The sequence below is a fragment of the Trachypithecus francoisi genome, unplaced genomic scaffold (assembly GCF_009764315.1).
Source record: "Trachypithecus francoisi isolate TF-2019V2 unplaced genomic scaffold, Tfra_2.0 Lachesis_group21, whole genome shotgun sequence".
Taxonomy (NCBI): Eukaryota; Metazoa; Chordata; class Mammalia; order Primates; family Cercopithecidae; genus Trachypithecus; species Trachypithecus francoisi.
In genome coordinates this window covers 44983421-45124968 of record NW_022681467.1, presented here as the reverse complement: position 1 = coordinate 45124968, position 141548 = coordinate 44983421, and the positions used below count along the sequence as shown (strand labels likewise).

The 141548-nt window shown below is 47.9% G+C and overlaps 1 protein-coding gene across 1 annotated transcript; it reads left to right on the top strand.

The window, feature by feature from the left end:
• Positions 1–20868: 20868 nt before the first annotated feature.
• KCNB1 (potassium voltage-gated channel subfamily B member 1) lies at positions 20869–136565 on the top strand. Its single transcript, XM_033186694.1, has 3 exons — positions 20869–21383; positions 22678–23410; positions 129981–136565. The coding sequence occupies exons 2-3, from the start codon at positions 22844–22846 to the stop codon at positions 131988–131990; spliced, it is 2577 nt and encodes an 858-aa protein (XP_033042585.1). The 5' UTR covers positions 20869–21383; positions 22678–22843; the 3' UTR covers positions 131991–136565.
• Positions 136566–141548: the final 4983 nt, after the last annotated feature.

Below are 141548 nucleotides of genomic sequence, written 5' to 3'. Positions count from 1 at the left end.
GATTAAAAAGAATAAACACAGTGTTTCCTGAGTAGCAGTGATTGTTATGCCTTGCTATTTTAATAAAGATTCTATTTTCGTATAACATTGTCAAGTGGAAACATGCTGAAATCTATTAAACCATCCTTGTTTGTGGAACTGCCTCTGAGTGTGATTCCGATGGAGGGCATTGGCTGTGCCTGGAATGGTGAGGTCAGCTCCTGGGACAGGAGAGCACAGAGCATCTACTCTGTCCCTTGCTGTGGGCCCAGGCCTCTCACAGATAGAATTGAGTCACACCTTTACCCACCCTCCAAAGCACAGATGAATATCCCCGTTTTTATAGAGGAAGAGACTGAGGGTCAGAGAGGTGAAGTGGTTTGCCCAAGAACATGTGGATAAGAAGTAGCAGACCTGGGATTGAAATGCAGGCCCCTCTGCTGCCTGAGACAGTGTTCAGGATCTTTCTTTCAGTGATCCTCCTGCTGGCAGCAGAGGGATTGAGTACCCATTAGAGCAGGGGTCTGCAATCCCTGGGCCACGGATCCGTGCAGGTCCTTGGCCTATTAGGGACTGGGGTCCACAACAGGAGGTGAATGGCGAGCGAGTGAGCAAAGCTTCATGTATATTTACAGCCGCTCCCCATCGCTCACATTACTGCCTGAGCTCCACCTCCTGTCAGATCAGTGGCGCCATTCGATTCTCATAGGAGGGCGAACCCTATTGTGAACTGCACAGGCGAGGAATCTAGGTTGCGCCCTCCTTATGAGAATCTAATGCCTGATCATCTATCACTGTCTCCCATCACCCCCAGATGGGACCATCTAGTCGCAGGAAAACAAGCTGAGGCTCCCACTGATTCCACATTACAGTAAGTTATATAATTAGCTCACTATTTCAAACAATGTAATAATAATATAAATAAAGTGCACAATAAACGTAATGCACTTGAACCATCCTGAAACGACACTCCCACCCCCACCCCTGGGTCCGTGGAAAAATTGTCTTCTATGAAATCAGTCCCCGGTGCCAAAAAGATTGGGGACCACTGCATGAGAGGCCTTTGGGGCAGACCCTGGTAACAAGCAGACAACACAAAAGCTCTCTTTAAAATTCACTGGGTGTTCTCCATCCTTCCCCAGAATGCATGCATTCATTTTAATATAAAAAGAAGGGGTGACATGGATTAAATAAGCCTTGGGATAAATAAAAAGGGAAATTTGTTTTTTTCTCTCAAATCTTGTATAGAAATAATATCCTAGGGCAGATGTGCCTCGTGTCAGTTTCCTCATCTGTGAGGAGGTCATGGAGGTGCAGCAGGTGGGATGGGATTTGGCAGTGAGGAGGTCATGGAGGTGCAGCAGGTGGGATGGGATTTGGCAGTGAGGAGGTCATGGAGGTGCAGCAGGTGGGATGGGATTTGGCAGTGAGTGACAGATTTCTCAAAGCAACACAGCAACATGTTATACATTAACACGCTTTCATTCAAGACTGCAGGCTTTTTTTTTTTTTTTTGAGATGGAGTCTTGCTCTGTCGCCCAGGCTGGAGTGCCGTGGCGTGATTGCAGCTCACTGCAACCTCTGCCTCCCAGGTTCAAGCGATTCTGCTACCTCAGCCTCCTGAGTAGCTGGGATTATGGGCATGCGCCACCACACCCAGCTAATTTTTGTATTTTTAGTAGACACGGGGTTTCACCATGTTGGCCAGGCTGGTCTTGAATTCCTGACTTCAGGTGATCTGCCCACCTCAGCCTCCCAAAGTGCTGGGATTACAGGCATGAGCCACCATGCCCAGCCACATTTTTTTTTCTCTCTCAAGCAGATACAGGAGGCCAGAGGTGGTGTGGCATCTCCACAATCATGAGATCCCTCCTTTCTGGACCCTCTAGCATCTGTAACCAGTGGTTTCCACCTCAAGGGCCAATATGGCTGCTTGAGCTCCAGGCATTTTGTCCACATTCCACCCATCAGGAAGGAGGGTGAAGCAAAGAAGAGAAAAATCTCCTGCATTCATCCCATTGGTCAGAACTCAATCACATGACCACATCTTGCTGGACAGACAGGAGGCTGGGAAATGTAGTCTTTCTCTTCAGGACCTCAGTATGTGCCCTCAGCAGGGTACCATACCCCAGTTTGAGATGTGCTGCATTATGCTCTCTTGTTTACCAGTCATGGTCTGAGTCATGGCAGGGCCAGAGGGACAGGGCTTGGCTTCCCTGAGCCACTGACCCAGCCTTTGTTATAGCCTGAGTCCTAGTGATCTGCAGCTCCAAGACTTTGGCCCTTCATACCCTTGTACCATTAAAGTCAACAGAAAGACCTAGCATTTGATTTTGCCAGGTAAGGACATTAAGAAATACATTTATTCCTACTGTCAGCTTATGAAAGGATATTTTAATACCCCTAAAGCAGAAAGGTAGGTTTCATATTGGAATTAACACAACCACTCACTCAAAAGTCTATATCGAATAGCCCAAAACGGGGAAACAACCCAGATGTCCACCAACTGATAAATGGATAAGCAAAATGTGATGTATCCCCCATTCCAGTGGAATAATATTTGTCAATAAAAAGGAATCAAGTACTGACATGTGCTACAACACAAATGAGCCTTGAAAACATCATGCTAAGTGAAAGAAGCCAGTCATGAAAGGCCACTTATTATAGGACTGAATGTATATGAAATGTCCAGAATAGGCAAATCTGTAGAGACATGAAGCGGGCTAGTGGTTTCTAGGGATGGGGAAATAGGGGAGAAGTAGGGAGTAACCACTAATGAAACCTACTAAAATGGATCACTGTGATGGTTGTAAAACTCTGTGAATGTACTAATAAAGGGGAATTTTTTTTTTTTTTTTGAGACAGGGGTCACACTCTGTCACCCAGGCTGGAGTGCAGTGGTGTGATTTCAGTTCACTGCAATCTCTGCCTCCCAGGCTCCAGCTATCCTCCCACCTCAGCCCCCTGAATAGCTGGGACTACAGGCGGGACTACAGGCCTGAGCCACCACACCTGCCTGGCTAATTTTTATTTTTGTATATTTTTGTAGAGAGGGTGTTTTGCCATGTTGCCCAGGCTGATCTCAAACTCCTGGGCTCAAGTGATCCTCCCTCCTCGGTCTCACAAAGTGCTGGGATTATAGGTGTGAGCCACCATCCCTGGCCATGTGGACAAATTTTATGATATATCAATTATACCTCAAGAAAGCTGTTATACACTTGTTAAGTAAATATTTTGAGCACCTCTTGTTGTACCAGGCACTGTTCTAGACAACAAGACCTGGCAGTAAGTAACACAGACCAAAAAAATGATACATCTCTGTCTTCATGGTGCTGACATTCTCATGGGAGAAACCATAAGAAATGAGTCAAATGAGTAAAATATAAAGCAGTTCAAATGGAGACAAGTGCTTTGGAGAAGAATAAAGGAGTCAGGAGATGGGAAGTGAGATTTTAAAGAGAGTGGGCAGGAATGGCCTCCCTGGGGGAGCTTTGAACAGAAACTCAATGGAAATGAGAGGAGCAAACCATTGGGGCATCTGAGGAAAGAATGTTCTGGAGAGATGCAATGGCAAATGTGAAGATGGGAAGCTCCAGGGTGGGTTCTAGGAGCAGGAGGGAGGCAGCGTGGCCAGCAACCATGGAAGGGTCTGGGTAGAGAAAGGCCATGATTTAACTTATATTCTAACAGGATCCATCTCACCGTCCATGCCGAGGGCTGGGAAGCTGGAGACCAGGGAGTAAGGTCTGTGGTAGTCCAGGACTGTGCTAGTCCAGGCAAGGTCTCCGCCCTCATAGATTTCACATTTGGGCAGCAGAGACCATCCAGTGAAGAAACAAGTCAGCATAAATACAGTGTCAGGTGCTGAGGAGGACTCCGAAGACAAGCAAACAGCAGGAGGTGATGGATGCTGACATAGAGGTGGATGTGCCCGTGGCCTTGGAGGCAGTCAGGAAAAGTCTCTAGGCAGGTGGCGAGATGAGTTGAGGTCAAGATGAGAGATAGCAACTTTGTAAAGAACTAGGGGAAGAACATTCCAGGAGAAAGAGACTACAAATCCAAAGAACCCTAGAGAGGCAAGGGGTTCGGTGTGCTGGAGAAAGAGAGCATCCCAGGGAGGCTGAGGCTGAGTGAGGGGGTGGCAGGAGCTGCTCTGGGAGCAGACCTTGTCAGGAATAGGAGGCTGGGCTTTATGCTAAGTGCCCTGGGAAGCCAAGAGAGAGTTTAAGTAGGAAAGAAAACCACCATCATCCTTTAAATGGAATCAATTTAGCTTTATACAAATCTCATTCCATTGTCCCTATTTTTCTCATTCATTCCATGATGGACCAGTGAAAATGCAACCACATTATTGGTCTGGCATTTGGGAGTCATGGCCGTTTGAGACATGGTTCAGAGGTGTGTGTTTGCAAGGACGGGAGGGTGATGAGTTGGGGAAGAACTGGCAGTGTGCTATCTTATTGCCCCAGGAGCTTCTGTGGAGCTGTGTCACAGTGGCCTGGGAGAGACAAGGCAGGTGCACCCATGCTATAGTTAGGATGTTTGACCTTTGCAAACCTCATGTTGAAATTTGATTCCCAATGTTGGAGGTGTGGTCTAATGGGAGGGGTTTGGTTCATGGGAGTTGATCCCTTATGAAAGGCCTGGTGCCCTCCCCATGGTAATAAGTGAGTTCTTACTGTAGTAGTTCCTGCAAGAGCTGATTGTTGAAAAGAGCCGGTGCCTCCCTTGTCTCTTTTTTGCTTCCTCTCTTGCCATGAGATCTCTGCACACATGGGCTGCCCTTCCGCTTTCGCCATGAGTGGAAGCAGCCTGAGGCCCTCACCAGAAGCAGATGCCAGTGCCACATCTTGTACAGCCTGCAGAACATGGAGCCAAATAAGCCTCTTTTCTTTATAAATTACGCAGCCTTAGGTATTCCTTTATAGCAACACAAATGGACTAAGACAACTGACATTATGCAAACCTGGGAGAGTGACCTTTGGGGCATCTGGATCCTTGGAATGAACAGAGTCTGTACGTGACTTTATTTCCGGCGTTCTGAGAGCTGACCACTGCAGAAGAGACACTAATTGATTGGCCAACTTCCTCACTAGAAGAAACCCTGGCTTTCTTCAGATATTAGGTAGCCTTGTGCTCAAAGAAAATGGGCCCAACCTCCAAATCAAGATAGGGCCAAGCCAAACATGGATATCAGGTTCCCCTTGCCAGTAACTGGGTTAGTGGTGGTCATGTAATCCAGTACTAACCAATGAGATGGCTGGGAAAATCAGTGGGGAGCTTCAGAAATATGGGAGATGTTCCTTCTTCCTCCCTCTCTGGGAGTTGTCATGTGAGAGGCTGAGCATGGCAGCCATTTTGTGATTATGTGGACAAGAGAACCTCACAGAAATCGAACAAGGACCCTGAGACAGCTAGGCTGCTGCTGGGACAGGTCCTGGCATCACACCTCCTTCTGGATTTTGTGTTAAATTAGACCAATAAATGTCATACCCTTTTTATACTTTACTTAGACGCCACAGTGGAAAAGAACTTGGGCTCTATGTGGGCTTAAATCTCTGCTGAACCACTTAATACCAGGGTGATTTGGGGGCATTTCTCTGTGCCCCAGCTTCTTCACCTGTAAAATAGGATAATGGATAATAATATCATCTCCCTCGTAGGGTTCTTGTGAGCATTACATGAGTAAATATTGTCATTCATAGTCAGTGGAGGAGACGGAAAAATGAGTATTGTATGTTAGTCTCATACAGTTTTGCAGAGGAAAGAGATGTTAACTCAGCCTATGGGAGGCAGGGACAGTGATGCTGAATATGGGCTCTGAAAGTTGAATAGGAGTTCACTGTGTGGGGTAAAGAAGATGGCTGGGGTTGGAGAAACATTCTAAGCTGTGGAAATAGCAGGAGCAAGTCCCCTGTATCAGATATCTGGTGCTGTGTAACAAACAACTCCAAGATGTAGTGACTTACCACAAAACTATTTTATTATTTCTCATAGCTTTGTGGATTGGCCCTTTTGGTTTGCTTGTTTTTTGAGATGGAGTCTCACTCTGTTGCCCAGGCTGGAGTGCAGCAGTATGATCTTGGCTCACTGCAACCTCTGCCTTCTGGGTCCAAGCAATTCTCCTGCCTCAGCCTCCTGAGTAGCTGAGATTACAGGTGCCTGCCACCATGCTCGGTTAATTGTTGTAATTTTTTTAGTAGAGACAGGGTTTCACCACGTTGGTCAGGCTGGTCTCAAATTCCTGACCTCAGGTGATCCACCCATCTTAGCCTCCCAAAGTGCTGGTTTTACAGGCGTGAGCCACAGCGCCCAGCCAGGTTGGCACTTTCATTAGTTCTCATAAGAACTAACAGAACTAACAGAAAGAGAATGGGGCTTATAGCTGGATAGTTCTGCTGCTGCTCTCACTTGGGGGTCTCTCCTGCAACTGCAGTCAGATGTTAGGTGAGGCTGGGACGTCCAGATGACTTCATTCATATGTCTGGTGCCTTGGTAGGGATGGCTGGAAGGCTTCATTCAGCTGTAACATTGGGAGGGCTGAGCCTCTGTCTCTTTCCATGTAATTGTAGGGCTTCTCACTTTCCATGTGGTTTTCCCACACAGTCCCCTCCAGCAGGGTAGCCTGGCTGCCTACATAGTGGTTCAGAGCTCCCAAGAGCACAAAAGCAGAAGCTTCCCGAACCTTTCAAGCCTTAGGCGTGGAACTGGCATTACTGCCACCACCTTCCACTGGTAAATGCAAGTCACAAGGCCAAGCCCAGAGTCTATGTGGAAGTGAGCTGAGCAAAGCATGGATACTAAGGGCAGATTCCCTGGGGACTGGCTATCACTAAGCCAGAGGTTGGAAAGTTTTTGCTGAAATGCAGGAATGTGGAAAGGCGTGTTGGGTAAGGAAACTGGAGAAACAGGGCAAGGGTCAGAAACTCATTTCTGTGCCCTACCATCCCCAAGCTTGTGAGAGAGGAGAGGCACCGAGGAAATCTGTGTTAAATGAATGAACGGCCTTTGCCTTATCTTGGGAGTTTGCCCTTTGTCTCGGGCAATGAGTCGTAAAGGCTTATAAATAGGGAGTGACATGGTCAGACTTGTGCCTTTAAAAGTCTACCCTAGTAGCTAGGGGGAGGTTGGATTGGAGGAAGGATAAGACTTGGGGAAAGATCAAAGCAGAAGCAGATGAGATCAGGAATGGGTGGAAAAGGGCAATGGAGAGGCGGTAGGGGAGATATCAGTCCCCACAGGGCAGAAGAACTGGATTTTAATGAAACATTATCTTAGGAGGATCAGTTAATTAGCTCTTGATCTCTGTGGCTTTGATTTCTTCATTTTGCTGACTCACCTCCTTTCCATCGCATCTTGGAGTTCCCAGTCTCCTCTGTGGGAAAGAGATATTAGTTTCCCTCTAATTGCTCTGCTGGAAGCATGTGCCTCCATCCATCTCCACCGTATGGTGGAGTGGCTTGGTAGGGATGGCTGGAAGGCTGCATCCCGCTGTAACATTGGGAGGGCTGAGCCTCTGTCTCTTTCCATATAATTGTAGGGCTTCTCACTTTCCATGTGCATTTCATCATTGTTTGACCACAGACCCTGGAAGTCAGTGACTTTGAAGGTCCAGGCCACAAAGAGGCTCACTGGACTCCACGCAGGCTTATCTGTCTTCCTCTGTGGGGACCCTCTGATGGCACCCACCTTTCCTCCCAGGGAGGGAGCCCAAAACAGCAAGCTAGGGATTAGCACAGAGCATTACTGCAAATGTTAGGTGATAGATGGGTGGAGATGGCTGGGTAGGCAGGTAGATACATGGATAGATTAGAAGGATGGATGGATGGATGAGTGGGGAGTGAGTGGTGGATAGATGCATGACTATTTGGGGTGGATGAGGGAATAGATGTGTGGTTGGGTGAATGGGCAGATAGATGGATGGGTGGAAAGACAGATGTGTGTGGATGGGTGGATAGATGAATAAATGAATAAGTAGGTGGATGAGGAGGTAGAAAGATGGATAGTGGATAGAATATATGAATGAATTGAAAGAAAGATGGATGAGTAAGTGGGTGAATGAGTGAACAGATGAGTGATGGGTAGATGGATGGGTGGGTATGTAGTTGAATAATTTGGTTGCTGAGTATATGGATGGATGAGAGGATGATTAGGTTGATGGATAGGTGATAGGCAAAAGAAAGCAAGGAGAGATGGGTAAGTGTTTGGGTTGGTCAGAAAACTAGGCTCAGTCAGGCACACTGGGTACATACTTACAATTCCAGATTCTTGAGAGGCAGAGGTGGGAGGATCATTTGAACCCAAGAATGCAAGGCCAGCCTGGGCAACATAGACTCCATCTCTAGAATAAATTTTATTTAATTTAGAAAATGAAAATGAAAATGAAGAAAGAAAAGAAAACCAAGTTCATCCACTTACCAGGAACTTGGGCCAGGAAACCCAGGGCTTAATAAAGACAATCAGGCTAGTGGAAAATAGAACAGGCACTAGAATCAGACATCTGTTCACTCAAGTATCATCTAACACCTAATAGGTCTCGTTTATATCAGAATATTCAGCCTGAGAGTGAAAGAGCTAGAAAGAATCTTAAATGAGATCAGACACATGCAAAGCATTTAGAACAGGGCCTGATATAAGGGAAGCCCTCAATCAATGTTAGCTGATATTGTCGTTGTTAGCATTGCTACTACTCTTCCCTTAATGAGTACTTACTACTTTTAGGCAAGGTGCGAAACTCTTTACATGCATTATCTTTTTACTTTTTTCAGCAACCCTGAGAGGAAGATTCCATCATTATCCCGTTTTTACTCGTGATTATGATTATTATTTTGGGGTGTGACAAAAGAGAGGTGGGTGAGAAGACTGGAGTCCAAGCTGATGGAAAAAACCCTCAGGCTGCTGGTGCTTTGTCTGGCAGGGCCACGGCAAAGACCGGTTGTCCTGAGTGACATCCACTCAGAGATGTAATGATTTTCCTTGAGGCTTCGGGTACCCCTATAACCACCCTCATAAAGCAATTATTCTTACCCAGGAATTCATGGAGGAAGGGGGATTAATTAGCCTTGCTCAGTGCCCAGATGTGCCAAAAAACTTGAGTAGGATACTCAGTGGGATTATAAATAAATGATGACAGGTATTATGGAGTCCAAGAGAAAGAAAAAAACTTGACTTCAAGTGAACACGTCTCTTGCTAGCACCTTTTAAAGGCGATATTGCTTGTATTTACCTGGACGAATTGGGTTGACTTGACCTCACTCAGCCTCTAAGAAAAATCTCAACACTTCTCAGCAGAGGATGCCTGCAGAGAGGATTGAGCAGAAAACATTTTGAGAGGGCATTGGCCTGGGAGTCAGGTGCTCGGGTGTTGGTACTTGCCTGCCCACTCACTGGCTGACCACTGGGATCCTGTTCTCCTAAATCAGCTTTTTATTTCCCTATCTTTAAATGAGATGGCTGTACTTGAGATATTTTATTTTATTCTTATTTTTTTGAGACAGAGTCTTGTTCTGTCGCCCAGGCAGGGCTACAGTGGTGCAATCTCCACTCACTACAATCTCAGCCTCCTGGGCTCAAGCGATCCTCCCACCTCAGCCTTCCAAGTAGCTGGGACTACAGGCACATACCACCACACCTGACTAATTTCTGATTTTTTGTAGAGATGGTGTTTCACCATATTGCCCAGGGCTTAATAAAAAGTGGGCTCAGCCATCTGCCCATTTTGGCTTCCCGAAGTGTTGGGATTACAGCTATGTGCCACCACAACCGGCCTGTACTTGAGATATCACTGGGATGGGGTGTCCCTTCTCTATAGAATATTCTTCTTTTTATTACTCTTTTTGCCTCGTTTCCTATAAATAAATAAATAAATAAATAAGTGTGTGTGTGTATATATATGTGTGTGTGTGTATATATATATAGATTAGATTACAACTGGATGAGTGCGGTGGCTCATACCTGCAATCCCAGCACTTTGGGAGGCCGAGGTGAGCAGATTTCTTGAGCCCAGGAGTTTAAGACCAGCCTGGGCAATATGGTGAAACTGCATCTCTATTATTATAAAAATGCAAAAATTTTCCAGGCATGGTGGTGTATGCCTGTGATCCCAGCTACTCAGGAGGCTGAGATGGGAGGATTGCTTGAGCCCAGGAGGTCAAGGCTGCAGTGAGCCATGATGGTGTCACTGTACTCCAGCCTGGGTGACAGAGTGAAACCCTGTATCAGGGGGAAAAAAAAAAGTAGATTATAACCTTCTGGTAAGTGGAAAGAGGATTATATCATTTGGGCTCTTTTGGATATAGATGACACAATGACAACCCAACTCTGCTTAGGTAAAAAGAATTTATGAGCGCACATAACTGGAAAATCCAGGGTGCCCAACTTTCCCCTATAATGGCTTTATTTCTAGGTAGTCTCTCCTCTTATGATGGCAGAAAATTGTTAGAAATGAAGGCTATGTGCCTTCAAATAACTTACAGTCTTTTCATTCAGAAAATGAAAATTCTAAATCAGGCACTGTGCAGCATCTGGGGAAACAGAGAGAGGCAACACTACCTCTTTGGAGTCCCTTGGCCTTTGCATGCAAGAAGCACGGACTCAAATTTATACCAGGACCAGGCAGGTAACATAAATAAGAAGAGTGAGGCCGGGCGCAGTGGCTCATGCCTGTAATCCCAGCACTTTGGGAGAACAAGGAGGGTGGATCAATTGAGGTCAGGAGTTCAAGAACAGCCTGGCCAACATGGTAAAATCCTGTCTCTACTAAAAATACAAAATTAGCCAGGCTTGGGGGCATGTGCCTGTAATCCCAGATACTTGGGAGGATAAGACAGGAGAAGCACTTGAGCCCGGGAGGTGGAGGTTGCAGTGAACTGAGATCACACCACTGCACTCCAGCCTGGGCGACAGAATAAGACTCCATCTCAAAAAAAAAAAAAAAAAAGAAAGAAAGAAAGAAAAAAATAGAAAAAAAAGAAAAGTGACTTGAGTGAGGGGCTTTAGGGAGAGGTGGAGACTGTAGCAAACAGGAGAGCATGTCCTGCTTTAAAGGAGCAGCTGTGACTCAAGTGCAGCCACTATTCTGTGCCAGCCATAATTGCCATGCCATGCAAGAATGTGGTTCCAGTGTAATCAGATCCTTTAATTTTTCAAGTGACATTGTATATCCATATTTTATGTAAACTCTTCTTTTTTTTTTTTTTTTTTTTTTTGAGATGGAGTTTCGCTCTTTTTGCCCAGGCTGGAGTGCAATGGCGCGATCTCGGCTCACCATAACCTCCGCCTCCCGGGTTCAAGCGATTCTTCTGCCTCAGCCTCCCAAGTAGCTGGGATTACAGGCAGGCGCCACCATGCCTGGCTAATTTTGTATTTTTAGTAGAGATGGGGTTTCTCCATGTTGGTCAGGCTGATATTGAACTCCCAACCTCAGGGGATCCACCCACCTCGGCCTCCCAAAGTGCTGGGATTACAGGCGTGAGCCCCTGCGCCCGGCATATTTTATATAAACTCTTCTGATGTTTCACTGTAGATTACAATTTTAAAAAATACTCTCATAGACAAACAACACAAGTCCACAGTCCACCAGCTCATGCCCTCTGCTATTTGGAATAGGGATTGCTTAGAGGGCTGGAACACTGCTTATGTACCAGCCATTTCCGTTTTTTGTGGGGTTTTTTTCCCCAGTGACTTTTGCAGAATAGCCATTTTTTTAAAAGATATATACAAATGTCAGTTGAGATACTGAGAGTTTAAATGATCTCAGGGGGTCTCCTCATCAAACCCTTGGAGATGGGGAGGGGCCAATAAGAGAGATCATTGTCAAATTATTTCTGTATACCTTACCCCAACTAATAGAATTGGATATCCTTGAGGTCAGAGATGTGTCTTATTCATAAGCTTCTTTATTTATTTTATTTTTTATTTTTGTGGGTACATAGTAGGTGTATATACTTATGGAGTACATGAGACGTTTTGATAGAGGCATGCAAAGTGAAATGAGCACATTATGGAGGATAGGGTACCCATCCCCTCAAGCATTTAGCTTTTGAGTTACAAACAATCCAACTACACTGTTTATTTTAAAATGTTCACTTAAGGCCGGCGCGGTGGCTCAAGCCTGTAATCCCAGCACTTTGGGAGGCCGAGACGGGCGGATCACGAGGTCAGGAGATCGAGACCATCCTGGCGAACACGGTGAAACCCCGTCTCTACTAAAAATACAAAATTAGCCAGGCTTGGGGGCATGTGCCTGTAATCCCAGATACTTGGGAGGATAAGACAGGAGAAGCACTTGAGCCCGGGAGGTGGAGGTTGCAGTGAACTGAGATCACACCACTGCACTCCAGCCTGGGCGACAGAATAAGACTCCATCTCAAAAAAAAAAAAAAAAAAAGAAAGAAAGAAAGAAAAAAATAGAAAAAAAAGAAAAGTGACTTGAGTGAGGGGCTTTAGGGAGAGGTGGAGACTGTAGCAAACAGGAGAGCATGTCCTGCTTTAAAGGAGCAGCTGTGACTCAAGTGCAGCCACTATTCTGTGCCAGCCATAATTGCCATGCCATGCAAGAATGTGGTTCCAGTGTAATCAGATCCTTTAATTTTTCAAGTGACATTGTATATCCATATTTTATGTAAACTCTTCTTTTTTTTTTTTTTTTTTTTTTTTGAGATGGAGTTTCGCTCTTTTTGCCCAGGCTGGAGTGCAATGGCGCGATCTCGGCTCACCATAACCTCCGCCTCCCGGGTTCAAGCGATTCTTCTGCCTCAGCCTCCCAAGTAGCTGGGATTACAGGCAGGCGCCACCATGCCTGGCTAATTTTGTATTTTTAGTAGAGATGGGGTTTCTCCATGTTGGTCAGGCTGATATTGAACTCCCAACCTCAGGGGATCCACCCACCTCGGCCTCCCAAAGTGCTGGGATTACAGGCGTGAGCCCCTGCGCCCGGCATATTTTATATAAACTCTTCTGATGTTTCACTGTAGATTACAATTTTAAAAAATACTCTCATAGACAAACAACACAAGTCCACAGTCCACCAGCTCATGCCCTCTGCTATTTGGAATAGGGATTGCTTAGAGGGCTGGAACACTGCTTATGTACCAGCCATTTCCGTTTTTTGTGGGGTTTTTTTCCCCAGTGACTTTTGCAGAATAGCCATTTTTTTAAAAGATATATACAAATGTCAGTTGAGATACTGAGAGTTTAAATGATCTCAGGGGGTCTCCTCATCAAACCCTTGGAGATGGGGAGGGGCCAATAAGAGAGATCATTGTCAAATTTATTTCTGTATACCTTACCCCAACTAATAGAATTGGATATCCTTGAGGTCAGAGATGTGTCTTATTCATAAGCTTCTTTATTTATTTTATTTTTTATTTTTGTGGGTACATAGTAGGTGTATATACTTATGGAGTACATGAGACGTTTTGATAGAGGCATGCAAAGTGAAATGAGCACATTATGGAGGATAGGGTACCCATCCCCTCAAGCATTTAGCTTTTGAGTTACAAACAATCCAACTACACTGTTTATTTTAAAATGTTCACTTAAGGCCGGGCGCGGTGGCTCAAGCCTGTAATCCCAGCACTTTGGGAGGCCGAGACGGGCGGATCACGAGGTCAGGAGATCGAGACCATCCTGGCGAACACGGTGAAACCCCGTCTCTACTAAAAATACAAAAACTAGCCAGGCGAGGCGGCGGGCGCCTGTAGTCCCAGCTACTCGGGAGGCTGAGGCAGGAGAATGGCGGGAACCCGGGAGGCGGAGCTTGCAGTGAGCTGAGATCCGGCCACTGCACTCCAGTCCGGGCAACAGAGCGAGACTCCGCCTCAAAAAAAAAAAAAAAAAAAAAAAAAATGTTCACTTAAGTTATTATTGACTAAAGTCACCCTCTTGTGCTCTTTTTATTACCACCCTATATTTCAGATGAGAAAATTGAGGCTCGGAGAGGTTAGGGCACTTGTCCAAGGTCACTCTGCAAGTAAGTCATAGCACCATTCTGACTCCAGAATCCTCCTCTGAGCCACAGGTCACACTGCCATCTGAGTCATTTTGCCCTGAATCCCTGTTGAGTGAATGGACAAGTAGTCACAACAGGGCTGTTAGCTGAAAAGTGACAGAGCCATTCCCACTGCCCGCACTTGCAAGCTCCAGGCGTACCCAGATGTTCTTTATCTGAATCTGGAGCCACACTTTGTAAATATCCGGCTACTAGTGGGGAAGAATCTGAGAGATGTGGAACATGTAGCACTCGCCTTGGGCTTGGGGACCTTTGTCTTCCATTTAATTAATCTAAGGTTTCTCAATCTTGCCACTATTGACATTTGGGCTGGATTTTTTTTATTATTTATTTATTTATTTGACAGAGTCTTGCTCTGTCGCCCAGGCTGGAGTGCAGTGGCACAATCTTGGCTCACTGCAGCCTCCGCTTCCCGGGTTCAAGCAATTCTCCTGCCTCAGCCTCCTGAATATCTGGGACTACAGGCATGCACCACCATACCTGGCTATTTGTATTTTTAGCAGAGACGGGGTTTCACCATGTTGGCCAGGTTAGTCTCAAACTCCCGACCTCAGATGATTTGCCTGCCTCAGCCTCCCAAAGTGCTGGGATTACAGGCATGAGCCACCACGCCTGGCTGAGAATTCTTTCTAGTGGGGGGCTGTGCTGAGCATTGCATGGTATTTAGCAGCATCCCTGGCCCCCACCCACTAGATACCAGTCTCCCATCAGAGACTTGTGGCTGTGAAATTGCCCGGCCATCGTTGCCACTATCATCACAGTCCAAATATCATTACCTTTGCCCTGGACAATTGGAGAAATCTTATCGTGGGTTTTCCTGCCACCGTCTTTTATCCTCAAATACTTCATAGTGCACACCAGCAGCTGGAGCCATCGCCTCAAAACGTATCAGTGCATGGGACTTCTTTGCTTAAAACACTACCGTGGCTTCCCATCACAATTGGAAAAACTCAAACTCCTCCCTTAACCTTGAGAATAAAATCCCAACCAGGCACTGCATGGCTTGGTCCCGGCATTCATCTGTTCTTAGAACACACCAAGCTCATTCCCACCTTAGGGCCCCTGCTTGTGCTGTTCCCTTGCCTGTACCTCCTTCCTCAGAACTTCACATGGGTGGCTTTTCCTACCTACAGGTTCTCGGCTCAGACATATTGCCTCCTCCAGGAAGCCTTCCCTGACTACTCTATCTAAAGTTCCTGATATTTCTCTCAGGCTCTATCACTTCCTCCTGTTTACTTTTTTTCACTGCATTTATCACAAGCAGAATGACTTATTTACTTGATTATTAACTGTATCTCCCACCAGAATATAAGTCCATGAGCGCAGTACTGTCTATTTTATTTACACTGTAGCTCTAGTGTCAAGAGTAATGCTTGGCACATAGTAGGTGCTCATTAATGATTGAAGAACATTGAAGAACGGCATTTCCAGACTGGGAAACACCTTTGCCTTCCATCTAACTCATGTAGGGTTTCACAATCTTGCCACTATTGAGATTTGGGGCAGGAGAATTCTTTATAGTTGGGGCTGTCCTGGGCCATGCATGGTGCTTAGCACTATCCCTGGCCTTTACCCACTAGATCCCAGGACAACTGCTCTCCCTCTCCCCTGCAGTTATGACAATCAAAAATATCTCCAGACATTGTAACAAAGCCCCTGTTTGTTTAACAAATAAAACAAACAAACATAATAACATCAAAATATCTGTCTCACTCGTTTTTGTGGGGAAATTGCTTTCCTCGGCTTTCCAGCTGATTGGAAGATTGGCCCCAGGTTTCTTTCCAGGGACCTGTCTGTCCACATTTGTATTAGTCAGGGTTCCACAGAGGGACAAAACTAATAGGATAGATGTATATATGAAGGGGAGTTTGTTAAGGAGAATTGACTCACACAATCACAAGGTGAAGTCCTGCAACAGGCTGTCTGAGGAGCAAGGAAGCCAGTAGTGGCTCAGTCCAAGTCCCAAAACCTCAAAAGTAGGGTAGCTTACAGTGCAGCCTTCAATCAGTGGCCAAAGACCTGAGAGCCACTGGTGTAAGTCCAAGAGTCCAAAAGCCGAAGAAGTTGGAGTCTGATGTTCGAGGGCAGGAAGCATCCAGCATGGAAGAAAGATGGTGGCCAGAAGACCTAGCAAGTCAGCTTCTCCCACCTTCTTCTGCCTGCTCTTTTCTAACCATGCCGGTGGTTGATCGGATGGTGCCCACCCACACTGAGGGGGGTTCTGCTTCTCCCAGCCCACTGACTCAACTGTTAACCTCCTTTGGCAAGGCCCTTACAGACACACCCAGGAGCAATACTTTGCATCCTTCAGTCCAATCAAGTTGACACTTAGTATTAACCATGGCAACATTCCTTAGGGGTTTCAGTGGGCAGAGGAGCTGTGGGTAGGCTTCGGTGGCAGGTTGGTGATCAGGATTAGGAAATGAGTGCAAGGGAAGAGAAACTGTTCCATAATAAACTCACTAAAAAGTTTGTAGAGAGGATTAAAGGTTCACAAATAGCCAAGTCTGCCCTAAAAAAGAACAAAGAAGAGACAAGGGCTACAGGCACTAAAGCACACTATAAAACCATACTAATAAAAACAGGACCACAGTGATATAAGCACAAGTAGCCCAGTGGAGCAGAGTCGGGAGTGCAGGAGGCTTCATAAGACAAAGATGGCCCGCAGATCAGCTGGGGAAAGGACAAGTTATTTCACAGGTTCACAGAGGGTTTTCAGAAAACTAGTCAACTACAGGGAATGAAAGAAGTTGGCTCCCTACTAAATAACACACACAGACACACACACAATTGATTAAAGACCTAAAGTAAAAAATAAAAAAATAAAATGAATAAACACAACTGTTTGCAACTTAGGGGCGGGGGAGGACTCAAATAAAAACTTTAAAAGCACAAACTATACAGCCAAAAATAGATTATCTTGATCACATTAAAAAGATTTCTATTTAATGAAGGACACTGTAGACAAAGTTAACAGGTAGGTGACAAAGCAGAAGAAGATATTTGCAATGTCTAAAATCCACAAGGGACTTAAAATCTGCATTATACAAAGGAATCCTACAAATCATCAAGAATAAAACAGGAATCCTGATAGAAAAATGGGCCAGTATGTGCACAGGTGATTTCTACTAGAGAATAACAAGCATACGAAGAGAGTCTCAGACTCATTAGTAATCAGAGAAATGCAAATTTAAATATACTGAGATGTTACTTTGTACGTGTTAGACTGTCAAAGCCTAGATATCTGGATAATACCAAATGCTGGCTGGGGTGTGGAGCTCTAGGAACTCCCAAGCACTGCTGGTGAGATGCAGCCTGGAGCAGACATCTGCAGGGAGACTTGGTATGCTTAGTTCAATTAAGTGCATGCGTACTCTGTGATGTGTCAAATCCAAACCTGCAGGAAATGTTTTTTTAAAAAATCATCATACCGGCTCATAAGCAAACATGTGGGAGGATGCTCGTGGATGCATTCATTGTGGTGGTGGGAGTTGGAGGTCATCTGGGTGACCATATAGCGGGTGGACAGTGGAGAGGGGACATGTGTCATCATGAACAACTGTGCAGCTATTATGAGCTGCAGGCTGGGTATACCCACAGCAACATGGATGGATCTTAGAGAAAAATAAATAGAATGTGATATATAACACAAACCATATATGTAAGTTTTAAAGTGCACACAAAACACCAAACAGTTTTCAAGAACTCATACAAACAAAGCAATATACAGGCTGGGTGCAGTGGCTCCCACCTGTAATCCCAACACTTTGGGAGGCCGAGGCAGGAAGTTCACTTGGGCCCAGGAGTTTTAGGTTGCAGTGAGCCATGATCATGCCACTGCACTCCAACCTGGATGACAGAGTGAGTCCCCATCTCTAAAAGCAAAAACAAAAACAAACCCAAACAAAACAATATACGGTTGACACATGACAACCATTTCCTATGGGTTAGAAGGGGTAGTGGGAGGGGAATGCAGATAAAAGGGAATTAAGAAATGAATAAAACAATACAGAAGAAAAACAAGTATCAGGTTTTCTGTCTGTTCCTGGCCTTGGCAAGAGAGGTGTGTAGCTCCACGAGGACAGGGACCATGTAAGCGATTCGCCCTCAATTCCCAGCACCAACACTCATTCTGAGGCACATAGTAGATGCTCAGTAAACATCTGGAATGATTCCATTAATCAACAAATGAATTGATAGAGAAAGGATTTTGCAGAGAGGCTGCTCTGGTATTTGGATAGCCTGTTGATTCTGGAGTCAAACAAGAGATTCCCATATCCGGTTATGCCAGCAGTTGCCAGCAAGATATTGGGCAAGACACCTTCTCTCGGAGCTTCAGCTTCCACATCTAGAAATAACCTCATCTCTTTTTTCCAGATGTGGAAGCTGATGGATGTTATACCTTCAGAGGACTATTCGTAGTAGGTGCCTAACAAACATGCATCCCCACTCCTTGGTTACATGGAGAGGAGAAGAACCGCACTTCTAGGCGTTATTTTAGCTGTACCTGGAGGGCACAGTCATGCCTGCAGTAACGCCTGGAAGCTTCACCATTATAGAGTCATTTTTTCCCTCTCATCAGGAAGGATTTATTGTTTTCTGCAGCCTCCTGTGGGAATGCCCAGATCTCTGGGGAAAAGTTGCCTTCAACAGATTAGGCTTACAGAGGGGCCAGTGGAGAACCTTTCTGACCCTAGGAACACCAGCTTGAAGCAGGAGGGAACATGGTGGTTCACTCTCTCTCACACCCCACATCAAACCATCAGAAAATCCTTACAGCATTACCCTTGATATAGATCCTGCGTGACCACTTCTTTCCACTACCACCATCCTGGACCAAGCCACCATCATCTCTCGCCTGGGCAACTACAACAGCCTCCTTGCTGGTCTCCCCACTCCTACCCCTGCTCCCCACTGTCTGTTCTTCAGAGAGTGCTCAGTCTAACCTAAGTCACTCTGCTCAAAACTTCCAGTAACTTCCCCATATTTCACTAGGAATAAAAGCCAAAGCTCTTGCCATGGCCCATATGAGCCTGCATGGTCCCTGCCAACCCCCCCCCATCATGGTCCCGCCTGCCTCCTCTGTTCTGACCTCTCTGGTTGCCTTGCTGTCCCTTAAGCATAGTTCATTTCCCCTTTCCAGCCCAGGGCATTAGCACTTGCTATTTCCTCCACCTGGAATGCCCTTCCCTCATTCTCCCTATGGCTAGTCCCTTCATATCTTTCAAGTCTCTATTAATCTCCTCTGAGACACGCTTCCTGACCACCCTGTTTAAAGCTAGCAGTTTGGTCTCTTTCCATCCCATCATGATGTTCCATTTCCTTTATAACACTCACTGCAGCCTGAAACTCTCTCTTTAAAAATTCACTTTTTTAGTTACCTGTCTTCCTCCACTGGTCCACAAGCTCAGAGAGGGAGGCAGGACTGAATTAGGGCAATAGGTCAGAAGTTTAGGTTTTAGTTTAAAGCAAGGTAAAGTCTTGGCAAGGTTTTAAGCAGATGAGAAACATGGTCCAATTTATGAAATGTAGCAGTTGTTTTGGTGGCCATGGGGAAAATGAACTGTAGGAGGCCAAGGTGGGAGCCAGGGATGGCAAGTTGCAGGGAGGTTGCAGGGAGACAAGACGATGGTACACTGGACAAGAGTCATGATGATGGAGATGATAAGTGGACAGGTAAAAAGTATATAATAATACTATGTGCAACTCTATGGAAATGAACCCCTTAATTTTAGAAATGAAGAAAATGGCCAGAGAGGAACCCGTGTTAGAATGCTGTGTTTTGTTCAGTTTTCATTCTCCAGGGCAGGGGTGCTCACTGCTGTACCCATCCCCGGCACTTTTTTTTTTTTCAGCAGGGTCTCACTCTGTTATCCAGGCTGAAATGCAGAGGTGCAGTCACAGCTTATTACGGTTTTGACCTCCTGGGCTCAAGTGATCCTCCTGCCTCAGCCTCCTGAGTAGCTGAGACCACAGGTACGCACCACCATGGCCGGCTAATTTTTTTTTTTTTTGGTCAGAGACGGAGTCTCACTATGTTGCCCAGGTTGGTCTCCAACTCCTGGGCTCAAGCCATTCTCCTGCCTCAGTCTCCCAAAGTGCTGAGATTACAAGTGTGAGCCACTGTGCCCGGCCCCCAGCACCTATTTATTTATCATGCAGTAAACTTGAAAGAATAAATGAGTAAACACAAGGCCCATCTACGGCATCCTTAGAGAACCCTTCCCTGCCTCTCCAGGTACCTCCTCCAGTTTTCATTTCTGGGGTTATCTGATGGGTTTTGCCTCCCCCACCGGATGGGGAGCTCCAGGAGGAAGACTTTTCCTTCATGGAGCCTGGCATTCTGCTTGCACATAGGAAGCTGTCAATAACCAGATGTCCAACTTAACATGAATAAATGAATGAATGAATGAATCACCAGACTATATAAACCAGCTCACTCCTCACCCTCTCTTCCCCCCACCTCGCTTTATTTTTCTTCTTAGCGGTTATCACCACCTGCCACATTGCATATGTACTGATGTTTTCATTGTCCGCCTCCACACACCCCCCCCGACCCCCCGCTAAAATCTAGAATGGAAACTCATGAAAGCAAGGGCTATTTACAGTTCCGATCTGCCCCCTCCCACCCTCTGACCCTCCCTGCTGCTTCATTATTTCCCCCAGCGCTTGTCACCGCCTCATATATCCTTTCTCTTTTTTGTTTATGATCTGTTTCCAGCCAGCTCCACGAGGGCCGGATGTTTGTGTTTGATTCACAGCTGTATCTCAGACGCCTATTACCCTGCTCTGCACCGCGGCTGGCGCACAGGAGGCGTTCAACCCACGTTGTTGACCGGACGAAGGAAGGCGGGATCGCGAGGCCGGCTGTGCAGGTGGCCCGGGTAGAGAGGGATGAACGGCCACGCGCGTCTCCTTGGCCCGAACCCGGAGCCCGCCCCCGGCCTCCCTGGCAGGCTGGGCCGGGCAGGCAGGAGTTAAGCCGCGCGCGCGCTTCCGACCCGCAGGTGGCGCCGTCCCGCCTCGGTACCCGGCTCTGGGCGCTCCGAAGTGCGGGACAGAATAGCAGCGAGCGCGGAGCCGAAGCTCAGCCCCGACTTGTTGATCTCGCCCAGGCAGCCGCCGCTGCCGCCGCGGGAGCGGGAGGAGGAGGAGGTGGAGGAGGCTCCGCGCGGCCGCGGTCCTGTCCCCGCGCCCCCGGCACCCGCCCGCGTCCCCCGCTTCGAAGAGCGCGCCCCGGCCCCGCGGCGCCTGCAGCCCGGGCGCGTTGCCTGCCCGGCCGGGGTAGGCCCGGCCCAGCCCGGCCCCGGGACCGCCGCTGCCCACGGGCGGGGGCGCCCGGGCGGCCGGGACGATGCGCGGTCCCTGGCCCCAGGAGGCGGCCGCCCTGGGGGTGAGTGTTGGGGAGTACGGCCTTCCGTGGGGGTGCATGGGGACACGGGCAGGGGGCTTGCCTGCCGCAGCTCGGCCTGTTGGTCTGCTCGGGCTCCGTAGCTCCAGGCTGGAGGGGAGCGGGGTGGGAGGCAGGCAAGGGCTGGGGCCTGGGGGGGCGCGCGATCCCCTTTCTGGGGCTAAGGCGTGAGCCCTACATGCAGGGGGTGCTCACGGAAACCCCCCGAAATCACCAGTGCGCGGTAGGAGGATGGCACGTTTTGAAAAGGCCAGAAAATTTAGCTCATTTCCCCGCCTCCCACCTCCCCCACCCCTTCTCTTCCAAACCCGGGGAAAGGCGCAGAACCCGGAGTTATAAAAAGCCATCGCAGGAGAGGAACAAGGAGGAGGAGGAGAAGGAGGAGAAGGCGGAGGAGGAGGAGGAGGAGGAGGAGGAGGAAGAGGAGGAAGAGGAGGAGGAGGAGAAGGGGGCGGGGAAGGAGCGAGGGGCGGACGGAGCAGGCGGATCCCGAGGACTCTGCCCGCCCCTCCTGCGGTAGGGTTGGGGGCGCAGAGGGAGAGGCGAGAGCGGGCTTTTCCTCCTCGCGGCTCACCTCGTAGCTGGAGCGACCTCAGGAGATAATCTGATGTTTGAGAAGAGGGGTCGCTCCAGGACAGAGGGGCTGTTGTGCACACTCCGTCTGTTGTGACCTCGGACAGGTGGGCACCTGGAACCCCCGGAATTCCCCCAAATCTTTTAAGATTTAGAAAAAAGCCCGCTGCCATTCCCCCACCCCCAAAATCTTGATTATCTCGAGCAGGGGAAGGAAAAGAAGAGAACTCGTTAAAAAAAAAAAAAAGAAAAGAAAAAGAAAAAAAGAAAGAAGAAGAAGAAAGAAAGAAAGAAAGTTTTCATGCAGCTCCCCCTCTCTCCCCATGGTGGGGCCAGGTTCGGGACTCGATCGGGAGACCCATAAAGAAGCGAGTTTCAGCACCCTAAGGGGCGGACAGCGCCCCGGGCGGCTGGGTCGCGCCTGGGCCGCAGAAGCCGGGGGTGGGGCCTCCCGGGCTCCAGGGGCATCTCTTGGGGCCCTCTCCCCGCCCCGAGGGGCAGCCCCTCCCTCCGTCCATGGGGTGGGGCAGACTTCAGCACCGGCTGGAGGGACAGCGCCCATCCGTCCTACCCCACTGAGCTGCTTAAGCGCGGAGAAGGTCAAGGCCGGCTGGGAGCCTGGTGGAGAGGTGGGGGGCGGTGGGACAGCATGCCTAGCTCCCCGTTTGCTGACCCGCGTCTGCTTTCACTTTCTGCCTCGCAGCCGTCGGGATGGAGGTGAGAAGACGGCCGTGACGCGCGCCCGCGCGGCCCCCTGCACCCCCAGCAGCCCACAGCGCTCCCTGCCCCCCTCCCCCGCAGCAGCGGGCCTTGCCGTCGACTGACAGCGGCCTGGGGGGGCAGGGGGGGCGGGGGCGGCCGGATCAGCGATGCCGGCGGGCATGACGAAGCATGGCTCCCGCTCCACCAGCTCGCTGCCGCCCGAGCCCATGGAGATCGTGCGCAGCAAGGCGTGCTCTCGGCGGGTCCGCCTCAACGTCGGGGGACTGGCGCACGAGGTGCTCTGGCGTACCCTGGACCGCCTGCCCCGCACGCGGCTGGGCAAGCTCCGCGACTGCAACACGCACGACTCGCTGCTCGAGGTGTGCGACGACTACAGCCTCGACGACAACGAGTACTTCTTTGACCGCCACCCGGGCGCCTTCACCTCCATCCTCAACTTCTACCGCACTGGGCGACTGCACATGATGGAGGAGATGTGCGCGCTCAGCTTCAGCCAAGAGCTCGACTACTGGGGCATCGACGAGATCTACCTGGAGTCCTGCTGCCAGGCCCGCTACCACCAGAAGAAAGAGCAGATGAACGAGGAGCTCAAGCGTGAGGCTGAGACTCTGCGGGAGCGGGAAGGCGAGGAGTTCGATAACACGTGCTGTGCAGAGAAGAGGAAAAAACTCTGGGATCTACTGGAGAAGCCCAATTCCTCGGTGGCTGCCAAGGTGAGTCAGGGATCTGGGGGCTGCTGGGCTTGGGGGGGATCTGCCTGCATCCCCATATTGAGGACCACTGCTGGAGGACTCTGGCTTAGTTCCCAAAGATGAAGATTAGTGATGGGGAGGGGCTAGGACTGAGTCCCCAGAGGTGGGGACCAACCCCCTCAGACTTTTCCCATGTGGCACTGGTCACTCCATCTTTTTATTATCCAAGACGTTGTACCCCTACTTTGTTGGAGAGAAGGTTTTACAGGGACCCATAAAAAGCCACAGCAAGAAGATGGACACTAACGAATAAGAGAGAGAGCACAGAGAGACAACCGAGGCTTGTTGGGGTGGAGTAGGGTTTGGTTCCCTGTGAAGTCCCAGACCTAGGCTGGATTGAGTCACCCTGTGATTTTAATATCTCCATATTTATAACCTCACTCTGCCCCAGGAAGGGAATAAAAGCAGCTTACAGACATGCTTACAGGACATTGAGATACTGTCAGGTAGTTTAAACATAAGTAAGAAGGGACCCAGAGGGGTGGGTGTGAACCCACATGAGACATGCAGTTGGTTGTGGATGCTTGTGGGTGAGGGGTCACCCCCTGGTTATTTATTTGGTGACTTTATTTCAAGAATGGTTGGTGCAGCTTGTAAAGATGCTTCGGCTCTTGGAACAAGATGTAAATTTCAAAATAGGAGAGAAAAATGAGGCAATGTGAAAAATAAAGGAGGAGGAGGAGGAGGAGGAGGCAGGAATGAGTTTGAACACAAAGAGTGGGCCAGAGAGTCTTTGGTGCTGCTGGGTAATGGCAGGGGCTGTAGGGGACTGAGGAAGGCTTGGGGTGGGAGCCAAGGCAAGGCTGGAGGGCATTGGTTGATTAGCAACTTCTCCATGTCAGGCTGGGATTCCAGGTTGCCTGGGAGAGATGGGGCCTGTCTTCATGTGCCTGAAGTGCTGGGTGCTGGGAACAAATGATGAAACAGTGTGTCCAAGCCTGTAAAAGAGGTTGTGTGAGGTTCATGGAGAACCCAGAAAAGATAGATGATGTTGAAATCCAGCAAGGCCAAGTTGGGAAACATGGAGAGAATGTAACTGAGTGTGGGGCCTAAAAAAAGGGCTCAGGTATATAGATTTGTGGCAAAAGAAAGAGGAGAGGAGGAAGCCTAAACATCCAGCCATATCTTACTAGCTAGGGCTGGCTCCTGTCCAGCCCAGCCTTTCATTGTGGGGTCTCTGGCTCAGTTCTCACTGAAGGCCCACCTGCAGGTCCCAGTCTGAAGGGAGACTCCGTGGGGTCCTTCCTCCAGATCTGGCCACCCAAGGAGAGGCCCCTGAGAGTGGATGGAGAAGGGGTTGCTGGTAAGAGGGTGGAGGGAGCCCCCACATGTTTTTTTCATTTCCCTGTTGGCCCTAACAAGGATGTAGAGGTTCCTGGGCCTGGCTTCCTCCTCTGAGGCTGTGGCCTGTCTCTCTTCATAATCCCACCCCCGATTTTGTGTCCAAAATGCCTCCTCCTAAGACAGAGTCACTCACCCTTAATCAGCTTAGGATCAACAGACTTATTTTGCTATTTCCAGGCATGACACAGGTTCTCCCACTCCACATCCCATTTAGGCCCAAACATGACTCTCCCTCCCTGTCCTGTCCCTAAGACATGAGAACAAGGTACAGGGAATTGGATGATTTGCCCTCCCAGAGAAGAAGCAGTCACAGGGCCATGTTTTGGTCTGGCAGCAAGACCCAAGCGCTGAGGCTTGCAAGAGGTGCTGTTTGGGAATAAAGAACCTCTCCTCTCCCTTGGGTTAATCCGCTAGCAGGGACAGCCTCGTGACCTCTCCATGATCCCAGTCTGGGGCTGCCGGCTCACATTCCTGGCAGATGGACCATCTAGGATTTTCTGCAGCCAGAGCTGAAATCGGGAGGCAGGCAGGCTCACTGGCCCTCAGAATAGAAATCCTGGCTGCCAATGATCAAACACCTACTGTGTATGGAGTGTAACAACACAGCTCTGTTATTATCCCACCTTTCACAAACAGTGAGGCTGAAAGAGGTTAAGTAACTTGCCTAAGGTCACACCACAGGCAGACAGGAGTAGCCAGAAATCCAAACCGAGTGTTCTTTCCATAATGATCAAGTGCCGCAGCCTCCTCCCCAGTCTCCCGGCTTCCACTTTTGCCCCTGCAATCCATTCCCCACATAGCAGCCAAAGTGAGCTTTTCAAAATGTAAATTGGATCACATTATTCATCTGCTTAAAATCCTCCAGAAGTTTCCCATCACACTCAAAATAAAATCCAGACTTCTCATCCTGGCATATAAGGCCTGGGCAGAATCTGCCCCCCACGACCTCTCTAAGCTCATCTCTTTTGATCTCCTCTGGTTCACTCGGCTCCAGCCCCACTGGCCTTGCTGTTCCATAAACAGTCCAGGGTTTATCTGACCTCAGGACCATTGCACTTGCTGTTTCGGCTGCCTGGAATGCTCTTCCCCAGATTCCCCCTCGGCCAGCCCCTTCTCCCCCTTCCTCATTTGAGCAGGTCTCTGCTCACATTTCCCCTCCTTAGATAGACCTTCCTTGATCGCTGTTATAAACAGTTTCCCTCCCCTCACTCTCTGTTGCATCATGCAACGTCTTTCCTGCAGAGGCCTTAAACGCCATCTGAAATTATATTTGCTTCTTTGTGTTTCTCTGTTTCACACCCACAAGAATGGGAGTACCATGAATTGATTCACTGCTTGATTCCCAGCACCCATGATGGTGCCTGGCACTGAGAAGCATGTGGAATGAATGAATGAATGAATGAATGAAGCAAGCAGTCAGTCACTGTGTCTCGGGGTTTGGGAACCTGTCACCCCTTCTCACTGCCCACCTGCAACCCAGGTCCCTGTACCTCTGGCCTCCTTTCAGTCATCTGCACCTTGCCCACCCATCCCCACCCATCCCCCTAGCTTGGATGCCTTGCTTGTCAAAACAAGCAAAGCCTGTGGAAATTTCTTAGAACTCACAGAGTGACGGGACCAAATGGAGGATCATTTCTAGGTGATTTTAAGATACAAAAGTGGCCATATCTCATATGCTGAAGAGCAAGGATGTATCTGGTTCTGTGCCGCTCCCCACTTCCATAGTTTTTAGCTTTAGGTAATTTCTCCAACTTTCCAAGTCCCAACCTTCCACCTATATAATGGAGATAAAAGGCTTACCTTACAGGGTCTTCATTAAATCACATTTGTCAAAATTTTGCTCAGAGCCTAGCACATAGTAGGTGGGGATTGTTGTTATAAATGATAAGGAAAAGAGTCTTTTTTCTAGGGCTGGGTGGGCTGAGTTGCTGCAAACCCTTTCCTTCTGATAGCAGCAGTGCCAGGGAGACTGAGCTGACGCTGTTAATAATTGATGGGATGTTCTGGCAACTCGGAGACAAACCAAAGCACAGGCCCTAGGCTTTGCCATCATGGGAGTGAAAATCAAAACCCATTAGGCAAAAGGCAGTATGATTGATTCTTGTTTAGAAGATGGAGTCAGCACCATTGGTGTGACAGGGTTGCGGTGCTGGGGCTACCACGGGGCTTTGGCTTTCTCGGAAAACTTGACAGGCTTTTCTCAGCAGGAGAGACAGGGAACTGATTTGCCAGCCCAGGCGTGTCTGTGATCCCTGGGATAGTCTCAGTATTAAAACCCTGAGATAACTTCCTAATTTCCAGAGTAGCTGATGTTTGTTGTGCCCAGCACTGATTAGTGGTGCTTTATATCTGCTATCTCATTGAAATTCCTCCAACAATACAACCAGTAGTATGCCAGTTAGGGATGCTTTGGGCTGCAAGTAGCAGAATAGAAAACTCTAAGCAGCTTCAATAAGGAGGAAGATGTATCATTGAATACAATATGATGTTCCAAGGCATTTGGTTTTAGGTTGAGTAAATGGCTCAATGATGCCACCAGCATTCTAGATTCTTTTCATCTCTCTGCTCCTCTGCTCCCCAGCCCCTTCAAGTGGCTTGGTCCTCATGTTTGATGCCTCATATCACAAGATGGCAGCCCAGTTCCAACCCTCAGACATAGATTCAGTGATGTTTAACCCATGAAGACAGACATTTTCTCCTATGCTCCACTTTCTTTCTTTCTTTTTTTTGAAATGGAATCTTGCTCTGTCGCCCAGGCTGGAGTGCAGTGGCGTGATCGCGGCTCACTGCAACCTCCACCTCCTGGGTTCAAGCAATTCATCTGCCTCAGCCTCCTGCCAAGTAACTGGGATTACAGGCAGGTACCACCATGCCCAGCTAATTTTTCGATTTTTAGTAGAGACAGAGTTTCACCATGTTGGCCAGGCTGGTCTCAAATGTCTGACCTCAGGTGATCTGCCCGCCTTGGCCTCCCATAGAGCTGGGATTACAGGTGTCAGCCACAGCGCCTGGCCCACTTTCTTTTTTTTTTCTGAGAGGAAACCCTTTCCCAGGAGCACCCTAGCAGACTTCTTCCCGTTGGCCAGGACAGGTCACATGCTCATGCTCTAGCTATGGGGGGACCTGAGAAAGCAAGTGTCTGGCATTTTCAGATGAGAGAGGGAATGGATTTGATGAGTGGTATGAAGACTTTTACAGAAGAGGAAATGGAGGCTCTGAGAGGTGAAGTTACTTGCCTGAGCCCACACAGCTACGTTCTCAGTGGATATTTGTCAAAGGAATGAAAATGGTAGAGCCAAGGTTTGAACCCAAGTTCGTCTGGTTCCCAAGCCTGTGTTTCTAAATCCTGGTCCTTGGGTGGATCATTTTAGCTCTCTGAGGTTCAGTGAATTCATCTGCCCAATGGTGATAATAGTCATAGCTCCCTTTCAGGGCTCTTTTGATGATTCAATGAGATTTTAGATATGAATGTAATTTGTAAATGGAAAGTACTTTATAAGCATGAAGTATTGTATTCAAAAGTGGGAGTGGCCTTTATTTATTTATTTTTAATTTTTAAACTTTTTTCAGAGACAGGCTCTCACTCTGTCACCCAGGCTGGAGTGCAGTGGTGCAGTCAGAGCTCACTGTAACCTCAAACTCCTGGGCTCAAGTGATCCTCCTGCCTCAGCCTCCTGAGTAGCTGGGACTACAGGTGCACACCATCACTCCTGGCTATATTAAAAAATTTTTTTTGTGGAGACAGGGTTTTGCTACATTGCCCTGGCTGGTCTCAAACTCCTGGGCTCAAGCGATCCTCCCATCTAAGCCTCCCAAAGCACTGGGATTAAAGGTGAGAGCTATCATGCCCAGCTTAGAGTGGCCTTTATTTAGGAACAGTGGTCAATATTTTTCCCATCACAGACTTGATTAAGAATCAGCTCTGAAGTCCAATAGATAAGGTTGATTTCTTGTCTCCTTTGCTTACCATGAATATGACCTTAGGCAAGCCCCTTTCCTGCTCTGAGTGTCATTTTCCTTATCTAGGAAATGAGAATTGTAACAGAGGCAACCATGAAGGGCTGTTAGGAGATGCCCCTAATGCAAAGAGCCCAGCCCAGTGCCCAACTCATGGGAAGCACTCAGTAAGTGGCAGCAACAATGATTAGTGTTATCACGGAATTCCTCTGCTCCAGCTACATGTCTCTAGTGTAATGAGGTTCCAGCTTCCTTGACTGAGCCACAAGGATCTGTGTATTATCATCAAAAGCAATGCGGGAACCAACTCAGAATCCATGGGGCCCCTTCAGTGTGATGAGTCATCGGCTTAGGCTCCTGCTGGCCCCAGCTTGGTCAACCCAGATGCCTGTTTTTATCCTGGCAGATAATATGCCAGCAATTCTGAATTCTGATTGTGGGATTGTGGCTTTGAATCCAAGCCCAGCCTTGTCCTAGCTGTGGACTTTGGCCAATTTGCTTCACCTCTCATCGCTTCCATTTCCTAATCTGTGAGGGTGATAATAAAACCTACTCCACAGGGTTGCCTGAAGGATGAAGGATGATAGTGCGTGATTAGTGTTGAAGCTGTGCCTGAGAAATCCCACATCCCCACAGGATAAAGAAACCCAGAGACCCAGGATGCTCCAGTGACCTGCTGAGGATCACACAGCCCATCATAGCCTTTCAAACCCCCTGAGAGACCAGCTGCTAAGAAATGATCCTGGTCAAACATCCTGGAGTAACAGAAAGATCCCTGAGCCTCAGTGGGTACTGGTGGCGGGGCCAGAAAGGCCTGGGCATGGCCCCTGATCTTTCGCCGACTTGCTGTGTGAATGTGAAATGCTAGGAAGAAAAAGGGCTGGTCAGATGAGCAGGTTGGCCAAAGCTTAACTAACTGCAAGAGAAGAAGCATGCATTAGGCACCAACTCCACACCCAGCACTTTGTGTACTTCCCGTACTTGATAACATCATCAGGGTGGGAAGCGCTTGACCTTAGCGCTGGATTGCCCCAGTTCAGAGTTTGGCTCCTCTACTCACTAACCATGTGATTTGGGGTCAACCATTGCAGCCCTCTGTGCCCTGGTTTCTTCAGCCAACAGCAGTTTTGGGGCAATCACTGTGCCTGCCTCATTGGATTGAGTTACATGTGTTAATGTATGCAAAGCACTTAGACTAGGGCCTGGTATGTAGAAAGCCCTCAATAACTGTTGGGATTTTTTTTTTTTTTTAACTGTCCTCTCATGTAATCCTCCTGACAATCCTGCAAGATGAATAAGCTCCTTTTCAAAAAATTGCTCTTATAAAATGATACCTGCTCATTGTAAAGTTAGAGGCTTTCTCTGGCCACTGGAGTCCAGTAAAGGCAGGGCACTAACACCCCAGCAGGAACTAGTGGGATACTCACCTGCTGGCTGATGGGGAAGGTGTGTGTGTGCTTCTCCCCTGGCTGGGGGTGTAACTCAGAGGTGTGTGTTCTACACCGGTCCCCAGAGCAGCTCCAGTTGCTCACAGCAATTACTTGCTTGATAACAGACCCTGTTTGACCTCTTTCCTGTCCCTGTCTCAGGTTCCCTCTCCCATTCCAGAGTTTTCTGGGATCACTTATCACATAAGCCACTTGTATTCAGAATCTTGTCTTAGGATCTGGTTCTGTGGAAACCAACCAAAGCTCTGTGGGACACATTATTTATTCAGAATGACGTGGTGCTGTATTATAGACAACCCCCCCTCCGATAGAGACAACCTCTTTTGGGGGTTGTCGTAAAAGGAGAAATTCAAGGTCTGGCAGAGCACAGTCAGCCTCATCTCCGTCACCTAGATAAAATGAAAACCACAGCGGTAGCAGCAACAGCTAACACTGAGTGCTTACAATGTGCGTCCCTGGCACAGTGCAAAGGGCATTAAATGCCCCATCACATCTGATTTTCACAGCCCCCCCGTAAGAGAGGGATAGCTATCCTCATCTTATAGCTGTGGAAACTGAGGCTCAGAGAGGGGAAGTATCTGGCCCACGGTCACACAGTGAATGGAAGGCTGGGACAGATCCCACCCAGGACTCTCTGACTGCCCAGCCCACGACTTTGATCTCTGTGTTGTATGACTGACCTTCAGAAAGTGAGAAGCAAGATCCCAGCGTTCCCTTCTCACGATGGGGCAGTGCTGAGGGGTGAGAGATTTGTCCAGAATTGCCCAGACTTGAGGGTGTTCCTAGCTCTGGATCTAGGATGACTTTACCCCCAAAGGCTCCTGGATGGAACTATGGGAAACATAGATTTAGCATTAAGCATTATTTTAATAGATAAACTAAATGCATAAGGTCCTACCTTCTCCCAGAGGTGAAATCATCTTGATTTTGGTGTCTCCTGCAGGAGTGAGCATGACTAGCTGGGGCCAGAGACGGGAGGAATCTCTCAGCCCCCATATTGGGAGTGGGCGGGGTAGCAGCTAGAATTCTTATGTTAATATCCAGGGTGCCAATGCTCCTTAAATGTTTTCTCTGATGACATAAATAACAAATAAGACATAATGTTGCCATCTGAGACACACTTCTGTGGACCCGGGTACAGGCCTGTGTTCAAATTCCACCTCCTCTGCTACCTGGCTGTATGAGCCCCCAAAGCCCCCTCTCTGATACTGGGAGGTGGGGATAATACCTGGGGCACACCTCACAGAGTAGCGCTTCTCCACGCTGGCTGCACATGAGGATCACCTGGGCTTTGCAAAATACTCATGCCTAGGCCCCACAATTGAAACTCACCCCCAAATGGTTTCTTTTTAGTTCTGGTAAAATACATGTAATATGAAATTTGCCATCTTAACCATTTTTAAATGTATAGTTCAGAAAATATATTCACATTGTTGTCCAAACAATCTCCAGAACTTTTTCATTTTGCAAAACTGAAACTCTGTGCCCATTAAATGCTGTCTCCTGGGCCCACCTCCTAGGCCCTGGCAACCCCCCTTCTACTTTCTGTCCCTTTGAACTCAACTGTTCTAGGTGCCTCATATGAGTGGAATCATACAGTATTTGTCCTTTTGTGACGGGCTTATTTCACTTATCATAATGTCATCCAGCTTCGTCCATGTTGTAATTTGTCAGAATTTCCTTCCTTTTAAAGACTGAATAATTTTCCATTTATGTATACACTAGGTATTGTTTCTCCATTCATCCATCGACAGACACGTGGTTGCTTCAACCTCTTGGTTATTGTGAATAACGCTGCTATTCACATGGGGTACAGGTATCTCTTAGAGTTCATGCTTTCAATTCTTCTCGGTATGGATAAGCAGCGACCGACTAGAATTTTTAAAAATTCTTTTGGGTATATACCCAGAAGTGAAATTGCTGAATCATATAGTAATTCTATTTTGAAGTTTTTGAAGAACTGCTGCACTGTTTTTCATAGTGGCTGTACCATTTTACATTCCCACCAATGGTGTACAAGAGTTCCAATTTCTTCCTATCCGTATGAGTCCATTTTGCATTGCTATAGAGAAAAACCTGAAGCTGGGTAATTTATAAAGAAGAGAGTTTTATTTTGTCTCACAGTTCTGCAGACTGTACCAGAAGCATAGTGCTGGCATCTGCTTCTGATAGGGCCTCAAGAAGCTTACAGTCATGCAGAAGGCAAATGGGGAGCCCGCGTGTCACACGAAGAGAGAGGGAGCAAGAGAGAAGCCAGGCCTTTTTAAACAAGCGGATCTCACATGAACTCATTACCGCAGGGAGGGCATTAAGCCATCTGTGAGGGATCCACCCCCATGACCCAAAGTCCTCCCACTAGGTAGGCAGGCCCTTCTTCCAACATTGGGGATCACATTTCAACATGAGATTTGGAGGGGACAAATAGCCACTATATCAACATCCTTGTCAATGCTTGCTATTTATTTACTTTTTTATTTAGTAGCTATCCAAATGGGCATGAGGTGGTATCTCATTGCAGTCTTGGTTTGCATTTCCCTGATGATTAGTGATACTGAGCATCTTTTCATGTGTTTTTCAGCCATTTGTATACACTAACACCCCCTTATCTGGATGCCTAAACCTCAGATAGTACCAAACCCTATATATTCTCTGTTTTTTCCTACACATACATACCTATGGTAAAGTTTAGTTTATAAATTAGGCACGGTAAGAGATCAACAAGAAAAACTAATAATAAAATAGAAAAATTACAACAAAACACTATAATAAAAGTTATGTGAAAGTGGTCTCTCTTTCTCAAAATATCTTATTGTATGTAATATTTTTGGACCACAGCTGACTGCAGGTAACTGAAACCTTGGAAAGTGATATTGCTGATAAGGGGGGATTACTGTATTTTCTTTGGAGAAATGTCTACTCAAGTACTTTGCCTCTTTTAAAATTGAGTTTTTTTGTTGTTGTTATTGAGTTGTAAGGATTCTTTGTATATTCTGGATAGTAATCCCTAAAAAGATATACGATTTGCATATATTTTCTCCCACTCCATAGGTTGTCTTTGCACCCTATTGATTGTGTGCTTCAATACACAGACGTTTTTTGTTTTGTTGAAGACCAAGTTGTCTGTTTTTCTTTTGTTGCCTGTGTTTTGGTATTATATTCAAGGAATCTTTGGCAATAGGGGGAAATCATAAAGCTTTTCCCCTAAGTTTTTCTGAGAGTTTGATAGTTGCAGGTCTTACTTTTAGGTCTTTGCATGTGATGTGTAAGATAAGGAACCAATTTCATTCAATTGCCTGGGATATCCCCAACTTCCCCACACCGTTTGTTGCCCTGGGTGATTCTGCACATGGCCAGGAACCCCAGCCACAAAAGACAACATGGGATGGCGGGGATCAGAGGTGCTAAGCTGTGGAGCACCACGTGCAGTGCTGGGAACAGAGGGAGTCGCCATCTGGGGCAGCTGCTGTTATCATTGTTGCCGGGATAAGGGGCAATCTCTGACACACCCAGCATGGCTCATCCCTTCCTCTTCCACTCAGGACAGCTTGGCAGAATGCAAGTGAGAGAGTGAGATCCAAGTGTGAGTGACATGTGTCCAGGTTGTGGCCACTTCTTGCCACCCCACTGCTGCCTTCCTGATCCTATCCTCTCCCTCCTGGACCATTGCAGGAGCCTCCAGTCCCATCTGCTGCCTCCAGCCTCCCATCCCCAGTCTCGTTTCCATACACAGCAATGCACGCCCCTGCTCAAAACCCTTCTATGGCTCCTGCCTCACTCAGAGAAAAAGCCCAACTCCTCAGTCCCACTTACAAGGCCCATGATCTGGCATCTTTCCCCTTTTCCCAGCACCCTTACAGCCTCCTTCCCTACCACTCTCCCTCTCCATCACTCCGTTGCACCCAAAGTGGCTTCCTTGCTGTTCTAGGCACCCTCCCACCTCAGGGCCTTTGCACTTACTGTCCATCCCTTCTGCCTGGTACGGTCTTCCTGCCGATGCCACAAGACTCACCCCTCACATGTTCAAGTCTCAGCTCAAATGTCATCTCAGCAAGGCCATCCTTGACCACCACATATAAAATAGCACTGTTCATTCCCCATGGCTGCTTTATTTGTCTCAACCTGACATGTAATTACCTAATTACATGATTCCTTTCTCTCTTTCCCACTTTGATGTAAGCTTCAAAGGGCAGGGATTTTGTGTGCTTTGTCCACTGTTGTGTCTTCAGTGCCTGCCATAGAGCAGGCATGAAATACATGCGTTGAATAAATGAATGAATGATGTTATCCTAGAGATAACTGAAAATAATAATTGATGAAAAAGGAATTTGTTTACAAACTTTGGGACTTTCACTCTTATTACTAACACATTGCTAGAAGTCTGACTCTCAGCTGCTTCTGCCAGGCTCTGGATGAAGAATGTGTCTGGTTTTTCAACCACAGCCCAGTTTCTCAACCTCAATGTCTCATCCCCTTTGGGGATGGAGAATTCTTTGCTGTGGGGCTGTCCTGTGCATTGGAGGATGTTTAGCAGTGGAGAATGGGCATTAGAGAAAGAGGGGATGAGCCGCTGCCAGGAGGATATTGCATTATTCCAGGCAAGAGAAGAAAGACGACAGCCCAGAAGAGGGTGGTGGCAGGGAAGTTCGGTGGAAAGTGGCTGGACTCTGGATATAAGGTGTGGAGACAGCTCCTGGGAAGCCACAACGCCCCTGCGTCCACCAGTGGTCACAGACCCTCAGGCTGTGCAATGGGTCTTAAGCCCTAGCCTTTTTTTTAGCTGTGAGTCCTTGGGTCACGTGGCTGTTTCCTCATCTGTAAAATGGACCTAATCATAGCATGTACCTCATAAGGAGATTGTGAGGATTCGATAATTATGGCAAATAACAATAACAGATACATAATGCCCAACAGGTCAATAACAAGCTTCTATTATCATGACTGGTTGTGTATATTCATTCAGTGGAATTTATTGAGCACCTACTATGTGCCAAGCACTGTGCTGGGTGCTGGGAAACACAGTAGAGATCAAAACAAAGATCCCAGCTCTCGTGACACTGATATTCCAGTAGGAGAAGGAGCAAGACCATTAAAAAATAAACATAGCTACTCATTGGACCAAAACAACCATGAAAAAGAAATCACGAGACTGTAAGACCATCAGGGAAAGAAAGATGAACGCTAACTGAATATTTGATGTTACTGAGGGAATGAATGCTCTGTTTTGAGATGTGATAAAGCTATTACGACTATGTTTTAAAATCTTTATCTTTTAGATACACATACTGAAGTGTTTATGGATGAAATAAGAGATCAGATAATTATGTAATTTTTTTTTTTTCTTTTTGAGACAGAGTCTTGCTCTGTCACCCAGGCTGGAGTGCAGTGGCTCAATCTCGGCTCATTGCAACCTCTGCCTCCCAGGTTCAAGCAATTCCCCTGCACCAGCCTCCCAGGTAGCTGGGATTACAGGCACCTGCCACCACGCCCAGCTAATTTTTTTGTATTTTTAATAGAGATGGGGTTTCACCATGTTGGCCAGGCTGGTCTCAAACTCCTGACCTCAAGTGATCCACCCACCTCGGCCTCCCAAAATGCTGGGATTACAGGCGTGAGCCACCGTGCCTGGCCTGATATAATATTTTGGATGGCACTGTGGAGAAAGTTCTGCAGGGAAGGAGGGGAGTGCTGGGGCTTAACCAGGCTGGTCAGGAAAGGAGAAGGTGCCAAGTAAGCAAAGACCTGCAGAAACGGAGGGAGACAGGCATGTGGGCATGTGGGGGAAGAGTGCTCTGGGTGGAGAGAAAAGCAGTGCTAAGGCCCTGGGACAGGAACATGCCTGGGGCACTCAAGGAACATTCAGGTGTCAATGTGGTTGGAGCAGTGTGCCGCACGCAGAGGAGTAGAAGGAGGTGAGATCAGAGGTGCGACCTTGTGGGTCACTGCTGAACTCTGACCCTTCCTGGGAGCCTCTAAGCCCCGAAATAGGCTCCATGCTTCCAGCCTTTCCCATCCAGTTCAACCTCTGCAGAGCAGCCAGAGCCATCTTTCTCAAATGCAGTCTGCTCAACTTCATCATCCCCTTCCCAAAACTTCCATAGTTCCCACTGCCCCAGGATAGTCCACGCTTCTTAGCCTGGCTTTCAGCATCCCAGCCCAACTCTCCACTTTCATCTCCTCCCCGTCCCTTCTTCAGACACCTTCTGTGATCACCACACTAACCTTTCTGCATTCCCCAAATACTCCAGTCTTCCTCAGCGCTGGTCACCCTCTTGCCCAAGCTGTTCCTCTGCCTTGCACCCATTTCTTCCTCTTCTCTGCCTGCAGCCTCTTTCTTTCCACCTTCAAGGCCCAGCTTCCCCACCACCTCCTCTGTGAAGCCTTCTTTAACCATCCCCCGCCCCCCTACCACCACCTACACTTCCCTTCAGGCAGCACTGACTACTCCCTCCTCTGTGCACCGGAAACCTGACGTTCATACCTTCCTCGCACAAAACATTATGAAGATTCACTTGTGGGTTGTTCTGTGGATGCCAGGCCTGGCCCACAGAGAGACAGGGAAGCTTAAACGTGCAGGCTATGCAGGCTGACTGCCTGGGTTCAAATCCCAGCTCAGCCACTTTTGAGCTGTGTGCCCTTTGGGGAATTATATAACTTCTCTAGGTTTCAGTGTCCTGATCCGTAATTTGGAAAGCCTCATAACAACCAGGGTTGTTGGGCAAATTCTATATGAAACACTTGAGCCGTGCCTGGCACTCAGCAGATGTTCAGTATATTTCACTATTACTATTGTCATTGCGGGTAGGTGTTAGGAAACATTTGTTTACTAACAAATGTGCATGATCTTGTGAAGACTGATCAGAGGGGTCTTCCTTAAAAGGTAAGGGTCTCCCAGGTACACCCCGCTCCTTCCACCTTTCTTGTCTCTACCTGCCTGCAGAAAGAAGTGGCCTTTTGCCTTCCATTTACAGAGAAGAGACACACAATTAAGTTAGACACTTGAGGTGTTCCCTCACACCCTGACTGTTTTTGAGACAAAGTCTCGCTCTATTGCCCAGGCCGGAATGCAGTGGCACGATCATGGCTCACTGTAACCTTGGCCTCCTGGCCTCAAATGATCCTCCCACCTCAGCCCCTTGAGTAGCTGGGACTACAAGTGTGCACCACTACCACACCCAGCTAATTTTTGTACTCTTTTTTGTAGAGACAGGGTCTTCCTATGTTACACAGACCATTCTCAAACTCTTGGGCTCAAGCGATCCTCCCACCTTGGCCTCCCAAAATGTTAGGATTACAGGTATGAGCCACTGCACCTGGCAGTTCCTCCATTTTTGCTCTGAAATGACACTGGTTTCTACCACAGCTGCCCACCATGGGCTGGCAGGCAGACACTGTCTTTGAGAGAATAATGTTGCACTTGCCAATTCCACACCATCACTTACATCCACCAGGTAATGGGCCTAGAACCAAACAGTTTCTAAAAACAGATCATCAATTGTCACTAATCACTCCTTACAGGCCATCCCTGAGTCTTTCTCAGGCTTTGTGTGATTCTTGGAGCCCATGAGCTTGGCCAGCCCCACCTCTAGAGTCTTTGTAGACTCATTTGTACCGATGAGGCAGCCGAGGCAGCCGATGATTGCCCTGTCAGGGGCATATGAGAGGTAAAAGGAAAGATGGAGACAAGATGAGGTTGAACCAGCCTTTCATTTGCGTTATCACTTGTCTGGAATTCCCACTGTCTCTGTGAATGGATAGAGTTTCTTTTATCTCTTTTCAGTGAATACATTTGCACATCCTTTATTGTTCCTTGAAATAGTGACTGTAATTTGACTCAGCCATTCCTCCTGTTTCTAGATCGTTCTTTCGGTTTCAAGGTGGCTTCCTTTCTAGGCTTCTCTGGTTCTTTTAAGTTTAGGTGGCAGTATGTGCATGCTTTGAGGACCTGTTTCAATCCTACCTGTGGTTTGTCTGATAAACATTTAGTGCATGTTACTGTGGGCCAGGCAACCTGCTGGGTGCTTGAGAAGCACGTGTGTATCTATTTGTTAAGATTCTTCTAGTTGCAGGTGACAGAAAGGCAGCTCCAATGGACTTAAGCAAAATGTTTAAAAAAAAAGTCTTGGGCTGGGTAAGGTTTCCAGCAAGGTTGGGTCCATGGGCTTAAATATGTCATCAGGACTTGGTATCCTACTTCTCTAAGCTCTATTCTTCTTTGTCATGGCTTCTCAGCAGGCTGCACCAACAGGGCTGGAAAGATGGCTCCCTCAAATCCAGGCTTTCTTCCTGGGGCAAAGCAAGTCTCTTTTCCAATAGGCCCAGCAAAATCCCAGGGCTGATTTTCATTGGCCCAGCCCTGAGCCAATCACATAGCTGTGTCTGGGTCACATGTCAATGGCTGGAGCTGGGATGGGATTGAGAATGGGAAAGAGGTGATTTCCCCCAAAAAAATTGAAGTCCTCTTACCATGAGTGGGGAGAATAAATATAAACTGGCAGAAACAATCCATGACCATCATAGAGTTTATAACCTACTGGAGGGAGATATGTATTAAACAAATTAAAAATTGAATGAAAGAATAATCACACTAAGTGTAATATGTATGTTGGAAGGAGAGAAACAACGTGTTTTGACAGAGACTAACAGAGCAAGGTCAAGAGGGTCTTTCAGTGTATGTGAACTTTTCTGGGAGGCTGAACTTGATGTCTGTCTTGCTGAGCTACAGGAGTGATCCTTCTTCTGTAAGATCTTCATTCCGCCTATCTTGCACTGTTCAGTATGCTCTCTCTCGTATTCTATTTTCTTCTTAACTTGTTTCATCTCTCCAAGTAAAACAGGATGTTCTCAAAGTCTAAGACTGTATCTCACTCACTTCTGTGTTCTAAAGCAGGGTGGGTGGGCTGCCTGTTTTGTAAATAAAGTTTTAATGGAACACAGCCAAGCCCATTCATTCACCTGTCATGTACAGCTGCTTTTGGATGTATGGCCATAAAGCCTAAAAGGCACTTACTATCTAAACCTTTATAGAAAAAGTTTGCTGACCTGTGTTCTGAAGTTGCATCAGGGCCTGGTGCAGAGGAGGGGCTTATTGGGTGTTTGTGGGTGGGAGGGAAGATACAAGCTAGCTGTGTGACCTTGAGTGAATCACTTAAATTCTCTGGGCCTCTGGCTTCATATCTTGCAGTGCCAGCCAGCCTCTTCTTCTTCAGATCTCAGCTCGTAGGTCACCTCTTCAGAGAGGCCCTCCCTGACCTTGAATGGCCAGTTTGGACTTGGGCATGTTTATAGTCTTCCCATCATAACATGTTTCTCTGGTTTATTTTGAGATTATGCCCACTTGGAGCAGGCATCTTTCCCTTTCTCTGCACCAATGGTTTTCCTCCTCTCATGTGCCATCTCCCTGGTAGGGTAGGTGGAAAAAGCGCTGGTTTGGAACTCTGGAAGTCTGGGTTCACAGTCCCCACATATGAGCAATGAGACCCTGGGCAGGCCCTTTTTCTCTCTGAATTTCCATTTCCTTGGCTGGAAAATGGGCGTGGTGACTTTACCAAGCAAGGCTACTGGAAAGACAGGTGTACTCATCTGTGCCAGAGAGCCCAGCATGGTGCTGGACTGAGCACAAGTACTTCATTCATATCAAGTTGTCTTTCCTTCTCTCCTTCCTCTCCTCAAGAGAATCAACCCCTAACCTCGCTTTAGTCCAGCCCCTGATGATACCCTTGCCTGCTCAAACCCTTCATGCAATGACTGTGCCAAGGAATGGTTGGAGAGGAAGTGTTAGATTCTTCCTCCACCTCCCCACCTGCAGGCCCCATCACACTCCCCCATTCTTTGATGGAACGTCCTCCATGTTACATAAAGCTCTATGCAAATGCAACCCAAGGAAAGTCCCCTTGTTCCCCTCCCCATCCCAGGTTACTGTCCCCAAGCACCTCTTGTATAAAAATTTGGGACCCTTGCTGGCTTCATGCCTGGGAGAATTGACCAATCCAAAGAGGTGGTTTTCCAGATGGATGAGAGCAGTCCTTGGGGGCAGGGTGTATGGGGGACTGGGTGTCCCTAATTACCAAGTAACCTACTGGCAGGGCCAGCTACAGAATTCATGGGGTACAGTACAATATAAAAATGGCAGTCCCCTTGTTCAAAAGTAAGAAAGAATTTTGAGATGGTGATAGCAGAGTAGCAAACCAAGCATGGAGCCCTTGTGAGCGCAGAGCCCTCTGCAACTGTGCAGGTTGCACATCCATGAAGCCGGCCCTGCCCATGGGGCAGAATGACTCAGAGGTCCTTATGGGTTGGGAGGAGAAGGCCTTAACCTCCCTGCCTAGTCAAGAGCTGGGGCCTCAGACTCTGATGGCTACCGGAACTAGATAGCCCTTGTCACCCAGTGAAGCAGTTTCTGGAAGAACTGCAGGAGGGCAAGTTCAATGAGGACACCGGTCAACACCCAGCCTAATGTGCCTATTCCATGGCCAGCCGCTTCTCAGGCAGGGAGTGGAGGGGGCTAGTGGTGAACTGGACCAGAAGCCTGCCTGAGAAGGCAGCAGCCATTCAGCTCCAGGCTGGATCTGGGCTTAGCCAGAAATTTTAATTTTCATGGGAGATATCCCAGTTTTTCAATGTTGGCAAATCATTTTTAAAAATTAAAAACATTCCCAAGTGCAGTGTCTTATGCCTGTAATCCCGGCACTTACGGAGGCCAATGTGGGAGGATCCCTTGAGCCCAGTTTGAGACCAGCCTGGGCAACTTAGTGAGACCCCATCTCTACAAAAAGTAGCCAGGTATGGTGGCATGTACCTGTGGTCCCAGCTACTCAGGAGACTGAGGTGGGGGGATTGCTTGAGCCCAAGGGGTCGAGGCTGCAGTAAGCCATGATTATACCACGGCAATCCAGCCTGGGTGACAGAGCAAGACCCTCTCTCAAAACAACAAAATCTCCAATACTGTGGTGATTGTCTTTGCACTTAACATCTTTGTGTGTGTGTGTGTGTGTGTGTGTGAGTATACCTGTGGGAGAAATCTCTGGAAGTCAGATTTTATAACAGATTTGTGCATTTTACATTTTGATCCATGTGACCAAACTGCACTTTGTAGAGGTTGTATCAATTTATTCTCCCACACCACCCTGTGAGGGTGCCTGTTTCCCTGCAACTTCATCAGCACCATGTGTTGTGAATTTTCTGATTTTTTTTTTGTTACTCTACTAGATAGAAGCAGGTATCTCGGTATGGTCTCAATTTCTATTTTAAAATGAAGAGTGAAGCAGAGTATCTTTTGATTGTTGAGTGAAGCATAGCATCATTGTCACATGTCAGGAAGCTCCATTGTTTTCTTGTCTCAAAAAAATAATTAAAAACACTTTGAGTGGGCCGAATAGAATATGTTTGCAGCCATATGCAGCCCTTAGGGCTCTAATCTTTGACCTCTGTAACATAGAGCCTTCATGTGGCTAGAAATGTTGGGGGCGGCATTTCTTGCCTCTGAGGCCCCCACCTGGAAGGGAGGAAAGGAACAGAGCTTGGATGACAGAAGCAGTAGGTCCCCCGTATTAATTAAGGTTCTCCAGAGAAACAGAATCACTAAGAGATTTGTTTATTCATTTATTTGAGAGACAGGGTCTCTCTCTGTCATCCAGGCTGGAATGCTGTGGCACAATTATAGCTCACTGCAGCCTCGAACTCCTGACCTCCAGCAATCCTTCCGCCTTGACCTCCAGAATAGCTGAGTTACAGGTGTGAGCCCCCATGCTCAGCTCCCCAGTAAGACATTTATTCTGAGGAGTTGGCTCACACGAGTAAGGAGGCTGAGAAGTTCCACAATCTGAACATTCAGGAGAAAGCTGGTGATGTAATTTGGTCTGAGTCCCAATGCCTGAGAACCAGAGAAGCCGATGGTATAAATCCCAGTGGAAGGGCAGGAGAAGACCCACGTCCCAGCTCAGAAGGCAGGCAGGAAGCAAAAGGGGCAAATTCCTCTGCCTCTGCCTCCTTTTGTTCTGCTCAGGCCCTCAGAGGCTTGGACGATGCCCATTCACACTGGGGAGGGCCAGGTACTTTTCTCAGTCCACCGACTGAAATGCTAATCTCATCCAGAAACACCTGCACAGCCACACAAATGAATGTTTCATCTGGCCACCCCATGGCGTAGTCAGATTCACACATAAAATTAACCATCATATCCCCCCTTCCTTCTTCTTATTTCTGGCATCAAGCACAACCTAGGGTGGCAAATCTTTGTTGAATGAATGACTATCCCCCCAAGGCGGGACTTGGCTCCAAAAATCAAGGCAGTTCATGCCTGATCGATGCCAACACAAGTCAGGGAAATTCTCGGGCAAATCGTAAATTGATTAGCTACTGAGCTACAACTTCCCACACCCAATCTCCAACCAGGGCAGGGAGAAAAAGCTACTGCAGAGGCTAGAAAAAGCTCTCGATGTCAAGTCAGCAAACTGAACTGGCTCGAGGGCTCAGGTTCCTAATCTGTAAAATGGGAATAATAAGATCCCTGGGGTCACCCAGAGGATGGATAAGATGAAACATGTAAAGTGCACAGCAAAGTGCCTGATGTGTAACAGATGTAAAGCAGTATTATTTGTGTTGTTATTTTCATCATCATCATCATCATCATCATCATCATCCTCATCCTCGAAGCATTTGGCTTATTTCTAGGGTCTATGGGCCTGTGGGAAAGCTTATTGTGTAGAATTAAACTCTGTATCCTGTGGAGTAATGTCAGCTCTGCTATTTCACGCTGGAAAGCTTGGGCATTGAGAGATTCAGTAGAGATTAGGGGGCCCAGGATTGGGGTTCTGGTGCTCAAGATTGCTGCTGTTGTGTCCAGTATTGGAGCGACATCATTCAAGGTCACAACTGTGAAGTTCAAGGTCGGATGACTGCCATCCGAGGTCAGAATCCTCTAATCCATCATCGGAGCCAAGGAGTCCATGGCCAGAGAGTTGCTCTTCATAATTAAAACTCTAGCGGGCAAGGTCAGAATGCTGATGTCCCAGGTTGGAACTCATGTACGGAGTGGGAATTCTGAGGTTCAAGGTCAGAACACTTCAGCAGCCTTCATGATCAGAATTCTGGCAGGCCCATTCAGAAGACTGGTGTTTGGAGTCTGATGTTTGGAGTCAGAAGTCTTATTCCCTGCTTGTTATATTGGGAGTCTCATCCCTTCTGTGTGTCCTTAACCCTTCATCATCCATCTTCCTGGCAGCAGTTATTGAAGAAATGCAAACCTCAGAAGATCCTCAAGCCCCCATTTATCCAGTGGGGTCCTGATACTTAGGCCTCTCTCTCTTACTGTGTCTGATGCCCATCCACTCAGGTCGTGCTGATAAAGGTGACAGGATCCTCAGGAAGGCGACCAAAGTGTGGCCCCCCTGCCCCACCCCTGCCAAAGACCCTGGAACCTGTTGTCAACTCTGTTTAAATCCACCCTTAAATCCATCTTGTTGGCTGACCTGGAGCAGATCCAAGGAAGCAGCTCTGCCAAGCCCCTGTTGGGGCACCTGGATGATTTCACTGCTCCATCATCCAAAGAAAGGCAAACACTGTCAGGCAAGGGGCAGAACAAAGTGCCAAGGGCTTGTGGCTTTCCAGCCCGGGAGATGGGCTGGCAACAGAACGTGGGGAAGTGGAACAGTTTGTTGGTCACTGTGGTCACCACAAATGTACTGTTGGTGCCAACTGGAGAGGGAGCTTTATTGCTTATGGGGTGTGTTGACGGTGGTGCGAGTAATGAGTGCTCAGTGGAACAAGGGTGGGCAGGAAGGATTGGCTGGGTCATGTCCCCAAGGAAACGGTTGTAACACACCTCCCCTCCCTACCTTTATGCTCCGTTTCTCGGCCTTCCTTTATTTTTTTTCATAGCCCTTTTGCCACGTGTTATGTTATAGGTTTATCTGGCTCTTATCTGTCTCATTTCACTACAGTATCAGCTCCATTAGAAAGGAACTTGGTCAAATTTTACTGCTGACTCCCGAGTGCCTAAAACTGTGCCTCACATAGAGCAAGTAATAAATATTTGTTGAGTGGATGAATGAATGAATGGATGGATGATTATTACCCCTTCAAAGACAGTATTAGAGAGTTTTCTGAGCTCCCAAATCGTTCCATGCGTAGCCCACCTCCAAGCCGGTTCACTCTGTCTCCAGATTTTGTGCATGGGGTGAGGGGAAACGGCAGGAGAGAGAGGGATTGGTCACTCCACGGCTTCTTGTTGTTCTCAAGATAACTTCCAAACTCTTTTTCTGACCACCAAGGCCCTGGAAAGTCTACCACCCTACCTTCGTATCACATGCCTGTTATCTTGCCCCCTTTTTTCTCCCAGCTGTACTGGATAGCTTTCTCAGAGCCTCGGCACGTGGTGCTGGGTCACACCTCAGGGCCTTTGCACATGCTGCCATCTGACTAGGACGATCTTATGGCCCCTACCCTGGCTCCCTTGGCCTCCCTTACTCATGCTTCAGGGCTCTGCCTAAACATCCGACCCCTAACTTCCTGAACGTGATGTCATTCCCTCCGTGATAGGCTCTGGTATTTCTTGCAAGAGTTTATCCGTAGATGCCCTTGGTCACTGCTTTTGGGTTCCAGTGTTCATCACTGTAGGGATAAATCTTCCCTGAACTGGAGGTTCTTTATGAGGGAGGTAGCCAGAGCCCTTTCCCTGTCACTAAGAAAAATGCAGAAACTCGCTCCTCCTCCCAGAAATGAGGCATTCTCGCTCTAGCGGGGAGGAGTTTTGGTCTCCCAGGAAGATTTCTTAGCTGCCTCTCCAAAGCCTGTCCCATACTAACCCCATCACAATGGGGTTTGCTGTTTCCTCTCACCCTCCAGCTGTCCAGGCTAAGTCTAGGGCTTCCCCGAGGACACTGCAGAAGTTAGAGGGTGCAACGCAGCCTCTGAAGACAACAGCAAAGTAGCTAACACTCATATACCACGTTTTACACACATCGCCTCATTTAGCCCTCACGACGTCCTATAAGGAAGGTATTATTATTACCCCTATTTTACAGATGTGGAAACTGAGTCCCAGAGAGGTTAAGTAACACATGCAAGGATGCAGCTAAGAGGTGGCAGGGTAGCATTTGAACCCCAGCGGTTACCCCCGGAGCCTGGGCCCTGAACCAGTACACCCCCTCGCCTGTCCACCCCTTTTCCTCCCCACAGCCTTCTCCTCACTTGCTTCTTCCTTTTATTCTTAGTCTTCTTAAGTAACTCAACTCCCCAAGTTATAAGCAACCCCAATTGTATAGATGCGTTGTTCTATTTTTCAAATTGCAAAAATCATAAGAGCAGTGGAATTTTTTCACATCCTTATGCTATAAGCGAGGGTGGATGGAAAGGTGGGAGTTTTCTGTTTGATTTGCTGCAGAACGGGTTGAGAGGAGAGGGTAAATTTCCTCACAGAGGCCTATAAGACTCTATGAGGCCAGAGTCATTTAACACTCTCTGACTTCATCTTCCACTATCATCTCCTGCCTCCCTGTGTCCAGCCGTGCTGATCTCATACTTACTATTATAAATTCCTTCCTGCCTTGAGTCTTTACACGTGCTGTTCCCTCTGGCTCAAATGCTGTTCCTCTCTTCTTCACCCAGTTATTTGCCTCCTCACCCTGAAGCTCCCAGATAGAATGCCACCTCCTCCTGCAAGCCTTTCCTGATCTCTCAATCGGTCAGATCCCCCAGTTATGGACTGTCAAAGTTCTCTGTACCTCTCTTGGGCGGCCTCCATTCCAGTTGTAATTTCACATAGGTTTAAGCAACGATCTGATTAGCACCTGCCTCTCCATCTGGGCTGTGATCTCCCCAGTAGTAGGACCTTGTCTGCTGTAGGCATGTCCCTCCTGCATCTAGCACTCTGCCTACCTCCATGCAAATCTTCCATCAAATTTTGCTGGATGAATGGATGGATGAATTCAGAGGTTAGTCAAAGTTGGCAGAAACCACAGTTCACCTTCCTTTGGTTGAGGAGTGTGAGGTGGTCTGAAATGTTCCGTTCAAACTGCAGCCAGAAGTTTCTTATCATCCACTGAAAGCACAGGGCACCAAATTCTTTACAAGTGGCCAAATACCTTCTCTGGTGCCCAGAATGTGTTGAATGATCATGACAGTGTCTTCCATCAGCTTTTCAAAGGTACCTATTTGGGTTATATTTTACGGGGTGCCATTACATTTTACTTAAGTAAACCCTACATATGAAGACTCAAAACCCAGGAAACAGAAGTTCTGAGGGAGATTTTAAAATGAAGAATCTGGCCGGGCACGGTGGTTCATGCCTGTAATCCCAGCATTTTGGAAGGCCGAGACGGGCGGATCATGAGGTCAGGAGATTGAGACCATCCCGGCTAACATGGTGAAACCCCGTCTCTACTAAAAACACAAAAAATTATCTGGGCATGGTGGCGGACGCCTGTAATCCCAGCTACTTGGGAGGCTGAGGCAGGAGAAGGTGTGAACCCAGGAGGCAGAGCTTACAGTGAGCCGAGATTGGGCCACTGTACTCTAGCTTGGGTGACACAGCGAGACTCCATCTTAAAAAAATAAATAAATAAATAAAATGAAGAATCCCAGGAAATTCACCAGAAATGTGGTTTAGCAGGAAGTTGTACTACCTTTGTGGGCAGGTGGGCCTGGTTCAAATCCCTGCTCCACCACTAATGCCAGTGGCCTCAGCAGGTTATTCCCCATCTCTCAGCTGACATTGCCTCCGGATTTCATCCTCCCAGCATGAAGGCCAGCAGAGAAAATGGCCATTTTTTCCTGACTCTTCCCATGAAAGTCCCAAGACTGCCTCTGACTGGACAGACTTGAGCCACATGATCATCTCTGAGCCAATCCCTGTGGCCGGAAGGGATCATGAGTGAGGGGACCAGCTTGGGTCAGAGACCACCATTAGGTCCAGGGGAAATACCTGGAATAGGATTTGCTTAATAGTCTTCTTTAGATTGTCATTAATTTTACTAAATCAAGTTGTTTTAACAGAAAATTTGGTATCATGAAGAACTGGTGCCATTTGCCATAAATCATGTCATAAAATTCCAGCCAGATGCTGAAGCCTGACACCAACTCTCTGGGTTAAAAGGGAAGATGTCTGTTAGAGAGGTGTTAAAATGTCACTGGCTTCATACTGGGACTTTCCCCTTCAGGGTGTCTGGGAGTCTGAAGACAATTGGAAAGGGTAGCTCCTTCTCACTCTGTGAATCAATGTGATTCTGATGGCTTACCCCTGGGCAGCTAAACCAGTCTTGGCTGCGCATGAGAATCAGCTGAGGATCTTTGAAAACTCCCAATGCCAGACCACCCGCCAGACCTGTTAAATCGGGATCTCTGGGGATGGGACCCAGGGATTGGTATTTTTCAAAGCTTACAAGGTGATTCCACTGTGCAGCCAAGGTTGAGAAATCCAGATTTCAATGTATCTAATACTGGTGGTGTGTGCCCCACATTGCTACCCACAAGGGTTCAGCACGTCCATTGGGCTGCAGGAAGGGGCTTATTGGAGACTGGGGTGGCCTGGCTGGCCAAAGAGTGTCACAGAGAATGGGCTCCTGTTTCTCCCAAGCATTAGCTGAACGGGAGTCTGGGAGAGTCATTTAACACTCTCAAATGGGAAGAAAACACATGTCTAGCTCTCAAATCCAGAAGGATTTGATTCCCAAAATGAAATTCAACTGTGACCTGAATCCTACCCGCCCCCCCCCCCCCCCCCCCCCCCGGTCTGGATCCAACTGCTTGTTACCTGAACCAGCTGTTACCTTTCCATCTATCCATCAACCATCCCAGACCCAGCTCTGCTGCTTCCCAGCTGTGTGGCCTCAGGCAAGGCACTCAGCTTCTCTGGTCTTCAGGTTTCTCATTTGCACAATGGGGGCAGGCTGCTGGTTCTCTGTGATCTTTAAAGGTATTTTCACTTGGGAACCTGCAAGTCTTGAGAGGCAGCCACAGACTCCTTAATTGGACACCCAAGCCCTAGGTCAGGAGTTCTCAAACCCCAGGCAGTTCAGATTCCTGGTCTATCACCCAGAACACAGAATCAAAGTCTCTAGAGGCAGCCCAGGATCTGCATCCCTAACAAGGATCTCAATTGATTCTGATGCAGGTGATCCTCAAAACACTTTAAAAGCATATGGTCTATGCCTCGGTGTTCACCATAAAAGCCCCTTATCCAGAGATTCAGCCCACATGAAACATGCCCTCCTTTTTGCAGGTGAGGAATCTGAGGCTCAGAGCGGCAAGTCCTTCTTCACCCAAGGTTCTGCAGTGAGTCCATGGCAGAGCTGGGATTCAAACACTGACCCTGCCTAACTCCAAAGCTGGTGTCCTTCCCCTGTCTATGCGACATTCCTGAAACTTAACACATCTCCAAAAGTAAGCCCCACGTCCTCCCACTGCGAACTCGCTTCTGCCAATTTCACTCCATCTCAGCATCTCTTTCCAGCCACAGAGGCCAAAAACCTGGGAGCTACTCATGACTCCTCCTTTGTTCACACTCCGTGTGGGACCTCTGCATAAATCCCAGGGCCCTGCTTTCAAAGTGTATCAGGCTCCAACCGCTTTTCATCACCCCCATGAACACTCCTGACCAGGAGTCAGCATACTTTTCTTGAAAGGGCCAAATAGTAAATATTTCAGGTTTGCAGGCCAAGAGGCTAAATTGAGGATATTCTGTAGGTACTTACATAATCACTTAAAACAGAACCTTTTAAAAATGTGAAATCTGCTCTCAGCTTGCAGGTTGTACAAGCAGGTGGCAGGCTGCGTTTGACCTGTGAGCCAGAGTTGGCTGACTCCTGCTCCAGACCAGAAGTTCCCAACTGGGGGTGATTTTTGCCCCTCAGAGGACATTTGGCATTGTCTGGAGACACTTTTGGTTATCATACCAGGTGGGATGGTACTATTGGCACCTAGTGGGTAGATGCCAGGGATGCTGCTAAAGATCCTACAGTGCACAGGACAACCCCACAGCAAAGATTTATTCAGCCCAGATGATGATAGCGCTGAAGCTGAGAAACTCTCCTTTAGGACCAGGCATGGTGGCTTGTGCCTATAATCCCAGTACTTTGGGAAGCTGAGGCAGGAGGATCACTTGAGCCCAGGGGTTCAAGACCAGCCTAGGTAACAGAGTGAGACCCCATCTCCACAAAAAAAAAAAAAATTTCAAAAAAATTAACTGGGCATGGTGGCACATGCCTGTGGTCCCAGATACTTGAGAGGCTAAAATGGGAGGATCACTTGGGCCCAGGAGGTTGAGGCTGCAGTAATCCATGATTACGCCACTGCACTCTAGCCTGGGTAAAAGAGTAAGACCCTGTCTCAAAAAAAAAAAAAAAAATTCTACTTTAGAGCAAGCCACTGTCATTTCTCACCTGGACTATTACAGTCACTTTCTCACTGGTCACCTGCATCCACACTCACCAGTTCCCCGCTGTCCCTTTTCCCTGCAAGCCAGAGGGATCCTGTGAGAACCCAAGTCAGGGTCACCTCACCTCTCACTCAAAGCCTTCCAGTGGCTCCCACATCACTCAGTGTAACAGCAAAGTCCTCACAGCCCTGCAGGACCTGCCCCCCATGACGTCTCTGACCTCATCTCTCCGCCTCCCATCACAAATCTACCTGGGGGAGCTTAGCATCAGCTATTCCCACTGTTCCCTGCACAACTTCTCTCACCCCCAAGTTCTTGTTCAAACATCATCTTTTTAGGAAGTGACATCTTCTCTGACCCTCTATTTTCAAATGGCAGTTTCCACCCCCTGCCTTCCTTTTTTTTTTTTTTTTTTTTGGAGACAGAGTCTTACTCCATCGTCCAGGCTGGAGTGCAGTGGCACCATCTCGGCTCACTACAACCTCTGCCTCCCAGGTTCAAGCGATTTTCTCGTGCCTCAGCCTCCCAAGTAGCTGGGATTACAGGTACGCACCACCATGCCCTGACTAATTTTTTTGTACTTTTAGTAGAGTTGGGGTTTCGCCATGTTGGTCAGGCTGGTCTCGAACTCCTGGCCTCAAGTGATCTGCCTGCCTTGGCCTCCCAAAGTGTTGGGATCACAGGCATGAGCCACCGCGCCCAGCCCACTTGCCTTCTTATCTCCCTTCCCTGCTTCATTTTTTTTTTCCACAGCAATTATTACCTCCTTCCCCACCCACCCCCCTCCTCACCCACCTGAATATGTGCTCCATGTGGGCAGGGGTTTCTCTTTTGTTTACTGAAGTACCTCAGGACCTGAATTAGTGCCTGGCACAGAGTAGGTGCTTCATCAGCATTTGCTAATGAATGAAGTTAGTGCACTTCTCCAGGCCTCAGTTTCCCCCTGTGTCAAATTTAGCCCCCAACTCACCCACTTCCAGATGCTGAGCTAGTAGACTGTTTGCTCACTGTACAGTGCTGTGCCCAGGTGAGGGGGGTTCAGTTTGGCATGGGTGGTGTTGAAGTGTGGCCCTGCTCAGAGCCAAAGCATCCAGGTCCTTTTGCAGCTGAGGCCAGGGCTGCAGCCAGGTCCTCACCTACCCCAAGGCCTCTCCACTGGTACCTAATCTCCTACACCTTCTCACAATCTCAGATCTTGCCATCCTCTCCACTGCCTGTCATGGGGCCTCCCGTGAGACCTGGTCAAGCTGCCTTGTCTTTCCTCACCTTGTAATTTCATCTGCCCAGCCTGGTCCTCGAGCCAGGCTCCATTCTGTCTTTCCCTGGGGAAGCCCCCTTTGTGGGTACATTAGCTCAGAGAGCCTGAAAGCTACAATTCTGAAGTTCTGCCCTCAGTGTCTTGAAGGTTCTAGAGTCCTACAACTGGAATAGGCACAGCTTGCATGCTGTGAGCCTAGATGTATGAGCAGGGCCGTTGTTTTGTTCGTACACTGGATTCAATGGCCTGTGATGGAAGGTGGTGGAAACTGAATATTGGTTCAGTTCAGTCTCCCTTTTCTTCTAAGGGTTGACCCTAAGTTTGGGAGGTTCAGGTAGTGATGAATTAATACAATAAGAGGACATCCAACATTTTTTTTTTTTTTTTTTTTTTGAGACAGAGTCTCCCTCTGTCGCCCAGGCTGGAGTGCAGTGGCCGGATCTCAGCTCACTGCAAGCTCTGCCCCACTGGGTTCACGCCATTCTCCTGCCTCAGCCTCCCGAGTAGCTGGGACTACAGGCGCGCGCCACCACGCCCGGCTAATTTTTTGCATTTTTAGTAGAGACGGGGTTTCACCGTGTTAGCCAGGATGGTCTCGATCTCCTGACCTCGTGATCCGCCCGTCTCGGCCTCCCCATCCAACATTTAAAAATAACTAAAAGAGTGTAATTGGATTGTTTATAACACAAAGGGTAAATGTTTGAGGGGATGAGTACCCCATTCTCCATGATGCGATTATGATGCATTGCATGCCTGTATCAAAACATTTCATGTACCCCACAGATACCCGTACTAAGTACCCACAAAAATAAAAAATACACAGATTTTAAATTTAAAAGAAAAGAGGACAGCCAGTGTGGTGGACACCGTGAGTTCCACACCTGCACTCCATTTACAAGCTGGTGCACCCACACCCCGACTGCTGGCGGTGCCTGCTGCTAACAGCTCGCCACTACCCCCTTCTCACGACTCCCGCCTCTCACAATTGCCCTTGGCCTATGGGAGTCGCCTGCCAGGGGATTTTAACCTGTGGCAGCTCTCCCCTCCTCCCACCAAGCAGCCTGTGGACTCCATGAGTCCACAGGCTGTGTGGATTCAGCCCTCTTTCTGCAAGGTGGGATCAACACCTGGTGCAATTCAGGCTGAAGCTAGACCTCAGCTGAGGCTACATCCTGGCTTAGCTCCTCCCCTGTCCTGTCCTGCTTCTCTCTCTCCCATCACGTCTCCTAAAGGAGACATGGGGAGAGAATGAATCACGTGCCTAAGAATCCCTGTCTCAGGCTCTGCTTTTAGGGATGCCCTGACGTGAAGGGAGGTGATTAGTGTTATTTAAAACTGACTCCATGCCCAAGGACTGGGGACTGGCAACTAAGAGTGACCCTCAGGATGGGATGGTCTCCCCCTACCTAGCTTCACCATCTTCCTGCCTTTTCCCTTCCATCTTCAGGGTGGGCTCTCACTGGCACTGTCCCCACACCCACAGACTCCAGTCCATTTTCCATTGTCCCGGCTGGGCTGAAGAACTTGGCTGTTTCTGCTGACTTGGAGGGGACAATGACCAGAGTGGGCTGCAGTCCAAGCATTTGTTCACGAAGGGCTTTGAAAGGCTGGCCTGGTCCTCCCTCCCCACCACCTTTGCCAGGAATGGTCCCCATCCCAGCGCAAAAGCTCTGGCAAGCCTTGTTTCCTTTCAGCCGGCGTTTTCTGAGGTTTAGCTTGGCAGGCTTCCGTGCCGACCTTGGATGGCTTAATGAAGTTGGGAGTGGCTCCATGCCAGCTCCCCATTAACATGGCCTTTGAGAGAGCCTCAGGGGCTCCCAAATCTTTTGACTTGTTCAGCTCCGAAGGTAGAGGAGGTGAGCCAGGCAAGGGAGAAAACAATAGCTTCGATGGCACCAAGATGCTGGGTGACCTTGGACAAGTCACACCCTCTCTCTAGGTCCTGGGTCCCCCAACTGTAACGGGAGGGCATTGGGCTGGGTGATTCCTCCCGACTCCCTGCTGTACTCATTCATTGGAAAAAACATGTATTGAGTGTCAAGTATGTGCCAGGCACTCTTGTAGATGCTGAGGACATAGCAGCAAACAAAACAAAGCATCTGCCTTGTGGAATAGAATATCCCCAGCTGGGGGAATAGAAAGAATGTGGGATTTAGAATCAGAAGACCAGAATCTTTTGCCACTGACTTCTGAGCCTCAGTCTCCTCATCTGTTAAATGGGACTGTTCTGAGGCATCAGTGAGATAGTGGATGTAAATGTTCTTGGTAGTAACCATATGCAATACTTATTGAGCACCTACTGGGTTCCAAGGCATGGACATAATCAATAATTCTCATAATCCCCTCATAAAGAGGGATAATGGTTGCAGGTGAAGGCTCTGGAGCTGCACCAGGTCCAAATCCCAGCTCTGCCTCTTCCTGTGTGACCTTGGACAAGCTGCTGGGCCTCTCTGTGCCTCAGGTTCCTTTCCCATAAGACAGATAATGACGATACCTGGATTATAGGGTTGCTGGGAGGACAGAGTGGACTCGAACTTGCGCAGTCCTTAGAACAGTGCCTACTGCATAGTAAGTGCTCAATACAGGGGAGTTATAAGCTGTATGTTATTATTATTCATTTCATTTCACAAGAGAAAACAGATTTTCAGTTCTTGTCTGAGGTCACTCAGCAAGAGAAGCTGAAGGAGATGGGGAAGGAGCCCCCCACGGCGGCTGGACCCAGCGTCAGGGGCTCTCCCCACCTCCTTTAGCCCCCTGGACCCAGAGAGGCTTAGCTGAGCTGCAAGCAGCCAAGGCCAAGGGATTTACAGCTCAGAAATCCCCATTTCTGAATGAGTCTGACTGAGTATCCATGCACATGTGTGTAAGTGTGCATGGCTGTGCGCACATCTGAGCATCCATAATAGGCATTGCCAAGAAGGACACGCCATATGATTCCATTTATATGAGGCTCAAGAACAAGCAAAACTCAACCATAGTGAGAGAAATCAGAACAGTGATTGCTTTTGGAGGTATTGACTGGAAGGGAACCCAAGAGAACTTTCTGGATGATGGAAATGTTCTGGACCTTAACTGAGGTGGTGGGTACACAAGTGTATCTATTTATCGAAAAGGCACTGCACCAAACACTTAAAACTTGTGCATTTTATTATGTGTAAGTTATACCTCAATAAATAAAAGAGCACTGGGAAAAAATAAGAAGAGATATAATTTACTGAGGAGTAATTAACCACATGCTGGGCACTGTTCAAGATGCCTTACAAGTGTTCTGTAATCCTAACACAACCCCATGTAGCACTGCCTGTTATGTACATGCATGTACTCCATCCTGTGCGTATGTGTCTGAGGCTGCTTCTTAGCCAGCATATGAGTAGTTCACAGAATGCATGTGCACACGTGACACTGACTCATTCTTATACTTGGGGGCTAAGTGGGCACGTATGAGGGTGCACATGTCCACAGATTTGTCCATGGGAATAGATTTCTGCCAGCACCTGTTTGCTCCCCTCAAGAGCATTAATGAACCGTGTGCTTCATGCGCCATGCTGGCTGGTAGTTAGATGCTAACAGCATGCATGCAGGGGCCCTGGTCTGTGTAGACAAATCAAGCACTGTTATCAGACAATAATGGCAGGGGATCGACAGCCAGCTGCCTGTGCCAGGGAGGGGTGGGGACGCATGGGCACTGGGCAATTAGCATCTCTAAAGGGCATCTCTGCTGAATGGTAGCTAATTTGCTGACACGGCCCCATCAGTCAAACTCAGCAGTCACTGAGTGGGGAATGCCGGGCCTCTCCAAAGGTTTGTGAGTTGCTGCTGTTGGTGCCAGCTTTTGCACGGGGAGCAACTCACACCTTAAGAGGAGATAAGGGTGAATGGAATCTGCCTGCCCACAACAGCCCCGCCTCTGACCTCTCCGCCCCCTCTGAGGATGGCTGGCCTTGTGAGCTTGGGAGGATGTGGAGGCTCAGAGAGGGTGAGCAACTTGTTTAGAGTCAAACAGCCAGTGGGCCAGCAACCCAGGAACTGAGCTTGGGTTTCCAGACTTGCAGGCATTGTACATTTCTCAACACTATCACTCACTCACATGACACAGCGTTCACAATATTTTTGCCATTTCTTTTCACAAAAGGTACCATTAGTTTCTTGGTATTTTCCCTCAAGTGGCCCCCTTTTTAAATTTTTAAAATTATTTTGTTTTGTTTTTATTATTATTATTTTGACACGGAGTCTTGCTCTGTCGCCCAGGCTGGACTGCAGTGGCACAATCTCGGTTCACGGCAACCTCCACCTCCCAGGTTCAAGTGATTCTCCTGCCTCAGCTTCCCGAATAGCTGGGATTACAGGCGCGCACCACCACACCCAGCTAATTTTTGTAGTTTTAGTAGAGATGGGGTTTCGTCATGTTGGCCAGGCTGGTCTCAAACTCCTGGCCTCAAGTGATCTGCCCGCCTCGGCCTCCCAAAGTGCTGGGATTACAGGTGTGAGCCACAGCATCCGGCCCCTTTTTAAATTTAAATGTTTATTTTAAAAGGAAGCTGCCATCAGTGGAAAACCAGTATCTGATACCCGTAAGTTGAAGCAGGGGTGACCAACCACCCCTGCCTCCATTCACCTGTGAACTTTCAGTTTTAAAACCTGGATGGTTCTGGCAAACCGTATGAAGTTAATCACCTTAAATTGAACACAGGTTTAAAAATGAATACCATGAAAATAAACTAGGTTATTAAATTCTAACTGGCAGCTCTGGGCCTGGAGCCTGTCCTTACCTGTGATGAAGGCGGAGCTCCATTAGAATCCTGGAGCATCTCTTTCCGGGTAGTCCCAGGACAAGTGCCAGGGTTCACTCTGGCTTGATTGGGGTCACATGCCCAGACTCGGCCAATTGTTGTTGCCAGGGGAATGCACAGTTCTGATTGGCCAGACCTGGAGCCAGAGGTGAGGCCAGGCTCCAAGCCACGTGGCCTGAGAGCGGGCAAGGGATAGTTCCTCAAAGGGTGAGACGGTTTGTTACCAAAAAGAAGCCCCCTCTCCCCCCAGGTATGAGCAGCAGGTGACTCCTCTACCCTTGCAAGAATAATCTCCTCTTGCTGTCCCAGGCTCTGGCTCTCAGTCTGCCTCCTGCTCCCTGTGTCTCTTCCCGCCTCTGGTCCTCAGTCTCCCGTTTGTGAAGTGGAGAGCTGCGCTGAATGGTCTCTAAGCATCTTCCAGGCTTTGATGTTATGTGATTAGTCTTCCCTGGGATGATTATTACTGGAGCTGGGTGGTGGCTATTACTGTTTTACTCCCTCCCACTTGCCCAGAGATAGATGAGAAGGGAGAAGGTCTTATAGCATGGTGAGAAGAGCATAAGGCATTTCCAAGTTCAAATCCCAGCACTGACAGTTTCTGGCTGTGTGATTTCAGACAAGTTACTTCACTCTCTGAGCCTCGGTTTCCTCATCTCTAAAACAGGAAGAACAATAGTATCTATGTAGAAGAGTCATATTGAGGATTAAAACTGGCAAGAAGTCTAGACCGTTGGGGTGTATTTGTGTCTTTTGGGGTGTATTTGGGTGCAAGAAACTGAAAGTCAAATGAAACTGGCATGGACAATAAAGGGCATTTATTGGATAGTGGAACTGAAAAGCCCAGGCCGTGTGTAGCAGGGGTAGGGAAGGGATCATGATGTCATCATTGTGTCAAGGATTTACTCTGCTTTGAGCTCCTCTGTGAACCAGTTTTTCTCTTGGGTTGGTTCCCCTCATGGGAGTCCCAAAGGCTGCAGCATTTCTAGACGTCACACATGCACACTACGTTATCCAGAAGAGAAGGGAACTCCCAGCATTCCTGGCCAAAGCTCAGAAGTCAATAAATTGGCCTAGCTTGAATCACATGCCCCACTCAGCAAGCTCTCTAGCTGGGGGATGCCATGTCCTGACTGGCTTATCCCTGGGGCAGGGGACAGGGTCAGCTTCCTCAGAACCACAGGATCCCCAGGGAGTAGTTGGGGAGGGCATCTGCATGCTGGGAATGATGCAATCAAGTGTTGAAGATCACCAGGGACTCTAGACCTGAGGCTCTGAAAGGGCTCTCTGAACATCTCCTGTCCAGAGCTATCGTTTTACACAAGGGGGACACTGAGGCTCAGAGAGAGAGGGGCTGATTTCAGGGCGGTGTCACTTGGAAAATGACGATCAAGATCTGCCTTTGGCTGATTGCTGTAATACCCCCGTGAGATGAAAATAATACTTTGAGAAAGAAGGAAAGAAAGGAGGAAGGACTCAAATAGATCGCAGACCTACTAGGTGCTAGATTTTCTGTACCTGTCATGTCATTTAATCCTTGTAGCCACCCTGGGAAGCGGGTTTTGCTGTTACTCCCGGTTTACAGAGGGGAAATTTGAGGCTGAGAGAGCTGAGGTGACTTGCCCAGGGTCACACCCTAGGAAGCAGTGCCAAAGGGCTGCGAAGTTGGCTCTGTATGAGTCTGATCCAAGGACACTTGCATTTAGTGTGCACCTACTGTGTGCTGGGTGCTTCCCAGGCCACCATCTCTTATGCGAGTGCTCAGTGGGTCTGCCTGTAGCAGGGGAGGTGTTCTCAGGAGATAGCAGGGATCCCTTCTTGGCCACCAGAAATGATCCATTTTTCAAGTTGTCTTTGCCAGCAGAGACTCTGTGACTTCTTTCTTGTTCTTTTTGTAACCTGGTTCCCTCCCCACCCTGAACATTTTCTGGCCTGGCAGCTCCACTAAGAGTCTCAAATCTTCCAGGTACCTGTACCTAGCCCTAGGACTGGATGAGAAGGTTCTTCTGGAGACTCCCAGGCCTTTGTCTCCCTGGGCCCCAGGGCTCCGTCCCACCCCTGGCTGCCCCTTCCTGGGCCCCTCCCCAGCACTGGTTTTGTGCCAATGTTTGGGCTGCTACAGCCCTGGCCAGGCTCGAAAAAGGAATTATTTCTGTCTCTTGCATAGTTCTCAGCCCAATTCCCAAAATGGGAAGTGGCCTGGGAGGGCCGCCCAACCCCCACTCCAGTGGAGGAGGGAGGCGAGGAGAACTTGGCAGAGCTGAGACACACACACACACACACCACACACACACACACACACACGGCTCCTTCCCTAGGCCTGTGGCCTGTAGAGGGAGGCCAGGCGCTTCAGAGGGAGATGGAGGATGGCTCTTGGGGTGGGGTGCCTCTTCCCTCCTCTTCCAGAATGCTTTCCCTGATTGTCGAGGGGCTGTATCACGCTCTTGAGAGGGGTGTTGTTACCCTCGGGTTATTCTGTGAGCTCAGGACCCCCGGTCCCATTTCTTAATATCCCTCATAGCATCCAGTGTTTGTCTCTGCCCCGCCTGGACATCTGTCGTAATGGCCGGCTGCATCACTGGCCAGAAGCCAGGTTGGTTCTGACGGACACTGTCTGACTGACTTGTCCACTGCAAGGCTGAGAGCCTGATGGACAGGATGGCTGACTGACTGAGAGCCTGACGGACAGGAAGGCTGTGCCTGTCTGCCTGCCTGCCTGTCTCCATGTCTGACTGAATGTCCCTCTCTGAGACAGAGAGACTGTCTCTCTGTCTACCTGGCTGCAGCTCTTGCACCTGACTAATTAGATACAAAACAAATTGCCTTTCTCTCCATCTCATTCAAATGCCTTTTGGAGTGTCTGTCTGTCTATCTGTCTTCCTGGGTATTTGGCTGACTGTAATTAGTTGAGTAACTAAGCCTAGCTGTCCATTTCCTGTCTGACTGACTGACTAGCTGTCTCCATAGCTGACTGACAATTTGGCTGACGGACAGCCTGTCTGTCTGTCTATATCTGTCTGCCTGTCTGTCTGCTGGGTATCTATTGTATCTGACTAATAGATGAAGAAGCCTGTCTGTTCATCTCCTCCTCTGACTGACTGACCGTCGGTCTGTCAGCCTGCTTCTCTGACTGCAGGCCTGATCAAATGGCTAAGTGACAGCCTGCCCATCTGCCTGTCTCTACGTCTGGCTGACAAGATGGCTGTCAGGCTGACCACCTGTTTCCCACCTCGGTATCCAAATGACCAGCTCACTGGATACTTGACTGTCAACTTTCCTAACTAGATACAATTCCCAGGCTGTCCTAGATGGTCGGAAGGGCATGGGTGACACCCATCTGGAAGCCGCCACCCAGCCTCAGCAACCACGCCTCTCCCCTCCCTCCAGGGCTCCCTGGTCCAGAGGAGCGAAAGTCCTTTACCTGCCAGAGCAGGGAAGGGGAACTGAGTGGAAACCTCAATGCCTGCCCGTGTGTTCTTGTTTCACATGTTTGCACTGCCTGGAGGTGGGGATGGAGGGTGAGCCCTGTGTTCCTCATTCATCCCATACCCCTGTTTTCGGGGGTCTTAAGGAGGAAACAGCCTTCCCCGAAGAGGACACAAGGACTCTCCCAATATGTGAGGCTCTCCCCGGGCCCTGCAATCCTAGAAAGCACCTTGGGGAACCATTACAAACTCTTCACCCCTGTGTTGCTCAGACACTGGGGCAGATTCCCAGGACAGGGGCCAGGTCTGGGGCAGCCAGCCACCGGCGGGAGGGAGTACAGGCTCCCTGGTCAGCATCAGCAGGCGTCCACCACCTCCACCTGTCAGGAGCTCCACAGCCCTTCAGAAGGAAACCAAGCTGGGGAGAGTGAGTAACACTTTGCCAGGAGGGAGGGGGCAGTCCTTCCTGCTGGCTGCATTTCCTCCTGATAATAGAATCCTGCCCAGCTGCTGGGCCGGCTGCTGTCTGACCTCCCTTCTTTAAAGACAGAATTTGCTGGTGAATTTTGTTTCAGGAGAAATACGTGTCGAATGGGGAAAGAGACAGGACAGAGAGAAATAGGAAGAGTTTGGGAGCCTCTAGATGGAAAACAGCCTCTCGAGAATTTAGCTCTGTCTAAATCACACCTTCCCTGTCTTTTTTAGAGCCCTCTAGGTCCCTCAGATGAGTCCTGGGAATGACAGGCTAGGTGACCTCTGCACAGGCCAGTGGAATTACTTTAAGCTCTGGGGTAAGGTGGGAAGAAGGCATTCTGGGAGTCTCTGGATTCCCGGGCAGTAGACAGCAGCAGTTGGAGACGGCTGGGCATCTAAGGCCGGGGCTGAACTCAATGTATAACTAAGGTTAGAGACCAATATGTGACGTAGGTCATGGTTCACCCTAGGACCAGATTATGGTTGACTCTATGGCCAGGATCAGGGATCAGTCAGTGATGAGGGCCAGGGCTCAGTGTGTCTCCAGGATCAAGGCTCAGTCTGTGTCCTGGGTCAGAGCTCAACCAGTGAGCAGGGTCAGGACTCAGTATGTGATGAGGGTCAGGGCTTATTCTTGACAAGGATCAGGGTTCAGTGTGACACTGAGGCCAGTACGTGACCTGGGTCATAGATCACACTAGGAGTTAGTCTGTGATCAGAGTCAGGGATCAGTATGTAACTAGGGTCAGGGATCATATGGGGTCAATATCATACTGGGTCATACTGGATCATACAAGATCAGTGTTCCATCAATTTTAACTGTTTTTATTTGCTCTGAAGTCATGGAGGGATCCAACCTTGTGAACTGCCCGGGCTTGAGAAGAGAGGGCTGGAGCCCAGGCTCCAACCCCCAGCCATCTCCCTAGACCTGCAAGCCTCCCCTCTATTAGGTTCCGATGCCACCATAATCCCCCACTGTTGTAATACTAATGACATTTGCAGTTACTTCTCTGATTCCTGTGTCCCCCCAGCTAAAGCACCTGCTCCCTGAGGACCAATTTTTTATCTTGCTTGCTCACTACATATCTTCAGCACCTAGCAGAGTACCTGGCACATAGTAGGTGCTCAAAAGACAGTTAATAAATGTTTTATTATTATGATAATAATAAAAGCAACTATTTGCATTGAGCCAAACAGTGCTCATTGCCTTCTCTCTCATTTTTTTTTAATACGGTCTTTTAAAAACTGATCATTAAAATAAATGCATTCAGCTGGCTGCGGTGGCTCACACCTGTAGTCCCAGCACTTTGGGAAGCTGAGGTGGGTGGATCATTTGAGGTCAGGAGTTCGAGACCAGCCTGGCCAACATGATGAAACCCTGTCTTTACTGAAAATACAAAAAAAATTAGCTGGGTGGCACATACCTGTAATCCCAGCTACTCGGGAGGCTGGAAGAATAGCTTGAACCCAGGAGGCAGAGGTTGCAGTGAGCTGAGATTGTGCCACTGTATTCCAACCTGGGCAACAGAGCAAGACTCCATCTAAATAAATAAATAAATAAATAAGTGCATTCACACGGTAAGACTAATTCAAATACCAGAGGGCATACAACGGAAAGACAGAAATCTCACTCCCACATCTCCAGGCTCAGAAGAAGCCATTTTATTGCACGTCTTTATATTAGGTTGATTTCATTTGCTTTTGCACCAACCCATAGAACCTCCACATATTTGTATATTCGTCTTCATATTCCACCAGCTCCATGGAAATAGGAGTTTTGTTTTATCCACACTGTATTTCCCCTGCTTACTCCAGTGCCTGGCAAGCAGTAGGTGCTCAATGAAGCTATGTAGAAAGATTATTTTTATTTCTAATACCAATGGGATTATGTCACATATACTGTTGGGTACCTTACTTTTTAACTATTAATAAATGAATAAGCCACTGGGCACAGTGGCTCACACCTGTAATCCCAGCACTTTGGGAGGCCAAGGCGGGCGGATCATGAGGTCAAGAGATCGAAACCATCCCGGCCAACATGGTGAAATCTGTCTCTACTAAAAATACAAAAATTAGCCAGGCATGGTGGCGTGCGCCTGTAGCCCCAGCTGCTCAGGAGGCTGAGGCAGTAGAATTGCTTGAACCCGGGAGGCAGAGCTTGCAGTGAGTAGAGACTGTGCCATTGCACTCCAGCCTGGGCAACAGAGTGAGACTCTGTCTCAAAAAACATAAATAAATAAATAAACCTTAGAGATCTTTCCATATCAGCAAAAACCAGATTTACCTCACTCATTGTAATGGCTGCATAATCTTTCATGGCTTAGATGTACCATACATTATTTCACTAGACTCTTCATGGATATAGTTTTCAGTTTTGTTTTTCTTCACCCATCATGACAATACTTTATTTAAGCTTCACACCAGCCGGGCGCGGTGGCTCAAGCCTGTAATCCCAGCACTTTGGGAGGCTGAGACGGGCGGATCACGAGGTCAGGAGATCGAGACCATCCTGGCGAACACGGTGAAACCCCGTCTCTACTAAAAAAATACAAAAACTAGCCGGGCGAGGAGGCGGGCGCCTGTAGTCCCAGCTACTCGGGAGGCTGAGGCAGGAGAATGGCGTAAACCCGGGAGGCGGAGCTTGCAGTGAGCTGAGATCCGGCCACTGCACTCCAGTCCGCGCGACAGAGCGAGACTCCGCCTCAAAAAAAAAAAAAAAAAAGCTTCACACCTCAACTCTACAAGGCTTAACTCTGATTTTGGCTGAGAAGACTGTATCTGAGAGAATCTAAGCCACTTGCCTAAAGTCAGAGAGTCTCAGCACTTGCCTAAGGTCACTCAGCCAACCTCCAAGCCCATTCCACCACCCAAGCTTTTTCTTTGCCGCCACCAATGCCCCTCACTGAGTTGTCCCACCGCCAGCCTCAGAGAAGGCTGCCCTGTGATGCTTCTGTCACCTGCACAGGGCATGGCCCTCTGGCAAGGTTTTTCTCTAGGCCTTTGTCGGTGTCTGTCCAGAGCCTGAACCAGGCTCAGAAGGGTTAAGAGTTAGCTGGGTGCGGTAGCTCACGTCTGTAAGCCCAGCATTTGGGAGGCCAAGGTGGGTAGATTGCTTGAACCCAGCAGTTCAAAACCAGCCTGGCCAACATGGTAAAACCCCGTCTCTACAAAAAATAAAAAAAAATTAGCCAGGCTTAGTGGTGCATGCCAGTAATCTCAGCTACTCAGGAGGCTAAGACACAAGAATTGTTTGAACCCGGGAGGTGGAGGTTGCAGTGAGCTGAGATCGCACCACTGCACTCCAGCCTGGGCAGCAGAGCAAGACTCTGTCTCAAAAAAAAAAAAAAAAAAACCAAGAGTCCTCAGATGGGCCTAGAATCCACATCTCCAGCGCTGTGTTAAGACAGTAGTTCTCAGCTGGAGGTGACTGTGACCTCCAGGGGACACTTGACAACGTCTGGGTCATTTTGGTTGTCATACCCAGGGGGCATCTAGTGGGTGGAGGCCAGAGATGCTGCTGAACATCCCAGGATGCACAAGGCAGCCTCCCACCTGAGTGAGCTGACCCAAAATGCCAATACGTCGAGGTTGAGAAATGCTGGGTGAAGGGCACAGATTCTGGCACCAGACTTCCTGGGACCAAATCCCAGCAGCCACTTCCTGGCCGAATGACCTCAGGCAAGTTGATCAATCTCTCTGTGCCCCTGTGTCCTTATCTGTAAAATGGGGATAAGAATAGTCCCTCTCTTCCACATTAGATATGTAAATCACTTTGGAAAACACTCAGTATATGAAACCATAACTGGAATATTTGTCCTCAGAATCTGGCCATCGGAACCGGGAGAAGATATGCCCTACAGAGAAAACGGCAGCGGACTGTTGCCCCACCACGGCCCAGCCTCCCCCAGGGAATGTGACCTCTGTCCACAGATAGAAATAGATGCCCCTGACACTGCTGACCTCTGCTCGGTCAGGAATAGAGGAAAAATCACTGTTTCCATTTTGAGGTCTGAAAAGCAGCTCCCAAAAGACCCTCATACTTGGGGATTTTCAAGACACCTAACATTAAAGGATTTTAGGAACCAGCAATTCCAAGCCATCCATTTGACAGGTGGAGAGACTGAGGCCCAGAGAGAGGGTAGGGGGCAGGACTTGCTCACACAGCAAAGCCGTGACAGATCTGAGCTGGGATGCAGCCCAGGACAAACACGAGCCTCCCCACTGCTCAGCCCAAAGGCTCTTCTCAGGTTCAGACCAGCACCTGGGTCAGATTCGTTCTTCCCTCTTTTCTGAAAGTCTCTGGAATCCAGCCTGCCTGAAAAGCAATGTTACGTGTTTACAAGCACAGCTTTGACATCAGACAGACCCTGGTACAAATCCCCATCTCACCAGTTGCCCGTGATGACTTTGGGCAGGCCATGTACAATTCTCTGAGCCTCAGCAAAATGGACACCATCATAGTTTGTTGTTGAAAGGATTAGAGACAACGTGTGGGTACACTCCCACGTTGCTGGTGGAATGCACGTCAGCTAGACCTCTTTGCAGGGAAATTTGACAAAATCTAAGAACACTGAAAAAGCATCTGCCCTTGCATTCAGCAATTCTTCTGAAGAGAAATCCTTACATGTGGGATAGGAACAATGTCCCTGTTTTGTCTCTGCAGTATTATCTGTGATAGCAAGAAGTTGAGAACAACCCACACCAAGAGGAACCTAGTTGAAGGCTCTAGGGAGCACCTGTACAAGGTCTTCAACACATTCATTTAAAAGTTCAGGGGAGCTCTGTGTGTACCTATTTGTAACAACCTCCAAGATATATTGTTAAGTGAAGACATAAGTTCCTGAAAGGTAGGTGGAGTATATGCTACCATTTTAGTGAGGAAGAAAGAACATAGAAAAATGCAAATGCTTATTTAGGCACAGTTTCAGTTAAGAAGGCATGTAGCTGCAAGGATGAGAAAAATCCACAAACGATGGTTTGAACAAACACAGTAATTCCAGAGCTGGGCAGCCCAGCACTGGTGCAGCTGCTGAAGGACTCAAGTATCTTTCTTTCCTTTCCCCCATTCTGAGTATGTGTCTCTGATCCTTACAGTCTCAAGGTGGTTGCTCCTCCACCTCCAAGCATCAAGTCCACATTCCAGGCAGGAATTTTTTTTTTTTTTTAATTAAGACAGAGTTTCACCTAGGCAGGAAAATTTTTTTAAGGGCAAAGGGCAAAAGTAAAACAAAAACACAAAAGTTGTCTTTTCCAGGCGCTTTGACTTTTGAGGGAGTAAAAAGAAATGCCCCTGCCAGGGACTTCCACCTACATCTCCTTGTACAGACCAGGTCACATGGCTGCTGCTAACTGCAAGGGAGTTGAGAGTGTGAGTGTTTTTATCTGGGCGTATGGCCACCTGTGAGCAAAACGGGGGTTCTGTTAGCAAGGAGGAGGTGGAGGATGGATATTGGGTGGGCAACTAGTAGATTCTGCCATTTCTAGTCCATCACTGGAGAGATCCCTAAGAAACAGAATAGTAGTCACTTCTGAGGCAGAGAGCTGGTTGACAGGGGACGGGGCAGGAGGGAGATCCCCCTTTTTAACTGTGTACCCTTTTGTACCTTTTTGATTTTCAAACTGTATGCGGGTACTGCCCTTCAAAATTAATATAATTTATATAAAAGTTGAAATTTTAAAAAATGTGATGCAGGCCGAGCACAGTGGCCCACGCCTGTAATCCCAGCACTTTGGGATGCCAAGGCAGGCTGATCACCTGAGGTTGAGAGTTCAAGACCAGCCTGGCCAGCATGGTGAAACCCCCATCTCTACTAAAAATACAAAAATTAGCTGGATGTGGTGGCACATGCCTGTAATCCCAGCTACTTATGAGGCTGAGGCACGAGAATCACTTGAACCTGGGAGTTGGAGGTTGCAGTGAGCCGAGATCACACCACTGAACTCCAGCCTGGGTGACAGAGTGAGACTCTGCTTCAAAAAATAAAATAAAATAAATAAATAAATAAATAAATAAAAACACAGTGCATATAAAGATGCCTGGAATATAACATGCACTCAATAAAGCTGGCTTTCCTTCTTTTATCACCTGGCTTAGCGTCAAATGCACATTGAATTCTCAGCTCTGCTACACCTAAGTTTTGTGACCTTGGGCCTAGTTCTCCAACTTTCCATGCTTCCATTTCCTCCTGGATGTATTATGAGATGTAGGTCAAGCATACTGTTTTAGTGGCTGTCAGGAGAATTCCTCCCAGGGGCCCACTTTTGTTGAGAAGATGGCTTCTTAAGACCTGTTGAAATGGGAGAGCCCCTTCGGATGTGGGTGGGTGGGGCCAATGTTTCCCAGAAAGGAAGCTACCTACCCATTATCCCTTACACTAGCCACATGATAATAATAGGAGCCAGGATGGGACACGGTGGCTCTCACCTGGAAGCCCAGCTCTTTGGGAGACTGAGGCGGGAGGATTACTTGAAGCCAGGAGTTCAATATCACAAGACTGGGCAATATCACAAGACTCTGTCTCTAAAAAAAAAAAAAAAAAAAAAAAATTAAAAATTAGCTGGGCATGGTGGTGCGTTCCTGTAGTCCCAGCTACTCAGGGGGCTGAGGCGGGAGGATGGATTGAGCTCAGGAGTTCAAGGCTGCCTTGAGCTATGATTGCACCACTGCACTCCAGCCTGTGTGACAGAGCGAGATCCTCTCTCTAAAAGAATAACAATCTGCAGCCATAAAAAGGAATGAGATTATATCCTTTGCAGCAACATGGATGCAGCTGGAGGCCATTATCCCAAGCGTATTAATGCAGAAACAGAAACCCAAATACCACATGTTCTCACTTATAAGTGAGAGCTGAACATTGGGTACATACGGACACAAAGATGGGAATGATAAACACTGGAAAGTCCAGAAAAGGAGAGAGAGGGGAGGGAGAGGGGGGCCAAGGATTGAAAAATTACCTATTGGGTACCATGTTTGCTACTTGGACGATGGCATCGTTAGAGGCCCAGCCTCCACATCACAAAATATACCCGTGTAACAAACCTGCACATGTACCCCCTGAATCTAAAATAAAAATAAATAAATACATAAATAATAGGAGTGAGCCTTCATTGAGTGCCAACCATGTGCCAGGCACTGTTCTAAGTGCTTTTACATACATTAACTCATCTAATCTGGAGAAGAATCTTACAAGATGTTTACTGCTATTGACTCTTAAGTCTGCCAGAATGATAACATGTTTGATGGGTTGAGTTTCTCATGGAAATTGGTGGCAGACGCTGAGATGGCACCCAGATGGGTTCAGGACATTTGAACCCAAGGGACAGAAGCAGCAAGGACCCCAGCGTTTATAGAGTTCTGGGGAGGGGCCGTGAATCAGGGATTGACTTTGGCGATTGGGAGGGATTCAAAGACTATTCATCAGGTAGGAAGCTTTTGATCTCAGCTGACATCTGGGTCAAGTTAAATGGCAATAAAAATCCCTGCAAATGGAGGTTCCATGGATAGAATTGCTAGTCCACAACTAGCATCTGACCACTTCACACCTCCGCCTCCACCCCCTGGGCCGAGCCCCCTTCGTCTCTCGCCTGGTCTATTTCAGTAGCCTAGGAAGCTGGTCTCCCAGCTTCCATCCTGCCTACATCCACCCCACAGTCCATTCTCCACTCACAGCCAGAGAGTTTTGGTGCAAACCTAAGTCAGAGCACGTCCCTCTTCTGCTCAAATCCTTCCATGGCTCCCACTTCACTCAGAACCAAGCCACAGGTCTCAGCAGGAGCTCCCTGGCCCTCCAGGATCCAGCCCCCATCAGTTCTCCCTCTTTACCTCTTAGCTTCCTCTGGCTCCTTAGTGCTGCCACCCCAGGGCCTTTGCACTTACCATTTCTCCTGTTGCAAATGCTCTTCCACCCAATTTCTGTGCCCTCCCCCACCCCCCCGCCCAATCTCTTCATTAAAGTCTCTGTTCAAAAGCTACCTCCTCAGAGTGGCTTCCTTGAACCACAGTGCCTCTCCTCTATCTAATGCAACTCCAGTCCTGGCCAATCCTAACCCAGCCTGCTTTATTTTTCTTAAAGTCAAATTGTACCTTTCATATTTGGAGTCAAATTACACTTTTATCTGTTCCTCTGTTTCTTCATGGTTAGCTTCCTGAGCAAGCAGGGATTTTGTGCTGTTCACTTGGCTCATATTAGATGCTCTATAAATATATTTTATTCAAATTCATACACACATACACATACAACAGCTTTATTGAGATATTATTGAGATGTTCTATTTACCCATTAAATTAAAGCCACAATTTACCCCCCATTAAAGTGTACAATTCAATGGTTTTTAGTATATACACGGAGTGGTACAACCATCATCATAATCAATTTTGGAACCTTTTTATCATCCCAAGAAGAAACCTCTATCCCTTAGCAGTCACTCCCCATCCCTCTCCACCTGCATCCCAGCCCTGGGCAGCCACTAACCTAATTGTTACCGCTCTACATTACCCAATTCTGGACATTTCATGTAAATGAAATCATACAATAAGTGACCTTTTGTGTCTGGCTTCTTTTGCTCAGCGTAATGTTTTCAAGATTTTAGATCCATGTTGCAGCCTGTGTCAGTACTTCATTCCTTTTTATGGCTAAATAATATTCCATTATGTGGATATACCACATTTTGTTTATCCATTCATCAGTTGATGGACATTTGAGTTGTTTCCACTTTGGGCTATCATGAATAATGCTGCTATGAACATTTGTGTACAAATTTTTATGTGGACCTATGTTTTTCTTTCTCTCAGTATATACCTAGAAGTGGAATTGCTGGATCATATGGTAATTCTATGTTTAACCTTTAGAGGAACTCCCAGCCTGTTTTCCAAAGTGCTTTTGCCATTTTACATTTCCTCCAGCTATATATGAGGGTTCCAGTTCCTCTACATCCTTGCCAGCACTTGTTCTGTCTTTTTTATTCTAGCCATCCTAGTGGGTGTGAAGTGGTATTTCACTGTGATGTTGGCTTGCATTTCCCTGATGGTTATCATAGTATTTCTTGAAGGAGTGGATTGAATGACATGCTGTCAGGTGAGAGTCCACACAGGAGTCTGAATGGCTGAGCCCCTTCCACTGCCCTCCAGGCCAGGACCGGGCTGAGGTCTGGAGCCCAGGTGGTCCCTAGGAAGGATGCTGTCTGAGGCTGGGCAGCCTCCCAGGTCAGACCCTCTATGCCATCTGGTGGCTAGTAGCCAGCTGGGTGTGAAAATCCGAGATGGGCACCATGTTATGGCACCCTTAGCCGAGCCTGGTCTGTTGACTGGCAGCTGTGGCCAGATTTGCAGGCCGGGCTCTAGGAGCTGTGATATCGCTGCACTCCCTCACCAGCTCACCGTGCCTTTGCAGGGTGTGGCCTCCTTTCATCTGCTCCTCAGCCTTTGCAAGGCTGCTGTTACCTCTTTTTTACAGGTGAGGAAGGGGAGACTCAGAGAGGTGGCTTCCTGGCCCCAGGACACACAGCATCACTGCCCATCTTTCCAAGATTTGTGTGTACATTCTACAAATATCTATTGAGTGTCTTTGATGTGCCAAGCCCTGTGCTAACTCTGGGGTTCCAGAGTGACTAAGACGAAGTCCCTGTCCTTGTGGAGTTCACCCTTCGGTCTGGGAGACAGACAGCACACAAGCAGACAGATATGCACTATAATATCAGGAGGGGACAAGGGCAGAGAAGAAAAGTAAAGAAGAAAAAGGATGAGCTGAGTGATAGGAGGGGGCGGAGTTTGCAAATTTACATAATAAAAAATAATAATACTCAATACTTCTGCTGTGTTTAGTGTTTAGTTTGGAGGCTATGCTGGCCATAAGCACCTCCACTTCTGCCAATCAAAAACCTAGGCCAGGAGTAAAATAAAGGATCACTCTTTCTGGGGGAAGGTGGAGGAGGGAAGAGAGAGAGGAGGCAGGGCACAGCCCCCTGGGGAAGGATCGTTACCAGGCGCCCAGCTGGGCCCAGTGGTCCAGCTTCCACCCTGGTGGGGACAGGCCTCATCTGCCATGGTGGGCCCCATGCTAGGGGAATGAGAGAATGAACTAGTACTTCTTGAGCACCTACGACATGCCAGGCACTGTACTAGGCAAAGGTGGAGTTGGGGAAAATCAAACATCATCATCATCACTGCTGTCCCCTCCCCAGCCACTGCCATACCCGTCCTCCCAGCTGCAAGCTAACAACAGGCTATGACACGAGTGTGCAACCAGTGCGGTAGCACCAGACGCCACTCTCAGAAGGGCCCCACACTTTGTTTGAAGCTCTGCTGTCACTGTCATGAAATTCATAATTTTTGAACAAGGGGCCCCGCATTTTCATTTGCACTGGGTATTGCAAAACCCAGTGTGTCCAGTCCCCGCAGTAAAGGAACAAGGAGGCTCCCAGCTCCCTACCCTTGCTGGAGCCCGTCATAATGGCTGCTTTCTTTCCATTGGAATTTAGAGGCATTATTTCATCCATCTAATATAATCAAGTGCCTTGTGAGTTTTCTCAGAGGGTCAAGAAAAGCATTTGCTCTTTAGGGAAACCAGGGAGCCCAGGAAGATGGGACAGAGAAGGGCCTGACGGACGGTGCATTTAGCTTGGGGAGCCCATAGGGAGCATTACCAGGGACTCTATCTGCTGAGATTTTCAAATACATCACTCACCTGACTCCCGGGATCCCAGGGCCTTCTGAAAAGGAGGCAAACACCACTTTGTGGCCAAAGCTTTTTCCAATATTATTTTACTTCATCCTGCTTGGGAAGGCATCACCATTACTAGCCCATTTGCAAAGGATGAAACCAAGACTCCGTAAGGCAATGCTAATTGCTTAGGGTCCCATGGTTAGTGGGACGAGGGGGCAGGGAGCAGAAAGTAGAGCCATGTGATTAATTCTGTGGGTGGGCACTTATGCCTCTCTCCACGAAAAAAAATCAAACATTCTATATTGTGGCTGCATTTGTATAAAGATGAATATCACATATTAATATCACATACAGTATCACAACATTTTCTTCCGGCTGAAAGTTCTTTTTTTCTTCTAATTATAAAAGAAATTAAAACATTGGAGAAGGGGCCCCAGAGGTAGTGTGAGCCCCAGGCTGTGTCTATTGGGCCTAATGGAGAAGTCAGCCCTGGCAGGAGAAGAGGAGAGGAAGAGAAGGAAGATGGACAGGAGGAAAAGAAGGTAGAGGAAGAAGAGAAGGGCTGCGTCGCTTAGCAAAGGTGCCAAGGTCTGAAGTGAAATGCCACAGGCAGCAGATCAAAGCATGGCCCTCTGCTCTTAACCCAAGTGTCTGAAGTCTTGGTGCCACCTCCCCCTGAGACGCCTTCTCTCTACCCACCCAGCCCCATCTCTCCACTCCTACCTACACCTAGTGCCCTGGGAGCTCCATCTGCCCCAGACATCACTTGTCTAAAGCAGGTCCCTGTTAGATCAGATCGGCCCAAGGGCCTTGCATGGGATGTGGGACTGCGGCCACACTCTGCCCTGTCAGTCCACCTGCCCCCACGCCACTGCCTGTCTTCACAGATTGGACCTGTCCTTCCTGATTTATACAGTCATCCTGGCAGGCATCACCTGGCACGCAGCCAGGGACGCTGTTACCTTTTGCTGCCATTAACGTGGCTATTTACTCCACAGAAAATGACCTTAATTTACAAGGCATTATAACTAATACTGGATGATTACGGTTATTAATATTTATGGATTGACACTCCCAGGAGGGGACCTGGGTGCTAATTGGCACTCCTCTCTGTGCTTCTTTTCTCAATGAGATGTCTTCTGATTTCTGCTGCTGTTTCAGCTCTCAGCCTCTTAGTTTCAAAGGAAAATACCACACGGTGTCCTGCCTTATTTCTGGCTGATTCTCTTATTTCAGTCCCTTACTTCCTTCAGGTTCTGCAGGCAGCCTAGAAACAGGCCTGCTTCCCTGGGGGCTCCTGGCTCCTGGATATTGGGAAAAGTCTGGGGTCCTGGCTGAGGGGAATTTGGCTGTGAGGAGTGGTAAGGGGAGGGAGTCTATACTTCTGCTTAGAGGACGTGGAGAGAAGAGAGGCATCAGGGAATGTGTACATTTGCCCAGAAACAAAGCACTGTCTCAGACTCCCACACCTTCCTCCATCTCTAATCAAAAATGTTCTGGTCTTTTTATATAAGATGGAATCTAAATCAACCCCTCCCAACGCCTCATCTCTGGGTTGGTTGAACAAATGGGGGTGTTTGGGGCATCTGCATTTGGGGCCCAGATTGGAGAAGACAGATCACACTCCCCCTTCTCGCTCTTAGGTTTTGGGGGGTGCCAGGAGCTGATGTTGCCTGGGCTGAGAAGAGAGATGTACTTGTCATCTCCTCTCCTTTTCAGGTGGAAGATGTGTTACAAACAGCAGCATGTTGCCACGGTAACCAAGGTGCTTCCTTCCAAGAGAGGGAGAGTGTCCTGCTTGTGGTCCCTGCATGGCCTCACCCACTCACACCTGTGTCCCATCAGCTGGGGCTGGGCTGCAATCTGAGACTGTTTCTTGGGGGCCAGGCAGCCCCGTATGAAAGTGATGTAGCCAGGAGGGCACTGGGATGAAATGGGGCACTTGTATTCTCACAAAAGGGGCAGCCACTGCCCAGCTCCTGTAAATAGCTGCCATGCAGAAAAATGGACACCGTGCTGTCAAACCTTCTGATTACCGAAGAGAAGAGGGAAATTTGGATTAAGGCACACTGTACCGATTATTTTTATTGTTGGCAAAGAATGCAAATAATAATTTTTTTTTTAAGAATTAAGCAAACATGGGCCAAACAAAACGTGTCCATGAACCGGCCATTTGGGTTGGGCAGTTTGGTAACCATTTTGCCATCTAAGCAGGGTACACACTCACAGAAGGTGGCCCCACTCAGCATCCTTCTGGGGTCCCAAGGTAAGTGAATCCAGGAAGAAAGCTTTCTAAAAAGATAAGAGGTGGGAAACGCCCAAATTCCCAAATTCAGGAACTCGGAACTGTGCTCAGCTGGATTGTGAGTCTCTAAACAATTGTTCAGGATCCGATCCACCAGTTGATGTTGATCATGGGTTACAAAATGGGCACAAGGGTTCTGGCTGCGTCTGCCACCAGCTTTCTGAGTGACCGTGAACCATTTTCTCCCCTTCTGTGTGCCTTAGTCTCCCCATCTGTACAATGATAGGATTGAACCAAATGTTTTCTTGGAGTTTCCTCATGTTGACTGATATCCTCCTATACTTATCCCAGAGTCATTGCCCCCAACATTCACTCTGTGTGACTGCCAGGAATTTTCAGAGTTGGGGCTTCAGTCTCCAGAGAGGGTTTCTCCCCACTTTAGTCCCTTATTATTTGACAACAATGTGTTGAGCAACTGTGGTAATGGGCATCACATGGGAATGGGGATAGAGAAGTGAATGAGACCGGGCAGGTCCCTGACCGTATGGGGCTCACATCCACTAGAAGAGGCAGAAAAGAGGGAAGGGCTGTATTTTTGCTCATCCATGTGACCGGCTGGTTAGATGGACTTACTACCTGGATTGATTTTGCCAGTGTCCATCTTCCAAGACTAAGTTGAGCTATTACATCATCCAGGAAAGCTTTCTTAAGCAATTCCCCTACCCCTTTCTACTGTGTGCCCCCATGACTCAGGATTTTGTTCTAACTGGTCTAAAGCAGGCACTATTGATATCTGAATAATTATCTGTTGTGGGGTCTGTACTGTGCACTGTAGGATGTTTAGCAACATCCCTGGCCTCTACCCACAAGATGCCAGTAGAAATCCCCCCAACACACACACGTAATTATGCCACTGGAAATGTCTCTAAATGTCCCCTGGAGGGCAAAATCATGCCCAGTTGCAAACAGCTGGTCTGAGACAATCACAGTGGCCCCATTCCTTTTGCTCATGATGGTCTGAGTATGAATGTGGGCATGTCTTCACCTGATAGCCAGAGCAAAGGCAGCTATCTTGTGTCCATGAAGTAAGCCAGCCTGGGAATGAAGCCAGTCCTCTGAGGGTGGTAGAGTAGATGGTAGAGGGTCTGGATACTTGACAATGTTGTCAAGTCCCTCGGTGATGGGGTACCCCTATTTCAGGACTTTTGGTTGTATGGGATCATAAACAACCCTAACTGCTGGAGCCCCTTTTGGTTAGCATTTTCTGCTTCTTGAACCAAGAGCATTCCTAACTGATAAATCATAAATCATACTTCAGATCTCATCTTAAATGTCAACTTTCTCAGAGAAGCCTCCCCCATCTCCCAATGGAAATTAGGCACCTTTATTATTCTGAACTTTTTTTGGTAGCTTTCACCCCAATTTATGCTTACATTTTGTGTGTCTATTGAGGCCCATCTTCCTTCAGTGGACTGTGAGCTCCATGAGGAGAAGGACCTCATTTTGTCTTTTCTTCCACTGTATCCATTGGCCAACACAATGCCTGGCATATAGTAGGCTTTTGGTAAATATTTATTGAATTAATGAATGAATAAAGCAGATGGGAAAATAAATGAATGGGTGGATAGATGAGTAGATGAATATATGATTTAATGGGTGTATGAGTGGATGGATGAATGAGTGCATGAATGGATGGATTAGTAGATGGATGGATGGGTGGATGGATGGGTAATTGGGTGTGTAGATGAGTGGATAGATGGATGGATGAATAAATGGATGGGTGAATGAGTGGATGGATGGATGGATGGATGGATGGATGAGTAAATGGATGGATGGGTGAATGAATGGAGGGATGGATGGAGATATAAAAGGGTGTGTGTTTGCATCTCTGCCTGTATGCTTTGATGGGAAATTCTCTACAAGTCTACAAACTCCAAAGTTGAACCTAAAGCTTCAGAAGTAAAGGAAGGGCCCCACAAAAGCACCTTATTTAGTGCTGAAGAAGAAAGCCTGTGAAATCACATCATCTGCCTTGAACCCAATGGCAGGCAACATCAGGGTTTTTTGAGAAGCGATGCAGCATGCCACACACTGGAAGGACAGAGTGAAGAAAAACAGCATAGGTGTGGACTAGGATCCCTGGGCAGGTGGGGCACTGATAAAACATGTTTGGCTTTGTTCAAATGAAATCTGATGAAATGTGAAGCACCATTATATCAGAGGCAGGTGATGATGCTCTGGCTGAAGCTCCCACCAGGGCAATGGAGTAAGCTGGGATTTCATGGGACAGATGGGGAAACCAAGGCCCACAGTGGTCAAGGAACTTGCTTGGGTTCCCTTGGAAAGTGGCCTCAGACCTTACTCTGGGTGTGTCCCATGTACTATGATATAGTTGAGAGAGCCAAGAGCTGTGTGACCCTGGACCAGTCATTTTATCTCTCTGAGCTTCCACTTCTTCACCTGGATAATAAGGGTGATGGTACTACCTCACATTCAGTAAGGTTGTTGCATGGCTTCAGTGAGATATCACAAGCAGAGAACCAGGGCACTGAGTGGTTCCCAGTTATCATAATGAGTTCATTTTCTTGTCTCTGGTTGGGATATCTGGGAGACCTACCTGGAGGAGGTGTCCTACAGACTCTGAACTCCATAGGAACAAGCCCTCAAAATACTTTCTTGAAATTCTTCCTGGGACATCCAAGAAGACAGCATGGAGCTGTCCATGTTGGGGACCCTTCCTCATTGGTGTGTTCCCCCTTCTAAAACTCCCTGGCCGTGGAAATGCTCTTCTTGGTCTTTTTTTTTTTTTTTTTAAAGGGTTTGATTAGGGTATAATTCAAATGCCATAAAATTCACCCATTTAAAATGTACAATTCAATAGTTTTTACCATATTCAAAAAGTTGTGAAGCCATCATCCCATCTAATTTTAGAACATTCTAATCACCCCCAAAAAAACCTGTACCCATTAACAGTCACCCCCCATTCCTTCCTCCCCTCATACCCTGGCAACCACTATTCTATACTTTTTGTCTCGTTAGAGCTACCTATTCTGGACATTTCTCATAAATGGAATCATACAATATGTGGCCTTTTGTGACTAACTTCTTTCACTTGGCAAAATGTTTTCAAGGCTCGCCCACAGTGCAGCCTGTATCCGTTTTTGTTCCTTTTTGTGGATGAATACTACTTTATTGTATGGATAGGCCACATTTTATTTATCTTTCATCAGTTGATGAACATTTGGGGTGTTTCTACTTTGTGGTTATTATGAATAAAGCTGCTATGAACATTCATGTATAATTTTTTGCATGGACATAAGTTTTCAATTCTCTTGGATATATACCTAGAAGTGGACTTGCTAGGTCATATGGTAACTCTTTTGAACATTTTTGAGGACCTGCTTTCTTGGTCCCCTCACTCCAAATGTTGTAGTATAATTAAGGTCAGAGTTGTCCTTGTAGACCAAGGCTTTTACCTCCCGGCTGGACATTTCCAAGGTGTCTTTCTCTACCAAAGTTTAAGAGATGCCCCTGCCTGCATCAAGATGACATGGATTCAAATTCAGTCTCTACCTAGGCTGTGTGATCTTGGATAGGCAACTAAACCTCTCTGAACTTCCATTTCCTCACCTGCAAAATAAGGACAAAAGCAATTTTTGGCTACAAAGACAATCATGACAGTCGAAATGAGGGAATGTGTGTGAGAATTCTTTGTGAAAGCTGAAAACAGCAGTAGAGATGTCGTTCATTCATCCAACGTATATCAAGGGTCTATTATTTGCTATGTACTATGTTCTGTGATGGGACACGATGTTGACCAAGCCAGATAAGGTACATGCCCTCCGACATTTTATGTTCTGGTCTTTTTTGTCATAGTTTGCCACCAAATGTTCTATAATCCTGAGCAAACTATGCTTCCTCTTCAGGCCTCAGTTTTATCATCTGTAAAATGGGTGGGCTGGATCCACCCATTTGCAGTAGAATTTCTACTTCTGCTTTCAGCCCAATAGTAAAATGAGCGCAAGTGTCTCATACAATGCAGATTTCTAAATTCTATCCCTCAGGGGATAGCGGGCAAGGGTGGGCTATTCCTAGCTGCTCAGGATAGTCGAAGAGGACAAATCAAAAAAGGCAGTCCGTCTGGGATGGGCATGTGGACCGGGATGAGCTACTTTCCCCCTCACCTCCACATCTTCTGGAACTTAATGATAACATCATCCCCACGCAGCTCCTGGCCTAATTGGCATGATTCCATTACATCTGCTGGTTCCTTCCCATAACGGAACCCAGCCTGGTGGTCCAGACCCGACTGCTGGGCCGCAGCTGAGAAAAGGACCCCCCAGGAGTGTGTGTTCCTCACGAAGAACAAAGATGTAGGCAGCAGCCTAAAATAGACACGGAAAAACACTGCTTTTTGTTTTCTCCCTGGAAGGGTGGCTGAGTGATTCGCGGCAGGGAACCCAGAAGGTCTGCATTGAAAACACTGTTATTATAAGACAGTCAGGAGGGACTTGGAGCTGCGGGTGCTGGCAGAAGACACCCTCTCTCACCACTGCATGCACTCCGGGCGGGAGTTGGATCCCAGGAGAACCCTGAACAAGACTTAATGTCCAGAATAATCCTTACTCCCACTGCCCCACACCATTGCCAATTCTGGCAGGTACTTTCCCTTCCTCTGAATCTTCTATGGCTCCCTGTTACCCTTAGGATAAAGTCAAAGTGACATAGCAAGGCATTCCAAGCTCCCCAGGTTCTGGCTTTAAGTGACTTTACTGGCCTCTTCCCACTCCAGGCTGTTCATTGGAAATCCCAGAACTTGTTCTGCATTTTCATGCTTCTGGGCCTTTGCTTACCCAACGCCTTCACCTAGCATGCCTGGATGAATCCAGGACCTTAATTCTAACTGATTGTAGCAAAAAAGAAGGAAGGCAGAAGAGATTGATTGGCTTATGTAACTGAAAAGCCCAGGGGTACACGGCTTCGGGCTCAACTGAATCAAGGTGCTTAAATTATGTTCTAAGGTTTCTGTTTTCCTCCATCACCTGGACCTTTTTTTCCTTTGTGTTGGCATCCTCTCAGGCAGCTCCCCCAAGTCATAGCAAAAATGGCTCTCAGCAGCCCCAGGCTTGTATCCAACCAGCTCAGCAGCTCCATTGGGTACCAGTAGTTCCTAAGAGCCCTGTGGTTGACATGCATTGGCCTGGATTGCATCATATGGCCATCTCGGAATCAACCACTGTGGTCATGAACCACAGGCCCACACCTGGAGCCATTTCCTGGAGATCAGAGGAGGGATGGTGCCAGGGAAAAATCAGGGAGTTATTACAGATAAAGGGCAAGTAGATACTGAGCAGTTAAAAGCAGTTGTCCACAACAATGCCCATGACTCTGGCCCACACTCAGCCAATTCCAACCTTGAGCAAATTTCACCAGGAAACAAATCCCGGGGGAGGAGTGGTTAGAAACTCTTCTGGGCAAGATTCATCCTCTGGTCTTGGTTTACTCACCCGAGAACAAAAAAGGTTAGACTTGAAGCTTGTCCAAGGTCTTTCCTGTTTTGACATTAAGTGAATTGCAGCAAAACAGCCTTTCCTTGTCTCCCCAGTTTCTGATCGAAGAGACCTGGTGAGTCAGGTCAAGGAATGGACTGTCATTAAAGACCAGAAAAAGCTTTTTATAAGTTTCCACTTATTGTATTCTATTTTCTAGGCCCTTTGTTGAGCATTTTTCCAGGTACATTGTTTTGTTCAGTTTGCACATTAACTCTCTGAGATTCCATACTACATGTGAGGAAACTGAAGCTGTGATCACTGGAATGAGTGAGGATTCCAGCCCCACCTGCCTGACTCTTAACCACTATGCTGCACTCTTTCCATCCCAAACCAAAGACCCTTAAAGACCTCAGATTAGATACTTGGGCTGCAAGCCCAAAGACTCCCATAGGTAGAACATGGCCACGTAAATGAATGAAGAGGGCCACATAGGGCCTTTGGCGCTGGAATGCTCATGCCCCAGCCAGTTGCTTTTACAGATGCAGAATGTGCAGCTTAATCTTTTTCTTTCTTTCTTTTCTTTTTTCTTTCTTTCTTTTTTCCTTTTTTTTTTTTTTCTTTTTTTTGAGACAGGGTCTTACTCCATCTCCCAGGATGGAGTGGCAGTAGCACGATCATGGCTCACTGCAGCCTCAACCTCCCAGCCTCAAGTGTTGTCCACCAGCTACTTGGAAGGCTGAGGTGGGTGTGGCTGATTCACCCTAGGTTCTGAAGTCTTGAGAATTATCCTGGAAGATGATCTTGGTTACATTCCTAAGTTGCTGTCAGTCTTCAGAGGTTGTGACACTTGAGTAGAAGCCTCAAATGGGGCAGGGCCTCTGGGAGAGCGACTATGAGAGAGACAGACAAACCAAGAGGAACCAAGGCGGGAAGAGATGGTGCTCACCAAAATACCCATCACGCCAAATGTGCTCATTCCCACCAGCCAGGGACCCCAGGCTTCCACAGAGTACTGTGACCTGAACAGTGAGCCCATGAATCTCCATTGTCACCAAGTCCTCACGTCCCTCTCATCAATCCCTGGCAAACCCATCGGGGATGCCATGCAGGGGGCCTGCTCCTGTCCTCGGCCGCACTCAGCCTGTGAGACTATTTTGTGCCTTGGTTCAGGCACTGGCATCCCAGCTGCTGGCAAGCGACTCAGATGGGGTTGCCATGGCGACCCTCGGGCACGGATTTCCAGAGATGCTCCCTGCATCCTCCCGAGCCTGCCACTGCTGATTGCTGGGGGAGAGCGTGACTCACCGTTAAATATATCACGGTCGTCCCAAATTGGCTGCTCAGCCCTAGCAGCCGGATGTAGGGACAGGCAGCATCTGGGGGTGTGTGGGTTTGGGAAGCTGAGAGGCACGACCTTCTGTGTACCTTTGGGGCCTTCAGCTCCTGTCATTTCCAGTGGTTCTCTTCTCCAATCTCCTACTCATCTCTCCTGCCTTTCCCAATCGGTCTGGGTATCAATCCTAGCTTTGTTACTTGTTAGCTATGTGATCTTGAAAAAGAAGCTTCAATTCTCTGGGCCTCAGAGTCCTCATGTGTAAAACAGGGGTGGTGTGAGTATGACTGAAGAACTATGAAGGGTCCGAGATTATGCACTGCTCACAAGCTAATGAGTTAGCCTGCCGCAATTCCATACATGACTGCAGAAGACACGAGATCCCAGGTCAGAGACAAAGGACTTTATTTGTCACAGTATAGCAGGTGGCACAAAATTCATATTTGTGTCAATTCTAATTGTCTCCCAAGTTCCATGAGAGCAATGCAAAACAACCCAAATGGATTCTGCACACACAGCAGCAGATCTGTGTCACAATGGAGGTTCCTAGAGCTTAGGAAACCTGCAATCTGATAAGGGGTCTATTGCCAAACCTGTCTAGCCTTTGCCTCAGATGGAGACATTATTGTACTGCTTGGGAAACAACTCTATCCTCTTCCTTCTGCTCCAGAGAGAGATATTGTCTCTGTCCTCCAAGTGTGTTTGCTATACAGATGTCCTTGAGATGATAGTCTAGAACAAAGGTCTCCGTGTCTTTTGATCTGAAGACGTGTAGACCTTGGAGAGACCCATGGAGAATTGTCTCCCAATACCACTTCAAAGGGCTCCTTGGAGGAGCAGATGGGTTCATACATGTAACAGGCTCTGCATAGTTGCCTGGCATGGGCCTGGCACTTAATCAGTGTTAGCAGTTGTCATTATTACTCTCAGCTTTTATCACTTTTCAGCTAGTAGGAACTCAGAGGCCTCCTGCTCCGGGATTTCCCCAGTTAGGTGACTAAGAAAATCACAGCTTCTATCCTTTCCAGCCAGTACATATTCATTTATCTCCTATACCCCATGAAGCTCTACCAACCCCACCCTCCACCCCTTGTCTCCTTCCTCTGTCTCCCCTCTGTTCTTTTTTATGTTTTTTAAACAGCTTCATACCATAAAATTTTTTTAAACAGCCTTATAGAGTTTTATACCATAACATTCATTCTTTTTAAGTGTGCAATTCAATAATTTTTAGTAAATTTACAGCATTGTGCAGCCATCACTACAATCCAATTTCAGAACATTTCCAAAAGAAACCCCATGCCAATTTGCATTCACTCTCCACACCCCTTTCATCCAGGCCCAGGCAACCACCAAGCTGCTTTCTTTCTCTATGGATTTGTCTCTTTGGGACATTTCACATAAATGGGATCACACAGTGTGTGACCTTTTGCGTCTGGCTATCTTCGCTCAGTGTCATGGTTTTGAGGTTTATCCATGGTGTGGCATGCATCAGTAGCTCATTCCATTTTATTGCTGAGTAGTATTCCTTTGTATAGGCATACAATAGTTTTTGTCCAGTCACCTTCACTGGATTCCCGAAAGGATTTTCCAAGATCATGATGATAAAAGCTCTTGTGCACCATCAAGTGCAGAGCAGACATTGACTGTTATTGCCCACATTACCCCTAGGAGCTTGTCCTGCCAACCTGGCCCCTTGGGGAGTTCTAGCTAACATAAAATAAGACAGAGGGATAGTTTGGCAGGCAGAGTTTTAGAGACTTTCAAAAATCACATGACAAACCCACTTCTATGAAAAGCAAGCCAAGAATCAGTCCAAACCCTACTGCAACAAAAAGAGGCATTCACAACTTTTTTTTAAGAGAGGAGGTCTCAGGCCAGGCGCGGTGGCTCACGCCTGTAATCCCTATACTTTGGGAGGCCAAGGTGGGTAGCTCATTTGAGGTCAAGAGTTTGAGACCAGCCTGACGAACATGGTAAAACCCCATCTCTACTGAAAATACAAAAATTAGCCAGGCATGGTGGCATACGCCTGTAATCCCAGCTATTCAGGAAGCTGAGGCAGGAGAATCACTTGAACCTGGGAGGCAGAGGTTGCAGTAAGCTGAGATCATGCCACTGCACTCCAGCCTGAGCAACAGAGCAAGACTCCATCTCAAAAAAAAAAAAAAAAAAAAGAGATGGGGTCTCATTCTGTTACCCAGGCTGGAGTGCAGTGGTGCAACCAGAACTCACAGGAGCCTTGATCTCCTGGGCTCAAGCACCCCTCCCACCTCAGCCTCCCGAACAGCTGGGGCTACAGGCGTGCACCACTGCACCCAGCTTCACAAAGATTTTGTAGGCTGAATTTCCTCTGTCTCTTCCCAGCTCCATCTCCATGGCAGCCCCACACAATAAATAAAACAGGAAAGGAACAGAAGGAGAGGTTTCTGATGCTTGCCTATAGAGCGGCCTTATTTCCTTTGATATTCCAAGTAGGACGATAGCCACCAGGTAATTCCACATTCTGTGAAAAATATATAAGATCCTGAATTAAGGGAAAACATTTGTTCTCCACTTTTGCCACCTCCACCCTGGCCATAGAGGATCCCAAGGTGTGTTTGATTAGCAGAAGATTCTATCTCAAATAGGGAAGACTCCTAGACTGTTCTCAGCTATTCTCATTGACAAGGCTACGGAGTGCCAGAGGGAAGTCAGCAGATGATGTTTTCTGACCTGATTTGTGGTCTTCCTTAAAATAACCCCCAGACCTCTCTGTTTTTATTAAAATCCTACATCTGGATTGGGTTCCTGCAGGGTCCAGGAAATTCCTTCCCAGTAGGGAAGATGTTCTATTTCTCTACAGCCACGTAACACTCCACCCTCCGAAACTTAGTGACTTAAAACAAAACATTTATTTGCTCATGAATCTGCAGTGTGGGCTGGGATGGGCAGGGCTGGTTCATTTCTGCTCTGCACACAGCCTCCCCTGGAGCGGCTCAGCTGGGGCTCACTTGCTCGCAGAGCTGGAAAGATGTTGCTTTCTGACAGTCCCTCTCCATGAGGTGGCTTGAGTTTCCTCACAGGAGGCATCTGATTCCAAGAGTGATCATACCAAGAAACAGGAAATGAAAGATACTAGTTTCTCAAGGTCTGGGTCCTGAAACTGGCACTGGGTCATTTCTGCCATATTCCACTGAACAAGCAATTGCAGAGCCCAAACTCAAGGGGAAGAGACAAAAGCCTAGTCTCTTGATGGAGGAGTGTCAGAGAATGTGGGGATTATGTTTTGAGACTCACATGGTTGGCAAGTCCATGGCATGTCAGCAGGCCAGAAGGTTTTGGAAGAAAATGCTCTGCAGGACTGTTACACCATAAGTGCTCATCCCAGAAGAAGATATTTCTTAGAACTTCACATTGGCCAAAGTTGGTTTGGGCCAAATGTCATGTTGCCTAGCAGACCAAATGTGAAGTGGTTCCCCAGCTTGTCTGTTCTCTGTCCTCAGGCCAGTATCCCTACCCCCCACCTCCTTGAAGGTCTGTGCAGGAAATCCAGACCTTCTTGCCCAGCCTTGGCCACAAGTTTTCTCCAAACTGGGGAGACCCACAAGTGAGTCAGCAGAACATCATGCACATGGCGGCCTGGGTCCCGAGAACACCTGCTTTAATGAAGTCCAGAGAATGTTTCCAAACACGTCTTCCCTTGCCTCTCACCAAAGCTTTTATGAGAAAATGGCCAGAGCTCTCTGGATGTCTTCCAGGAACACATTGACAATGAGTTGTAACCTCAGCCCGAACTCATGGTGCTGCATGACTGGTCACCTTTGTCATTTGGAAGACCTAGAATCCTTGTTTTGTTCAGGCCCTGGCCAGCAGGCCTGTGCTTATCTGCATGGTTGTCTTAACAACAAATTACCAGTGCCAGTGTCCTTTGAGGATCTTTTCTTGGATTCAGGGTGAGAAGACCAGAGTTTGAGGGGTGACTTTTCCTTTTAGTGGTGTGAGACATTAGGCAAGGTATTTCACCTCTCTTAGCCTTGGTTTCCTTTTCTGGCAGGAAAGTTTGGAGCTCACAGTTTCCTTCGAGCTCCACATGGTTCTCATGGTGTTTGACTACCTTGAGGAAACAGAGTGTACCTTGCCTTCAACTACAAAAATACACTGACTAATGGGTATTGTTGCCACAGCCACCTGGACATGTGGCCATAAACTGCTGGACCCATGGTGTAATGCTGGGTTTGCCCTTCATGGAGAGAGAGATTCATGAGACATTTCAGCGGACTCTCTGTTGGCCCAGAGTCCTGAGGAGTCTGCCTGGAGACCGGTAACTCATTTGTTTGTTTGTTCTTTAGTTTGTGTCTACTGTATGCCAGCCCCTTGCTAGGCATGAAGGACACAACAATCAAGAAAAAGAACAAAGGCCTGTGGCTCTTAAAGCTTGCATTCTAGAAGCAAAAGAAGAACACTAAAGAAATAAGAAGACAATTAAATATATAATATATATGCATATATGTAAAATATCAGGAGTAAGGAGACTGATATTGATGGGGTGTGGGTGCCATTTGAAATAGAGTGGTCAGGGAGAGCCATTCTAGGGATATGAGATTTGAGCAGAGACCTGAAAGACACAAAGAAAGGAAACAGCCCCATATATGTGGCTGGAGTGTTCTAGGCAGAGGGCACAGCAAGTGCAAAGGCCCTGAGGCCAGACCATGCCTGTTGTGCTCCAGGAGCAGAGGGGAGGCCAGCATGGCTGGAGAGGAGTGAGCAAGGGGAGGAGTAGAGGGGACCAGGCCAGAGAGATACAGAGGGGCCAGGCCCTGCAGAGCCTTGTGGGCTGTTCTAAGGACTTTGGCTGTTGTCCCGAGTATGCTGGGAGATAAGGAGGCGTTTTGAGCAAAGAAAAGTGCCCTGATCTGGCTTAGATTCTAACAGGATCCGAATGGATGAATCTGGGGAATGGGCTGTGTTTTATTGCAGGGGCCAGGATGGAAGCAGGAAGACAGTGAGGAGGCAACTGCAATCATTCAGGTAGAAGAGGATGTGGCCTGGCCCAGGGCAGATCTCTGGGGGTGGTGAGAGGTGGGCATGTTCCAGGTGCCTTCTGCAGGCAGATCTGGCAGGTCTTGCTGATGTGGTAGATATTCTGAGACTCCCTGTAGCTGGTGGCTCAGCGAGCCTCCCCCACCACCAGCCTCAGCAGGGCAGTCTAGACTAGAATCATCCACCTCTGCCCTGCACTCTGCCTGCCTGGTGATGAGGGGCCTCTCCCATCCATATCCTGGGCACTGAGGCACCGAGCTAGGCACCCCCCGGGCTTCCCCAGGGGGTGAATCAGAGGGAGCTCTGGATAGATTTTGCTCTATGCATGACACTCCTTAGCTCTGTGACCTTAGACAAGTTCCTTCCCCACTTGGAACCTCAGCTTTCTTGTCTGTAAAATGGGAATTAGGAAACTAATACTGCTACCTCCTAGGGTGGCTGGGAGAATCAAGCGAGATACAGGCTGGACACAGGGTTTGAAGACAGCGCAGGGGATGCTCATGAATGGGTTAAGTGTGTGTACATTATTCATAGTATCATTTCATCCTTTCTACCATCTCATGGGCTATTGGGAAACTTTAACATTGATTCAGATCAGGCCATGGCCACACTAAGTCAACATCTCTTTGATTTAGTGGCTAAAAAGCCTGGGCTCTGGAGTTACTCAGAACTGGGTAGCGCTCCTAGCTCGGCACTGTGAGATGCTGTTTCCAGAGGAGACAGCTTAAAAACCACAGACATTCCCCTCCAGTCCACAGCAAGGCCAGCTTCACAGGCTGGGAATTTTCTCTTGCCCACGTTCAGCAGAGCTACATCCCCAGGGGCAGGCCTGGCCCTGCCTCTGTGCCCTGGTGAACCTGTCCCATCCCCTGGGAGCACCTAAATTGGGACTGTGGGCTGCTGCTCCTCCTGAGAACTTGGGTTTACTGTCCCTGTTCTTGGGCCTCCGTTGTCTCTCTCGCTCCCTAAGGAGAATTGGGACAGAGTCCCTCCGGCGGAGAGACGCCTGGAAGACTTCTATTTTTTGAGACTCCTGGAATATTAATTTATAAAGAAAACAACAACAAAATGAAGACATCTCTAACGTTGTGGTACATTTGAGATGTAACATTGAGCAAATCATGACAACCTGCATAAAATTACAATGTAATATAAATGTGAAACTCACAAGATAACCCCAGGATTTATTTGATTTATTTATATATTCATATTTTAAACCCATGGCGTTCTCTAGGAGTGATTCAGTAAGGGATGCAAGAGTAGTGCTGTTTGAGGAATGCAGTTTTTTTTTTTCATTGTTATCATTCTGTCCCTGTTTGTGTACATAACCCATTTGGAGATAAGGTCAAAATTCTAAAAATACTGGAATGTCAGTTTTCTGAATAGGTACTATATTTCCCTAGTATGAAAGTCAAAGTGTTCAAAAGGGCACACAGTGAAAAGTTCTCTCCCTCCCTGTCCCCCAGCCACCCCATCCCCTACCCAGGGGCAGCCACTGTTACCAATTTCCTGTGGTCCTTTCCACAAATAACATATCCATATGTAAGTGAATGCATGTATGTACATATTCTTTTTTCCTTGTTTTATTGAAATGGGAGTTTGTTATACATTCTGTTCTCGCGGTGCTTTGCTTGCTAACAGCATCCCTCAGAGACTGTTCCCTATTTATGCATACTGAGCCATCTCTGTTCTTTTTTACAGCTGTATAGTGTTCATATTTACAGCTGCATATGAATGACCCTCTGTTGAGTTAACTTTTCCCTGTTGATGGACATGAGGTTGTTTCCAAACTTTTTGATCGAACAAACAATGCTGCAGTGAATAATCTTAGACCTACATCATGAAAACTCTTGTTTAAGATCCTTAGAAGCCAGGCACATGGGTCCTGCCCATAGTCCCTCTACTCGGGAGGCTGAGGCAGGAGGTTCCCTTGAGCCCAGCAGTTCGAGGCTGCAGTGAGCTATGATTGTGCTACTGCACTCCAGCCTGGGTGATGGAGTGAGATCCTGCCTCTAAAAATAACAAAAATAAAACAAAATAAAGATCCTTAGGGATTGTGAGGTCCGCAAGGAATGGCACTCCCTTTTGCCCAGCACAACGCCTTCCTGGGAGCTGAGGCTTGAATGAGGCGGGCAGTCCCAGAGTGGGGGAAGAGCATTCCAGGCAGAGGGAGCTATAGTGCAAAGGCCTGGGGTAGAAATGAGCTCAATATATGGCAGAACAGCAAGAAGGCCATTGTGGCTGCATGGGACCATGTAAGAGAAGGGTAGTAGGAGATGAGGTTAGAGAGGACTTTGGGGGACAGGTGAGCTTTGGTGAGATGGGAGGGAATGAATGAATGAAAAGTGAATGGGAAGAAATGAATGAATGAAAAGGGAATGAATGAATGATAAGTGAAAAGACATGATATTCCAAGAAAGAGGCTTGGTCTTCCCCTGACTTTTGGTTGCTGGGAAGACTGGCAGTCCCTCCCCAGCTAGATCCCCTAGGCCTTTTCCCAGCATCACCCATAGAGAGGAAAGAGCTGTGCGCCCTGTCACAAGGCTGGGGCTCACAGCCTTACAGCCCCCACCCTCTGCACCCCCCCATAGCTTCCTTCAGTGGACTGGGCTCTGGCCTCTCCCAATACCCACGCTGGCCTGGGCCAATCACATTTTAGGTGGATGGGAACTCGTGGGACCACCAGTTCAGCCACCTTGGCCTCCTTGCTGCATTTACATTCTCAAGGCATCTGCTGCTTCCCTTATTCCTCCCTCTGTCCTTCCATGGCCAGAACCCCTGTCTCAGGTCACAAGTCACCTTCTCGGGCCAATGAATATCAAGTTGCTTCCCCACCTTCTTTCTCCCACCACCTACCCAGCCTGTCCCACCCCCTTGATGTTTGGAGCCACCATGAAGCGCGATGGTTAACAGCATGAGTTCCAAAGCCAGGCTGCTCGACTGAAACCCGGGAGAAGCTGTGAGCAACCTGCATTCCAGCTCATTCCCTCATGGGGTGGAGGCCAGTTTTCTGAATAGGTACTATATTTCCCTAGTATGAAAGTCAAAGTGTTCAAAAGGGCACACAGTGAAAAGTTCTCTCCCTCCCTGTCCCCCAGCCACCCCAATCCACCTCTCTGGCCAGAGCAAGATTCAACAGGTAAATGCACACAAGCCAGGCAGATGGTCCTCAAAAAGCTTACTCATTTGCCTTTCCACTTGGTGCTGATCCCTGTCTTAAATGATCTATCTTAATTTTTAGTAGAGACAGGTTCTCACTGTGTTGCCCAGGCTGGAGTGTAGTGACACAATCATAGCTCACTGTAACCTCAAACTTCTGGGTCCAAGTGATCCTCCTGTCTCAGCCTGCCAAGTAGCTAGGACTACCGGCATGTGCCACCAGACCTGGCGAAGTTTTTTGTGTTAGTTTTGTTTTGTTTTTAGAAATGGGGTCTCACTATGTTCCCCAGGCTGGTCTCGAACTTATGGCCTCAAACAATCCTCCTGCCTTGGCCTCCCAATGTGCTGGGATTACAGGTGCCCGGCTGATCTATCCTTTTATGCATTTATGCATGTGTTGTCTGTCTCCCCTCTGAACCATGAGCACAGGAAGCGTGTATTATCATTTGAGTTTAGTTCTATGCCCCAAGTGATATTTAAACAGGCCTTCAAGGAAGAGCTAGAGTTAGCCCAGGCAAGAGGAGTAGGGAGAGAACACAGCCCATATGAGACCCCTGGGATCCGACTGATGTGGGGAACAGGGAGTCGCATGGCAATAGGGATGCCGTTAGTAGGACTCAGATTCTGTAGGGCCTTCAAACCTCAGTGAGAAGTGTGGATTTATTCTGAAGGCACTGGGGAGCCATAGAAGGCTCTAAAGCAGCGAAGTGACAAGATTAGATCTTATAGAAAGATCCTTGGGATTCTCTGGAAAGAGGAGTCAGAGGAGACAAGAGTTAGAGCAAAACCAAATCGAAACATTATTGCCTTGCTAGAGTCAGACAGACTCTCTCCCTCTGCTGGCGCTCTCCCTCCGCCCCTTTCCATGAACAAAACGGTAACTCATTTTCTCCCTCTGGCTGGCCCTGGCGCCCTTCCTCTAGTACCACTCATTATTTTAATTAAACTCTGGGATCTGTTTTACTAACCTGACATCTTGCTTAGGAAAACCAAAAGAGGAGTTGCCCGGAGCCAAGGAAGGGAAGTTGCCAGAGGATCGAGGAAAGGTTTCCATCTGCCCTGTGGCAGGAGGGGGCCCCTCCTACCCAGGTCCAGCACTTAAAGGGGCAGCTGTGCGCCATGCTTAAGGATACGAGCACTGCGGTGGCCTCTGAGCTCCATCACTTACTGCGGAGAGTGACGCAACCTCTGAAGCCGCTTCCTCATCTATAAAATGGGGATATTAATAGTTCTTCTCTTATAGGGTTTTGTGAGGTTTAAATGAGTTAACACAGTGCTTTTCAAACTGATGGTCATAAAATCAATCTAAGGGATCACAACCACCATTGAAAAACCAAGAACAGAAAGCATCAGAGTGCATTATCATCATGAGGATACGTCTTGTGGGTGGAGCGTTTATTTCAGGGTATGTGTACTCGCCGGGTTTTTTTTTAGAACTATATTTATTACTCTGGTCCCCAGTCCAGAAGGCTTGAAAGCTACAATTAAAGTACTTAGGAAAGTGCATGCAGCAGGTGCTCAAACTGTGGTTGCTGATATTCCTTGTGGTAGCAAAAGAATTTCTTTTTTATTTCCCTGCAATGTTATCGGGTTTTGCTCCATCTTACTCGTGGGGAGACTGAGGCTCACAGAGAGAGGAAGCCACCCCAAAGATACATGACCACACTGAGCCGTGAACTGTGCCTGACCCTGCCTGAATATGGCCTGAACTCCCACCCAGAATCTTCGTGAGGTTGAAGGAGAGTCATGTGGCTGCCAATGGCATAATGAGAGCTCCGGGCAGCCAGGGTCTGGCAGGACGCAGGAGAGAGGCTGGTAGGGGCCTCTGGGGCTGGGCTACCCTTGGCTATGGCCCTGGAGGCAGCACAAACCCCTACCCTGGATATCTCACCTCTCCACATCCCCACCTGCCCACAGCCCATAGTTACCAAGAGAAACAAGCACCAGAGGGGAAAGGCTGCATTTCCTGCTTCCTTGTGGGCTTTCCAGAAACCAACCCGTCTAGAAGAGCTCTCCACGTGGGGCAGGGGAAGATGAGCAGCCGAAGTAAGGCAGATCTGCAAACTTCGGGAACTTTCCGGAAGATTCCATGAGGCAAGGACTGGGATCCAGTGCCCCGCTGAGAGGCTGAGGGGTGAGAGGTCTGGGTTCCAGCCTTGGTTCTGCTCTGGCAGAGCTGTGTGCCTGGGGCCCGGTTCCTTCCCTTTCCTTCTGGGCCTCAGCTTCCACATCTGTACAGTGGGTGTGGCAGCTCCCATGATCTTTAGGGGCCACACCACTCAGATGTCTCGAAAATGCTCCCATTGAGTGTGTTTCTGGTTCTGAGAGGTCGCTTCAACATCCCCACTAGGGAAGGCATGGCGTATTCATTCATCTAGCAAACATTTATTGAGTACCTACTGTGTAACAGGCAGCTAGGTTTGCATAGGAATCAAGACAGACATAGTTCCTGTCCTCTCAGGGAAAATTCATTCTAGTGAATGAGACAATTACCAAGTCAAGAAGGAAATGGCAAGTGCTTCCAAAACCCTGAAAGAGGGTCATGGGATAATAGATGAGGGTACCAGGGTGGCCAGGAAGGCCCTTCTAGGGATGACACATGAGCTGAACGCTGAAAGATAAGAAAGACCTGCAGAGATCTAGGAGAGGAGCGTTCCTGGCAGCAACTGCAAGTGCAAAGGCCCTGAGGCTGGACCCAGTCTGGGATATTGGAGGAGCAGCAGGGCCAGTGACTGCAGCAGGGTGAGCCCAGCTGGTGGAGGTGAACGGGGAGTGGTAGCTGGGGCCAGATCAGACAGGGTCTTGAAGGCTGTGTGAGGCCGCTGGCTTTCATTCCAGGTGCACTGGGACTCCACTGGGGGCTTTTGAGGAGGGCAGTGGCAGGATCTATGCATGCTTCAAAAAGAGCATTCTGATTGGAAAACAGACTGCGAGAGTGAGGGAGGACATAGGGACAGCATTGAGGAGATCACAGTCCTGGTGGGATACATCAGGGGCCTGGCCCAGGGTGATGATTAGGGAGGTGGAGAAGCGCTCAGACTATTTTGAAGGTGGAGCCCATGGGATTTGCGGATGAAGGGAGAGGAGTCGAGGAGGGCTCTTGGATCGTGGCCTGAAGATCTGGGAGGATGGAGGATGGAGGCGCCATTTGCCAAAAACAGGCAAAACATGGTACAGAGCAGGTAGTGGGGGATCAAGAGCTCCATTTGGCCTCGTTAAGTTTGAGAAGCCTGAGAGACATCCAAGTGTCAAAACAATCCTCTTCCCACACAGCAAGGCCCGAGAGCCCAGATAGAGGGTGGAGGGGAGCCTGTCTGGTGGTGGAGATTAATGCACATGACCCAGTTCTGTCTGCCTGTGGCTATTTGGGTCACCTGGACTGCAGGTCTTCACCCCTCTGAGCATGTCAGTCACCCCCACCCCACCCTGTCCCTGTCCTTTTCAGTCTCTGGAACCTGCTGCCAGGAGAATGCTCAGGGAGGGAAACCGGAGCACTCCTCTCCCGCTGGCTCCTAGATGAACCCTAAATTTCCCTGCCCCTTTGCCTTTGCTCTTACTGTACCCTCTGCCCAGAATTCCCTTTCTTCTCTTCCAATCTCACACATCCAAATTCTTTTCATCCTTTTATGTCAAGGCCAGAAGCCTCCAAGAAACTTCCTGGTTCCCACATAGACTAATAAGAACCGCATTTTGAATGCCTACTGTGTGCCAGGCTCTCTAAAAAGTGCTCTACCTTTCTGATCTCATCGAATCTTCAGAGGCAGAGATTATCATCTCCATTGTATACATGAGAAAGTTAAGGTTCAAAGGAGTAAAAAGTCACTATCTTGAGGTCACATGAGCGAAGTGGCAGAGTGGAATTTGAACTCTATGATTTCTGTTATGTTTCATAAAGCAACTTAGGTGCTTACCTCTGAAGGGGCTCTGGGCTTCTTGAGGGGATAGATTGAGTTTACTTCGTTTTTGCATCCCCAGAATCTGCCACAGGCTCTCCATAAATGCTTGCCGAATGGATGGATGGATGGATGGATGGATGGATGGATAACAGATGAACAAATGGACTGATTACTGAACATATATATGGTGCATCAGTAGACAGACAGATGGATGGAGTAGGAAAAGAGAGATGAGAAAGAGAATTTCTTGCTGGTGGAAGAGGGAAAGAGCTAGTGTCAGGCACACCCTTCTATGCCTATGGACACGTAAAACCCCAGCCATCTGCTCTCTTCTACCATATCCATTGGCCATACCTAGCTGTAAGGGAGGCTGGAAAACAGTCTTTATTCTGGGCAGTATGTTTCCCAATACACATCAGTGGATCTGTAACACTAATAAAGGAGAGGATGGATAACAGGGACATATTCTGCCCCACTTAATATCCCATCTCAGTATTTTTTTCTCCTTCATAGCACTTAACACAATCTGCTATTATCTTGTTTATTTGTCTATTGTCCGTCTCCCCTACTGGAAAGTAAGCTTCATTGTGGTAAGGAATCTTGACTGTCATGTTCACCACTGTATCGCCAACAGTACAAATGAATGAAAATAATTAACTAACTAATTAATTAAGGCAGCTTGAGCTTTTTCCTTCCACACTAAATTTTTTCAGATTTTTCCAGATTTTTTTGTCAACATGTAATTGCACCCTGGGGGAGATGTCAGACATGTTGCTGTCATCATGAATGCAGCAGTGCCGAGAGGGTGGCAAGTCCCTGTTCTACAAAAATACAGTTTAGCTGAATGTCACTTAGGGAATGTCATGTCAAAATAATGTAATAAAAATACCAAACATGAATAAGACGGAGGAGAACGTTGGGAGGTTGAAGGTCCTCAGCGGGCCTGCAGCAGTCAGACCTAATTACTCAGGCAGGCTCACCCCTACCAGATAAGGTCAGCGCAGGAAAGGGGACTGCAAAACCCGCCCGGGGCTGCAGCTCAGGTGGCTAATGGCCCTAGAAGCCACCTCCACCCTCTAAGCTCAAAAGACTGTCTTCCTGCCTGACCAGCCTGGCCTTTCCCACCTGGGCTCATAGGAAGGCAAAGAGATTCTGGTTTTAAGAGATGAGGTCACTGGTTCTGAAATGTGGTGTATCTGTGGCCTGTGTGGCTTCCACGAGACAGTGTACTCTGGTTAGTAACAGTGATTATTAACAGTGGTTAATAACAGTGGCTCTGAACCCAGCACTGCCTGAGTTCAAATCTCACAGTTGTCTCTTGCAACGGAGACCAAATGCTGCACAAAGACTAAAATATCTACTATTTCTGCTGTGGAACCTTGCCCAAGGATTCCAGTCTCTCTGAGACTCCGTTTCTTCATCTGAACATAGGGCTGCCTGTCTCATCAGGGTCCTATGAGCTAATACATGCAAAGCCTCTGGAGCAGGGGCCAGCAATCTAGAGGCTGTGGGCCACATCTAGCCCACCCCGTTTTGGTACAGCCCTCAAGCTAAGAACAGTTTTTACATTTTCAAGTGGCTGAAAAGCATCCAAAGAAAAATATTATTTCGTGACATGTGAAAACCATATAAAATTTAAATTCAGGACCATCAGGGTTTTTTTTTGGAACAGAGCCATAACTCACAAACTCATTTCTGTTTATCTATGGCTGCGTCTGTGCTGCCCTGCAGAGTTGACAGGTTGTGACAGAGACCGTGCGGTCCCCAAAGCCTAAAATATTTACTGTCTGACCCTTTTACAGAAAAAGTTTGCTGAGCCCTGGTTTAGAGAGCATTGCCTTATCCAGGCCCTTCGGGAAGCAAGTGTGGAGCGAGCCCCAGGCTGCATTTATTAAGCACCAACTGTGGGCAACCCCTTGGGTCAGGCACATTATATTTGTCATCCCTTTCACAATACTCTGAGGTCAGTGTAACTATCCCCACCTTATAGATGAAGAAACTGAGACTCAGTCAGGCGTGGTGGCTCACGCCTATAATCCCAGCACTTTGGCAGGCCAAGGCAGGTGGATCACCTGAGGTCAGGAGTTCGAGACCAGCCTGGCCAACATGGTGAAACCCCATCTCTACTAAAAATACAAAAATTAGCCAGGCATGGTGGTGGGCACTTGTAATCCCAGTTATTCAGGAGGCTGAGGCAGGAGAATGGCGCGAACCTGGTAGGTGGAGGTTGCAGTGAGCCAAGATCATGCCACTGCACTCCAGCTTGGGTGACAGAGCAAGACTCTGTCTCCAAAACAAAAAAAGAAAAGAAACTGAGGCTCTAAGAGGCAGTGGAAGCTCCTCACCTGGGTCTTCAAAGCTCTGCCTGATTTGCCCACAGTCACCCATCTGGGTAAGTGTCAGAGCTGAGATTTGAACCCAGGGCCTTCTGATTCCACTGAGCCCCCTTCTTCTCCCCCTCACACACACTGCATGCCCTGCTGCCTAAAGTAGCTCTGGGAACATGCCAGCAGCTGTGTCTCTCCAATGCTGGCCAGAGGAATCACGTGAAAGAGTCTGTAAAGACGTGGACTCCTGGGTCCTAGCACAGACCACCTGAATCATTATCTCTGTGGAAGGCCCTGGGATCTTCACTGCTAGCAAACTTCCCCAGTGGATTTCAACGCCAGGAGGGCGGTTGGGAGGAGGAGGGTCCCATAGGCTCTAGCTGCCAGGGAAGGCTTCCTGAGGAACTGTGGGCAAATCAGGGAGAGGAGAGGCTACTCCAGGCAGGGGACCCTGCCTGAGCAAAGGTAGGGAGGCAGGAATGAGGCTGCTGTGTGCAGCGAGGTGTTGCTTGGCCCCTCCTGATGCGGGGACAGGCTGCATACAAGCCAGCCAGGTTTCGGGGGTTGGGTGACGGTCAGATTCTCTCATGAGCCCTGGTGCTCCCAAGAACTAATGCAGCTCATCCACTCAGGGCCCAGAGCCTCCTCTTCCTCTAGATCCTTAAAATAAATTGCAAGCTCCTCACCCCGCCTTCAAAACTCTGCCTGATCTGCCACCTGCCTGCCTCTCCATTATCATCTCTGACCACCCTTTCCTTTGCTTTTTCCACATCAGCCACACTGGCCTCCTTTCTGGTGCCCAAACGTGATCGTTCCTATCTCAGGGCCTTTGCACGCGCTGTGTCCTCTGCCCCATGGTGCTTGGTCTCAGACCTCTGCTTAGCAGGCATCCTCAGAGGGGCTTTCTTAACCCTCTGCCTCCCTCCCACTGGCACTCTCTCTATCGCCCACTAACTCGCTCCCTGCCATTTCATCTGTTTGTTGGCTCCTCTGCCGTCTTGGGGACAGTGACTCCCAGAGCCCAGCACAGTGCCTGGCACACAGAAAGCACTCAGGACATACGACTGAATGGACATGCAACGTGGAGCGTGTCCAAGCCAGAGAAGGGCTGAACGGAGGCTCAGGGCTCCCCTCTTGGTTACGTACTCAGCCCCCAGGGGACTACTGGTTAAAGGGCTGGGATGATAACTGTGGCATGAAAGTGGACAGAGGGGCACTGGGGAGAATTCTCCAAAGATAAAGCAAGGCAGTCAGAGAGGCGCTTGCCTTCGTCCACCCTCCAGAGAGGAGAGCACACAGTCACCTTCTGGAATCCACCAGAGCATCCCCTGCCTCCACAGACCCAGGAGCTAACGGCCACCCCAGGTCCCCTCATTGAACAAGCCCTGGGCCAGCCCCCCACATCCATGTTCCCATTAAATATTCACAGTTCCATGATTAAGGAAGTCTCACTGTCCCCCCACTGCAGATGGGGAACGTGAGGCTTGGAGCGGTGAAGGAATTTGTCCTGGGTCTAGCGTGAAGCTCCAGTGCTGGAACCCAGTGCAGAGCCTGTTTCTTCCACCACTGTGTTGTGGCTGTCACCTCAGTTCCCACCATTCTTTCATCCTCCCTAGTGTGACATTGTCAGAAAGTCCTTCTGAGACCGCAGCACATCACGCTGGGAGACGATCTCAAACGCAACTTCTGTTTCCGTTTCCAACGTAACTTTGTGGCTCGGTTCAAGTCAGGAAGGCATTGAATGTTGAGAAGAGGAGGCATAGAAAACCCAGACCCAAAGGAAGTCAATTCTCAGAAACAAAACTGTAGGGAGGCCGGGCGCAGTGGCTCATGCCTGTAATCCCAGCACTTTGGGAGGCCAAGGCGGACGGATCACAAGGTCAGGAGATCGAAACCATCCTGGCTAACATGGTGAAACCCCGTCTCTACTAAAAAATACAAAAAATTAGGGGGTATGGTGGCGGGCGCCTGTAGTCTCAGCTACTCTGAAGGCTGAGGCAGGAGAATGGCGTAAACCCGGGAGGCGGAGCTTGCAGTCAGCTGAGATCGCACCACTGCACTCCAGCCTGGGTGAAAGAGCGAGACTCCATCTCAAAAAACAAACAAACAAACAAACAAAAACAGCAGTAAATGGGGCAGGGGGGTCAGGATACCTGGGTTCAAATCCCAGCCCCAGCACTCCCTTTGCTGTGTGACTTTGGTCAAGCTAGTGACACTCTCTGTGCATCTGTCTGCAATTGTGGAAAACCGGTCTTAACAGACAGGCGCCTATGTCCAGGGTGCTGTGAGGTTTGACCCAGAAAAGTCAAAGTGTGAGCTGGAGAGGCAGGCCCTGCCCTGGGAAGCGGAGGCTAGAGGGAGCCTGGGCCTAGTGGATGGAAAGCCTGGTGACGGTGCAGTCAGAGGACAGCAGGAAGGCTGGAGATCAGTCACCAAGTACAAAGACCACAGGGGCCTGGGGCCTTCCCAGGAGCCAGAGTGGCCCAGAAGGACTTGACTTTTAGGTGGGGCTTCTCAACCTCGGCACCTGGTGACATTTGGGGCTGGAGAGTTCTCTGCTGTGGGACTGTCCTGTGATTGCTTAGCAGCATCCTTGGCCTATACCCATTAGAGGCCAGTAGCAACCCCACACACAACCCCCACCCCACCCAGTGTGACAACCAAAAATGTCTCCAGACATTGCCAAATGTCCCCTGGAGGGTAAAACCACCCCGATCGAGAATCACTGCTTTTAGGTGGCATCTGAAATACCGGCACCTAATTTACAAAGTCGGTAACCTTCACACAGGCCTCAGACATAGATGAGCAGCTCAAACACCTCCTGGCCTCTGACAGGTAACAGCCAGGAGCAGAAGAATTCAGCCCAGGGGCTGCCAGTTTGCGACTTCTGTCCCAGAAGGTGAGGCTGACCCTAGAGGTCATCTTATTGTACAGATGGAAGACCGAGGGAGAAAGATTGGGCCAGGGTCACACGGCAGGACGGTGGCAGAGCCGGGCCTGGAACCAGTCTCAGTTTCCCCACCAGTCTCAGTTTCCCCACCAGTCTCAGTTTCCCCACCAGTCTCAGTTTCCCCATCTGTAAAATAATGGGTTGAACCGTGTGGTCGGTGGCTGCTTGGCAAACTCTTCTCCCCACAAGATTCAAGTGGCGTTTCCTGCAGGAAATCTTCCCTCACCTGACCCCAACTAAAGTAAACATGTTTCTCCCAAGCAGTGGGGGGGTCTCTGTCTCCCTTGCCTCAGCTTTGCATCTGTCTGTCCGCTGCTGGTGGAGAAAGACTAGGTCTTACTTGCTTTTGCAGACCTTCTCTGTGCTGACCAGGGCTGATCATCTTTTAGCCTTGCCATAAATTTAAAATTCATTCATTTTTATTTGCCTATGGTATATCTCTGAAATATACAGCTCTTCACTCATTCAGTCAGTGACTAAAACACACCAGGCACTGTGCTAGGCACTGCAGATATAGCAATAAATGCAGCAAACACAATCCCTGCACTGGAGTGCCCAGCTTGGTTGGGGAGATGGGCATTACAGCTAATTCTACAAATAGCCAAAGCTAGTTCGCAGGACCCAGAAGAGGGTGGGAGAGTGAAGTGCCCAGGATGCAAAATAAAAGTAGGAGCTCGCTCTCAGGGGGTGCATGTGCACTTTAGTTCTGATAAGTGCCGCAAAGAAAAACAGTGCAGACACTCTGAAAATATAAGCAGAGAGTTGTAGCCTAATCAGGGAGGTAGAAGACAGTCAAGGAAGGCCATCTTGTGTGGGTGAGACATATAAACACATGCACCTTTCAGGGTCACAGTTTTCCACTCCCAAAGCCCAAGTCCCTTTTATATATAATAAATATTTTGTTAACTTCTCCCACCACTTCATACTCTAAAATGAAATTCACAGATAATATACTATACATGTAACTTCAAAAAAATCAATATAATTCCCTAACTTTAGAACGAATAATTACAAGGACATTTGTATTAAACTTGTATGTGTTTCAGTATGCAAATATGCCTGGTCACGACAATGACACCAGAAAACACCATGAGGTTGTCAGATGCTTCCACTATACATAGAAGCACTGTGAGTGTGACCGTGACAAAAACAGAGGTACAGGTGTGCCAGCAGCTCTGCTATCACAAGCAGCACTGACATCAGCTGCGTGACTTTTCCAATACGACGAATAACTCCCAGTAAAGTTCTGAACAGAAGAAAGTCCAGTTCTTCCCTTGCTTTACCAAGTGTTGCTATTTCTGGAAAATTCAGGGTAGATTAAAACATTGGCAAAACATATTTGGCGGGTTTATATATAAAATGGAGTTGGAGTCTAAAATTAATTTAAACAAGTTGTTGTTCACCTACCTTAGTATCCACTGGGACATTCCAACATTGAGCAGGACAAGGGAAGGTTATCCATGAGCAGGGCTGTCTTGTGCATTACAGGTCGCCTGGTGTCCTCAGCCTCTGTTCACTTCATGCCTGTGGTATCCTCTCCCATCCTTGTGACACCCTCCCACATTTCTGGAGCATGCCCTTATGGGCAGTGCCATCCTGCTGAGAATCACTGGATCCAACCTCCAGCTAACAGTGGCCCCTGCTCAGAAGATCTTGCTTTTTTATTTGTTTGTTTGTTTGTGATGGAGTCTCGCTCTGTTGCTGAGGCTGGAGTACAGTGGTGCGATCTCGGCTCACTGCAACCTCCACCTCCCTGGTTCAAGCAATTCCCCTGCCTCAGCCTCCCAAGTAACTGGGATTACAGGGGCCCACCACCACACCCAGCTGATTTCTGTATTTTTAGTAGAGACACGGTTTCACCATTTTGGCCACACTGGTCTCGAACTCCTGACTTCAGGCAATCCACCCACCCCAGCCTCTCAAAGCACTGGGATTGCCGGCTGTGAGTCACCGCGCCTGCCCGTGGGTCTTGTTTGTTATCTGTTGATCTTTGCATTCCTAATGGTTTGTTTACTTCCACTGTCTGGGGTCCTTTGCACACTACCAGTGGCTTGTCTTTGCCTCCAATTTGTGCACACCCCTGGTAATTATCCTTGGAAGTAGAGGAGGCAACACAAGCACAGATAAAGATTCCCAAGGCAGCAGCCCCTGACTGAATCCACAGTGATTGTCTCGGCCACTCCAGCCTGACTCCGTGGGCATTAGCCAGCTCCTACATGTGATTACAGCCAGAAACAGGCAATCTGTGCAGTCTGGAACCCCTGCCGATTGTTCCTTGGAAAACCTGAACCAGAATGAGCTCTTCTACATGCCAGAGAATTTTAGCTAGAACAGAGTTTCGCACCTGAGCATCTAATCTATGAGACTTGAGAAGCAAGAGAGACAAAGAGAATTTTCTCTTTCACCTGTTGGCCTTTCCCTAACCATCCCCTACCCTACCGTCCGCATTAGCTGGTTACCTTCCTGCCTCAAACAGAGAGGCCACGTCTGGGATAAAATGCATCATTTCCTGGCTTCTGAGCTTCTAGTTTTCAGGTCCTCACAATATAAAGGTAGGGATTTTCAAAAGCAGGTGATAGATATTCATCTTACTGGTTATCATTGGAACCAAGCCCATGAGGATATGACTCTACTGTCTGTTAATCCTAATCTTCCCCATCGCCTGCAAGGTAGGTGTTCTCATTCACATTACAGATGAGAAGGCAGAGGCTCAGAGAGCGCCACGACTTGCTCAGCCCCACACTGCCAGAGAGTGGCAGGGGGGGCTTTGTCCCAGATCTGCTGCCCCCAGAGCACACCCTTGTCATAGCCACCCCACTGTAAAGCCATTTTCCTTCTCTTAGGGTAGAAATAGCTGTTTACCCTATTTTCTATGAACAGATTTCCAAAGATGCCTCCAGGATATGTGTGATCAAGCCAGTGAATTCAAAAATACAGTGCTTATTATGGAACTTAGTATTATGGAACTTAGTATTAGCTGGCCACCCACCCGCCTGGCTCTAATTAAAGGCCTGTCTGTCTTCTGCTTTACAAATCATGGCTTTCCCGAGCCTGTAATTTCACCATTCGTGCTGAAGTCCTGGGGCACTGGGAGTGGAAGAATGGACTCCCCACGTCTTACTGAAGCTGGTGAGATAGAGACAGATACCATTAGCATGGCCTGCCACTCAGGAACAGGACTAAAGTGAGTCGAGGGAAGCACTCACCTTGGGCACAAAAATCCAAGATCAGGCTAGGCACAGTGGCTCACGCCTGCAATCTCAGCACTCTGGGAGGCCGAGGTGGGCGGATCACCTGAGGTTAGGAGTTCGAGGTCTGCCTAGCCAACATGGTGAAACCCTGTCTCTACTAAAAATACAAAACCAAAAAAATTAGCTAGGCATAGTGGCGCATGCCTGTGATCCTAGCTACTCGGGAGGCTGAGGCAGGAGAATCGCTTCAACCCTGGAGGCAGAGGTTGCCTGCCATGAGCCAAGCTAGCACCACTGCACTGCAGCCTGGGTGACAAAGCAAGACTCTGTCTCAAACAAAACAAAACAAAACAAGATCAGTATTAATTTTTCCTTTTCCCTTACACTTCCATATGGCTTAGCACACCACTGTTACTGATCCTGTCTTTATTGAAAATGTAGATATTTTGTTCATCATGGGGATTTTTACATTAAGTTTGATTTTTTTAAACGTTACATTAAAGTATTATTTATCTTGATTACTGAGTTATTTGGCAATGCCTTAAATTTCACACCCGTAATTTTTTTCGCCCTGGACTCAGCCCTGCTGCTATTTCCCAGTTCATGTGACCTTTGTTAAGTCACCTCCCCTCTTCGAACTGCAGTTTTTCTGTCTGTAAAATGGAGATACTAATAGTACCTACCTTACTGGACTGCTGGATCTAAAGTCCCTGGCATACACCAGGCACTCAATAATGGCTGCCATTGTGGGAGAAGAGGGAAAACCACGGTACTATTAGCATTGGGAGCAAGATAAGACTTCACGACACAGGACTGTGCATTGCAAGACGTCTCTTGTCCCTAGGTCCCACTCACTGAATGCCATACCAGCATGACAACCAGAAACACCTGTCCTCCCTAACATTTCTAAAATGCTTCCTAGGGCAAAATGCCACCACCACTGGGCTAGATCACTGTCTTCGGAGTCACCCAGCCCTAAGCTCAAATTCAGTTTGTCTCTTAGCTGTGTGACCTTGGGCAAGTTCCTTAACTTCTCTGAGCCTTTTGTTTTCTTCATTTGTAAAACAACAATAACAATAGAGGTGACTTGAGTACTTGGATGTTCAGTTTTGGGTAGCTGCTATTATTAGTAGTATTTTGTATGTATTCAAAGCAATAAGCTCTTCTTGGAGGTGAGTTCTCTTGTGGCAATCTGGGGGGGTGGAGAGGGAAAGAGGGGGCCAGTGACCAGAGGGGTTGTAAAGAGAAGAGAGGCAGCTCTAGCCTGTAAGCGTGTATTGTTTGAACTGAACTGCATTTACATATTTTAATTAGTTATCCATATTAACAAATCAGGAAGAGTTCACCAAAAGAACCCCTAGACATTCACTCATTTGTTTCTCCTGAGAAATTGGAAAATTAGACCACTCTGGGCCATATCTAGTCCCTCTTGGAGCCGGTAGTGGCCGCCCACTGGAGAGGTGGCCCATGCACTCCTTCCTGGAGTTTGAGATCCAGTCTGCTTTGGCCATTTGCATTTCCTGCCTAGCCCCATTAGCTGGTTAGGTTTTCTTTTCTTTTTGTTTGAGACAGGCCCTCGCTCTGTCACCAAGGCTGGAATGCAGTCATGCAATCATAGCTCACTGCAGCCTCAATTTCCTGGGTTCAAGCAATCCTCCCACCTCAGCCTCCTGAGTAGTGTTAGAAATAAGTTTTCGGTGCCACAAAAGAAATAGCACTCAAACATAAATTTAATTTTCTCAGCAAAGCAATTTTACTTCTTTTTTTTTTTTTTTTTTTTGAGACGGAGTCTCGCTCTGTCGCCCAGGCTGGAGTGCAGTGGTGCGATCTCAGCTCACTGCAAGCTCCGCCTCCCGGATTCACACCATTCTCCTGCCTCAGCCTCCTGAGTAGCTGGGACTACAGGCGCCTGCCACTGTGCCCAGCTAATTTTTTGTATTTTCAGTAGAGACAGGGTTTCACTGTGTTAGCCAGGATGGTCTCGATCTCCTGACCTTGTGATCCGCCCGCCTCGGCCTCCCAAAGTGCTGGGATTACAGGTGTGAGCCACTGCGCCCGGCAGCAATTTTACTTCTATAGAAGGGTGCATCTTGCAGATGGAGCAATGGGGAGAGCACACCAGACAAGAGAGGGGAAGGAGTTCTTATCCTAAAGCAGCTAGTTCCTGCTGCTGCGTCTTTCCCCTATTGGCTAGAGTTGAACTGCACAGTCTAAGCTAATTCCAATTGGCTATTTTAAAGACAGCAGAGGTACCATCTGGAGTGGTGGGGTGAGTAGTTTGGTGGGAAGGACGGTTACAGAACAGGTGACTCGAGATGATTAAGAACAGAGCAGGTGACCCGGGATGACTAAGAACAGAGCAGGTGACCCAAGATGACTAAGGTCAGAGCAGGTGATAGAGGCTAGGAGGAGGCTGTTTACTGAAACTAGGGGCAAGGAGACATAAAGAACGAGGAAGTTAAACTTTAAAATGAAGAACAAAGTACAGGGGAGCTGAACATACTGATACACTGGGTCTTTGGAGAGGATCTCAGAGCTCATCGTACTTAACAATTTACAGGCTAAAACCTTTGAAGAAGAATTTATTATATCCTACAGTAGCTGGGACTACAGGTGTGTGCCACCAGACCCGGCTACGTTTTTAATTTTTAGTAGTGACGAGATCTCACTGTGTTCCCCAGGCTGGTCTCAAACTCCTGGGCTCAAGCAATCCTCCAGCCTTGGCCTCCCAAAATGCTAGGATTACAGGGATGAGTCACCGCTCTGGCCTGGTTGAGTTTTCAATTCCAAACTGGCAGTAGAGGGGAGGAGAGAGAGCATATTATTCAGAAAACCAGAAGAAAGAGTTTTAAAAGTAAGCATAGGATTGGGACTGTGTTGTCAGGAAAGATAAGAAATCTAGTAGGAATTCAGAGTGCCTCAAAAAGTGGATGAAGGCCGGGTACAGTGGCTCATGCCTGTAATCTCAGCAATCAGGAAGGCCGAGGTAGGAGAATCACTTGAGGTCAGGAGTTTGAGACCAGCCTGGTAAGCATGGTGAAACCCCATCTCTATGAAAAATAAAAAAAATAACTGGGCGTAGTGGCCCATGCTTGTAGTCCCAACTACATGGGAGGCTGAGACAGGAGAATTGCTTGAGCCCAGGAGGTAGAGGTTGCAGTAAGCCAAGATCACGCTACTGCACTCCAACTTGGGTGACAGAGCAAGACTCTGTCTCAAAAAAAAAAAAAAAAAGTGATTGAGAGAATCAGGGTTTTTGTTTGTTTGTTCAGTCTCCCAAGTTCTTTGCAAATTGTTAAGAGCCAGGAAAACGTTAACATCCTGGGAAAGGAGCCTTCGGAGCAGCCATAGCAGGAGCGAAAACCTGGAGGCTGGACTGATTCTTCATTGCCCAAGGAGAACAGGGGAGGGACGGGGAGAGAAGGAAGGAGGGAGGAAGCAAGGTAGGAAAATGCTTGGATGGACAGATGGACAGGTGGATGGGTGGGTAGGCGGGTGGATGGATGAATAGAAGAAGGAAGGAAATTGATAGATGCTAGACAAATGGAAGGATGGGTGGATGGAAGGAGGCCTAGTTCTGCCTCTGAGCAGCAACCCATTAATAAGCATTTACAGAGTGCCTACTCTGTGCCCAGCCCTGTGCTAGGCACTGTGGCAGAGACAGAAAAGTAAAGTCAGGACCCTCCTTGCCAAGGAATTCACTGTCTGGTTGGAAGCCTCAAAGGCTCAGTCTGTTGCCCAAGGCAGCTCAGGTAAGAAGTAAAATCCACAGCAGTGCTTCAATTCTGCTCACAAACCGGGCTCCTCCACTCTGGTCTCAGAACCCTGAGGAGAACAGAACGATCTTGGCCTGGTTTCCTGTGGGGCCTGTGAGGGAGGCTCTTGGAATGTTCTGGAGCCCACCCAAAGGGCAGCTTAGCGAGGGCAGGAGCCATGTCGGTGTTGTTCACTGCTGCATCCCAGCATCTAGCAGAATCCATCCTCATACCGAAGGCGTTCAGTGCCACCTCGTCAATAAACGAATGAGTAGGTGGGTCTGAGTCCCATTGGCTGTGGCTGCAAGCAGTTCCCGTCACTTCTGCAACCTCGGTTCCCCTGCCCCTACAATGGAACTAACAGTAGCAACCGTGCCCCACTCATGGGGGGTGTGGTGAGATTTAGAAGAGAAGGAGACAGGATTTTGAAAGTGCTTTGTAAACTCAGGAGAGGTTTACAAATGGGAAGTGCGACACTAATAGAAGAGTAGTAGAAGCAGCATCAGTGTAGCAATAACGGCCCCTGTGGTCACTGCGTTAAAAGTAGGATGATGCTATCATTATCATTCCTGGCAGTGGCAATAGGAGTATTCGTGAGAATAGTCACTGTACTGGTGATGGCAGTGATGGTCATATTAATGGTGGTCATAAGAATAACATTATTGGGGCCAGGCGTGGTGACTCATACTTGTAATCCCAGCACTTTGGGAGGCCAAGGTGGGCAGATCATCTGAGGGCAGGAGTTCGAGACCAGCCTGGCCAACATGGTGAAACCCCGTCTCTACTAAAAATACAAAAATTAGCCTGGCATGGTGGTGCACTCCTGTAATCCCAGCTACTTGGGAGCTGAGGCAGGAGAATTGCTTGAACCTGGGAGGCAGAGGTTGCAGTGAGCCAAGATCGCACCACTGCACTCCAGCCTGGGCGACAGAACAAGACTCCATCTAAAAAATAAATAAATAAATAAATAAAAATAAGAGTAACATTAATTGGTAGCAGGAGAGAAGAGAAGGAAGAACATTCCAGGAGGAAAACAAGATTCTGATTGCAGTTACAAGAGACAGAAATCCAATTCAAATTGGCTTAAGCTTGAAAAAAATGGGAGGGGCAATGCAACTGCAAAGTTCAGAAGTGGTTCTGGCTCTGGCCCAGATACACAGGCCCTCGAACAATACCATCAGTGCTTGTCATTGCAACTCAGTCTCTCTCCATCTTTTGTCTCTGCCCTCCCCTATGCGGGCTTCACTCTCAAGCAAGCTCTTTGGGCTCCCAGGCTTCCTATCTCCCAGCTAGACAGTTTCCCTCAAAAGAGAACTCCTGGCCGGGCACGGTGGCTCACACCTGTAATCCCAACACTTTGGGAGGCCAAGGCCGGTGGATCACCTGAGGTCAGGAGATCGAGACCATCCTGGCTAACACGGTGAAACCCTGTGTCTACTAAAAACACAAAAAATTAGCTGGGCATGGTGGCGCATGCCTGTAGTCCCAGTTACTCGGGAGGCTGAGTCAGGAGAATCTCTTGAACCCAGGAGGCGGAGGTTGCAGTGAGCTGAGATCGTGCCATTGCACTCCAGTCTGAGTGACAGAGCGAGACTCCATCTCAAAAAAATGAACAACCAAAAGACAAAAAAAACAAAAAGAACTCTTCCCCCATGGTTGCAAAGTTCCAAGATCCACTCTCATGAAGCCATCTTGTGTCACAAGCCCATCCCTCAGTCAATCATGAAGGCTGGGAGGGTTGGTCTATGCTAATTGGACCAGGCTGAGCCACATGGCCACTCCTGGAGCTGGAGGTGGCCTCAGAGTAGAGACATCAGAAGGAGGGTGAGAGAGAGGTGCAGGGCAGAGGACCAGCAGGTGGCCTTCAGAGGCAGGACCAGGTAAAGATGCCATGGGTCCCAGGACCTGGTGCTTGGTAATGCTCAACAATTAATGTTTGTAATTGTAAAACATTAATGTGCTGTAATGATAGGGAACAACCCATAGGTTGTGAGGTAGAGCAGCCCTGGGTTCAAATTCCAGCTCTGCTACTTGTTAGCTGTGTGGCCTTGGGCATGGCACTTGACCTCTCTGTGGCTTGATTTCTTCATCTGTAAAATGGGATGATAATGATGGATTGTTTTGAGTATTAAATGAGTTATTGCATTCAAAGCGCTTAGAAGAGGGCCTGACACATTATAGGTACTCAGTAAATGTTAGTTATTATGTTCATTATCTATTCAGTGGACTTAATGGTGCCAACTTAAATGACTCACTAAGATTAAAATCTCTTCCCTCCACCTGGATGCTCCTTTCCCAGATCTTCATACAACTCGATCCTCCATCTTTGGGTCTCAGCTCAGATGTCGCCTCCTCAGAGAAGCCCTCCCTGACTACCATAGTTGATGTTGTCCCTACACGCAGTCACTCTCTATCCCATTAGCCCACTTTCTTGCACCTTGAAGAGATCCTTGTTAATTTACCTATTTCCTCATTTCATGTCTGCTTCCGCCACCCAAATGTCAGTTCCCTGAAGACAGAGTCTGTCTTGATCACTGCTGTGTCCTCAGGATCTGGAAAAGTGTTTGGCACATAGCTTGGCTCCATAAATGTTTGATGAACGAATGTCCCTTTTCTTCCCCAGTAGTGTTTCTGTGCTGCATCACCCATCAGGGAGGACACTGGAGAAAAGATGTAGCAATGGGGGAGGGGTGCAGAGATGCATACCCCAAATAGCTGGAGTGGAGCTTCTGGGGGAGATGTAGGTGAGCCTGCCACCCTCTGTCCCCCAAGAAGGGGCTCTCTTAGGTCCCTGTCCCCAGTTGTGTAGAGGGTCTTAGCTCTGGGTGGCCTAAGAGGACAGGAGCGTTCTTCTTGACTTGGGTCATCCTAGCCAAGGTCAGGCTAAAGCCAGCAGGCCTGGGATTACACACCCTTGCACATCCAGCTACTTAGCTGGATTAGTGCAGATGCCACACCCACAGGCCCAGACCCAAGACAGGGGCTCCGGGAGCGTGAGTCACAGGCCACCTCTCCCTCCTACTCCTCTGGCCCTTCCTACCCTGGAGAAGCCTCAAGACCTACCAGAGACCTGACAGAGTGGCTGTATTTTCTGTGTATATTTTCATTACTGTTAATTGAATATCTACTGTGTACCAGGCCCTGAACGGGACACTTTACAGGCTCTCAATCAGTCCTTCAGTCTGGGAGACTATAGCTCATTTATTTATTTTTAAAATTCAGTTCCTCAATAGTTATTAAGCACCTACTATGTACCAGACACAGGTCTAGGCATGAGAGATGCTGAAGTTACAAAGATGGTCCCTGCTTTCATGGAGCTTTTAGAGGAAAAGACATGCAGGGAGTAAATATTTTCATTTTTTAATTTTTTCACTTTTTATTTTTATTTTTAGAGATGGGGTCTCGCTCTGTCTCTCAGACTAGAGTGCAGTGGTACAACATGGTTCACTGCAACCTCGACCTCCTGGGCTCAAGCGATTCTGCCACCTCAGCCCCCCAAGTAGCCGGGACTACAGGTGCACACCACCTCACCCGGCTAATTTTTGTATTTTTTGTAGAGACGGGGTTTTGCCATGTTGCCCAGGCTGGTCTCAAACTCCTGAACTCAGGCAATCTGCCTATCTCGGCCTCTCAAAATGCTCGGATTACAGGCATGAGCCGCTGCGCCCGGCCATGAATATTTTTTAAATGCCCTTCAGCTCCTCCAGCCAGAGGTGAAGAAGGCGGGAAGGGAGAATGTGGATGGGCAGGTAGAGCTTTCTCACACACTCTTCGGCCTAGGAAGGATGTCTGTGGCCCATAACTCACGGCAGGTTGTGGGGAGCTTTGCCGTCTGTGAGAGAGTACAATATGAACAAGCTTTTACCACCAATGTTTGTTGAATGACTAAATGAATATTCTGCTGTTACTCAGAAGCCTTCCCAAGCTCCCCATTGTCTGCGGGGTCTGATCCAGACCCCTCAGCCGATGTTCACAGCGCCCCCATGATCTGGTCCCAGGGGCTCTTCCGATTCCTCTCCATCTCAGGAAACACCACCAGTATCCTCCCAGTTGCTCAGGACAAAACCCTGGGATTCCATCTTGACTCTTCTTTCCTTCGCCCCACACATCTGAGCCATCAGCAGTTTGGTTGATTTCACCTCCAAAATACAACTTGAATTTGGCTTCTCTATTGTCAACAGCCACTGTCTCTTGCCTGGACACCTACTACAGCCTCCTCACTTTGATTCCTGCTTCTATTCCAGTCCCCCTACACGCTGTTCCTAGGTGCAACTGGGGGATCTTTTTATTTTATTTTATTATTTTATTTTATTTTGAATCGCAGTTTCACTCTCGTTGCCCAGGCTGGAGTGCAATGGCGCAATCTTGTCTCCCTCTATCCTCTGCCTCCCAGGTTCAAGCGATCCTCCTGTCTCAGCCTCCCAAGTAGCTGGGATTACAGGCGCCCACCCCCATGCCCGGCTAATTTTTGTGTTTCAGTAGAGACGGAGTTTCACCATGTTGGCCAGGCTGGTCTCGAATTCCTGACCTCAGGTAATCTGCCCGCCTCAGCCTCCCAAAATGCTGGGATTACAGGCGTGAGCCACCACACCCTGCTAGAGCTAGGGGATCTTTAAACCTACATTAGGCCATGGCCCTGTGGTTCCCAGGATTCTCAGGTTAAAAACATCCTATCAGGTCTTCAAGGCCTGCCTCCCTTCTCTCTTCGACCTCATCTCTCATGCCCTTTGTCTTCCTCCCTAGCACCAGGGACACTGGTCTCCTTTCTCCTCCTCTTCTTGCCGAACTCTTCCCTGCCCCGGAACCCTTGCATTTGTTTGCTGTGACTGCTGCCCGGACTGGCCTTTCCCCACATCTTTGCGAGATGGCTCCTTTGCATGCCTCAGATCCCCACTCATGCATCACCTCCTCAGGGAGGCCCTCCAAAGCCACTTGAGCTAAAGCAGTCCCCTATCTCCTGCCCATCTTTTTTTATCCTACAATTCTGCTTTACTGAGGTGTGGCGGGATGAGTGGTGGGGACTAGGAGGCGCTTCAGAGCAGTCTAGAAGCAGGAGAGATGAGGGGAAAATGCAGCCAGGGGCTCTAAGAAAGCAGCAACACGGCTTCTCTGCAGCCATACGGATGGATGAGGGGCTGGCCCAGGCAGGGATTCTATTCCCATATTCCTGATCCAGGGTGTCTCGTGGACCCAGCTCTTGGCCCAGCATTCCCCAAGGAACCCATGACTGCTTCTCTGGCACTGTTTAATCTTTTCCCTCATCGCTGGCTACACTCCTAATGATTTATTCCTGGGCTCCCAAACCCAGATTCCTGCAGAAGCCAAGCAAGCCTCATAAACAACACGCACAGGGTGCATGTGAGATTTTAGAGTGCAGGCCTGGACTTAACACCGCGCAGCAGCAGCCCGGGCTTGCCACAGAGCAGCGTGGACCAAGAATACCCAGAGCTTCAGATTTTTCTTGAGAAACTCGAATGTCAATTCATAGGGAAAATCAGTGTTGGCAATTCACCGTGTGGGCCAAAACTCCCTGCGGGTGGATAAGGGGCCGTCCTGCTGGCAGGGTGGCCTCAGTTCACACGCATACCCTGGGGTACACATTTGCCATGCACGATTTCATTGCTGCCTGACAACCACCTGTGCAGGGGGTATTATTCTGAGCCCCATTTTACAGATGAGGAAGCTGAGGCTCAGGAAGATAATGTGATCATCCATGCTAGAGTTCCACCTATATCTAGAACTCATCTGCTTGCCCAAAAGCTGAAGAGGTTCCAAACTCTGTACTAAGAGTGTCTACCTGTTTTGTCTGACTTCATCTTCCGATTCTGCCTGTTTCACACGGGAGACTCAGAGAGGTTAAGTAATGTACTGAAAGTCACCCAGCTGGCAAGGGCCAGGATTGGAACCCAACTTTGTCTGAAGTCAAAGTTTGTAGGCTAACCCCTTACTCTCTGTCCAGTTCCAATGTGAAGGAGCTTTGAGAAGTTCAAGTGACCACAGAATCCTTTTGGTACTGAAACAATATTCTGTGCAAGATCCTACTAAGCGTAAGCTCCTGAGAAGTGCTAGGACTTCTGGCCCTTCTGTGGAAACCCTGTGTTGCAGCCAGGACTCTTGGATGACACTTTTTTGGAGAGAATGGGATCCTCAGGAATTTTGTTCAAATGCTGACATCTGACTGCTGGTTCACTTTATATGTCAACTCCTGGGCTTTGGTTCCTGCTCCTGCCAGACCCCAGTGCAGGCTGGGAAAATTTGGAGAATTCCAGATGCAATCTAAAATCTGCCCAGAAGCTTGGAGCTCATGGGGGAGCTTCCACCAGTGGGTATACCTCCTCCCGTCCTTCTCTCCACCGCTCCTTGGTCTATGGAAGAAGGGAACTGGTATTTTTTGAGGACCTGGTAGGCTCCATGCACTTTCTTTGTGATATCTCAGTGTGATTCAGCCCCTTCCTTCCTATGGATCCTAAAAGCAAGTCATTTTGCCTCTATGAATCTTAGCTCTCTCACCAGTAAAATTAAGATAACAATTTTGTTAAGTCAGGTCACTTTATTTGCAAGGGTCAGAAATCCAGCCCAACTGGCCTAATCCAAAAAGAGCATTCATTGATTCATATTGTTGAAAAAAATCCAAAGGGATGGCTTCAGGGATGGCTGGATCCAGGTGCTCAAATAATGTCATTAGAAACTTGTCTTTGTGTCTTGGCACAGAGTCCCTCTGCTTTGCTACATTCTTGGGCAGATTTTTTTTCCCCCAGAGAGCCAGAGTTGACTCTCCAGCCCCTTCTGGTTGGTATCCTGTCAACTCAACAGCCCCTGATGAAAGAGAGACCACCTCTTTCCCAATAATTCGAGAAAAAGTTCCAGGATGAACCCTGATTAACCAATTTGTGTCATGCCCACACTACTAAAGTAATCTCTGTGGCCAGGGAGATGAATGATCCTAACTGGTAAGCTTGGATCTCACTGTTACCCCCTGAAACTGAGAAACAGGGTCAACTTCACTTAATACGTGATTGTGGAGGAGAAACGATTCCCAAAAAACGATGCTAAACTATCCAAAAACATATCTACCACGCTAATACCTACCTCCTAGGTACTTGTGAGGATTAAGTGAGATAATATGCTGTGCCTGGCTCCTGGTACATGCTCAGTGACTCCATAGCTAGCCTTGTCAACTCCGTCCTGAACCCCTGACTATCTATCTCTGACCCAGCCTCAGAGTGAGACAGGCATGAATTCAAGTCCTAATCCTGCTATGTGGTTCTGGGCATGTTATTTAGTGGCTCCAAGTCTCAGATCCATCCTCTGAAAAATGAAGGTGAAAAGAGGAGCTACTTCCTGGGGTGATGGTGAACAAATGCTTTGGTACCTTACAGGTCGCAGGTGTGCAGTAAATGGTGGCTTCCCCTCTTGCCAGTTTTCTCTCTCTGTGCACACCTGCCCCAGTCAAACTGAATTAACTGTTGTTCCCCCACCTCCAACCCTTTGAATATGCAGTTACCTCTGCCTAGAACACCCCCTACTCCCATCTCTGCCTGCTGGAATCCATCTCTAGCCCTCACACCCCAGCCCAGATGCTTCCTCCTCCAATGGAACCTCACCTTTTTGAGGCTTGGTTTTCATAATTGCAAAGCAGGAACACCTCCTGGGGTTGAGATAAGGAGTAAATGAGATTGGTCATGCAATGCAGTTGGCGCAGTGCCTGATTTGGTGAGAAATCAATAAATATCAGCTGTTATTATATCATTAGTATCAGGCATTCAGCTGCTAATTCAAGCTTGCATTTTCCAATAATGCCTTGCACAAGAGGGGTGCTCAGTAAACATATCACATTTGGGTGGTCCAGTTGGGGTCATGGCTCCTAAACCCATTCATCCATCCATCCATCCCTCCATCCAACTGACCAACCCACAAACCATTCGCCTATTCATTCATTCAGGCAGTCATTTAGTGCACCAGTATTTGTTGCACCCCATCTCTGGCTCTGTGCTGGGCAGTGGGGATCCAGCCTTGTGAAATAGACACAGTCCCTGCCCTCAATGTGCTAACCTCGGTTGGTGGAGAAGCAGAAAATAAATGAGTAAACAAACAAATAAACAAAATGACTTGGTCGGGCATGGTGGCTCACACCTATAATCCCATCCCTTTGGGAGGCTGAGATGGAAGGATTCCTTGAGCCCAAGAGTTTGAGGCCAGCCTGGGTAACATAGTGAGACCTCATCTCTACAAAAAGAAAAAGGAAAATAGCTAGGCATTGTGGCGCACATCTGTGGTCCCAGCTACTTGGGAGGCTGAGGTGGGAGGATTGCTGGACCCTGAGAGGTCAAGGATGCAGTGAACCATGATCACACCACTGTACCCTTTTGAGACCCTGTCTAAAAAAAAAAAAAAAAGTGACTGCAGATTGTGACAAATCACCAGGGAGGTAAAACAGTGCAGATAAAAGAGTGCAGCAACAGGTAAAAGAGTGAGTGACTGAGGAAGAGGTTTTTTTCTTTGTTTTTTGTTTTTTGTCTTTTTTGAGATGGAGTCTCGCTGTGTCTCCCAGACTGGAGTTCAGTGGCGCAATCTCGGCTCACTGCAAGCTCCGCCTCCTGGGTTCACACCATTCTCCTGCCTCAGCCTCCCGAGTAGCTGGGACTACAGGTGCCCGCTACCACACCTGGCTGATTTTTTGTATTTTTAGTAGAGATGGGGTTTCACCGTGTTTGCCAGGATGGTCTCCATCTCCTGGCCTCGTGATCCACCCGCCTCGGCCTCCCAAAGTGCTGGGATTACAGGTGTGAGCCACCGCGCCCGGCCGGAAGAGGTTATTTTTAATCAGGCAGTGAGGGACAGCCTCTCTAAGGAGAGAATGTGAGGGATAAGAAGGAGCCAGTCACAGACATTCTGGGATGAGGACGTTCAAGACAGAGAAACAGCAAGTGCAAAGGTTCTGAGGCAGGAGTGGGCTTGGCATGTGGAAGAGCAGACAGGTGGCCAGTGTGGCTGGAAGGGAGTGACCATGTGGGAGAGCACAGAGGAAAAGAGATCAGAGAGGTCAACATGGGCCAAGTCAGGCAGGGCTCTGCAGCCTCCATAAGAGTTTGGACCTTGTTTCGAGTGCAGCAGGACACCACTAGAGGGCTTTAAGAAGGAGAGTGATGAAACCTGATTTCACAAAGACTGCTGTGAAGGGCAATTAAAGGGCTGACTCAACTTAATTCAGTCTAGGAAAAGCTGGTGACATTGCTACTGAGTCCTGAAAGAAGGAAGAAAGCAAATTGGTGAAGGGGCAGGGGAGGTGACAGGAAAACATCTCTCCAGGCCAGGCCCAGGGAACAGCAAACAAGAAGGTGCCGAGGTCTCTGTTGATCTCTTAGAACAGGAAAATGAGAGTCTACTGAGAGTCTGGAAAGGGAAGGAAGGAAGGGTGTGGAGTGGAGCTGATTAAGGACACAGGGAACTACTCAAGTTCCATGGAGTGGAGTTGTTTTCATAGCAACTTGTTCCCAGTCCATTGCTATGTTATTTTGGGCAACCGGTGTCTTTTTGCCCGTGTTACTATCAGATGGGTTGGCAATCCATGTGTAAGTTATACTCCGTGTTCTCCATATACTGGAGAATTACTGGGCTAACCTTTGTGGTGCTCATTAGAATCTAGGCCTGGCTGCTATAACCAAGAGAGCCAGGGAGAGAAGTATATTTCTCTCATCAGTCCACATGAAAATAGTCCAGAACTAGTACCATGGCTCTATAAAGTTATCATGGCCCCGGCCTCATTCCAGCATTCTGCTCTGCTTTTCCCAGAGCGCGGTTTTCAGTCTCATGACTCTCAGTGGCTGCTAGAGTTCCAGCAATCATGTAATCATCCCTGGCAGCAGGATAGACGAAGATCTAAAAAGAGGAGGCAGCCTTCCCTGCTTTAAAAAGATTCTGGGGTTTGGTGCGGTGGCTCATGGCGAAACCCCGTCTCTACTAAAATACAAGAAAATTAGCCAGGCATGGTGGTGCGCACCTGTAATCCCAGCTACTCGAGAGGCTGAGGCAGAGAATCGCTTGAGCCTGGGAGGCAGAGTTTGTAGTGAGCCAAGATTGTGCCACTGCACTCCAGCTTGGGCGAGAGAGCGAGACTCCATCTCAAAATAATAATAATAATAATAATATTACAAAAAACAACAAAAAAAGAGATTCTGGAAGTCCCACACAACACTCCCACTCCCATCTTATTGACCAGATCCAAGCACACAACCTCCATCTAGCTGCAGCGGAGGCTGAGGCTTGGCGGTGTGATCTTTAAGCAAAGTAGTCATAGAAGCCAGTTGAAAATCCGGATTCGGTGAAACAGTAGAATATGGATACTTGTCTTTTGCACACATGGCTGTCCTCAAAGTGGCCCGAGGCCCCTAGAGATCTCACCCCTGAGCCTCAAGAATTGACAGAATGGGAGGTAGCAGGGCGAGGCCCCCAAAGGTTGAAGCCAAAGGCTCAAAATTGCATGACCAGAGTCACCTCCTTGTCACTTTCCTGGACAATTAATGCAATTATTCCTTACATTCTAATGAGTCAACCTCCCCTTCAACAACCAGACCAAGGACTTGGAGTGTTGCTGCCCTGAATGTTTTCATGTGGAACAGCTGAATAACTGAAGGAATCTTCCAGGAGAACCACAAGAATAGATGTTATTTTCCAAAGCAGATCCTTAGTGGGGGACGAAAAAGGGAGTCAGAGGAAGACTGCTGCTAATGATACTAATAATAATAGCATGCTCTGCACTCATTGTGTGTAGACTAGAGGCATCCTAAGGTCTGTCCCCCTTACCACATTCCTTACTCTCCCCTCCACTTACCCTACTTCAACCACACTTGCCAAACACATTCTTACCTCGGGGCCTTTGCTCTTGCTGTTCCCTCTGCCCGGAATGCTTTTCCCACTGATGGTCATGTGGCCAGCTCCTCCTTATCATTCAGGTCTCAGCTCAAATGTCACCTCCACAAGGAGGCCCTCATTGATCACCCCAGCTAAAGTAAACCGTCTCATAGTCATTCTCTTTCCCCCTGAGCAGCTTCCTTTTTTCATAGCAACTATCATAGTCTGAAATGATCCTGTTGACTTATTATTGTTCACTGTGTGCCCCTTCCCTCTACAAAACCCTCAGCTCCGTGCAAACTGGGATTTTTGCCTGAATTGTTTACTGCAGTATCACCAGGGCCTAAAAGATTACCCGGCACATCCCCACACGAATGAATGAATGAATCAATGAGGCAAATCTTTATAAGAATCTGACCCTGTAGGTATTAATAGTCCCTTTTTATAGATGGGGAAACTAAAGCTCAGGGAGATGAAGTTCCTTGTGTAAATTCAAACAGCCAGTAAATGTCAGGGGCAAGATTTGATCCCAGGTCTTGCTGATTCCACCCTTCTCTTTGGCCTCCCTCCATTGAATAACAACAATAGCTCATTGTAACAGCTCCCGCCATTAGATCGGTCTTCCTGATATCGAGGCGAAGTACTCCTCACGGCTTTGAAACAAACGAACATCTGACATTCATCGAGGCCTTATGGCATGCCAGGTACCACATGCATTCTCTCATTGAATTCCCATATGACAACCCAGTGAGGGAGGAACCCCGGTGGTCCCCGTTGCACAGATGAAGAAATGGAGGCTCAGGGAGGTTGAGAAACTTATCCAAGGCCTCACAGCTGGAAAATTAGGAAACAGATGAAAATGTAAGTCCCGGTTCTTAACCAACACATTCTAGTGCCTCCCTCCCCCTGGATCCAGCTCGTTCATTCCTTATCAAATTTCATTTATCCTGCCTTCTTTCTTTGATGAATGAATGAAAATAGGGCTCACTGTAAAAGAGAGTAGATGAAAATTCACGTACAAAGAGTCTTCCTGATCATTTCAACCCTTTTCTGGCCAACCTCTTGTCAGATCTGATGAGATCATCATTATTTTTAACTTCGTGCTGTCACTGCCAAAGGGCTCGGACCACCGGGTGGGGGAAGCTTCAGTTCAGCCACTGTCTTGATGTTCTCCTGTGTTGCCATTACTAATACTACCCCCAAACTCTTGTGGCTTTACCAGGATCTTTATGTTTTATTTTTATTTCTTTAAAGACTGGAGGGAGGGAAGGTCTCACTATGTTCCCCAGGCTGGTCTCGAACTCCTGGCCTTAAGTGATCCTCCCGTCTCAGCCTCCCAAAGTGCTGGGATCGTAGGTGTGAGCCACCATGCCCGTTTTCCAGGATCTTTGTAAGCCATTCATCCTTGTCTGAGAGGACTAGTTAGCTTAAAGTCAGAGAATAGAATCTGTAACCTGACTCGACCAGATGCATTAGTGAGAAGATGATAGATTGTGCTACAATAATGAACAAATCCACAATCTCTTGACTTTACCCATCAAAGTTTGCGTGTGAAGAACTCACACCCACTCTTAAATGCCTCTGCCAGTATCCACACAGAGCCCATGCAGAACCAGATATCTCCGCCCCACTGCCTCGAGGAAATAGACATTATGCCCAGGAAGAAGACTGGAACCAGACACCCATGAGTGCTAGAAGTCTATCCACCCCAGACACACGTACGTGGCATTGTGGCCATCAAACAAAATGTGCCGGCTTCCTTGCCGACCCCGCTAAGCTGAAGCACCACTCCTCTTCCCCCAGGGCACTTCTCCTTTCTCCAAGTCGGCCTGACATACAGAGTGAACAAAGATCCCGACGTGAATTTGTGGACTTCACATCAGGAAAACTTGATTTCTTGTTGTGTTTGTTTGTTTTATAGTAAAGGGTAGAAATGCCAGTCATTTGTTTCTGCACTCCAGTGTATCCTATTGTGCACACACCCATACTGCGGACCATCTCCTTAGCCTGTTATAAAGCATTTTGTAAGTTTCAAAGCACTTACTGTGTCTCCCTGGAGGACACAGTAAGAGACCAGAGGCCTCACTGTTAAGGGAGGGAATTATGTGTATCACTTTTGGGTGCAGGCATTTAAGAGCAAGTGTGACTTGTCCACACTGTCCCGTCCTCTGCCTTGACAAGACTGGAGGCCACCTATTGAGATGGTAGAGCCACTAGATCCTTGCCACCTAGAAAGGAACTGTACTGGAGACCCATTAGACTCTCAGTGGATCCTGCATGAGAAAGATCAGAGATGTGATGACACTTGCCTAAGGATGCCCAGCCAGAATTAAAAGTAAGTCTCCAGACTACCCACATGTCCATTTCACCTCAATATGAATCTCTAGTGAGACTAAACTGCTATAATTTCATAATAGATGAGAAAGATCTATTGTTAAGCCACCCAAATGTCTCTTTCAAAAAGTAGATTGGACATTAACCAGAAAATCTGGCTATTCTCAAAAAAAGACCACTCGCAGAGCCATTATTCTGACATTAGCCAGAGTAGCACCTAACCCCAGCATCTCTCCAGACTCACATAATTAGCTTCTATTAGCAACCCCAGCCACCTTGGTCAAGCTCTCAGAGACTACCCTCCCCAATTCCCCTCCTGCCAGACTCAGAGGACAAGGGAACTGGTTTGTGGCTGGCAGAACCTGGGGACATTGTCCTTGCCTAACACTTCCTGCACTCCTCATTTTTCATTCAATACGTTGCTCTCAACAACAGGGATGGACCCATGCCATTCATCACAGTTAACACTGACAGTTCCTCCCTCAACTGCTTATGTCCTCAGCAAATATAGGGAATTGGCAATCACCCAGGCAGGGAGCACACTGTCCCGCATTTCTCCCCTCCAGAGACAAGCCTCCTCATCCTCTCTTCCCTCTGCAGGGATCAGTTTTGAGTCCCTCCTCCTCCTCCACCAGAGACCATTGTCCTCAGGTAGGCAGGAGATGGTGACATCACCACCTCCCAGAATTCCTGCCTTTGGAGAGACTTATGGGAACCTGGCTGGCCTGTTAGGAAGAGGTTGCCCAACCCAGGGCTTGTTAAGAAGAGTGCAGTTACCTCAGGGAGACGGTTCAAGTGAAGGCATAAGTTAAAAACCAGACCCCAGGATACTAGGATAAGAAAGGTCCCAAGTATATATATTTTTTAAAATAAAGAAGGGCATCAAAGTCTAGTAAACATCAATTTAAACTCTCTCTCTACTAGTTTCTTCTTCTTCTTCTTCTTCTTCTTCTTCTTCTTCTTCTTCTTCTTCTTCTTCTTCTTCTTCTTCTTCTTCTTCTTCTTCTTCTTCTTCTTCTTCTTCTTCTTCTTCTTCTTCTTCTTCTTCTTCTTCTTCTTCTTCTTCTTCTTCTTTTTCTTTCTTCTTCTTCTTTTTCTTTTTTTTTTGACAGAGTTTTGTTCTGTTGCCCAGGCTGGAGTGCAGTGTCACGATCTCGGCTCACTATTCTGCCTCCCAGGCTCAAGCGATTCTCCTGCCTCAGCCTCCTGAGTAGTTGGGATTACAGGCATGTGCCACCACACCTGACTAATTTTTGTATTTTTAGTAAAGACAAGGTTTCACCTTGTTGGCCAGGCTGGTCTCAAACTCCTGACCTCAAGTGATCTGCCCACCTCGGCCTCCCAAAGTGCTGGGATTATAGGCCTGCACCACCATGCCTGGCCATCTATTATTTTCTTAAGTGTTCCTCTGGATATTTGTCCTCTAAGCCTCAGTTTCCCCAATTATAAAACAGGTGGAGGCACAGCACAGCCTGTAGGACTGTTATCAGGATGAAATGAGATCCTTTGTTGCATAGATATGTATTGAGCACCAACTATGTGCTCTAAGGATTCAAGATAGAGAAAAATCAGATATAACCCCTGCCCTCACACTGCTTACAGTCTGCAGAGGTGGACATTACTGCAAAATTGCAACTTGAACAGTGTTATGAAGAGAAGGATAATAGTACTATGAGAGTCTGTGATTGGGATTTGACTTGGTTAGGAAGGTCAAGGATGGCTTCCTTGAACAGGTGATCTTGAACTAAGAAGGATGAGTAGGAAGTAACCAGGCAGAGTGAAGGGAAAAGCATTCCAGGCAGAGGGAACAGTGTGGGAAAGGCCCCATGGCAAGAAGATAGTGGAGATTATGAACAACCAGAGGAAGGTTACTGGTTAATGTACCTGAGAGGAGAGGGCAGAGAGGAGCATGGAACAAGAGAAGGCTGGAGAGTTAGGCAGGGAGAGACTAAACGGCTGTAACAATGAGACTCCAAAATACAGTGAGTGACTTAAACAAGATGGATGTTATGAGACAGACCAGGAGCTGGCAAACTTTTTCCGTAAAGGGCCAGTCTAGCGCTGGGATTCGCTTCCATCTCAGATCCAAGACAGTTGCTCCAGCTCTGCCCAGCACATCTGCCTCCCAGCCAGCAAGAAGGAGGAAAAGGAGACAGGGCTTGCATTATTTCTGCTCACCTTCCATTGGCCAGTGTTAATCACATGGCCACATCTAACTGCAAGGGAAGCTGGGAGGTGTAGTCTTTATTCTGGTTAGCCCTGGGTCCAGCTAAAACTCTATGACAATGGAAGAGGGGAAGAATAGATATTGGTGACAGCTAGTGGTCTTTGCAATAGTGGGCCAGAGAGTGGTTTTGGGGAGGCCAGAAAGAAGTCCTGATGTGGGAGGGTGGGGACTGTGCAGGTGGAGAGAATGGAACGGATGCACAGATGTTGGTGAACTGGAATTGATCAGACTTCACAACCACTATATTCTTGCCATAGGGCCTTTCCCACACTGTTCCCTCCGCCTGGAATGCTTTTCCCTTCACTCTGCCTGGTTACTTCCTACTCATCCTTCTTAGCTCTTAGCCTGCCCCCCGCAGGCTCCTGACTCCTGACTCCTGGGTATGGGGAAACAGGATAGGGCAGGGTATAGCACGTGTGACCCCCATGTTCCTGGTTTGCGGAGTCCGATGCAGATCTTGTCCGGAAGGTTCTTCATACCCTATGGCAGGTGTTATCTTCATTATCACCTCAGGTGGGTCAGTGACTGCAAACCCAGCTGCCTGCAGACACAGATCACAAAACAGGTGAAGGGCCTGTGGCACACTGGGCAGCCGGTTCCCTGTCCCAAGGGGTTGCTATTCCTTAGCTCCAGCCAGTGGTTGCCACTGGGAATGCAGGTTGAGTGAAGACAGCATCTAATTTTCCAAAAGAATCTGAAAATCTGGATTTTTACGTAAAATCTCCCAATTTTGAAACTCGGTCAACCGAGTAAAAATAAACTTCCCAGCAGCAAAGCCTCTGGGGTATAAGGGCTAGGGCGCCCTCCACAGTGGCCCTGCGTCCTCTTTCCATCTTTGTGACTGTTTTCTTCTCATGGCAAAGCCCTCTGCCTTCATCCTTTGTTGTACAAGCACAGGATTCCTGTCCCTTTGAGCCCACGAGCGCCCCCTGCAGGCTCCTGACTCCAATGTCTCACCAATCCTCTGCCAGGAGCCACTGCCTGTAGGGGATGCGGGCAACCCCATCAGACTGCTCCCAATCCCCTTAATCGGATCTGCACCAGTGACCCTTCTAATTAAAACTCCCCAGCTGTAATCCCCACTTAAAGCTGGGGGAAGCGGAAGCACCATAAAAGGACCGAAGGTTTGATGGGCCAGCAGCCGCCTCCTCCTATGTCCTTGAAAATGTCTTGGGGAGACCCACAGACCTGAGTTCAAGTCTGTGCGTCTGGAACTACCGCTTACAAGTTGCGAGACTCTGGAAAAGTCGCTTCATTCTCTGAGCCTCGGTTTTCTTTATCCGCTTGTTCGTTCATTTGTCAGCTATATAAGAAGCTCCCGTCTGTACCAAGCACTGTTTCAGGAGCTGCGGACACGGCAGTGGACAAGACCGACCCAGTCCAGGCCCTTATGGAGCTGACACTTTAGTGTGGGACAGAAAGGAGAAAACAATTTCAGCTCAGCAGCATCAAGGCTGTGATCAGAGATGCGCAGGGGCTGTGGGAGCTCAAAGAACTGATATACCCAATGCAGACCGGCGGCCCAGAGAGGAGGGCTCGCTGGGGCAAGTGGCCCCAAAGCCGAGGCCTGAATAGGCAGCCAGGAGAAGTGGGTTTGGAGTAGGAGGAAGGGTACTCCAGGCAGAGGGAACAGCAAAGATTCAGAGCTGCAAGCACCCATGGTAGTGTAGTTTGGCAACTGTAAGTGGTTTCTCCGGGATTCAGTGTGGAATACAGTGGGAATAGGGGAAATAGTCAGGAGAGAGAAGAAAGGTGATCTTAATATAAAACCCAAATCTCTTCCTCAGATCTCATCAGGCTCACCCCGCTCTCCCACTCTCACTCATGCAGCCCCAGCCACACTGAGTTTCTTTGGGTTGCTTGATATACCAGGCTTATTCCCACCCAAGGCTTTCATACGTGCTGTGCCTTCTGCCTAGACTGTTCACATCTTTGAATGACACACACTCCTTATTTTTAAGTCTCAGCAACCAGACACCTCCTAAGAGAGGCCTGCCCTGACCACTCGGCCTCCTGTGGACACCCCTAGCGCTTCTCCATCGATCCCCCTGGTTTGCTTTTCTCAATAACTCACAGCACCTAACACTATCTGACATCACCTTGCCTCTTTCCTGGTTTACATTTTTGGGTTTTTTTGGTCTGCCTCTCCCTACCAGTTCCGTGAGGCTAGGAAATTTTCTTTCTTATTCATGCAGCACCCTCAGCAACTAGCATAGCACTTAGTAAGTGCTCAATAAGCACATGCCAACTAAATGCACAGGAACTGGAACTTAACTGAGAGAATGGGGAGTCGCTGCAGGGCTTACAGCAGCTCTGTGGCTTGCTCAGCTTCTTATTCTCTCCTTTGAACTATCCATGTGTAGTGGGGATGGAAAGCAATGGGCCAGCATGGGCAACGTGGCAAAACCCCATCTCTACAAAAAATACAAAAAGGGAGGTTGAGGCTGCAGTGAGCCAAGATCACAGCCCTGCACTCCAGCCTGGGCAACAGAGTGAGATACTGTCTCAAAAAAAAAGAAAAAGAAAAAAGAAAAAACGGCCTGGTGCAGTGGCTCAAGCCTGTAATCCCAGCACTTTGAGAGTCCAAGGTGGGTGGATCACCTGCGGTCAGGCATTCAAGACCAGCCTGGCTAACATGGTGAAACCCTATCTCTGTTAAAAATGCAAAAATCATCTGGACATGGTGACCTGTAATTCCAGTCACTCAGGAGGCTGAGGCACAAGAATCGCTTGAACCCGGGAGGCGGAGGTTGCAATGAGTCAAGATCGCGACACTGCACTCCAGCCTGGGTGACAGAGCAAGACTCTGTCTCAAAAAGAAAGAAAAGAAAAGCAATGGGCTTCTCTTTATGGAAAGCAACTTTTTTTTTTTTTTTTTTTTTTTTGAGACGGAGTCTTGCTCTGTCGCCCGGGCTGGAGTGCAGTGGCCGGATCTCAGCTCACTGCAAGCTCCGCCTCCGGGTTTTACGCCATTCTCCTGCCTCAGCCTCCGGAGTAGCTGGGACTACAGGCGCCCGCCACCTCGCCCGGCTAGGTTTTTTTTTTTTTTTTTGTATTTTTAGTAGAGATGGGGTTTCACCATGTTAGCCAGGATGGTCTCGATCTCCTGACCTCGTGATCCGCCCGTCTCGGCCTCCCAAAGTGCTGGGATTACAGGCTTGAGCCACCGCGCCTGGCCGGAAAGCAACGTTTTATATAACTTTATTGAGGCTTTACTTTACATATCATACAATGCACACCCATTTCCAGCGTACAATTCGATAATTTTTATTAAATTTTACCAAGTTGTGCAGCCTTTGCCCTAAATCAGTTTTTAGAACATTTTCATCCCAATGAGATCCTTTATGCTCATTAACTGTTAATCCCTATCCCCCACCCTGGCAACCACTGACCTACTTTCTGTCTCTATAGATTTGCTTTATCTGGACATTTCATATAAGTGGAATCATATAAGTGGCTTTTTGTGTCTGACTTCTCTCACTTATCATAATGTTTTCATGGTTCATCTGTGTTGTAGCAAATATCAGCAGTTCATTCCTTTTTATGGATAAAGAATATTCCATTGTATGGATGGCTGCATTTTGTTTATCCACTCATCAGTTGATGGACATTTGGGTTGTTTCCACTGTGGGACTATTATGAATACTGCAGCTATAAACCTGCATATTTATGAAGAGCAATTTGCAAGCCCTAAACACTAGGTGCAGCTTCCAGCTTGCCAAATCTTCTAGTGTTACTGAACAGTATTGACCGCAATGGGCTGTGTGACTGTGGGCAAGTATCTTCCGTTCTCTGCTTGAGTTTCCCCATCTTCCCAGCGGGGAGCTTGAGCCCTTTTCTGCAGGGACAGTCTGTGCCTCATCCACATTCCTGGAACAGCAGGGAAGTGTGCAGAGGCCACGATAAACAGTCCGTAGGCCTCTCTGTGATCAACCACCAGAGTCGACAATTAGGATAAGGAGGGCCTGGCTCCAGCACTCCTGGATTCCACCCTGGGGATCCCCACCTGCCAGTCTTTTCCCCCAGAGGACCAAAGCCCCCTCTCCCATTTGGTGCAGACAGGTAGGCTCCAGGATCCAGAACCTCTTCACAGGGAATTTGAGGACAGCCTCCCAGTCTCTGGTACTGGCTCCTGCCTCTGCTCCCCGGGTTCCTGGAGTTCTGCCAAGCCCAACTGGGCTCAGATCCCAGAAAAGCAGAGGCCTGTCCAGGCCTGAGCTGGGGCCGGGAGGACTCCCAGGTGGTGGCCAGTTCCCCACTCCTGGGGCTTATCCCAGAAACCAAATCAACACAGTCCATCTGGGTCCACAAGCTGTTTAGAGGATGCATGCTGCCTTAGGCAGTCACTGGGGTCTATACACCTACTCCTGGTTCCAAAAGCAACCAGTAAGAGGTTAGGGGTGGGGTTGACCATAAATTATCTGAATAATAATTTATTTATTTGAGACGGAGTTTCTCGCTTGTCACCCAGGCTGGAGTGCAGTGGCTCGATCTTGGCTCACTGCAGCCTCCGCCTCCTGGGTTCAAGTGATTCTCCTGCCTCAGCCTCCCAAGTAGCTGGGATTAAAGGCGCCCCCACACCCAGCTAATTTTTGTATAGTTAGTAGAGATGGGTTTCACCATGTTGGCCAGGCTGGTCTCGAATTCCTGACCTCAGGTGATCCACCCACCTCGGCCTCCCAAAGTGCTAGGATTACAGGGGTGAGCCACCATGCCTGGCCCTGAGTAATAGTTTAATAATATTATATATTAGGTGGCTTTTAGGTGGTAAGTGCTCAGTTACCTTCATCTTCATTTTAGAGAAAAGGAAACAGAGGCTCAGAGAGGGGGAGTGACTTGTCCAAAGCCACACAGCTGGGGATTAATAGCCCTGGGACTCAAACTCAAGTCCAAAATCAGCTTATAAATAAATGTAAAGAAATGTGGAGAAATAAATACTATTAAAGTTTAAAGTAACTGTGCCACTAGCTAAGGGCATTTTGAGTTCATTGAATTCTCACTGCAGTCTTGCAATGATCCCCGTCTTACAGATGGGGAAACTGAGGCACAGAGGGCTTAACTCATGTTGGGAAGTTCCCCAGGCAGGAAGTGTGGCCCTAACTCTAAGGGTCTCATTGAGTCTGGAAAAGAAAAAAGTCTCACAGGTGGGGCCAGGAGGAGTGGGTTAAGGGAGACCCCCCCACACTGCATTACCGCACATGCTGTGTGATGCACATTCACACAGACAGATGCCAGGTGTGCTTCGAACCTCCCAACCCAACCCTGGGCAGCAGGCACTCCCCTCTCCCCCGACACCTTGGGGTCCAGTAGGGCCCCTGCCCCTGCTTTGCTCTTTTCCTAGGTCTCCTTGGGCTGAGGGGTTGGGAGAGAGAGGGCAGTCTCAGTACAAAGTGGGTGCCTGCCTTAGGTCTGTACAATAGCTGGGTGCATAATTCATGCATCTGTCAGCAGAACATCAATTATGTGGGCCTTCTCTGGAGTTGTCTGGGGGTTTGAAACCAAAGCAGGCTTCCCCTGCTAGCCTCTGGGGGAAAATAGGACCTCCCAGCTCTTAAAGGAACAGATTCCCCGGGAATCCATTCCTCCCTGTGCAGGCGCCCTCCTGCCAGAAGTCACCAGACAAGAGCAGCTTCCTGTAGGGCTCAGCCCAAAGCCCACTGACTGCCCACTCTGACCCAGTCCGTGTCCCCAACTCCACAATTGTGAGGGGCTGACTATTGGCATGTCCCAGAGTTTCTCAACCTCAGTACTGACGGCATTTCGGGCTGGGTCATTCTTTGCCATGGGGGCTGTCCTGTGCATTGTAGGGCATTTAGTGACATCCCAGACCTCCACCCCCAAGATGTCAGGAGCACCCCTCCCACCAGTTGTAACGACCAAAAATTTCTGCCAAAATTGCCAAGTGTCACCTAGGAGTAAAAATCATCCCCTTAAAAACCACTAGTATGTCCTCATTTTACAAATAAGGAAACTGAGGCAGTGAACATTTGGATGCCCAAGGTCATCCCACTAGAGCCAGAATTTCAACTCCAGGACCCACACTCCTCACCTCAATACAGGAGCGCTAAAAAGTGTGCTGCCAAGATGTTATTCCAACAATCACATATTTATTTTGGTGAATATTTAATACATATAGCCCTGGCATGAAAAATCAGCAATTTTGCATATTATTTCTTAGAATAAAGCTAAAATGAAACAAAGAAGGTGAGTGGGCTTTTTTGATTTTTTGTTTTTACCATTAAGGAAAGAGTGATACAAGTAGCAAAATACATACAGTATAGGGTCAAAACTGAGGGAAGTCCAGGAGCGGGTGGCTCACACTTGTAATCCTAGCACTTTGTGGGCCCTGGTGGGAGGATTGCTTGAGGCCAGGAGTTCAAGACCAGCCTGGGCAACATCGTAAGACCCCATCTCTACACAGTATAGCCAGGCATGGTAGCATGTGCCTGTAGTACAAGTTTCCTGGGAGGCTAAGGCGGGAGGATCGTTTGAGCCTAGGCATTCGAGCTGTAATTGCACCACTGCACTCCAGCCTGGGCCACAGAGCAAGACTCTATCTCTTAAAAAAAAAAAAAAAATAGCACAACAAAATGTCAATTTAGGGACCCATACATTCTTATTGAAAATCATACAGAGAGGCCGGGCGCGGTGGCTCAAGCCTGTAATCCCAGCACTTTGGGAGGCCGAGACGGGCGAATCACGAGGTCAGGAGTTTGAGACCATCCTGGCTAACATGGTGAAACACCGTCTCTACTAAAAAATACAAAAAAGCTAGCCGGGCGAGGTGGCTGGCACCTGTAGTCCCAGCTACTTGGGAGGCTGAGGCAGGAGAATGGCGTAAACCCGGGAGGCGGAGCTTGCAGTGAGCTGAGATCCGGCCACTGCACTCCAGGCCGGGCGACAGAGCGAGACTCCGTCTCAAAAAAAAAAAAAAAAGAAAATCATACAGAGAAACCAAGGGATGAAAAACTGCACACAGAGGTTATCTCTGGAGGTGGGAAGGACACAAAGGAAGTGTCAGTGTTACTGCTGCCTGCTCTGTCTCTCCATTTGGGTGGTGGGTTCTAGGTGTTCGTTTGATTATGGTTCATAAATTACATATAAATTAGGTCTATTTTTGTATATATCAAACGTTTTATTTTATTTATTTTATTTTTGAGCCAGAGTTTCGCTCTTGTTGCCCAGGCTGAAGTGCAATGGCATGATCTTGGCTCACGGCCACCCCCACCTCCCGGGTTCAAGCAATTTTCCTGCCTCAGCCTCCCGAGTAGCTGGGATTACAGCCGCCTGCCACTGTGGCTGGCTAATTTTTTGTATTTTTAGTAGAAATGGGGTTTCACCACATTGGCCAGGCTGGTCTTGAACTCCTGACCTCAGGTGATCCACCTGTCTCGGCCTCCCAAAGTGCTGGGATCACAGGTATGAGCCACCGCACCCGGCCTCAAACATTTCATTTTATAAAATATTACAGAATCTTTCTTTTTCAATGGGTGCAATTCAAGAAACTCAAAACCTATTTTTTCAAACATAGGATGTGTCAGACTTAACTACAGAAAAAAAAATCAGAAGTTACAGAACTCCTGAGGCTGGGGAGGCACCACACCTCGGAACATTCCCTTTCATCTTCAGAGCTGGCCCATCAGGGCACCAGCACTTTCTTGCCCCCTGTGGCATCCCCAATGTCCAGCCTAGTGCCTCACGCAGAGTAGATGACCAAGAAATATTTCCCGGGCCAGTGCAGTGGCTCACACCTGTAATCCCAGTGCTTTGGGAGGCCAAGGCAGGAGGATAGTTTGAGCCCAGGAGTTCAAGACCAGTCTGGGCAACAAAGTGAGACCCCATCATTACAAAAAAAGTTAAAAATTAGTTGGGCTTGCTTGTACTCTCCTGTAGTCCTAGCTACTTGGGAGGCTGAGGTGGGAGAATTGCTTGAGCATGAGAGTTTGAGGCTGCAGTAATCTATGATCAAACCATTGCACTCTAGCTTGGGCAACAGAGAAAGACGCTGTCTCTTAAAACAACAACAACAACTGAATTCTGGTCCTGACCCTTGTACTTGGAGCTTCATGAACTTGAGCAACAGCCGACAAATCCTTGGGGAGCGCCTGTTAGGTGTCTCACCCTGGGTTAGGTGCTGGGGGCCCACAGATAAACCTCAGAACCCATCCCCATCCTCCCAGTGCTGACCGATTCTGAGCAGCAATAGGCACACTCAGTCACGTGCACTCACACACACGCACACATACAGACGCATGCACACAACCGCGCACACCTGTGAGGGGATATGAGTGGTAAGTATCCCCAAGGTGTAGTAAAATGGTGAGGAAACCCAAGGATGGAGCAGTCAACCCTGCCTGGGGAAAGCAAGGAGAACTCCAGAGGGAAGGAGTCGCATGGGCTGGATTTGAAAAGATGGATTGGAATTCACCAGACAGCAAGCGAGAAGCTTAGTCATACAGAATTGACCGATGATAGTGTATGACTAGAGGAGTGTGAATTTTGAGAACCCAGGGCAGGAGTGGCCAGAGAGAGGGGTCAGAGTCAAAATGAGAAGGACTTGACAACCACGTGTCCTTACTGGGGATTCATTGCAGGGCCAGAAACCCCTCACATTCACCCATGCAGCATTGGGTTGACTTACAGGATACAGCAGACAGTCTCAGAACAAGGACAGGAGGCAAAGACCGAGACTGGGCCACCCCAAGGCAGGGTGATCTGAGTGGATGGGGTGATGTGGGCTGAGATTTCCCCTGTGATGACAGCTGGCATCTATTAGACACTCACCATGTGCTGCTGGAAGCTGTCCTAGTATTTTGCCTGTGCTAACACATTTCATCTTCACAGCAGTTCTCTGAGGTAGATACTGTTATCAGCCCATTTTCTAGATGAGGAAACTGGGGCTTAGAGAGGTTAAATAACTTGCTTAATGTAAGGAAATGGCAGAGAGCTGAGGCTTGAACCTCAAACAGGCTGACACCAGTGCCTCAGCTCTTAACTGCTGCCCTCTGCACCCTGCTATGGCCCTCCTGTGGTCCCCACTCCTTCTTCACCTGCACCTTCCCTTCATTCTCTGGCTTTTCTTGAAGGTTCAGCTTTCTTTGTCTTTTTCTTTTGTTTTCTTCTGAGACAGGGTTTCTCTCTCTGTCACCCAGGCTGGAGTGCAATGGTGTGGTCATGGCTCACGGCAGCCTCAACCTCCTTGGGCTCAAGAGATTCTCCTGCCTCAGCCTTCCAAGTAGCTGGAACTATAGACATGTGCCAACACATCCAGCAGATGTTTTATTTTTTGTAGAGACAGGGTCTCACTGTGTTGACCAGGCTGGTCTCAAACTCCTGGGCTCAAGCAATCCCCCCACCTTAGCCTCCCAAAGTGTTGGGATTACAAATGTAAGCCACCAATGCCTAGGCTAAGGTTCAGCTTTCTTTAATGTTTTTTATGGCATCTCTGTCCCCTACATTTGGGAGACAGTTGCTTGAGGATTGGGCTTATCATGAAGCTGATTCAAGCCTAGATTCTACTTAACATTTAATTCAGGGACTCACTCTCCTGTAACCCACTCACTGCCTGGGTTCCTGAGCTCCAATTTCTCAAAGGTAGGTTGGCTAAGCCCCAGTGTACAGATTGGCTCCGCCTGGATTTTTTATCCAAACTTTGTGCTCTGATCAGTGGCAGCCAGGATCAAATAATACAACCATGGTGACCAGGCCCCCCCTTCCCACTTAGCAGGGTCAGAGGAAGAGAAAGGGAAAAATCTACAAAAGTAAGACAGGTATAGGGGACCCAATAGACAGGTTTAGGGGGTTGCATTTTTTCATGAGGAGCCCTGGAGATTTATTAAGCAAAGGAGTAGTGTGATTGGATTTGTATTTTTTGGGGGGAAAAAAAAGACCCTCAGAGAAATTGATTACATCTGTTTGCTTTTCTGCACAGTCTGTAGACTGGCCTAGATTCCATTAATTTCAACATATATCCATTGAGCCCTTTCTCTGGGCCACGCCCTCTTCTTGATCCAGGGCACTCGAAGGTAGCTAAGCCAAGGTCTTTAGCCCTCAAAAGCACATAGTTCCAGTCAAGAGTTAACATGGGCCCAGAATGTCTGTGCCTCCCTAGGAATTACCTGCAAAATCTTGAATGTCTAGGCATTTTTCCAGCAAAAGGTTAGCTTTCATCTGATTTTTTTTTTCCTTTTGTTCTTTTATAGAGACAGGATCTCACTATGTTGCCCAGGCTAGACTCGAACTCCTGGCCTCAAACGATTCTCCTGCCTAGGCCTCCCAAAGTGCTGGGATTACAGATATGAGGCACCATACCCAGCCACATCCGATTTTTAACACACCCTTAAGAGCTCATGTTCTTGGGTCACCCAGACCTGAGTTAAAATGCTGGCCCTTCCACTTACTAGCTGTGGAAACCCAAGTGTCCACATCTCTTCAATGGAGCTAATAGCACTGAACAGGGTTATTATACGAATGAAATGAGCTATTTCATGGAAAGTGCCTAGCACACAACGAACACTCAATCAAGGATAGCTATTACCATTAGTATCATCTCCGTGAAGGTAGTTCCCCACCCAGTGTGAGCCACTGGTCTAGATCAGAAGTCAGCAAATCATGGTTCACAGGCCAAATTCGGTCTACTGTCTGTTTTTGTAAATAAAATTGTATTGAAACACAGCTATGCCCATTCATTTATGTATTATCCAAGGCTGCTTTTATGCTACAGCTACAGAGTCGAGTCGTTGCAACAGAGAATGCAGTGTTTCAGGGCCCATAAAATGGTTACTATCTGAAAAAGTATGTTTGAACCCTGGGCTTGCTGATAGCTTTAAAACATCTCATTTCTCTGGGCCTTGGTTTCCACATCTGGACAATAAATGGATTACAAGAAATTCTCTTTTTGGCTCATTAAATGACTAGTGAGATGTGAAAATGCTCTTGAACATTGAGGAGTGCCCTGTAGATCCAGGGTGTTATGATGATCATCCTGTGAGGTGGCTGATAACTAAATCCCACTCTCTTCTCCTCACAGATCCTTGCCATAATTTCCATCATGTTCATCGTCCTCTCCACCATTGCCCTGTCCCTCAACACGCTGCCTGAGCTACAGAGCCTCGATGAGTTTGGCCAGTCCACAGACAACCCCCAGCTGGCCCACGTGGAGGCTGTGTGCATCGCATGGTTCACCATGGAGTACCTGCTGCGGTTCCTCTCCTCGCCCAAGAAGTGGAAGTTCTTCAAGGGCCCACTCAATGCCATTGACTTGTTGGCCATTCTGCCGTACTATGTCACCATTTTCCTCACTGAATCCAACAAGAGCGTGCTGCAATTCCAGAATGTCCGCCGCGTGGTCCAGATCTTCCGCATCATGCGAATTCTCCGCATCCTTAAGCTTGCACGCCACTCCACTGGCCTCCAGTCCCTGGGCTTCACTTTGCGGAGGAGCTACAATGAATTGGGCTTGCTCATCCTCTTCCTCGCCATGGGCATTATGATCTTCTCCAGCCTTGTCTTCTTTGCTGAGAAGGATGAGGACGACACCAAGTTCAAAAGCATCCCAGCCTCTTTCTGGTGGGCCACCATCACCATGACTACTGTTGGGTATGGAGACATCTACCCCAAGACTCTCCTGGGGAAAATTGTTGGGGGACTCTGCTGCATTGCAGGAGTCCTGGTGATTGCTCTTCCCATCCCCATCATCGTCAATAACTTCTCTGAGTTCTATAAGGAGCAGAAGAGACAGGAGAAAGCAATCAAACGGCGAGAGGCTCTGGAGAGAGCCAAGAGGAATGGCAGCATCGTATCCATGAACATGAAGGATGCTTTTGCCCGGAGCATTGAGATGATGGACATTGTGGTTGAGAAAAATGGGGAGAATATGGGTAAGAAAGACAAAGTACAAGATAACCACTTGTCTCCTAACAAATGGAAATGGACAAAGAGAACACTGTCTGAAACCAGTTCAAGTAAGTCCTTTGAAACTAAGGAGCAGGGATCCCCTGAAAAAGCCAGATCATCTTCTAGTCCTCAGCACCTGAACGTTCAGCAGTTGGAAGACATGTACAATAAGATGGCCAAGACCCAATCCCAACCCATCCTCAATACCAAGGAGTCAGCAGCACAGAGCAAACCAAAGGAAGAACTTGAAATGGAGAGTATCCCTAGCCCCGTAGCCCCTCTGCCCACTCGCACAGAAGGGGTCATCGACATGCGAAGTATGTCGAGTATTGATAGCTTCATTAGCTGTGCCACAGACTTCCCTGAGGCCACCAGATTCTCCCACAGCCCTTTGACATCACTCCCCAGCAAGACTGGGGGCAGCACAGCCCCAGAAGTAGGCTGGCGGGGAGCTCTGGGTGCCAGTGGTGGTAGGTTCGTGGAGGCCAACCCCAGCCCTGATGCCAGCCAGCACTCTAGTTTCTTCATTGAGAGCCCCAAGAGTTCCATGAAAAACAACAACCCTTTGAAGCTCCGAGGACTTAAAGTCAACTTCATGGAGGGCGACCCCAGTCCACTCCTCCCCGTTCTAGGGATGTACCACGACCCTCTTAGGAACCGGGGGAGTGCTGCAGCTGCTGTCGCTGGACTGGAGTGTGCCACACTTTTGGACAAGGCTGTGCTGAGCCCAGAGTCCTCAATCTACACCACAGCAAGTGCTAAGACACCCCCCCGGTCTCCTGAGAAACACACAGCAATAGCGTTCAACTTTGAGGCGGGTGTCCACCAGTACATTGACGCAGACACAGATGATGAGGGGCAGCTGCTCTACAGTGTGGACTCCAGCCCCCCTAAAAGCCTCCCTGGGAGCACCAGTCCGAAGTTCAGCACAGGGACAAGATCGGAGAAAAACCACTTTGAAAGCTCCCCTTTACCCACCTCCCCTAAGTTCTTAAGGCAGAACTGTATTTACTCCACAGAAGCATTGACTGGAAAAGGCCCCAGTGGTCAGGAAAAGTGTAAACTTGAAAACCACATCTCCCCTGACGTCCGTGTGTTGCCAGGGGGAGGAGCCCATGGAAGCACACGAGACCAGAGCATCTGAACTGCCCCACCTTGGAGGAGAGACTTTTGGGTGAGGACCAAAGAGGAGAGCTGTCCAGCTTACCTGCCACAGAGCTTTTCTGCATGAACTCTGGAACAGAAAGGCCCTGTAAAGCCCTCAGAGAGAAGAGAGACTCCAGAGAAGGCTCCCTAAGACCTTGAGAGCCATGACAGGTCCATCAGCATGAAGTTGGCCAAGCCATAGGGCACAGTACCTCCTTGTAACAACTCTATTGCCCTTTTTGGGAGATGACATGAGTGTAACTCACAGCCACCACTACCACCACTTTAGACAGGACTGAGGCCACATACTCCCCATTCTTCTCTCATGGCTTTCCATCTCAGCCTTGGAGGGCAACATTTCCAATCCTCCTGGCTTCAGCTGGAGAAGGATGCTGGAACAAGCGGCTGGTGTTGAAAGAGTGGGTTGACCAATTTGGTATTGAATGTTGCCCGGCCACCCCTAGGAACACCTGTCCATCACCTCCTGGATGGATTCCACTGTTAGACAGCTACAGGGAATGATTGGTCACGGGGAAGTCTCTGCGCCATAAGCCACGATCCCAGCTCAAAACCCTTACTCAAATGTCTTCATTGACTTCAGTATTCCGTAGTACCTGAGATTTTATTTTGAGATACCATCAGGGTGAGTTGCACCACTTGTACTCAATTCTAATTGCCCCCTGGCAATCTGGGAAGGGTTCAGAAGGTGGGAACCCAGCCAACAGCATGAACTCAGAGCATTGCTTTAGGGTTGGAGGAGGAACACGCTTTCTTTACATCACTAGTGTAGACTCAAAAGATATGCAAGTGTCAAATATGCAAAAGAAATAGTTTATTCAAAGAGACTGTGTATTACTGAAGAACAGTATAAAAATATGATTTTTTTTTACTTGCAAAAATGAAAGGAAAAAAATACCCCGCATTGAAATGCCCAGTTCAGACTGAATAATTCCTGCTGCAGCAAGGAAAGTACCTACTATAATAGAAATTCTGTTTTGTTTTCTGTGGTTTTCAAGTTAAAAAAAAGTTAAAATAAAAAGCACTTTATGTTTTTCAAAAATAGGTTCTGCCAGGGACAGTGTCAACATCTTGCACTTTAAAACAAGCACTATTTCCCATGGGCCAATTGTTGGGACTGTAGTTGGATTGTTGCTACCTGCCTGTTTCTGGCCACCGTGGGTAATATTGTGCTGGTATTACTGTCTGCCATATCAAAGTCTGTGGGCTCCTTCCCCGCCCCTCTGAAGCCTTCCCTTAACCCTCATGGGTCAGGAGGGGTTCTTGCCCCTTGGGTGGGGCCTCTCATGAAGTCGAGTATACAGGAGACATGCACATCTCAAAAGGACGCAGTGACAGTTGGACATTGGGTGTTTTACTTTGTTCTCTTTCTTGTCAACCAGCTATTGGTTTTTCAGTGTCACTGTCTGTACTAAAAGCTCAACTCTCCTTCCTGCAGCCATCGATGCAGCCAGTACAGACAAAAGCAATAAGTATTTGTGTGCATCCTGAGTGGTTCTGGTGTATTTCTTGGTGTTGGTTTTCCTGTCCTAGTTTGATGACCTGGCATTGTCCTGCCTGCTTTTAGTCCAACAGCATGGTGTTGTTGGCCGTTCCTCAGTACAGTGGCATCGGGTTGAACCACTGATGAATACAATGCTATAGTGTTGGCTCACCTGTCAGTAAAGATGACATGTTATTGGTCTGCCTGTCTGTAGTACAATGGAACAATGTTGTTCTCTTAATGTAATATTGATGGATGATGTCCCAAGTACAATAGTGTAGTTCTGCTTATCCTCAGTACAGTAACAGGCATATGTCTTCCCAATGGAAGAAAGATATAGTATTGGTTCACCTAGTCTTAAGTCTCAATATCATCTGTTGCTGGTCTGCCTGTTTGTACAATGGCATGATTCACCTCTCAGTACACAAATATCATGGAGCTGTTCTGCCTGCCCTTCATACATAAGGCATAAGGTTGAGCCACCTGCCACACGTATGATGAGATGGGATCATTCCACCACCCTTAAAAATACGTCTTCTCTGCTGTATACAAACCCAATTCATAACACTTCTCAGCATCTCCAGAGACTGTGGATCCCCCCAAGAGGGTGCAGCCCTGTTCTTTGCTGCATTAACAAAGAAAACGAGAACGTCACTCTTCCTAGGTATCTTCAGAGTATTCAAGCAGCAACTACAAAGGGACTTAGGGGCAGGGAGAGTGTGAGGGCGTCCTGTGCCAGGCAGAGGAAGCAGCATTCCCAGAACACTTTGCTGAACACGCAGTCTGAGCTGGGGGCCTCTTGAGGAACGACTGTGGGACAGTTCTCCGCCAACCATCTCACATGTCTCTTCTTTGTTTTCATCACCATTAATGTCCACCATCAGCACAAATGTGAAAATTCAGGGAAAAAAACAAATGCTTTTTGATAAAAGTAAATAGTTGTGATTTCCAATTCAGATATTTTTAGAGCTGATGCTATCTGTAAAAATTAATAATGATGATAATATAGTCTATTTTACATATCAGGAAAGTGAACATGTTTCAATATAGCCATATATATTGAGAAGGAACTTACCACCCCTTCTTCCAGTCAAGGCATTTCATTTGTTGGTTGAAGCAGATGAGAAGTGTACAGATTGAAAATGATTTCTTTGTTTTTTTTTTTTTTTTAAATGAAAACCAATTGGTGCAACTCTCCTTGTAACCAAAGGCCCTTTCTGCCTTCTGTGGTCATGTAGGACCTGGCCCTTCCTTCCTTGTGTATTTTGTCCGACCTCAAAGTAGCATTTTACTGAGTCACTTTTGAAGGACGAATTCAGAAGTATCATTAAGAACCTACCTTTGCAGGCTTCATAGCCAGAGTCCTATAGAGTTCTTATAGAAACAGAATAATTGAAATTCAGCATATACTATGCCTTAGAAAGTATTCCGTTTGGGTTCAATTGGGTTTTTGGTTTTTTTTTTCTTTTACTTGCGTGTGTATGTATTGGGGGAGTATAGCTTTTATTCTCTGCTCAATTCGAAATAGAGTATTATAAGTTTTCCCAGCCCATCCACCCGCTAAAAAAGAACATGTCCAAATTTTAATATGCATCCACCCCACCTGTACCTACATGTGTGAATACACACGCACTGGGGAATCTACCTAAGAGTCTTCACTGAGAAGTTCACTTGATAGAAAGGTCTTGATAGAGAAGAGGAAAGCAATGGTCTGAAGGCAAATCCTGCTTTAACTTGCTGGTCCATTTCCCATTCATTCCTGAACCAATGAGAGCAGAAAGAAACAAGTCAACCCAAACAAGCGAACTAGGGGCTGGACGCAGCGAATGGATGCTGGTCAGTTTGGCGAATTCACTGAAACTCATCAAGAACCCAGCTGAACTTGCGTTCCAACTTCCACCATTATCAGAAAGGGCTAGGGACCAGGTAGCTATGTGTCCCAATCACACGGGGGAGAGTCTGCCATCGGCGGTGAGCGAGGTGGGGAAGCTTTGGAGGAGACAGTATATTCACCTTTTTATCTTTGGGTAAAAGAAACCAACAGGACTTTGGTGCAGTAGATTTCTCAGTGCCTTCTTTAGGAATTCTATCTTAAGCACACTTCAAGGGGAAAGATAAAAGGAGGAGAGAACATTTGTTCCCGTGAAGTCCCTTTCTCCAAAGGACTGGGGATCAAGAAGGAAGAAGAGTGAGAAGGAAAAACGACAAAATCCTGAGGAGGCCATTTCTTTTAACCCACCCAGCTTGCCCCTGAAAACTGCTGGTGACACAAACTTTTTCAAACTGACTCCCAGCTTCTCCATGTGTCTTGGTAACTGTAGCCTCGTCTCTGCCCTTTCTCCTAATAAGATCCATGTTTCTAAGGAGAAAAACAAAACAGTATTCTCTTCTGTAAAACTGTAATGTATTGTTGATATTTGTAACTATTGTATATTTCTGTCTTGCTCCAGTCCCAGCTGGAGTGTCTAGTTCCATGGACAAGGGGATATTTAAAATTCACCACGGACAAGGGCCACTAAAGCCAGGTCTCTATTGCTAATCTCTCTCCTGTTATTTCTCTACCAACTAATCTCAAGTAACAATACCCCAGGCTTTTTTCAGCCTCAATTCAAGTAACTTTGAATCAAAAGACAGCAAGGCAAAAAGCCTCCAGACGTGCTTCTTTGGGAAAGGACTTTTTTTGTAGCTGCAGAGTGGGAAGGAGGGAGAAGGGGCTCCCCTGAGACCCCGGCAGGACAATGGAAAGCTTCCAGTCCTGAGTTGATGTTTCCTCACCTATCACTGCTTATAGGACAGCATCCAAATGCTTTCATGTCACGCAGCCCAGGCAACCCAAACCAGTCCTGGCTACACCCAGAAATAAGAGTTACCTCTGCATTTTCTGTTGCCATTTTTCTGGCTCTAGAAGTATCTGATGCGCGACTATGTCATAGAATGTCCACGCATCTCAGAGTAGTCTATTTTTCTGTTCAGATAAAAAATATATATATATGTATTTTTAGCAAATTTATAATAGGGCAATTGAGTCTAATTTCTCCTTTTGTAATACAGAACAATATCTTAGGAGTTTCATTGTTGGTCATTATCGTAGCTGATGTTTTCTGGTCTTTTGCGGTTCCTACCATCGTCCCTTGGGCTGTTTGGGTTTTCTTCCTTTTGATTCTGATTTCTTGAGGGTGGGGAAAGACTTTGGGGTCTGACTTCCTTCTGTAGGCATTTCTTGACACTAGGCCTGGAGTCTATCAATGCTGTGACTTTCCTCATTCAGTTCTGTGTGTTTCTCCTATTCGTTGTTCTTAAGAATCCAGGGCATGAATGCAGGAATGAGACCCAGGGAAGCGGAGCAACAGATGGCCCTCAAAATCAGGATGGGATGTGGGCTGGTTTCGCTTATATCCCACACCCCTTTAGGGATCTGAAGGGACTGAGTTTTCTCATCCTCTCTGGGGAACCAAAAATCTCATGCAAGCAAACTCATCACTGACATTTCTGAGATCCAGAACACATGTGAGTCCCTCCTGGCTGGGCTGCTCCCATGTCCAGCACCCTGTCAGCCTGTAACGTCAATCAGATCTGAAGGTCAGAGCTTTTTCAGGTTCTCGTGAACCTCATAAGAACATGCTGGGCCTCAGATCTCACTGACTTGTTTGTCAGTTCCTTGTTTCAATCTGTTTATTTTTTATTTTTATTTTATTATTATTATTATTATTTTGAGACAAAGTCTTGCTGTGTTGCCCAGGCTGCAGTGCAATGGCACGATCTTGGCTCACTGCAACCTCCTCCACCCAGGTTCAAGTGATTCTCATGTCTCAGCCTCCTGAGTAGTTGGGATTACAGGAGCGCACCACCACACCCGGCTAATGTTTGTATTTTCAGTAGAGACAGAGTTTCTCCGTGTTGGCCAGGCTGGCTTGAACTCCTGACCTCAGGTGATCCGCCTGCCTCGGCCTCCCAAAGTGCTGGGATTACAGGTGTGAGTCACCACCACACCCAGTCCATTTCAATCCATTTCTAACAGCTTCACCAAAAAACAGTGGCCAGACACCCGTGCAGCCAAACCCTGAGAAGAGATGTCCCCGAATCTGCTAGCTCATCTCCCCTTCCCTTGCCAGCTGCCTGGCTCCATAGAGCAGGAGGTGTGTGGCAAGGACAGGGGCAGTTTTCCAGCTTCCACCTATCCATGCCTGGGGGAGTTTCGGACTGTCCTAATAATTAATTCCACGAGGCAGTTTTCAGCCCTGGGTAGGCGGGGGACATCTCACTAGGCAGGATCTTCAGCAGAAAGTAATTCTCCATCCGTCAGCTCACGCAGGAAGATGAAGAAAGCCCAAATAATCTCCAACTTGCATTCGCTTAGGTTTTGGTATCCCACCCGCCTCACTGTCAGCTGCAGGGCTCAGGGCTCTGCCTAGAATCAGAAATTTGAGCCAAATTGGGACCCTCAGATGGCAGTGAGCCATCCCATCGGATAACTGCCAAGAGGAAGCCAACTCAAATATGAATTGTATTATTCTGGACTATGACCCTGATCAGAGTTCTCCCACCCCAAAAACCTCTGATAGTCTGGTTTGAACCACAGTCAAATAAAACAGAGAAGATTTTTTTTTTCCTTTGCACAAGAGCAACAAAAACAACAACAAAAAAAAATGTCTGCCAGTAGTTTCCTGGGTTTGATGCCCAGATGAACAAACACTGTTGCCTATGGCTGTTGCTGTTTTCATCAAGAAAGAAGTTATATAGTTTGCATTTCCATCCACTCTCCCTGATTTTATCTTAACCTAGAATTTCTCCTGAACTTCCCCAAATGCAACTTGAATTTGGGTGGGGCTCCATTAATCGAAGGAACCCTCATCTTCACTTATAAACCTAATTCTCTGTTCCTCCCTCCAAAGATCCTGAAAAGATCTCCTAAAGGCTGGCCAGGATGGGGTGGAGTGGGGCAGTGCATCTGAAGAAAAAAAACCACTTAGCTGCCAGCTGGCTATATGCAAGTTCTCTGAAAATTTCTATTGTATGAAAGGGATGGGGTCAATTTCAGCTCAAATTAAGGAAGCACTCCTAATAGGCTGGGTTGTCTAACCATGGAACTCAATGCCATGGTGGACAGTGAGCTCCCTTATATCACAGATGTTTAAAGAGAGGCTGGCTAGATGGTGTACAAAATGGGCATTGCAGAGGGGCCCTAGCATTGCATGGAAACTGGGCTGAACAACCACAGAAATTCATCTTTGTTTCTTGGTGTGTGTGTGTGTGTGTGTGTGTGTGTGTGTGTGTAGGTGGTTTGAACACTCTGGACACAAGCTCAAGCCACTGAGGCAAAGGCATGCAGCACAATTAGCAGGAATGCAACTTCTGGGCTTTGGAGCTGTCAGAGGGTGTGCCCAAGAGACAAGTCTGCTTCCTTCCGGCTCCCTGTCTTGGAATATTTTAATGACTGTCAGTCACCAATCCAACCCATCCCCAATGGCCTACCAGGTACCACATTGGGATAAGACTCATGCTACTTCCCCAGGCCAGCCAAGGAGCAATCCACACTGTTCCCCATCCCTGGCTGGCTGTTTTATGGTGCTTCAGCCCCTCTGCCCAGCTCCTGTGCCCTCATGAGCCTGGGGCTTTCTGTACAAAAGATGCAACGATATCTGTTCCCCACTAGCCATCCCCACAGTGAACAACTTCCCAGGCAATAGCAAATTGCCCGGGAACAAATCCATTTCAAAACAAATCCATTCCAAAAGGGCTTGTTTTTCTGGTAAATCAAATAAGAAATCCCACTCAAGACCTTTGAAAGTCCCCATCAATGAAAAAAATCCAGAGGGGTCAAAAGTGAAAGGCAGTTTTTAATCCAGTTTCACAGCAAAACCAGGCTCTTGGCTTCTTCCAAGCAGAATGCCTGCTCTCCTGCAGCTGTGGCCTCCATCCCAAATCAGCCTGTATACTGCATTCTCCAAGGAAAGCATTTGACAAGAGGGTTTATGCATGGTGGGTTGGGAGGAAGTGAGACTTCGACCTCAGGGTGAACCCAAGACCGATTGGTCTTTAGTTGTTTTACTATGAGGTTGGGCAGGATGATATGTTTGGATGGGTAGAATGAGCAGCCGCCTTCCTCTGAAACCAAAATAAAATAAAAACCAGTTTTCAAGATTCCTCCCAATTCCTCCCTGGAGGCTCTGCCCTGCAGAATCACTCAAGCTGCAGCAACACAAGGAAGCAACAATAAGATAATTCATGAAAATGTAGGAAACTCCCAATTCCGTCCCATTAGGATGCCCTCAAGGGCCATGCAGGGATCTTCCCGTACTTCCTGCTTCCCTGAGCTAAACAAAGATTGGAAAGAGGCAGACAGCAGAGAAGATGCCCAAGAAACTCTGACATCTCCACAGCTTGGCTCCATCCCTTGGACTTCACTGGGGTTTGGGCCTCCCTCTTGGTTGAGCTGAGTGTGCCTGAGTGGGTGGGAACAGGGAGGATTCTCCAGGCCTATCCTGATTTCAGTCCAAGGTCAAAAATTGAGAATCTTATTTTCTGCACCAGGAACTCAGGGTTATCCCCAACCTATGCCCTTGGCACATGATGGTCATCCAACCTGTGTTTTTATGAGTGAGTGAATGTGTGACTGGTTGGCCTCTGAGTGGATGACTGAATGTGTGAATGTATGAGTGAATGGGGGAATTAACGAATCCCTACCTAACGGCGAAGAGAAGAAAAATGAGGAGCCCCTCTCCCACTGAAACCCGTAACTGCCCCATCAATGTCATCTGTTCTTTGACTCACGATGACATCTCAATTTGATGCTTGTAGGCCCCAAGCTGATAAGGGCCACAGCCCTCTCAGAGCCACACTTCCTGGGGGCCCACAGGGCAGCTCTGGCCTCCTTCCTCTTCCCCTACCCTGCATTTCTCAGCCTCATGTTCTATTTTAGCTCATGCATGACCCATGGGGGTGACCACCAAGTGGTTTTCCAATGGACTAAGCCAAGGGTTCGAAGTTGGGACTTCCCTTGGTCTGGGACTTGCTGGGGTAGAAACACAGGAGCCAACATCTGGAAACTGGATCGCATTCCCTGAGCCATGGGAGTCCAGCTGGATATTAACGCCAGCCTGCCCTCCAGCTTTTAGAGCCGAAGATCTTTTTTCTGAGCCCCAAAGCCGTCATGATAGTATGCCCCTAGATCCCATCAGCCAAGACCCTGTCTCTCCCAGGAAGCCGTAGTGTGAGGTTGGGGCTTTTCTGCCAGTAAAGCCATTCTGATCACCCCACCCTTGACAGGGGCCAAGCCAATCACATTAGCCATAAATGACCAATGTCCTCAGCCACTCTTTTCTCGGGGGTGCATTTGTGGGTCCTATTCATCTCTCGTCAGTTAACGTCTCTAGTCCTTCCCGTAAAGGTGAAAACGAGCGTTGCGCATGTGCGCAACACACACACACACACACACACACACGCAAACAAAAATCCCAGTGTCTTTTTATGCATGTGGTGAGATGAAATTGTGATCTTTGTGTGACCTCCAGCTGCTGTCTTGTCTTGTAAAATATGTCCAAATGTTTAAGAATTTCTAAGCAAATGGTCCTTTAATGAAGTCTGCAGAGTTCAATAAAAGGTATGGAAAAAACAAGCCTGGTGGAGTTTATTTTTTGGAGGGCACAGGGAGGCGAGATGGGAAGCGCTGTAAGGGGACTTGAATCGAGGATCCTGTCTCCAGGTGGCATCAGCTTTTTCTCTTCCCCCTGGAAGAGGGAGGACATGAAAATATAACTGGCTTGTCACCACTGCTGTGCAAGCCAGTGGTAGCCCACCCTATAGGACATTCATGAATCAAAGTTCCAACTCTGGTCGTTTAGTTCTCATGTCAACTATGCCTGGGCATCTCATTAAAAACTATCTCACAATAGAAGGTATAAGCTCAAATGACTACTGGGATAGAGCAAGTAACATAAATGAGTAAAGCAACCTAACTAAGAGACATGAGGGGGTGGTGGTGAGTGTGGTAAAAAAGAGAACACACACCCTATCTAAAGGGGTGAACACCATTCATCTCCAGCTGGTTGTTACCCC

Excerpts from the sequence above, each read along its gene's own strand:
- KCNB1 (XM_033186694.1), top strand. The coding sequence starts at position 22,844 with ATGCCGGCGGGCATGACGAAGCATGGCTCCCGCTCCACCAGCTCGCTG. Across the intron at positions 23,411-129,980 it reads ATTCCTCGGTGGCTGCCAAG|ATCCTTGCCATAATTTCCAT; the intron begins GTGAGTCAGGGA and ends TTCTCCTCACAG.